The sequence below is a fragment of the Chiloscyllium punctatum genome, chromosome 16 (assembly GCF_047496795.1).
Source record: "Chiloscyllium punctatum isolate Juve2018m chromosome 16, sChiPun1.3, whole genome shotgun sequence".
NCBI lineage: Eukaryota > Metazoa > Chordata > Chondrichthyes > Orectolobiformes > Hemiscylliidae > Chiloscyllium > Chiloscyllium punctatum.
Window position 1 is genome coordinate 93,151,144 of NC_092754.1, and position 144,179 is coordinate 93,295,322.

Below are 144,179 nucleotides of genomic sequence, written 5' to 3' on the forward strand. Positions count from 1 at the left end.
AATCATGTCAGTAGGTTTATAGACAGGGCTTTAAACTGACAGAGAGGATGCAGGGACAGGGTTGAGGTGAAAGGAGCTTTACAAATCCCAATAGAAAAGGTGACGTATTGGAACAGCATGGGGATGTGGCTGAAGACAAGCAGAAAGGAACAGGATGGAACAAAGTTTAACTACATCCGTACATCAGTGAATAGATTTGTGACAGGAGATCTTGGGAAAGAGTAAATGATTTGTTTTATTTGAATGGACAAATTGACTGTGATAAGTTAGACTGATTTGTGACACAGATTTAGACACCAGGGAGACGTGGTTATAGGGCGAACTAAAGTTGTAACATAAATATTCAATCGTTCACAAGCTTGTGGAAACTCAGTCAAAATGGGTAACGCTAACAATAATGGAAAAAAAAACATTACAGCGAAACCATTTGGTCTCAGATCATGAAGTAGAGTTAGTGTGCATGTAATTCTGTCTGCTACTTGCCAAGGACACAAGCAGAACAGTTTTAGCCACAGAACAGCATTTCATTGCTCATCACTTCATTAAACAGGAACTCATTGGAATTTTTAATAATGGCATTGTGATAATTTAGTGCAACTTCAATATTCACATAATCTTGTTAAGCACACTGACAAGAGTGATATTCGAAGAGGAGATTGTAGAATTGTTTTCAGTGTTCCTTTGAATAACACATTGTGCAACTGGCTAGAGACGCAATTATCTCAGATCGACAGTTTGTCATGAAACTTAGTGAATGAGTAATGACACCTGGGAGAGGGGCAGTTTAAAGAAATATAAAGTTTTAAAATGAATCACAAATAGGACAAGCTACAACTAGAAGCAAAAACATCCAATGACATGAGTTTGAGAGGAGAACTGACTAAGGTAAACAGGCTAAACAGACTAAAACATGTGTCTGTAAATGAACAGTGGAAAACATTTGAAGGAACAGTGTAAAACACTCAACAAAAGGACATCCTATTGAAACAGAAAATCCTCAGCAAGACATTCCCACCAGTCCCTCACTTAGGACAAAATCGATCATATTAGATGATGAGGCTTAAAAGATCACCACAAAGTACTTAATATCCTCAAATGAGAGAGGGTTTAACCATTAAGTGTAAAAGGTATTGTAAATGATCTGCGAGCAGGAGGAGGGCAGTGGGAAGGGGAATCATTGTCAGGAGTTAATGACACAATATGAACAGGGAGAGGTGAAGGGGCTGGAGGTGGTGAGAGTGTTACCGAGAGTGGTCAGGGCCTGAACGGTGTCTCAAAGCCAGTACGGATTGCTGCAATGGAGGTGTTTGCAGAGGTAGGGAGGGACATATGTATTTTTATTTATTCATTCATGGGATGAGGGTGTCACTGATTGGACCATCATTATTTGACCCACAGTGAATTGTCCAGATGGCAGTTAAGAGGCAGCAATATTGCTGTGGACTGGATGCACATGTCAGCCAGACCAGGTTAGAATGTCAGATGGACTACTCTCAAGGTGGTAACTGAACGAGATGAGTTCTTCAGACTGATCTACACAGCTTTTATAGTGGCCTCACCAATGTCTTGTACAGCCACAACATGACATCCCAACTACTACTCTCAATGCTCTGCCCAGTCAAGGTAACCACCCCAAAGGCCTGCTTCATCAACCTGTCTACCTGTGACACTACTTTCAAAGAACTGTGTACTTGAGTCCCTGGGTCACTGACTGACAACACTACCCAGGGCCCGAACATTAACTCTACAAGTCCCACCCTGGTTTGTTTCACCAAAATGGAACACCTCACATTTATCTAATTAAACTCCATCTGCTATTCTTCAGCCCACTATCCCAGCAGTACGTCCATCCTGTTGAACCATAGATAACCTCCTTCACTGTCCACTTTACCACCAAATTCAGTATCACCCAAAAAACTTACCAGGAAACCAATATCCAATCCAAACCATTGATCCAAATGACAACAACTCTGGAGCCACTACACCGCTGGTCACATGCCTCCAGACAGAAAAACAACATGTCTGCCACCACGTTCTGCCTCCCAGCAGCAAACCAAATTTGTATGCAGTTGACTAGCACCTGCTGAATGCCTTATCCTTTTACATTGATCTGAGCTTATTACTCAGTTTACCATACGAAACGTAGAACACAGAACGTTACAGCACAAGACCCCTAAGCCATGATGCCATGCCAACTTTTAATACACTGTAAGATCAAAATAACCTGCATACCCTTCATTTTACTGCCATCCATGTGTCTATCCAAGATTGTATTAAATCCCGAATTCATCTCTCTCTCCTTCCACTGCTGGCAGTGCATTCCACCCACCTAACAGCCTTTGTGTAAAGAACCTCTTTCTCCTTAACCACCCACCAATCACCTTAAAATTATGCCTGCTCATAGTCGCCATTCTTCATATAGTATGAAGAAGTGTCACACCATTCACTCTCTCTGTGCCTCACATCATGTTGTTTACCTCTAAAAAGTCACCCCTCACCCTTCTTCACACCAATGAGAAAAGTCTTACGTCCCTCAAACTGTCATCATAAGACATGCCCTCCACAACAGGCAGCATCCTGGTAAATCTCCAATTTACCCTCCCTAAAGCTTCCATTGCCTTACTGCAATGAGGGGACCAGAACTGAACATAATATCCCAAATGGGGTCAAACCAGGGCTCTATAGATCTGCAGCATAACCTCACAGCTTTAAAACTCAATCCCCCAGCTAATGAAAGCCAACACAACATATTCCTTCTTAACAACCCCATATGCTTGGGTGGCAACTATGAGGGATCGATAGACGTGGAACCCAAGATCCCTCTGTTCCACAACACTGCCAAATAATCTGCATTTAACTAATTCAAGTTTGACCTTCCACAACGCATGATTTCACACTTTTCCAGATTGATCTCCATCTGCCACTTCTCAGCCCAGATCTGCACCCTGTCAATATCCTGCTGTAACCAACAACATCCCTCCACTCTATCCACCACTCCACCAACCTCCAGGTCATCGGCAAAATTACTAACCCACTCTTCCACATCCACATCCACATCCAAGTCATTTATTTAAAAAAAATCACAAAGAGCAGGAGGTTCTGGAACCGATCCCTGCAGAAAACCACTGGTCACTGAGCTCCACGCTGAATGCTTCCCATCTATCATCACCCTCTGTCTTCTATGAGCCAGGAATTCTGTATCCAGACAGAGAGGTTTCCCTGTATCCCATGCCTCTGTACTTTCTGAATGAGCCATAAATATGTTTTATCACATTCTCAATGGATTCAATAAGATTTATGAGGTATGATCTGGCCCTACCAAAGCCATGTAGACTGTCTCTTATCAAACTATGGTTTTCCAAGGACACATAAATCCTGTCTCTCACAGTCCTCTCCAATAATCTGCACACCACAGACATAAGAATATGAGATCTGTAATTACCAGGATTATTCCCATTCCCTTTGTGAACAAGGGAATATCATTTACCACCCTCCAATCATCTGCTACGACTCCAGTGGACAGTGAAGGTGCAAAGGTCATCGCCAAAGCCGCAGTAATCCCTTTCCTCAATTCGTGCAGTAACTTTGAGTACATCCCGTCTGGTCCAACAGACTTGCCTATCCTTATGTTTACAAAAAACTCAGCACATCTTCCTTCTTAACATCAGTCTTTTCACATATGTCAGTCATTTTTATGCTGTTCTCACAAATGACAAGGCCCCTCTCAGTAGTGAATCCTGATGCACAGTATGCATTAAGGAAATTCCCTACCGACTGTGACTCCAGGCACAAGTTCTCTCCACTACCCCTGGCCGGCCCAACCCTACTCTGGCCATCCTCTTGTTCCTCACATAAATGGAGATTGCCTTACGGGTTTTCCTTAATCCTTCCCAACAATACTTTATCATGCCCCCTTCTAGTTGCCCTAATTACATTCCACGCTTCCTTCCTGGTACCTTTAGAGAATCCCGACAGTGTGGAAACAGGCCATTTGGCCCAACATCTCCATACCAACCCTCCAAACAGTATCCAACCCAGCCCCATTCCCCCACCCTATTATTCTCCATTTGCCCTGACTAATGCGCCAAACCTACCCATCCCTGAACACTATAAGTAATTTAGCATGGCTAAGTAACCTAATCTGCACATCTTTGGGCTGTTTGGGGAAATTGGAGCACTTCGAGGAAACCCACGCAGACACGAGGAGAATGCGCAAACTCCCCACAGACGCCTGTAATCGACAGGCTGTAATCGAAATGGAGTCCGTGGTGCTATGAGGTCGCAGTGCTAACCACTGAGACATCGTGCCATCCAATGTAACTCTCTGGAGCCCTGTCTGATCCTTGCTTCCTCAACCTTACTTAAATTTCCTCCTTCCTCTTGACTAGATGCTAAAGTCCATGTCGACAACGTTGACTGCTCTACCTTCATCTATCTCTTGGCCACCTCCTCGAAGAGTCAATCCGGTTTGTGCAACATGGTTTTCCACTCACAAAGTCATGCTGACCATCTTGATTCAGCCCTTGCCTTTGTAAATGTAAGGAGCTCCTTTCTCTCAGAATCTCCTCCAACAACTTCCCCACCACTGGGCTCACTGGGCTGTAATTTCCTGGCTTTTCCCTGCAGTCCTTAAGTGATGGAACAGCATTAACCGCCCTCCAGTCTTTCAGCACCTCACTGTGTCTGTTGATAATATAAATATCTCTGTTAGAGACACTGCAATCTCTTCCCTTGCTTCCCACAATATACTAGGATCGACCTAATGAGCTACTGAAGACTGATCTACTTTATTTGTTTTAATATTCCAGCACTTTCTCTTCTCTATTGAGGATCCTTTCCAAGACATCATTATTTATTTCCAAGTTCCCCAGTTTCCGTGTCTTTCACCACAGTAAATACTGACAAGATTATTTTGTCTAATATCTTACCCATCTCCTCTGGTTTCACACATGGGTGACCTTATTGATCTTTAAGGGACCATATTCTCTACCAGGTTACTCTTTAGCCCTTATTAAAACTTGTTTAAAGGCTTTTGATAATTGAAATACACCACATCCCCTGTACCACTACACCCCTCCTGCAAACCTACAATTCTGCCATTTATATTCACACCAATAAATTAAATCCAACAGGCTCAAAAACAAATTCTCTTTTATCAAATGTGTTTCTAAGTGGCCAGTTATTGTATATTGACATATCCTTTCTCACAATTTCAGTCTGGTCCCGACGTACTGTCAGGCTAACACTATTTGGTTTCAGACTGAAAGCAGAAAGGGGTTGTGGGAGTTGTTGTTTATCAATCTGAAAAAGGTAGCTCAAAGGGTCAGCAGAAGGTAATAGAGAAGCCAAATCAAATGCTGGTATTTATTACAGAGGGAATGGAGTCTAAAAATAGGCATGGTCTAGCTAAAACTATGCAAGGTACAAATCAGACCACACCTCGCATATTATGAACAATGTGAGTGCCCGAAGGAAAGATATTGTCGCATTGGAGGCAGTCCAGAGAAGGTTCACTCGGCTGATCCTGGGAATGCAGGGATTTTCTAATGAGAAGAGGTGGAGTAGGTTGAGGTTGAACCCATTGAAGTTTAGATAATGAGAGAGAAATGGAATGAAACATCCAAGATTCTGAGGGGGTCTGATCCGTCAGATGCTGGGAAGTTAGAAAATAGAATAGTACAGCATTGCAACAGGCCTTTCGGCCCACCACGTCTATGCTGTCCAAGGTACTATTCTAACTCATACCATCTGCCTGCACATGGTCCATATCCCTCTATTCTCTGCCTGTTCATGTTTCTGTTAAATCCCACTTCAACAATTTACTCACATTTCTGCTTCTACGTCCTCCCTCGGTAACATCCACTATGTAAAAAAAAAACTTGCCTCACACATCTCGTTTAAACTTCCTCTTTCTCACCTTAAACCTATGTGCTCTAGTATTTGAAACTTACACATTGGAAAAGAGATTCTGACTATCTGCATTATCTATCCCTGTTCCAAATGTTCTATTTCTGTATCTGGTCACCTGTCAGCCTCTGATACACTCACAAAACAACTCAACTTTGTTTAATTTCCTCTTACAGCTAACACACCCTTAAAAACCCTAACACAGGCAACATGCTGATAAACCCCTTTTGCACCCTCTCCAAAGCCTCCCCATCCTTCCTATGATGTGGAGATGAGACCTGCACACAGTACTGCAAATGTGGCCAAACAAACGTTTTATAGAATGACAGCATCAGATGCAAACCACGATACCCAACATTGTGACTGATGAAGGCTAGTACTCCATTTGCTTTCTATCCCATCTGAAACACTTCTGTTGCCATTTTCTGGGAGTTACTGATTGCACCAAGATCCTTCTGTATATCAATATCCCTCAGTATGCTAACATTCGTCTTGAATTGGACATCATCTCACACTTGTCCAGATTAAACTCAATTTGCCATTTCTGTCTATCTCTCCAACTGTTCTGTAACCTCCTGCGGATTTTAATGAATCAGCGAAACAAGGGTTTTGTGGAAAAGGCAGGAAAGTAGAGTTGAACAGTATCAGTTCAGCCATGATCTGACTGAAGGACAGAGCAGACTCACTGGGCCAAATGGCTTCATTCCCCTCCAACATGTCCTGGTCTGAGCACAGACTCAATATATCCTGCATAATATTATGGGTCTCTGCTCACAGAACTCCTTTAAAATAGGATTATTGGATATTTATTAGTACACAGCATTTGATCTACAGATATGATATGATGTTATAGTAAACCATCTCACATACAATCCAGGATTCCATCCGTTACAGCATCGATAGTCAGTGCTGTATCAGTCGGCATGAAGACCACTGTCACACACAGTTACTGTACTGCCCTTGCCATAAGTACATTCAGTGTCCTGACTGTAACCATATTGACATTACCATCACTGGTTGGTGTCTACAAAAGAATTCCTGCTAACGGTTGCTGCTGTTTGTTTATTCTCAGCTCCACTTTTCATATTCAGATCCACATGACTGCCTCATTAATACATTAACCACATTCTTCCTTCACAACTTGTTGGCTTTTTGCCTCGTCTGCCTATTGGGACTAGATTGGGTTGGGATATCTGCTCAGCAAAAATGGGTTGGACCGAAGGGTCGGTTTCCATGCTGCACATCTCTCTGACTCGATAACTCTATCTCAACAACCCTTCAGTGTTCACCTCCCAGTGATGGTCATTCTGCAGCTAAATATCTGGAATGGCAGTTCCATTATATCTGTTCACTGTCATTCCATCTGCCTCATGGTGAATACAGGGAGTCATTCCTCGGTAGTGGGGGGTTGAACAGATGGGTAGAGGTTACAGAGATAGGGAGGCTTACAGGGACTCGAGGATGTTAGAGTTAAACAGAGTTGCACCTGCTCAAGAATGTTCATGGGACAAAGGGGTTTGGGGATTGGAGGAATTTTCAGAGATAGAGGGAGCTGGATTAGATTCTGGAGATATGGATAGGGATGGAGAAAGTAAGAGGCAGGCAGACTGAGAGGCACAGACAGGGAGCTGTTTCATTTGAGAGATTATTGTGTATACTAACAGAGATATGGAAGTTTGTCGTGACTGAAGACGTTTACAGATATAAGAAGGCTTCTAGGCTCTGGAGGCTACATAGATAGGAAGGCAATGGAGACTGCCAGGTTACTGGGTTGGAGACAGTTACACAAATGGGGAGGGTTGCACAAACTGAAAGAGGTTCCTGTGGTGGGGGGGGGGTATGGTGTCGGGAATGAGGGTGAAATTTAACAAGATAAAGATCAAAGAATTGGAGAAGGATAAGGAGATTACAATTTTTTCACAGCTAATGAAGGGTTGTAGGAACTGGAGAAGATGACAGAGGTCGGGACGGATGGAAAGGTTAAAGACAAATACATTGACATGGAGGGTGATAGTGATGGGAGGCGCTTACCGGGATAGACAGGACTGTCAGGGTTTACAGGGATGCAGGAATTTAGTATCTACTGGAGAAGGTTAGGAATTAGGGTGTTAGGGGTTAGAGAACCTGACAGAGACAGAGACAGAGAGAATGGTGTGGAGATTGCAAACAGAGGAAGGATTATCGGGACTAGAGAATATTACAGAGATTACTAACACAGCATAGGCCAGGACTGATGCCTGCGATCCCCTGTGCTGTCGCATTGAGGACCAGGACAGAAGAGGTGAAAGCAGGACCCTCACAAGATGGTGGGAACGAAGCCTAGAATGTTGCTGTTCCTTACCCAGCTCTGTATCTATGTCCTGTCTTCCAGGTCTGAATATAGAAGTCTACTACCTCCACCCTGTGCTGTTTACTATGAGTGATCTTACCGGCTGCAGAACTTTCTGAAGGCTTCAGATCTCCCTCTCCATCTCTCTCTGGCTGACCAACCAGCTTCAATGAGATGATGGATGAGACAGGAGTTAGGAACATCCTGAGACCTGCATGAGACAGAAATAGACAGAATGGGAAATTAGACTGATGCAATGAGGATAACTCATGCAGAGTGGCACGGAGTACAGCAGAGGTCTCGAAATTCCCATCCCTTGCCTGTGCTGCTGCGTCTCTCTGGAGTGGACAATTCTGTTGACTCAGGATCTCAGACCATCTTTAAGAGGGAGGAATGCTGACAGGGGCAGCAAATAGACTGACACAGCGAGGGATACCACATGGAGAGATACTGAGTGATATCACATTATTAGACGCTGCATTAACAGGGAATTGTTTGAATTTGTAACAAAGGCACGGGAATAATTGTGAGGGGATTCAACCTTCCTATCTTATCATCTCTTTGGTGGTGGGTCACAGACGAGGCTGACTCTCTCCCACTCTTGGGCGGTGCGTGTGCTGAGTTGGCTGTTCAGACCGATGTTGCCTTTCACAGATTCTGTTACACTTGGGGCAGAGGTGGCCATGGGAAGGGGGTGGGTGGGGCATTGTTGTGGCAGCACGCTCCCTGTGTTTTTTTTTCTCCTGGATTCCCATTTTCCCCACACCAAATCTCGAAGTGTGTGACACATTCCCAATGCTCCTTCCCCACTTCGGACGGTCTTGGCCCAGGACTTAGCGGATTTGATTAAGAAATGAAAACAAATGATCAATTCTGAAGAAGCCAACGTTTAGAAATGTGGACACATTTGTTAAAGAGACCACTAGGGAGTCTGCGAGCAGGAGGAGTGCAGTAGCAAGAGGAAACATTGTCAGCGTTTAATCAGATGATCAGAACAGGGAGAATTGACGGTGCTGGAGGTGGTGAGGGTGTCACAGAGAGGGGCAAAGGCCTGACAGTGTTACAAAGCCAGTACGAATTGCTGCAGCTAGAGCTGTTTGCAGAGGTAGGGATGGACATCTGTATTTTCATTGATTCATTCATGGCCTGAGGATGTCACGGGATGGACCAGCATACATTACCCCACTGCTAATTGCCCAGAGGCAGCTCAGAGTCAGTCATATTGCTGTGGGACTGGAGTCACATGTGAGCCAGACCAGGCAAGAATGCTAGATATCCATCTCTAATGGACATACGTGAACAAGTTGATTTTTACCAGATAATCAACAATGCTTATACGGTGGCCTCACTAATGTCCTGTACAGATACACCATGACATCCCAACTCCTACTCTCAATGCTCTGCCCAATGAAGGGTGACCATCCCAAACGCCTGCTTCACCAGGCTATCTACCTGTGACGCCACTTTCAAAAAACTGTGTACCTGCGTCCCTGGGTCACTGATTTACAACAGTACCCAGGGCCCGAACATTAATTGTACAAGTCCAGCCTGGTCTGCTTTACCACAATACAACATCTTGCATTTCTCCACCTGTTCTTCCTAACCTCACTGGTCCAGTAATACTGTTGATCCCATTGTCCTCTTCGATAACCCTCTTCACTGTCCATATTATCATTAATTTCAGTCTCACTCACAAAGATGCTAACCATGGCTCCTGTATTATCATCCAAACTGTTTATATAAATGATGCACAACAGTAACCGAGCACCGAAGCCCATGGCACACCATTGGCCACAGGCCTGCAGTTTGAGCAGAAACCCTCTATGAACATGCTCTGTCTCCTACCATCAATCTGTTTTGTATCTAGTTAGTGAGCGCTCCCTGGTTATGTGTGATATAAACTTACTAACCAGTCTGCCATGCAGAACCTTGTCAAAGGCCTTGATAAAGTTCATGTGAACATCGTGTGCTGCTCTGCTTTGATCTCTCACTTGTCCATCTCCACACTCAGGTTTGAGGCATGATTTCCCATGTACAAAGCCATGCTGACGATCGTTAATCTGTCCTTACCTTTCCAAATGCACGATGATCGTTTCTCTCAGAATCTCCTCCAACAACTTATCACCCCTGCATCAGTCTCACTGGTCTGTCGTGGCTGTTGATGATGGAAATATCTCTGGGAGGGGCACTGTAATTTTCTCCCTCGCTTCTCACAAGGCGCTGGGATACATCTGATCATGTCCCAAGGTTTTATCTAACGTTTATCATTTTAAGACATCCAGCACCTCCTGTACTCCAATGTGAATTCTTTTCAAGACATCCCTATGTATTTTCCTAACTTCCCGAGCTTCCATGTCTTTCTCCGTAGTAAATCCGAACACAAAATATTTGTTCAGTATCTCACCCATCAGCAGTGATCCCACACAGACAGCCTCATTGACCTTTCAGGGGCCCTATTCTCTGATGAGCTAATTTTTAGCCCTTGTTGAAACTTGTCAAAATGCTTATGAAATTTCAAATATCCCTCTACTGCAACTAGCCTCCCCCACACATCTATTCTGCCATTTATGGTCACACCAAAATATAGAATCCAACAGATTTAAAAATATTCCCCTTTTATAAAATCATACATCTCCCATTGTTTCTAAGTATCTAGTTATCATTTATTGTCATATCCTTTAAAACACATTCCAGCACGTTCCCGACTTACTGTCAGGCTAACACTGTTTGGTTTCAGACTGACTGCACAAAGGGTTTTGGGAATCCTTGTGAATCAATCTGAAACAGGTAGCTTACAGGATCAGCAAGTCATAGAGAAGGCAAATCAAATGCTGCCATTTATTACAAAGGGAATGGAGTCTAAAAATAGGGAGGTCTTGCTAAAACGATGCAAGGTACAAGTCAGATCACACCTAGATTATAATGAACAGTATTCGTGCCGTAAGGAAAGTTATTCTTGTATTGGAGACAGGCCAGGGAATGTTCACTCGGCTGATCCTGGAGATGGCGGGATTTTCCGATGAGAAGAGGTGGAGTCGATTGCCCTTGAACCTATTGGGGTTTTGAAGAATGGGAGAGAAATTGAATGAAACATCCAGGATTCGGAGGGGCTTTGACAGGTTAGATGTCGTTAAGTTAGAAACTAGAACAGTACAACAGAGTAATAGGCCCTTCGGCCCACCATAGCTGTGCTGACCATGATGCTATTCTATACTAATCCCATCTGCCTGCACATGGGCGATATCTCTCTATTCTCTACCTGTTCATGTTTCTGTCTGAATGCCACTTCAAAACTTTGCTCTCGTTGCCACCTCTCCCACCTCCTGAGCAGCTTCTACCCTCTCGGTAAAGACAACTGGCCTCATTCATCTCACTTAAAACTTCTTACTCTCACCTTAAACCGATGCGCCCTAGTATTTGATATTTCTACATTGGAAGGAGGATTCCAACTATCCACACTATCCATGCCTCTCCTAATGCTATATACCTGTACCAGGTCACCCCTTAGTCTCCGATACTCACGCAAAACAATCCAACTGCGTCCAACCTCCTTACAGTAAACACATTCTCATCCAGGCATCATTCTGCCAACCCTCTGTTACACGCTCCCCAAAGCCTCCACATCCTTCCTGTGGTGTGTCGATGAGAACGACACGCAACCTTCCAAACATGGCCGACTGAAGTTTCATTCAGTCACAACATGACATGCAAACGTCTGTACTCAGTACTGTGCCCAATAAAGGTAAGCATACCATACTCCTCCTCTACCACCACATCCTGTTGTGTTGTTATTTTTAGGGAGCTATGGATTTGCTTCCAATGTTTCTCTGTTTATCAATGTTTCCAACTAGTCAATTAGTGCACTTCCCCCTTCCATTTGACTTCATAAATGCATCACTTCACACCTGTCCCGATGAAATTCAATTTGCCACATCTCTGCCCAACGTCCCAGCTGATCTACATACTGCTGCAACCTTTAACACTCTTCCTCACTATCCACATTTCCCCTAACTATCCCTAATCATTACATGCCTTTCCAAATGTCGACTGCAAAATTACCACTCTAGCTGCTGACCTTTTCATCTGAATCACAGATATAAATTACACACAGACGTCGCAGCACTAATCCTTGTGAAACACCATTGGCCACAGACGTCCAATCAGAAATTCACCACTGCATATACCTCTGTCTACTATCACCAAGAAAATATTGAACCCAAATTAACAACGAGCATAGATTGTGATTTGATCTTCCAGATCCCCCTTGCTATTTGGAAGCAGTCCATTCAAAATGACTCTATATTTTGATTCCCAGATTAAATTGGCTGTCTCACTAATGCACTGACTGCATCCTTTCTTCAAAACAAAATGGGACCTTGTTTGGTTTTTTGCTGATCCTGCCTAAATCCCTACAATCCCTCAATAATCACATCCCAGCCATAATCATTCTGCAGCCACACCTCCATAATAACAGTTTTATCATATCTGTTCCTTTGGTTAATGCTGTCATTCCATCTGCCTTGTTGCAAATGGATGGCGTGTGTCACTGAGAGAGGGCCTTTGAGGGATGGTTAGAGGTCACAGAGTGGGAGAGATGTTTGGGGGCGTGACAATGTTGCAGTGTATATCATAGCTGCAGTTGCTACAGAATGTTTGCAGGACAAAACATGTTATTGTTTGGGGGAAGTTAGAGAGATAAAGCGTCTTTGATGAGATTCCAGCGATAGGGATGTGTATAGAGTTGTGGATCGTTACATGGACGATGTTGATCAGGGCGTAGAAACATTCACAGGATTCCAGGATGTCGTACATTTAACAACAGTTGTGGGATCTGGAGAATATCACAGTGATAGGGAAGATGGTGTGGACTGGAGAATGTTACAGGGAAAAGGTGGGTGGTATGGACTGGAGAATGTTGCAAGCACATGGAAGATGATATAAGCTGGAGAATGCTGCAGCAATAGAGAGGAGTATATGGACTGGAGGATGTTGTACGGACAGGGATGAAGTTGTAGACTGGATACAGTTAGAAGGAGAGATGAATTTTTGCACAGGAAGGTATGTCAGAGAGAGTGGTGTGCATGCTGCAAGATACGACAGGGATAGGGAAGCTTGTAGAGACTGGACGAGAGAGTGATAGAGAGTCTTGTGAGAGACCAGATTCACTTATGAGCATAGGATGTGCTACAGTGAACAGAGGCTTTTGCAGATATAAATGAGGATACAATGGCCACAAAGCAGTCACACCTATTCATAGGTATATAGGAATTGAAGGAATTGAAGAGATTACACAGGCTAGGAGTGTTGTACTTATTTTTTTTCCCCAGCACCCATGGTGTGTGTGTGCAGGTGTAAAACACAGTGAAGGACACAAAGTGCACGAATCTTTATTCAATTTCCACCACCAGGAAGATAGGAAAAACACCCGGGTGGCCAGTGACAAGCACTGCCCTTCAAACCACAGGGCAATGCTATGTGATCAAAACAGTGAAGAGGAGGGTAGGGACTAAATCAAAATAGAGTTGGAGGGAGAAATGATGCACTCCACTCCCTGCGGCGCCCACCTCTCCCTGAACGACTCCAGGGTGTAGGTGGACACCGCGTGCTCCTTCTCCAAGAACACCCGGGCTCTAACGTAACCCCGGAAGAGGGGCAGACAGTCGGCCATAACGACCCCCTCCACGGCCCGCTGCCTGGACCTGTTGATGGCCAGTTTGGCCAGGCCCAGGAACAGACCCACGAGGAGGTCCTCGGACCTGCCCTCCCTCCTCCGTACCGGGTGCCCAAAGATCAGGAGCGTGGGACTGAAGTGCAGCCAGAAACAGAGGAGAAGGTTTTTGATAAAATCAAAAAGGGAGTGCAAACGCCCACACCCAATATATACATTGTCAACGGACTCCACAGCGCCACAGAACAAGCAGTTGGGCTGGGAGTCCGTAAACCACCGCAATCTGCGGTTGCAGGGGACTGCTGCGTGCAGCACCCTCCACCCCAGATCCCCGAGAGAAAGGGGGAGGACTCCCGCGTAGAGAGCCCTCCACTGGGGATCTCCACCGCCCGGTGGCAAATGGGCACGCCAAGGCGTGTCCGGACGGTGAATGAGGGAGAAGAGGTGGACGGTGTGCAGCAGCAGTCGATACAGGGCCTTCCTTTTAATATCCTTAAAAGAAACAAAATTAAAATTCCGGAGGCGGCTCAGGTTGTGGGGCACAGGCTCCCGCGGGAAGTACGGGACCTTGGGGCCAATGTGAAATTCCGTCCGGGCCGGGGTGAGCGCGGACGGGATCCCACCGCACACCTGAGCGTCCTCCAACTGGTGCACTACGTCGGGTCCGACCACCGCCGTTTTAAGGCGTCGGATGGCGGTGGCCACGTACCGGACGTCTACCGCTGCCCTGCTCGCTATGTCCTGCGGCAGCGTCCAGCCCAGGCCCCCGGCACCCAGCACGTCCCCGACCCTGGTCGCCCTCGCCGCCACGGCCCTCCCCTCCGACAGCCACTCGAACCCACAACTAGGAGTGTTGTATGCAGTGGAGGAGATTAACCTGATAGGGTAGCTTTTAGAGACTCAACAATGTTAGGAAATAATGGGGGTTACAATGGTGAGAGCAGGTTTCAACATTTCGGAGGATATAGACCTGAAGGAGCTTTGACAGATAGCGATGGTACAGAAAAGGGAATTGTAGTGGCTTCCCTTTCATAAGAAATCCATAAGCATGTAAAACAGCCTGTTTGACATGTGCATTATCTCTCGACCATTCGTCAGACAGCGCTGTAAATATTTCACTGGCTCTGCCTATCAGCTTAGACTGAACTAGCATTACCCAGAAGACCTCGGGCCACTCTACCTGTCTATGCAACTTTTCAAATGAAATACAGAGTTCCTTGAGAGTAGAGTCACAGGTAGTTAGGATAGCAAAGAAGGCGCTTGGTATACATTCCTTTATTGGTCAGAGTATTGAGTACAGGAGTTGGGAGGTCATGTTGCGGGTGTACAGGACAGTGGTTAGGCCACTTTTGGAATGCTGAATGCAACTCTGTTATACTTCCGATCGGAAGGATTTTGTGAAACTTGAAAGGGTCCAGAAAAGATTTACAATAACATTGCCAGGGCTGAGCTGAAGGGAGAGTTTGAACAGGTGATGGTTGTTTTTCCTGGAGAGTCGGAGGCTGAGGTTGACCTCATCGAGGTTTATAAAATTAAGAGGGGCATGGATAGGGTAAATAGACAAAGTCTTTCTCCTGGGGAGTACGAGTCCAGAATTATAGGGCGAGGTTTAGGGTGAGAGTAGAAAGATATAAAAGATAAAAAGGGGCAACTTTTTCAAGGAGAGGATAGTACTTATATGGAATGAGCTGCCAGAGGAAGTGGTGGAGGCTAGTACAACTGCAACAGTTAAAAGGCACCTGGATGGGTATATGAATAGGAAGGGTTTAGAGGGAGATGGGCCGGGTGCAAGCAGGTGGGACTACATTGGGTTGGGATATCTGATCTGCAGGATGGGACCATGAATGGGTTGTGGAACCTGGAGGATGTTATGATTTGAACCACAGGTAATGTTTGATTGGATCTTTCCCCCAATCTTACAGATGGTAAAATTGCAACATTTAAGAAGCATTTGGATAGAAAGGGTTTGGAGGGAGATAGGCCAGGTACTGGCAGGTGGGACTAGATTGGGTTGGAATATCTTGTCAGCAAGGCTGGGTTGGAATGAAGGGTCTGTTTCAATGCTGTACATCTCTATGACTGTAAGATCGGCTGAATGGTCCAATCAAAAACGACCTGTGGTTCAAATCATAATATCCTCCAGGATCCTCAAGCCATCCCTTGTCCCATCCTACAGGTTCAATGAATCCCGGAACCTCTAACCTTCTGCAAGTCCCACGTCCCTTCCGACATTTGTACCATCCTACAGGTTCTGCAGCCCTTCATACCTCGTAACATGGCCCAGACTCTCCAACTCCTCCTTCCTCTGCAATGTTCCCCAGAAGAGCACTGGAGGATGGTGGGGGTTACAGAGATATGGAGGGACATCAGGACGGGAGGATTTTGCAGACATTATGAATATATGGACTTGAGAAGGTTTCACAGATTATGAGTGTTGTAGGGACTGGAGGAAATTGCAAAGATAGGGATAGTTTTAAATTGGAGGATTCTGCAGAAAACCTTTACGTGGTTAAAGGTAGGATTCTTAGCACCGTGCAGGAACAAAGGGATCCTGTGTCCCTCAGGTTCCCACCCAAGTTGACAGGCTGTTAAGAAGGCGGATGGTGTGTTGGCTTTCATTAGCAGGGGGATTGAATTTAAGAGATGTGAGATTTTGCTGCAGCTCCACAGAACCCCAGTTAGACCACACTTCGAATATTGTGAACAGTTCTGTTCGCTTCATTATAGGGAGGACGTGGAAGCTTTAAAGACAGTGCAGAGGAGATTTAGCAGGATGCTGCATGGACTGGAGGGCATGCCCATAGAAGGTAGGTTGTGGAAGCTAGGGCTTTTCTGCTCACAGCGAACGAGGAAGAATGGTGACTTGATAGAGGTGTACAAGGGAATGAGAGGCATAGATAGAGTGGATAACCAGAGACTACTTCCCATGGCAAAATGGCTATCACAAGGGGACATACGTTTAAGGTAATTGGCGGGAGGTTTAGCTTAGATATCAGAGGGATATGGGCCAGGTGCTGGCAGGTAGGAGTGGATTGGGTTAGGACATCCTGTCGCCATGGACGGGACTGCTGTGTTATTTATACAGAGTGTGGTGGGTGCGTGGAATGGACTGCCAGCCATGGTAGTAGATTCAGACACATTACAGATATCTAAGCAACTCTTGGATAGGCACATCAATGATAGTAAAATGTAAGGTATATAGGTTTGTTTCATCTTCAGAGTAGGATAAAAGGTCAGCACAATATTGAGGGTGGAAGGGCTTGTACTGGAATGTGCTATTCCATGTTCTAAATAGCAAGGGTTATGATGGCAGCAAGAGGTTTCGGGAAGTGGGAGTGGATGCGATCTGAATGAAGTGACACAAATAGGAGGCGTTGCTAAAGTTGTATGAGGTAACAGAGACAGCAATGGTCTGATCTGGAGCAGATGACCAGACTGCGAGAATTGTGGGGACTGGAGGTGCTTTCACAGGGAGGGTGGGGCATAGAGCCACAGGAGGTTACACAAATGTGGAGAGCTGTCGGGCCTACAGGAGTTCATGGAGATGGGGAGGTTGGGAGGAATGGAGCAGTTTACAGGGATAAGGATGTTGGTAGGATGGGGTGTTTTACACAGACAGGAATGTTTCAGGTGAATGGAGCTGAGTACAGAGATAAAGTGGGTTGGACAGATTGGAAAAACAAATAGACGTAAGGAGGGTAGTTGTGACAGAAGATGTTTATAGACACAGGAAGGCTTAGGTTCTGCAGGTTATTTAGATGAAGAGGGTGTAGAATCAGACAGATTCTCCAAGTGATAAAGACAGCAATTTTGGTTGGAGACAGTTTCACAGATTAGGGAGCATTAGTAACCTCCTCCAGTTTGGTCAGTGTGGGAAGGGTTGTAGGGGAGGGTGATGTTTACACATGGAAGAGTTGGAGAAGATTGTGGAAATGAGTAGATGGATGGAAACACTGTAGGAGCTTACATTGACAGGGTGGGTGCTGGCAATGAAAAGATATCACATCGATAGTGGGTCTTGTAGGAACTGTATTGAAAGAGTCACAGGCATTGGAATGACTTCGGCAGATTGGGAGTGTTACAGGGACTGAGAGGATTGTAGGGTCTCCACAGATTGATCGTGTCTTTAAGAATATGTAGATATGGAAATCTTAAACCAAATGCATGCAGTCTTCATTTCAAGACCAGAGCCTTATTATCCCTCATCAGCCAAGGATCCCTAACCCTGCCAGCTTTTCTCTTTATCCCAATGGGGCATTCTGGTCCTGGATTCTTCAAATCACACTTTGAAAAGCCTCCCATTTGCCAGTTTTTACTTTTCCTTCAAACAGACTCACCCAATCTATTAGAATCAGAATGTGGAGGTGCTGGTGTCGGACTGGGGATGGACAAAGTTAAAAATCACCCCACACTCGGTTCCAGTCCAACCAGTTTATTTGAAAGCACTAGCTTTCAGAACACTGCTTGTTTATCAGGTGGTTGTGGAGCACAATCCTAAGGTACAGAATTTATAGCAACAGGATGGCAGTGTCATGGAATATAATATCAAACAAATTTAGTTTAAGCCTCTCATATGTTACAGTGATCACCAGCGCTTCCAAAGCGAGTTGGATTATAACTGGGCATTGTGCAATTTTAAATTCACGGCATTGACACTGGCCAGATCCTGCCTACTGGCCCCAAACCTGGCCCTGTTCCAGTTTTCCTCTTCAATCTGTGGACCTGCTGATCTTTTTCCATAACTATGTTAAAACGAAGACAGTTGTGGGCACTGGACCCAAAGTGCTCTCTGAATGACACTTCAGTCACTTGCCCGACCTGGTTTTCTGAGGGGAGGTCCAGTGTTGCACCTGCCTGAGTAGAGTAGGGCACTCTGCATATTGATTTAGGAACCTTCCTTGGGCACATTTGAAAAATTGCCCTCCGTCCAGTTCTTTTTATACTCTAGGTGGCCCAGTCAATACAGGGAATATTAAAATCGCCAGCCTGCACTCCTCTATTATTCCTATAGTTATCTGCAATCTCTCTACACAGCTGCTCCTCTGGTATCTGTTGGGTCTACAACAGTCTACAATACAGTCCCAACAAAGTGACCACCCTCTTCTTCTTTCTAACTTCTAACCATGTGGAATATTAAGTGAATATATGTTTTAAAAATCAGAATTAACAATCCATAAATTAGTATTGATAAAAATCCAAACACTTGACCTTCAGAGAAAGACAACAGTTCAATCTCATGTGGTCTGCACGACATCCCCACAGCAAAGTGTTTGCCTCTCAATTACCCTGTGAAATGGGCGAGCCAGCTGCTTAGCTTAAGGGCAACAAGGGATGGGCAATAAAGGCTAGTCAGCCAGAGACACCCACATCCCATACCTGATTTTTAAAAACAAAACCATTCAGATTGGTCCCAGCACAGTTCCAGTGGAACAATGTCCTGGCCAATCACGTTGGGAGATTTATGGACAGGGCTTTAAACTGACAGAGAGGATGCAGGGACAGGCTTCAGGTGAAAGGAGCTTTCCAAATCCAAAGAGACAACGTGAAGCTTCAGAGCAGCGTGGGAATGTGACCGAAGACAACAGAAAGGAACAGGATGGGACAAAGTTTAACTAAAACTGGAGATCAGCAATTCCATTTGTGACAGGAAATTGTGGGAACGAGTAAATTATGTTTTTAATTAATGGACAAAGTCTCTGCAACAAGGTAGATGGATTTGTGACACAGAGATAAAAGAGATTTAGACACCAGAGTGATGAGGTTACAGGGCGAACAAAAGATGCAACATAAATATTCAATGGTTCACAACCTTGTGCAAATTCAGGCTAAATGGTCGACGCTAACAATAATGGGTAAGAAAGGCATTACAGAGAAAGCATTTGGCATCAGATCATGAAGTAGCGTCAGTCTGAATGTAAATTCTGGTTACTACTTGCCAAGGACACAAGCAGCAGAACAGTTTTAGACCACCCACCGAACAGCATTTCATGGCTCGTCACTGCAATAAAGAGGAATTCTTTGGAATTTTTAATACAGACATGGTGAACATTTAGTGAACCATCAATATTCGCAAAGTCTGGGACAATCAAACTGAAAACAGTGATATTGGAAGGGGAATTCAGAGAATTTTTTTCAGTGTTTCTTAGAATAACACATTGTACAACTGGCGAGGGATGTAACTGTCTCAAGAGACTGTTGTGCGATAAAACATAGTGAATGAGTAATGCCACCTGGAGAGATCCTCTGGGAAATTGTGATAAAGTGCAGTTTAAAGAAATATAAAGTTTTAAAGTGAAACACAGAAAGGACACGCTACAACTAGAAACAAAAATAGCCAATTACATGAGTTGGAGAGGAGAACTGACCAAGATAAACAGGTTAAACAGACTGAAACATGTGTCTGTAAATCAACAGTGGAAAACATTTGAAGGAACAGTGTAAAATACTCAACAAAAGGACATTCCACTGAAACAGACAAAAACTCAGCAAGAAATCCCCACTGGTCCCTCACTCAGGAGAAAATTGATCATATTGGATTATGAGGCTGAGAAGATCACCACAAAGTACATAAAATCCTGAAGTGAGAGAGAGTTTTAGAGTAAGTTTTAAAGGGATTGCAATGGGTCTGCTCGCAGGAGGGGGCAATGTGAAGGGGAATCGTTGTCAAGGTTGATACGATATGAACATGGAGAGGTGAAGGTGCTGGAGGTGGTGAGAGTGTTACAGAGAGTGGTCAGGGCCTGAACGGTGTTACAAAGCCAGTACGGACTGCTGCAGCTGGAGGGGTTTGCAGAGGTAGGGAGGGACATTGGTATTTTTATTTATTCATTTATGGGATGTGGGTGTCACTGCCTGGACCAGCATTCTTTGACCCCACTGCTAATTACCCAGAGATTGTTGGGGCCCTGGTGGATATATATAATACTTTGCTGGACACAGGTGACGTGCTGAATGACTGGAGGATCGCTAATGTGGTTCCTTTGTTCAAGACGGGCAGCAGGGATGGGCCAGGTAATTACAGAGCAGATAGTCTGACAGCAGGCGGGAGGGACATTATTGGAAACAATTGTGAGGATGAATCAACACTTGCAAATGTAAGAATCAACTCGGTTTAGTCATCACGGATTTGGCAGAGGGAGATACTGTCTGAGGGATTCAGTTCAGTTTTTTTGAAATGGTGCTTAAGTATATTGATGAAGGCAGTGCAGATGACGTGGTTTACATGGACTTGAATAAGTCCTTAAACAAGATCCAACATGGAAGGCTGGTCCAAAAGGACTGGGTTCCAAGGCAAGTTGGCAGATTGGATGCAAAATTGGTGGATAGAATATTTTCACCAGCGGGTGTACCACAGGGATCTGTGCAGGAACCATTGAACATTAATAACTCGGATGTGAAAGCAGAAGGTATCATTAGTCGGTTTGCAGATGACATGAAAGGTGAGGGTGTTGTTCACAGTGAGGAGGATGGTCTCTGTCTGCAGCCCGATGTCGATCGGATGATAATCTAAGCAGAGTTTAGTTCTGATTGAAGTGAAGTATGATAAGAGAAGTACAGACATAATGAACGGTAGGTCCTTGCGGAGTACTGAGGAATACAGGGACCTTGATGGACAAGTCCAAAGATCTCTGAAGGTGTCAGCACAGGATGACAGGGTGGGAAAGGCACCTCAGCTGGGAGCAGGAGAGGGACCCATATCCTGGTGGGGTGAATTGCTAGAGCTGCTTGAGAGGATATAACCCAGTCTGGCAGAGTTTTGGACCTTAAATAGTCGTAAGGCCAGTAAGAAGATTGAGGCTGGTACACGAGTTAAAGACAGCAATTTCAGCAGACAAGGCAGGCAAGAACATAGCAGGGAATGGGGGAAAACTGATGACTAAACTGCATTTATTTCAATGCAAGGGGCCAGACAGCTAAGGAAGATGAACTCAAGGCATGGATTAGAAAATGGGACTGGGATATTATGGTTATTACAGAAACACAGCTGAGGGAGGTGCAGGACTGGCAGTTCATTGTTTCAAGGTAGAGATGCTGCAGGAAGGGGAGGCAAGGGAGGACGTGTGGTGGTGGGTTTTGATTGCATTAATCATCACAGCAGTTCTTAGAGAGGATATTCCTGTGGGATCGCCCAGTAAAGCTTTGTTAGTGGAACAGAGAAATAAGAATGGGTCATCATTTTGATACGATCGGACTGCTGATCCTGAATAATCTGTGGCAGACTGAGAAACAAATATGTCGGGACATCTTAAATATCAACCATAATAATAGGGCTGTTATGGTAGGGTTTCTGAACTTTCCAAACCTAGACTGGGACAGCCAGTGTTCAGCGTTAGCAAGGGAGGAATTTAGGAATTGTGGTCCAGAAAATTCCCAATCAATATGTAAATGGCCTGAAAAGAGAATGGGGCAAAAGCTGACCTCCCTTTGGAAATCAAAGCAGGGAAGGGGACTGAGATGTGAGTGGGAAAGCGTTTTGCCAAAGTGACCACAGTTCTAGTAGTTTGAAAACAGCTTTGGAAAAGGACAGGCCTGGTCCACAAGTGCAAGTTATAAAATGAAGCCTGACCAATCTTGATCGTATTAGCCAGGAACTTTCAAAATGTGATTGGGGAAGGGAATTATTTACAGGGAAAGGGAAGTTTGGCAAGTGAGAATATTTTAAAAGTGAGATAAACTGATCGATCACCGCCAGCATTTTCCTGTTTGTGTGCAGGTCAATGCTGACAGCATTCAGAAACACTGGCTGTCTATTGAGGGTCTGGTCAAGGAAAAGGGGGCACATGTCAGGTATAGCCAGCTGGATCAAGGGAATCCCTGAGGATACACAGGGGCTGTAGGAATACACTTTGAGTAGAAAACAGGAATGAAGAAAGGCTAAATGAAATAGCCTCAGCAGAGAAGGAAAGGAGAATCCAAAAGTAATTGTATCAGTTTATGAAGAGTGTATAAATAACTCGGTACAAAATAGTGTCAGTTAAAGATCAATGAGGCCATCGATGTTTGGAACTGCAGGATATTTGCTAAGATCGTAAACTATTTTTTCACTCCAGAACTTACTGTGGAGAAAGACTGGGGAACTCAGGGAACAAGAATAATACATTAGATCACAATTGGAGATCTCTACAATTCCAGTCTCTCTGCTGCAGGAAGGATGTTGTGAAACTTGAAAGGGATCAGAAAAGATTAACAAGATATTGCCCGGGTTGTTGCTGAATAAGCTGGGGTTACTGTCACTGGAGAATTGGAGACTGAGGGATGACCTTACAGAGGCTTATATAAACATGAACAGCATGGATAGGGTAAGCATTCAAGGCCTTTTCCCAGAGGTTGGAGAGTCCAAAACTAGAGGGCATAAGTTTAAGGTTAGAGGTGAATGGTTCACAGAGGGACTGAAGGGACAGCTTCTTCACACACATGGTGATGTATGTATGGAATGAGCTGAGAGAGAAAGTAATGGAGACTGATACAATTACAACATTTAAAAGGTATCTGGATGGGCATCTGAATAGTAAGGGTGTAGACGTATATGGGCCAAATGCTGGAAAAGGGAATGGATTTATTTAGATCTTCTGGTAAGCCTGGACGAGTTGGGGACCGAAGGGTATGTTTCTATGCTGTATATCTCTATGACTTGAAAAGAGCGCATGTTATAAAAGAGGTGGTGCTGGGGGTTTTAAAACACGAAGCTATGGCAAGTCCCAGAACCTGATTAAGTGTATCACAGGACACTGTGGGATGCTAGGGAAGAAATTGTGGAGCCCCTAGCAAAGGTATGTGTACTACTGACAGCCATGTGTGATGGGCTGGCAGGCTGGAGGGTGGCATCATGGACAGTGAAGGAGGTTTTCTGAGATTACAAAGGGATCTTGATGAAGGGAGTGAATGGGCTGAAAAACTAGAGATGGAATTCAATCTGAATAAATACGAGGTAATGCATTTGGTAAAACAAACAAGGATAGAGTTTATACAATTAAGGTTTGGGCCCCAGTTAGTGTTTTAGAGCAGAGGGACCTCCAGGTTCAGGTACATAATTCTTGAAGCTTGAGTTCTGAAAAATGGCTGGATAGGCTGAGTTTTTTTTTCACTGGAGCCTGGAGGTTGAGACATGATGCTATAAGGGTTTATGAAAATAAATGAGATATATATATATATCAAATTAATGGTAGTTGCCTTTTCCTCAGGATGGGGGAGTCTCAAGAGGAGGGGCCACATTTTTAAGGTTAGAGGAGAGAGATATACAAGAAAAAAGATACGGGGCAATTTGCTACACAGAGGGTGGTTTGAGTGTGGAATGAACTTCCTGAGAAAGGGGGTGATGTGGGTACAATTACAACATTTAAAAGATATTTAGATAAACAGGTGACTAGGGAAGGGTTGGAGTGATATGGGCCAGCAACAGGCAGCTGGGAAGAGGTTAGTTTTAGATTATGGTGGGTATCAACTGAAGGGTCAGTTTCCATGCTGTATGACTCTATGACAAGAATATGGTTTTATTCCATTATTGAAGAAAGGATCAGTGCTGGGTCCACTGATGTGCATCATCTCCATAAACAATTTGGTTGAAAATATAGGAGCGATTGCGTGAAAGTTTGTTGATGATCAAATAAATGGTGTAGTGGGCAGTAAATACGGTTATCAAAGGAGATCTTGACCAACTGGGCCAGTGGGCCAAGGAATGAAAGATGGAGTTTAATTCAGCTGTTGGATTTTGTGAAGACAAACCAGGGAGGACAAATATAGTTAATGGAAGGGCTCTGGGCAGTGTTGTCGAACAGAGAGAGAGAGAGACCAGGGGGTGCAAGTTACATTGTTCCTCGGAAGTGGCATCACAGGTGGACAGGGTGGGGAAAGCGACATTTGGCACATTTGCCGACATTGGCCAGCACTTTGTGACATACGTTGGAGATATTTGTAAGATTGTCCTAAATATTTCCCTTGGGCAGAGGAGGCCACGGGGTGACCCTAAGAATAGTGAATAACCAAGGGTAGGTGAGTCCAAAACTAGAGGATATAAACGGGAGGTGAGAGAGCAAGGATTTAAAGAGGGAGCTGAGGGGGAACATTATCCACAGAGGATGGTGCATAGACGGAACAGACTGCCTCAGGCAGATGGGAGAAACAAGAACAATGACAACACGGAAAAGAATTTGGGCAGGTAGATGGAGAGGAGAAGGTTTGAAGAGATAAGGGCCAAATGCAGGCAAATGAGACTCGTTCAGTTTAGGTAACATGGGCAGCATGGAGGAGTTGGACCACAGGTTCTGTGTCCGTGCTGTATCAGTCTGTATCCAGTTAAAGCGGATTAGTGGACCAAAATAAGGCATGAAGTAGACACTGAAGCAAGCTACAGCAATGGGGATGGTAGTCTGGAATGCAGTACGTCTCAAATATGTGGAGGGAGTGTTGGGAAGGGAGGAGGTTACAGAGACAGGGACTATTGTAGGAGTTAAAAATGACTGAAGACACTGGTGCACAAGCCATGCCATAGATACAGTGTTGCAGAGTAGTGAGTCTTAGTACAGTGTTGGAGGGAGAACACAGAACAGAAAGATCCCAGGCAGCATTCACAAACTCTCGTTGGAGGCCTACTCTCCCCTCTGTTGTACTGATGCTCACTAAGACAGCACAGGACTGGATTGATAACTATGAACTCCCGATGCTGTCTCACTGCAACATAAGTTAAAGTAGACGTGGTGATTGAGCATGGGGTGTGTCTATGCTGTGCTCCCCATCCAGCACTGTATCTATTTCATGTCTTGTTAGCGATGTTTGGAGCCTTCTCATTGCTCTCTGCTCTGTGCACTATGAGTGATCTTACCTCACTGCAGGATTTATTGAAGGCTCCAGATCTCCCTGCCCTTTGTCTCTCTGGCTGACCAACCATCTTCAATGAGGTGATGGATGAGACACACAGCAGTTGGGAAGTCTATTAAGTCAGCAGCTTCCTGAGTACCTACAGGAGACAGAGAGATAGACAGAATGGGAAATTAGACTGATGCAGTGAGGGTTACACAAGGAGAATGGAAATGAACCCCACAGATATCTGGAAAATCCCAAACTCCATCCCGGGCCTGTGCTGTTGCGTCTCTCTGGAGTGGAGAATTCTGTTGGCTCATGATCTGGAGTAGCTGCAAGAGTGAGAGACACGGACAGAGGCAGCAATTAGACCCAGACAGTGAGGGATACCACATGGAGAGAGACTGAGTGATATCACTGGAGTGCTGGAAGACTTCAGGATCACACAGTCATGTTGGAAGAATGGGTTTAGCTTCATGTATCAGTGCTCAGGGATGAGCAACCAGTGAGCAGGTGAAGTGATAGCCTAGTAACATTATTGTTAGGGCAATTGTCCAAAACCTCAGCTAATGCTCAGGGGAGGCAGGTTTGAATCCCATCATAAGATATGGTGGAATTTAAAATCAATAATTTTAAAAATAGCAATGAACAATCCATAAACAAATATGAAACCATTGCTGATGTACAAATATCACAAACCCTTATACTAGATTCCATACAGTTTGGAAACAGGCCTTTCGGCCCAACCAGTCCACGTCAACACTCCGAAGAGGAACCCACTCAGACCCATCTCCCTCGACCTAATACACCTAACATTATGGGCAATTTAGCATGGCCAATTCGCCTGACCTGCGCGTCTTTGGACTGTGGGAGAAAACCAGAGCATCCGGGGGCAATTCATGCAGACATGGGGAGAATATGCAAACTCCACACAGTCGCCCACGTCTGGAATCGACCCTGACCCTCGTGCTGTGAGGCAGGAGTGCTAATCACTGAGCCACTATGCTGCCCACTTGTCCTTTCGACAACGAGATCTGATCATCCTCATGTGGTCTGCATGACATACCCACAGCAAAGTGTTTGCATCTCAAATGCCCTCTGAAATGGCCGAGCACGTTATTCAGCTCATGGGCAGCTAGGGCTGGGCAAGAAAGGCTGGTCAGCCAGAGACACCCACATCCCCTACCTGATTTATAAAAAAACAAATCCATTAGGATGGTCCCACTGGAACTGTGCTGGGACCAGTATCCTGGCTAATCATGTCAGTAGGTTTAAGGACAGGGCTTTAAACTGACAGAGAGGATGCAGGGATAGGATTCAAGTCAAAGAGAAAAGGTGGAGCATCGGAACAGCACGGGGATGTCACCATAGACAAGCAGGAAGGAACAGAATGGGACAGCGATTCACCAAAACTGTGCATCAGTGAATAGGATTGTGACAGGAAATTGTGGGAAAGAGTAAGTTATGTTTTTTTTTGAATGGACGAAGTCTCATCAATAAGGCAGATGGATTTCTGACATAGAGATAGAAAAAATTTAGAGACCAGAGAGATATGGTTACAAGATGAACAAGAGTTGGACATAAATATTCAATGGTTCACAACCTTGCAGAAACTCAGGCAAAATGGACGACGCTAACAATAATGGGTAACAAAGGCATTACAGAGAAAGCATTTGGCCTCAGATCATGAAGTAGAGTCAGTCTGAATATAAATTCTGGCTACTACTTGCCAAGGACACAAGCAGCAGAACAGTTTTAGTCACCGAATAGCATTCCATTGCTCATCACTGCATTACACACGAACTCATTGGAATTTTTTGACAAACACATTGTGATAATTTTGGAAAACTTCAATATTTGTATAATCTGGGACAATACACGGTCAACATTGATATTGGAAGAGGAGTTCAGAGAATTTCTTTTTCAGCGTTTCTTTGAAAAACACATTGTGCAACTGGCTAGGGACATAACTCTCGCAGACCGACCATGTGATGAAACTTAGTGAATGAGTAATGTCACCTGGAGAGATCCTTCGGGAAATTGTGATAAAGTGCAGTTTAAAGAAATATAAAGTTGTAAAGTGAATCAAAGAAAGGACAAGCTACAACTAGAAACGAAAATAGCCAATTACATGGGTTTGAGAGGAGAACTGACCAAGGTAAACAGGCTAAACAGATTGAAACATGTGTCTGGAAATGAACAGTGGAAAACATTTGAAGGAACACTGTAAAACACTCAACAAAAGGACATTCCCTTGAAACAGTAAACACCTCAGCAAGAAATTCCCACTGATCCCTCACTCAGGACAAAAGGGATTATACTAGATTATAAAGCTGAGAAGATCACCACAAAATGCTTAAAATCCTGAAGAGATAGAGTGATTTAGGAGTAAATGTTAATGGATTGCAATGGGTCTGCTCGCAGGAGGAGGGCTGTGGGAAGGGGAGCCACGGTCAGGGTTCATTGACACGATAGGAACAGGGAGAGATGAAGGTACTGGAGGTGGGGAGAGTGTTACAGAGAGTGGTCAGGGTCTGAACGGTGTTACAAAGCCAGTACGGATTGCTGCAGCTGGAGGTGTTTGCAGAGGTAGGGAGGGACGTATGTATTTTTATTTATTCATTCATGGGATGAGGGTGTCACTGCATGGACTAACATTCTTTGACCCCACTGCTAATTACCCAGAGGGTAGCTCAGAGTCAGCCATATTGCTGTGCGTCTGGAGTCACATGTCGGCCAGACCAGGTTAGAATATTTGATGTCCTTCCCTAAAGGAGGTTTGTGAACTAGATGAGTTCTTCCTACTGATCAACAATGTTTTATGGTGGCCCCACCAATATCTTTTACAGGCACAACATGACATCCCAACTCTTGCTCTTAATGCTCTCTCCAATGAAGGTAACCATCCCAAACGCCTGCTTCACCAGCCTGTCTACCTGTGACACCACTTTCAAAGAACTGTGTACCTGCATCCCTGGGTCACTGACTGATAACACTACCCAGTGCCCGAACATAAACTGTACAAGTCCCACCCTGGTTTGTTTCACCAAAATGGAACACCTCACCTTTATCTAATTAAACTCCATCCGCTATTCTTCAGCCTACTATCCCAGCAGGACTGTTAATCTTGTTGTATTATATATAATTTTCTCCACTAACCACTTTACCACGAATGTCAGTGTCACCCATGAAGCTTACTTACCAGGAAACCAATATTCCCATCCAAACCATTTATCGAAATAACAAACGACAGTGGATCCACTACACCGCTGGTCACATACCTCCAGTCAGAAAAACATGCCCCCCTTCACCCTCTTGGCTCCTACCATCAAGTCAGAAAAACAACATGTCTCCCATCACCCTCTGTCCACAGCCATCAAGCAAATTTTGTATCCAGTTCACGAGCTCCTCCTGAATGCCATATTCTTTTTGCACTGATCTGAGCTTATTACCCAGTTTACCAGAGAGAACATAGAACACAGACCAGTTCAGCCCAAGACCCTTCGGCCATGATTTCATGCAAACCTTTTATCCAACTGTAAGATCAAACTAACCTACATACCCTTCATTTTACTATTATCCATGTATCTGTCCAAGAGTCTATTAAATGTCCCAGATGTATCTAATTTTACTACCACCATTGGCAGTGCATTCCAACCACCTACCATTCTCTATCCTCTGATCCATCCTCCAATCATCTTAAAATTACACCCCCTTGTAATAGCCATTTATGCTATAGGAGAAAAAGTCTCTGACTATTCTCTTTCTCTGTGCCTCTCATCAACTTGTTCACCTCTACCAAGTCGCCCCGCCCCCTTCTTCACTCCAATGAGAAAAGCCTTAGCTCCCTCAACCTTTCTCCATAAGAAATGCCCTCCATTCCAGGCAGCATCCTGGTAAATCTCCTGTGTACGCTCTCTAAAACTTGCACATCCTTCCTGTAAAGAGGGGACCAGAACTGAACACAATATTCCATGTGTGGTCTCACCAGGTCGCTATAAAGATGCAGGAAAACCTCATGGCTCTTAAAATCAATCCCCTTGCTCAGGAAAGCCAACACAACATATGCCTTTTTAACAACCCTACCAACGTGCGTGGCAACTTTGAGGGATCTATGGACACAGACCCCATGATCTCTGTTCTCCACACTGCCAAGTATTCTGCCTTTCACCCTGTATTCTGTGTTCATGTTTGACCTTCCAGAATGAATCACTTCACACTTTTCCAGAGTGGACTCCATCTGCCACTTCCAGCCCAGCTCTGTGTCCTGTCAATGTCCCACAACAGCTCTCCACATTCCCCACCACTCCACCAACCTTCGTATTACTGGCAAACTTACTAACCCACTCTCCAACATCCACATCCAAGTCATTTACAAAAATCACAGAGAGCAGAGTCCCAGGGCCGATTGTTACAGAACCCCACTGGTCACTGAGCTCCAGGCTCAATACTGTCCATCTGCTGCCACCCTCGGTCTTCTCTAGGTCATCCAATCCTGTATCCAGACAGACAGATTTCCCTGTATCCCAATTTTCCTTCTTTTCTGAATGAGCCATCAACGTATTCTGCCATATCCTCAAAGGATTCAATAAGGTTTGTGAGGCATGACCTGACCCCTCACAAACCCATACTGACTGTGGCTAATTTAACTATGGTTTTCCAAGTAGTCATAAATCCTGTCTTTCGAGTCCTCGCCAATAATCTGAACACCACAGACATTCGACCAAATCAGTAATTCCCAGAATTCTACCTCCGTAACATGGCTCGGACTTTACAAATCTTCCCACCTCTGCCATGTTCCCCAGAAGGGCACTGGAGGGTGGTGGGGGTTACAGAGATAGAGAGGAATACCAGGACAGGAGGATTTTGCAGACATTAGGAGGGTTGCAGTGCCAAAAGGAGGCTTCAGTAATTGTGAGGGTTCATGTTGGTGAAGGCATTTGAGGAGGGAGGGAGGGAGGATTGTAAGGAAATGAGAGTTTTCACAGTTTACGTGTTTTGTTAGGGCTGTAAGTGGTTACTGTGTTGGGGAGGGTGTAAGCACTGGTGGATATTACAGAAACATGTGGTTTCAGTTGCAATGCAGGAAGAGGATTCAGGAAGCTGGAGAGTATGGAGTCTGAACGAGGTTACACAAATGGGAAGAGTTGTCAGGAGTGGAGGTGTTTACAGAGACAGCAATGGTCTGATCTGAAGCAGAGGACCCAGATTGGGAGGGATGTGGGGACTGGAGGGGGTTTCACAGGGAGGGAGGACCATAGACCCACAGGAGGTTACAGAAATGTGGAGAGCTGTAGGGCTGACAGGGGTTCATGGAGATGGGAATGTTGGGAGGGATGGAGAAGTTTACAGAGATAAGGATGTTTGTAGGCCAGGGCTGGATCACAGACAGGGACTGTTTTAGGGAGTTGAGCAGATTATAGAGATAAAGATGTTTGTATCGACTGGAAGAACAAACAGAGATATGCAGGGGAGTCATGACTGAAGATGGTTATAGACATAGGAAGGCTTAGTTCTGGGGGTTATGGAGGCTGTGGAATCTGGATTTCTTTTTAGAGACTGGGATAACAATTTCGGTCAGAAACAGTTTCACAGATAAGGGAGCATAGCACAAACAGGAGGAAGTTGTAGAGGAAGGTGACGTTTAAACAGATAATGGTGTAAGAGCTGGACAAGGTTATGGAGATGGGGAGATGGTGGAGACACAGGAGGAGCTTACATTGACATGGGGGTGATAGTGACAGGAGAGTGTTAAATAGATAGTGGGTTTTGTAGGGACTGGATTGGGAGAGACACAGGCATGGAGTGAGTTCGACAGATTAGGATTACTGCAGAGACCTGAGATGATTACGCTGATAGGGATGGTGGTCGGGTCTCCACAGACTGTTGGTGTTAAGGGACGAGAAGAGGTTTGGTAGATAGGGAGGGATGTAAGAGCTGCAGGAGCTTATGGATAGTTGAAGAGTTGGAGCAGTTTGCAGAGGTAGGTTTCTCAGACAGGAGTAGGTTACAGATAGTGAGGGTTGTGTGGTCTGAGTAAGTCAAAAAGAGGAGAGTTTTCACATCTGGAAGAGGTTACACTGACAGGGACAGTTGAAGAGACTGAAGCAAAAATGCATGGAGAAGGTTACACAGATAGGGAGGTGAGTAGGGACTGAAGGTGAATACACAGACATGGAGGGTTGTATTGTTAGACGGAGCTGAGAGGGATAGGGACTGGTGTAGGGATTTACACAGATAGGGAAGGTTGTGTTTTTGGAGAAGGTTACACTGATACAGACAGTGTTAGGGAGTGTTTAGTGGACTACAGAGGAGCTCAGAGAGAATGTATTATGGGGAGTGGAGGAGATTACAGACACAGAGATGGCTCTCGGGTTGAAAAGACCTTCTACAGATCCTCAGTGCTGTAAGGCTGGAGGGAGATTATAACAGTGAGTGTTGCCAAGACTTAATTACTTCACTGATATAGAGCATTTTACTGTCAATGGGAAATTGAGACAGTCCAAATGAGTTTTCAGAGATACAAATGTTTATGGGAGTTTCAAGAGGGAACCATGATTGGGACTGCTGGACCAAATGGTAATAGTTATAGGGAGGGTTCTAAAAGTAGGAAGAGGTGACAGACATATCGATCTTTGTAATGACTGGAGAAGCTCACATAGGCAAGGAGTGTTTTAGAGTCTGGAGGAGATTACTGTGTTAAGGAGAATACTGGGGATAAAGCAAGGTGTAAGAGACGGGGATGGTTGATAGGGCTGGATAATAATCTGAATAGAATCACCATCATGTGCAACCAGGCCATTCGGCCCAACCAGTCCATTCCAAAACTCTGAAGAGCATCCGACCCAGACCCACCCCTCTACCTATACATTAAACCCTGCATTTCTCGTGGTGAACTTACTTAACCCACACATTCCTGAATACCACAGTCAATTTATGATGGCCAATCCACTGATGGTGCAAAGTTTAGACACACACACACACACACACACACACACACACACACACACACACACACACACAGCAAGGGAGCGACACGCAAACACACACAGTCAGGAAGATACCCGCAGACACACAGCGAGGGAAGGACATACACACGCAAATCGAGGGTGGGACATGCACACACGCAGCGAGAGTGGGACACGGCAGCGAGGGTGGGACACGCACACACGCAGCGAGGGTGGGACACGCACACACGCAGCGAGGGTGGGACACGCACACACGCAGCGAGGGTGGGACACGCACACACGCAGCGAGGGTGGGACACGCACACACGCAGCGAGGGTGGGACACGCACACACGCAGCGAGGGTGGGACACGTACACACACAGCGAGGGAGGGAAACGCTCACACGCAGCGAGGGTGGGACATGCACACATAGCGAAGGGGGGGACGTATATCTGCACACACACACAGACACAGCGAGGGAAGGACACGCACAGACACTGAGGAAGGGACACTCACACACACAGCAAGGGGGGATGCGCGCACACACACACAGCAAGGGAGGGACACGCTCACACAGCGAGGGAGGGAGACACACACACACAGCAAGAAAGGGATACGCACACACGAGGAATAGACACGCACCCACACAGCGAGGGAGAGACACGCACACAGCGAGGGAGACACACACACATGCATACACACAGCGAGGGAGACACACACACATGCATACACACAGCGAGGGAGACACACACATGCATACACACAGCGAGGGAGGGATATGCACAGACACGCAGCAAAGGGAGACACACACACGGACACAGCGAGGGAGGGACACGCAGTGAGGGAGCGACACGCACACACACAGCGAGGGAGGGACACGCTCAGACACGCAGTGAGGGAGCGACACGCACACACACAGCGAGGGAGCGACACGCTGAGACACGCAGTGAGGGAGCGACACGCACACACACAGCGAGGGAGGGACACACACAAACCGTGAGGGGGAGGGCATGTGCACACAAATTGAGAGGGGGCACACACACGCAAAGCGAGGGAGGGTACACGCAAACACACACACAGTGAGGGGAATACAGACAGACACACGGCGAGGGAGGGACACACACACTGCGAGGGACGGGGACACACACACTCAGCGAGGGAGGGACGCACACATACACACAGCGAGGGACGGGGACACACACATGTAAAGCAAAGGAGGGACACGCACACATACACACACACACACACAAACACACAGCAAGGGAGAGACGCGCGCACACAGTGAGGAAGGGACAAACACACACACTTATGGTGAGGGGAATACACGCAGACACTGAGGGAGGGACACGCACACACATGTCGAGGGGGAGGGCTTGTGCACAGAAATTGAGAGGGGGCACACACACACACACACACAAACAGCGAGGAAGGACACACACAGACATGGCAAGGGTGGGACACATGCACACAGTGAGGGGGGGAACACGCTCACACACAGCGAGGGAGGGACACGCACACACACAGCGAGGGAGGGACACGCACACACACAGCGAGGGTGGGAAACGCTCACAAACAGCGAGGGTGGGAAACGCTCACAAACAGCGAGGGGGGGCACACGCACACAGTGAGGGGGGGACACACTCACACAGCGAGGGGGGACACCCGTACACACACAGCGAGGGGGGGGGACACACGCACACAGCGAGGGGGGGGACACGCAGAGAGCGAGGGGGGGAACACACACACACAGTGAGGGGGGGACACACTCACACAGCGAGGGGGGACACCCGTACACACACAGCGAGGGGGGGGACACACGCACACAGCGAGGGGGGGGACACGCAGAGAGCGAGGGGGGGAACACACACACACAGTGAGGGGGGTACACACGCACACAGCGAGGGGGGACACCCGTACACACACAGCGAGGGGGGGACACACACACACAGCGAGGGGGACACACACACACACAGCGAGGGGGGGACACGCTCACACACAGCGATGGGGGGACACATGCACACAGCGATGGGGGGTACGCACGCACACAGCGAGGGGGGGAAACACGCACACAGCGAGGGGGGTACACACGCACACAGCGATGGGGGTACGCACGCACACAGCAAGGGGGGTAGACACGCACACAGCGAGGGGGGGACACACGCACACAGCGAGGGGGGACACGCTCACACACAGCGAGGGGGTGACACATGCACACAACAAGGGGGGGAATACATGCACACAGCGAGGGGGGACACACGCACACAGCGAAGGGGGACACACGCACACAGCAAGGGGGGGACACACCCGGAAAGCGAGTGGGGGACACGCTCACACACAGCGAGGGGGGACACGCTCACACACAGTGAGAGGGGGGACACACGCACACAGTGAAGGGTGGGACACACGCACACAGCGAGGGGGGGACACACGCACACCACGGGGGGTGGACACACAGACAGCGAGTGGGGACACATGCACACAGCGAGGGAGGGGAACACACACGCACACAGCGTGGGAGGGACACACACACACACACACACACACACACACACACAGCGAGGGAGGGACACGCACACAGCAAGGGGGGACACACGCGCACAGCGAGGGAGGGACACGCTCACACACAGCGAGGGAGGAACACGCTCACACACAGCGAGGGGGGACGTACGCAGACAGCGAGGGGGGACACACGCACACAGCGAGGGGGGGACACACGCACACAGCGAGGGGGGACACACGCACACAGCGAGGGGGGACACACGCACACACACAGCGATGGAGGGGGACACGCTCACAGACAGCGAGGGAGGGACATGCTCACACACAGCGAGGGGGGGACACACGCAGACAGCGAGGGGGGGACACACGCACACAGCGAGGGGGGGACACACGCACACAGCGATGGGGACACACGCACACAGCGAGGGGGACACACACGCACACAGCGAGAGAGGGACACACGCACACAGCGAGGGAGGGACACACGCACACAGCGAGAGGGGGACACACGCACACAGCGAGTAGGGGACACACGCACACAGTGAGGGGGGGAACACGCACACAGCGAAGGGGGGACAAACGCACACAGCGAGAGGGGGACACGCGCACACAGCGAGAGGGGGACACGCACACACACAGCGAGGGAGGGACACGCACACACACAGCGAGGGAGGGAAACGCTCACAAACAGCGAGGGGGGGCACACGCACACAGCGAGGGGGGGACACACGCACACAGCGAGGGGGGGACACACGCACACAGTGAGTGGGGGACACACGCACACAGCGAGGGGGGACACCCGTACACACACAGCGAGGAGGGTACACACGCACACAGCGAAGGGGGGACACGCAGAGAGCGAGGGGGGGACACACGCACACAGTGAATGGGGGGGACACACGCACACAGCGAGGGGGGGAAACACGCACACAGCGAGGGGATTACACGCAGAGAGCGAGGGGGGGACACACGCACACAGTGAGGGGGGGACACACGCACACAGTGAGGGGGGGACACACGCACACAGTGAGGGGGGACACATGCACACAGCGATGGGGGTACGCACGCACACAGCGAGGGGGGGAAACACGCACACAGCGAGGGGGCGTACACACGCACACAGCGATGGGGGGTATGCATGCACACAGCGAGGGGGGTACACACGCACACAGCGATGGGGGGTACGCACGCACACAGCGAGGGGGGGAAACACGGACACGGCGCGGGGGGGAAACACTTACACAGCGAGGGGGGGGACACACGCACACAGCGAGGGGGGACATGCTCACACACAGCGAGGGGGGGACACATGCACACAGCAAGAGGGGGACACACGCGCAGAGCGAGGGGGGGACACGCTCACACACAGCGAGGGGGGACACGCTCACACACAGTGAGGGGGGGCACACGCACACAGTGAGGGGTGGGACACAAGCACACAGCGAGGGGCGTACACACGAACACAACGAGGGGGGTGACAGACGCACACAGTGAGGGGGGTCACACGCACACACACAGCGAGGGGGGTCACACGCACACAGCGAGGGTGACACACGCACACAGCGAGGGAGGGGGACACACGTACACAGCGAGGGGGGTCACACGCACACACAGCGAGGTGGGACACACGCACACAGCGAGGGGGGGACACACGCACACAGCGAGGGGGGATACACGCACACAGCGAGGGGGACACACACGCACACCGCGGGGGGGACACACGCACACAGCGAGGGGGAGACACACGCACACCGCGGGGGGGGACACACGTACACAGCGAGGGGGGTCACACGCACACCGCGGGGGGGGACACACGTACACAGCGAGGGGGGGACACACGCACACAGCAAGGGGGGGGACACACGCACACAGCGAGGGGGGGACACACGCACACAGTGAGGGGGGGGAACACACACACAGCGAGGTGCGGGACACGCGCACACAGCGATGGAGGGGGACACGCACACACACAGCGATGGAGGGGGACACGCACACACAAAGCGAGGGAGGGGGACACGGACACACACAGCGAGGGAGGGGGACACGCACACAGCAAGGGGGGACACGCACACACACAGCGAGGGAGGGCCATGCACACACACAGCGAGGGAGGGACACGCACACACACAGCGAGGGAGGGACACGCACACACACAGCGAGGGAGGGACACGCTCACACACAGCGAGGGGTACACACACGCACACAGTGAGGGGGGACACACGCACACAGCGAGGGGGGACACACGCACACAGTGAGGGGGGGACACACGCACACAGTGAGGGGGGACACGCTCACACACAGCGAGGGAGGGACACGCTCACACACAGCGAGGGGTACACACACGCACACAGTGAGGGGGGACACACGCACACAGCGAGGGGTGACACATGCACACAGCGAGGGGGACACACGCACACAGTGAGGGGGGACACACGCACACAGCGAGGGGGGGCACATGCACACAGCAAGGGGGGGACACACCACACCGCGCGGGGTGGACACACAGACAGCGAGAGGGGACACACGCACACAGCGAGGGAGGGGAACACACACACACACAGCGTGGGAGGGACACACACACACACACACACACACACACACACAGCGAGGGAGGGACACGCACACAGCAATGGGGGACACACGCGCACAGCGAGGGAGGGACACGCTCACACACAGCGAGGGAGGGACACGCTCACACACAGCGAGGGGGGACGTACGCAGACAGCGAGGGGGGACACACGCACACAGCGAGGGGGGACACACGCACACACACAGCGATGGAGGGGGACACGCAGACAGCGAGGGGGGACACACGCGCACAGCGAGGGAGGGACACGCTCACACACAGCGAGGGAGGGACACGCTCACACACAGCGAGGGGGGGACGTACGCAGACAGCGAGGGGGGGACACACGCACACAGCGAGGGGGGACACACGCACACAGCGAGGGGGGACACACGCACACAGCGAGGGAGGGACATGCTCACACACAGCGAGTGGGGGACACACGCAGACAGCGAGGGGGGACACACGCACACAGCGAAGGGGGGACACACGCACACAGCGATGGTGGACACACGCACACAGCGAGGGGGACACACACGCAACAGCGAGAGAGGGACACACGCACACAGCGAGGGAGGGACACACGCACACAGCGAGAGGGGGACACACGCACACAGCGAGTAGGGGACACACGCACACAGTGAGGGGGGGAACACGCACACAGCGAGGGGGGACACACGCACACAGCGAGGGGGACACACACGTACACAGCGAGAGAGGGACACACGCACACAGCGAGGGAGGGACACACGCACACAGCGAGAGGGGGACACACGCACACAGCGAGTAGGGGACACACGCACACAGTGAGGGGGGGACACACGCACACAGCGAGTAGGGGACACACGCACACAGCGAGGGGGACACACACACACACAGTGAGGGGGGGGACACACGCACACAGCGAGGGGGGACACCCGTACACACACAGCGAGGAGGGTACACACGCACACAGCGAAGGGGGGACACGCAGAGAGCGAGGGGGGTACACACGCACACAGTGAGGGGGGGGACACACGCACACAGCGAGGGGGGACACCCGTACACACACAGCGAGGGGGGGACACACGCACACAGCGAAGGGGGGGACACGCAGAGAGCGAGGGGGGGACAAACGCACACTGTGAGGGGGGGACACACGCACACAGCGAGGGGGGGACACACGCACACAGCGAGGGGATTACACGCAGAGAGCGAGGGGGGGACACACGCACACAGTGAGGGGGGGACACACGCACACAGTGAGGGGGGACACATGTACACAGCGATGGGGGGTACGCACGCACACAGCGAGGGGGGAAACACGCACACAGCGAGGGGGGGTACACACGCACACAGCGATGGGGGGTACGCACGCACACAGCGATGGGGGGTACGCACGCACACAGCGAGGGGGGGAAACACGCACACGGCGCGGGGGGGAAACACGCACACAGCGAGGGGGGGACACACGCACACAGCGAGGGGGGACACGCTCACACACAGCGAGGGGGGGACACATGCACACAGCAAGAGGGGGACACACGCGCACAGCGAGGGGGGGACACGCTCACACACAGCGAGGGGACACGCTCACACACAGTGAGGGGGGGCACACGCACACAGTGAGGGGTGGGACACAAGCACACAGCGAGGGGGGGACACACGAACACAACGAGGGGGGTGACAGAGGCACACAGTGAGGGGGGTCACACGCACACACACAGCGAGGGGGGTCACACGCACACAGCGAGGGGGGACACACGCACACAGCGAGGGAGGGGGACACATGGACACAGCGAGGGGGGGGACACACGCACACAGCGTGGGGGGGGACACGCACTCACACAGAGCGAGGGGGGACACATGCACACAGCGAGGGAGGGACACGCACACACACAGCGAGGGGGACACACGCACACAGCGAGGGGGGGACACACGCACACAGCGAGGGGGGACACACGCACACAGCGAGGGGGGGACACACGCACACCGCGGGGGGGGCACACGTACACAGCGAGGGGGGGACACACGCACACAGCGAGGGAGGGGGACACATGGACACAGCGAGGGGGGGACACACGCACACCGCGGGGGGGGCACACGCACACAATGAGGGGGACACACACGCACACAGCGAGGGGGGACACCCGTACACACACAGCGAGGAGGGTACACACGCACACAGCGAGGGGGGGACACGCAGAGAGCGAGGGGGAGGACACACGCACACAGTGAGGGGGGGACACACGCACACAGCGAGGGGGGACACCCGTACACACACAGCGAGGAGGGTACACACGCACACAGCGAGGGGGGGACACGCAGAGAGCGAGGGGGGGGACACACGCACACAGTGAGGGGGGGACACACGCACACAGCGAGGGGGGACACCCGTACACACACAGCGAGGGGGAGACACACGCACACAGCGAGGGGGGGGACACGCAGAGAGCGAGGGGGAGGACACACGCACACAGTGAGGGGGGGACACACGCACACAGCGAGGGGGGACACCCGTACACACACAGCGAGGGGGACACACACACACACAGCGAGGGGGGACACACACACACAGCGAGGCGGGGACACGCTCACACACAGCGATGGGGGGACACATGCACACAGCGATGGGGGGTACGCACGCACACAGCGAGGGGGGGAAACACGCACACAGCGAGGGGGGTACACACGCACACAGCGATGGGAGGTACGCACGCACACAGCGAGGGGGGGACACATGCACACAGCGATGGGGGGTACGCACGCACACAGCGAGGGGGGGAAACACGCACACAGCGAGGGGGGTACACACGCACACAGCGATGGGGGGTACGCACGCACACAGCGAGGGGGGGTACACGCGCACACAGCGATGGGGGGTATGCACGCACGCAGCGATGGGGGGTACGCACGCACACAGCGAGGGGGGTACGCACGCACACAGCGAGGGGGGTACACACGCACACAGCGAGGGGGGGACACACGCACACAGCGAGGGGGGACACGCTCACACACAGCGAGGGGGTGACACATGCACATAACAAGGGGGGAACACACGCACACAGCAAGGGGGGACACACGCACACAGCGAGGGAGGGACACGCACACACACAGCGAGGGAGGGACATGCACACACACAACGAGGGAGGGACACGCACACACACAGCGAGGGAGGGACACGCACACCCACAGCGAGGGAGGGACACGCTCACACACAGCGAGGGGGACACACACGCACACAGTGAGGGGGGACACACGCACACAGCGAGGGGGGAAACACGCACACAGCAAGGGGGGACACACGCGCACAGCGAGGGAGGGACACGCTCACACACAGCGAGGGAGGAACACGCTCACACACACACACACACACACACAGCGAGGGAGGGACACGCACACAGCAAGGGGGGACACACGCGCACAGCGAGGGGGACACACACGTACACAGCGAGAGAGGGACACACGCACACAGCGAGGGAGGGACACACGCACACAGCGAGAGGGGGACACACGCACACAGCGAGTAGGGGACACACGCACACAGTGAGGGGGGGACACACGCACACAGCGAGTAGGGGACACACGCACACAGCGAGGGGGACACACACGCACACAGTGAGGGGGGGGACACACGCACACAGCGAGGGGGGACACCCGTACACACACAGCGAGGAGGGTACACACGCACACAGCGAAGGGGGGACACGCAGAGAGCGAGGGGGGTACACACGCACACAGTGAGGGGGGGGACACACGCACACAGCGAGGGGGGACACCCGTACACACACAGCGAGGGGGGGACACACGCACACAGCGAAGGGGGGGACACGCAGAGAGCGAGGGGGGGACAAACGCACACTGTGAGGGGGGGACACACGCACACAGCGAGGGGGGGACACACGCACACAGCGAGGGGATTACACGCAGAGAGCGAGGGGGGGACACACGCACACAGTGAGGGGGGGACACACGCACACAGTGAGGGGGGACACATGTACACAGCGATGGGGGGTACGCACGCACACAGCGAGGGGGGAAACACGCACACAGCGAGGGGGGGTACACACGCACACAGCGATGGGGGGTACGCACGCACACAGCGATGGGGGGTACGCACGCACACAGCGAGGGGGGGGAAACACGCACACGGCGCGGGGGGGAAACACGCACACAGCGAGGGGGGGACACACGCACACAGCGAGGGGGGACACGCTCACACACAGCGAGGGGGGGACACATGCACACAGCAAGAGGGGGACACACGCGCACAGCGAGGGGGGGACACGCTCACACACAGCGAGGGGACACGCTCACACACAGTGAGGGGGGGCACACGCACACAGTGAGGGGTGGGACACAAGCACACAGCGAGGGGGGGACACACGAACACAACGAGGGGGGTGACAGAGGCACACAGTGAGGGGGGTCACACGCACACACACAGCGAGGGGGGTCACACGCACACAGCGAGGGGGGACACACGCACACAGCGAGGGAGGGGGACACATGGACACAGCGAGGGGGGGGACACACGCACACAGCGTGGGGGGGGACACGCACTCACACAGAGCGAGGGGGGACACATGCACACAGCGAGGGAGGGACACGCACACACACAGCGAGGGGGACACACGCACACAGCGAGGGGGGGACACACGCACACAGTGAGGGGGGACACACGCACACAGCGAGGGGGGGACACACGCACACCGCGGGGGGGGCACACGTACACAGCGAGGGGGGGACACACGCACACAGCGAGGGAGGGGGACACATGGACACAGCGAGGGGGGGACACACGCACACCGCGGGGGGGGCACACGCACACAGTGAGGGGGACACACACGCACACAGCGAGGGGGGACACCCGTACACACACAGCGAGGAGGGTACACACGCACACAGCGAGGGGGGGACACGCAGAGAGCGAGGGGGAGGACACACGCACACAGTGAGGGGGGGGACACACGCACACAGCGAGGGGGGACACCCGTACACACACAGCGAGGAGGGTACACACGCACACAGCGAGGGGGGGACACGCAGAGAGCGAGGGGGGGGACACACGCACACAGTGAGGGGGGGACACACGCACACAGCGAGGGGGGACACCCGTACACACACAGCGAGGGGGAGACACACGCACACAGCGAGGGGGGGGACACGCAGAGAGCGAGGGGGGGGACACACGCACACAGTGAGGGGGGGACACACGCACACAGCGAGGGGGGACACCCGTACACACACAGCGAGGGGGACACACACACACACAGCGAGGGGGGACACACACACACAGCGAGGCGGGGACACGCTCACACACAGCGATGGGGGGACACATGCACACAGCGATGGGGGGTACGCACGCACACAGCGAGGGGGGGAAACACGCACACAGCGAGGGGGGTACACACGCACACAGCGATGGGAGGTACGCACGCACACAGCGAGGGGGGGACACATGCACACAGCGATGGGGGGTACGCACGCACACAGCGAGGGGGGGAAACACGCACACAGCGAGGGGGGTACACACGCACACAGCGATGGGGGGTACGCACGCACACAGCGAGGGGGGGTACACGCGCACACAGCGATGGGGGGTATGCACGCACGCAGCGATGGGGGGTACGCACGCACACAGCGAGGGGGGTACGCACGCACACAGCGAGGGGGGTACACACGCACACAGCGAGGGGGGGACACACGCACACAGCGAGGGGGGACACGCTCACACACAGCGAGGGGGTGACACATGCACATAACAAGGGGGGAACACACGCACACAGCAAGGGGGGACACACGCACACAGCGAGGGAGGGACACGCACACACACAGCGAGGGAGGGACATGCACACACACAACGAGGGAGGGACACGCACACACACAGCGAGGGAGGGACACGCACACCCACAGCGAGGGAGGGACACGCTCACACACAGCGAGGGGGACACACACGCACACAGTGAGGGGGGACACACGCACACAGCGAGGGGGGACACACGCACACAGCAAGGGGGGACACACGCGCACAGCGAGGGAGGGACACGCTCACACACAGCGAGGGAGGAACACGCTCACACACACACACACACACACACACAGCGAGGGAGGGACACGCACACAGCAAGGGGGGACACACGCGCACAGCGAGGGGGACACACACGTACACAGCGAGAGAGGGACACACGCACACAGCGAGGGAGGGACACACGCACACAGCGAGAGGGGGACACACGCACACAGCGAGTAGGGGACACACGCACACAGTGAGGGGGGGACACACGCACACAGCGAGTAGGGGACACACGCACACAGCGAGGGGGACACACACGCACACAGTGAGGGGGGGGACACACGCACACAGCGAGGGGGGACACCCGTACACACACAGCGAGGAGGGTACACACGCACACAGCGAAGGGGGGACACGCAGAGAGCGAGGGGGGTACACACGCACACAGTGAGGGGGGGGACACACGCACACAGCGAGGGGGGACACCCGTACACACACAGCGAGGGGGGGACACACGCACACAGCGAAGGGGGGGACACGCAGAGAGCGAGGGGGGGACAAACGCACACTGTGAGGGGGGGACACACGCACACAGCGAGGGGGGGACACACGCACACAGCGAGGGGATTACACGCAGAGAGCGAGGGGGGGACACACGCACACAGTGAGGGGGGGACACACGCACACAGTGAGGGGGGACACATGTACACAGCGATGGGGGGTACGCACGCACACAGCGAGGGGGGAAACACGCACACAGCGAGGGGGGGTACACACGCACACAGCGATGGGGGGTACGCACGCACACAGCGATGGGGGGGTACGCACGCACACAGCGAGGGGGGGAAACACGCACACGGCGCGGGGGGGAAACACGCACACAGCGAGGGGGGGACACACGCACACAGCGAGGGGGGACACGCTCACACACAGCGAGGGGGGGACACATGCACACAGCAAGAGGGGGACACACGCGCACAGCGAGGGGGGGACACGCTCACACACAGCGAGGGGACACGCTCACACACAGTGAGGGGGGGCACACGCACACAGTGAGGGGTGGGACACAAGCACACAGCGAGGGGGGGACACACGAACACAACGAGGGGGGTGACAGAGGCACACAGTGAGGGGGGTCACACGCACACACACAGCGAGGGGGGTCACACGCACACAGCGAGGGGGGACACACGCACACAGCGAGGGAGGGGGACACATGGACACAGCGAGGGGGGGGACACACGCACACAGCGTGGGGGGGGACACGCACTCACACAGAGCGAGGGGGGACACATGCACACAGCGAGGGAGGGACACGCACACACACAGCGAGGGGGACACACGCACACAGCGAGGGGGGGACACACGCACACAGCGAGGGGGGACACACGCACACAGCGAGGGGGGGACACACGCACACCGCGGGGGGGGCACACGTACACAGCGAGGGGGGGACACACGCACACAGCGAGGGAGGGGGACACATGGACACAGCGAGGGGGGGACACACGCACACCGCGGGGGGGGCACACGCACACAGTGAGGGGGACACACACGCACACAGCGAGGGGGGACACCCGTACACACACAGCGAGGAGGGTACACACGCACACAGCGAGGGGGGGACACGCAGAGAGCGAGGGGGAGGACACACGCACACAGTGAGGGGGGGGACACACGCACACAGCGAGGGGGGACACCCGTACACACACAGCGAGGAGGGTACACACGCACACAGCGAGGGGGGGACACGCAGAGAGCGAGGGGGGGGACACACGCACACAGTGAGGGGGGGACACACGCACACAGCGAGGGGGGACACCCGTACACACACAGCGAGGGGGAGACACACGCACACAGCGAGGGGGGAGACACGCAGAGAGCGAGGGGGGGGACACACGCACACAGTGAGGGGGGGACACACGCACACAGCGAGGGGGGACACCCGTACACACACAGCGAGGGGGACACACACACACACAGCGAGGGGGGACACACACACACAGCGAGGCGGGGACACGCTCACACACAGCGATGGGGGGACACATGCACACAGCGAGGGGGGGAAACACGCACACAGCGAGGGGGGTACACACGCACACAGCGATGGGAGGTACGCACGCACACAGCGAGGGGGGGACACATGCACACAGCGATGGGGGGTACGCACGCACACAGCGAGGGGGGGAAACACGCACACAGCGAGGGGGGTACACACGCACACAGCGATGGGGGGTACGCACGCACACAGCGAGGGGGGGTACACGCGCACACAGCGATGGGGGGTATGCACGCACGCAGCGATGGGGGGTACGCACGCACACAGCGAGGGGGGTACGCACGCACACAGCGAGGGGGGTACACACGCACACAGCGAGGGGGGACACGCTCACACACAGCGAGGGGGTGACACATGCACATAACAAGGGGGGAACACACGCACACAGCAAGGGGGGACACACGCACACAGCGAGGGAGGGACACGCACACACACAGCGAGGGAGGGACATGCACACACACAACGAGGGAGGGACACGCACACACACAGCGAGGGAGGGACACGCACACCCACAGCGAGGGAGGGACACGCTCACACACAGCGAGGGGGACACACACGCACACAGTGAGGGGGGACACACGCACACAGCGAGGGGGGACACACGCACACAGCAAGGGGGGACACACGCGCACAGCGAGGGAGGGACACGCTCACACACAGCGAGGGAGGAACACGCTCACACACACACACACACACACACAGCGAGGGAGGGACACGCACACAGCAAGGGGGGACACACGCGCACAGCGAGGGAGGGACACGCTCACACACAGCGAGGGAGGAACACGCTCACACACAGCTAGGGGGGACGTACGCAGACAGCGAGGGGGGGACACACGCACACAGCGAGGGGGGGACACACGCACACAGCGAGGGGGGACACACGCACACAGCGAGGGGGGACACACGCACACACACAGCGATGGAGGGGGACACGCTCACAGACAGCGAGGGAGGGACATGCTCACACACAGCGAGGAGGGGACACACGCAGACAGCGAGGGGGGGACACACGCACACAGCGAGGGGGGGACACACGCACACAGCGATGGGGACACACGCACACAGCGAGGGGGACACACACGCACACAGCGAGAGAGGGACACACGCACACAGCGAGGGAGGGACACACGCACACAGCGAGAGGGGGACACACGCACACAGCGAGTAGGGGACACACGCACACAGTGAGGGGGGGAACACGCACACAGCGAAGGGGGGACACACGCACACAGCGAGGGGGACACACTCGTACACAGCGAGAGGGGGACACGCACACACACAGCGAGGGAGGGACACGCACACACACAGCGAGGGAGGGAAACGCTCACAAACAGCGAGGGGGGGCACACGCACACAGCGAGTAGGGGACACACGCACACAGCGAGGGGGGGACACACGCACACAGTGAGGGGGGACACACACGCACACAGCGAGGGGGGACACCCGTACACACACAGCGAGGGGGAGACACACGCACACAGCAAGGGGGGGGACACGCTCACACACAGCGATGGAGGGGGACAGGCACACACAAAGCGAGGGAGGGGGACACGGACACACACAGCGAGGGAGGGGGACACGCACACAGCAAGGGGGGACACACGCACATTTCGAGGGAGGGACACCCTCACACACAGCGAGGGAGGGACACGCTCACACACAGCGGGGGGGGGACGTACGCAGACAGCGAGGGGGGGACACACGCACACAGCGAGGGGGTCACACGCACACAGCGAGGGGGGACACACGCACACAGCGAGGGGGGACACACGCACACACACAGCGATGGAGGGGGACACGCTCACAGACAGCGAGGGAGGGACATGCTCACACACAGCGAGGGGGGGACACACGCAGACAGCGAGGGGGCGACACACGCACACAGCGAGGGGGGGACACACGCACACAGTGAGGGGGGACACACACGCACACAGCGAGGGGGGACACCCGTACACACACAGCGAGGGGGAGACACGCGCACACAGCAATGGAGGGGGACACGCTCACACACAGCGATGGAGGGGGACAGGCACACACAAAGCGAGGGAGGGGGACACGGACACACACAGCGAGGGAGGGGGACACGCACACAGCAAGGGGGGACACACGCACACAGCGAGGGAGGGACACCCGTACACACACAGCGAGGGGGGGACACACGCACACCGCCTGGGGGGACACACGTACACAGCGAGGGGGGTCACACGCACACACAGCGAGGTGGGACACATGCACACAGTGAGGGGGGAACACGCACACAGCGAGGGGGGACACACGCACACAGCGAGGGAGGGACACGCTCACACACAGCGAGGGAGGGACACACACACACACAGCGAGGGAGGGAAACGCTCACAAACAGCGAGGTGGGGCACACGCACACAGCGAGGGGGGGACACACGCACACAGTGAGGGGGGGACACACGCACACAGCGAGGGGGGACACCCGTACACACACAGCGAGGAGGGTACACACGCACACAGCGACGGGGGGACACGCAGAGAGCGAGGGGGGGACACACGCACACAGTGAGGGGGGGGACACACGCACACAGCGAGGGGGGACACCCGTACACACACAGCGAGGGGGGGACACACGCACACAGCGAGGGGGGGACACGCAGAGAGCGAGGGGGGTACACACGCACACAGCGAGGGGGGAAACACGCACACGGCGCGGGGGGGAAACACGCACACAGCGAGGGGGGGACACACACACACAGCGAGGGGGGACACGCTCACACACAGTGAGGGGGGGCACACGCACACAGTGAGGGGTGGGACACAAGCACACAGCGAGGGGGGGACACACGAACACAACGAGGGGGGTGACAGACGCTCACAGTGAGGGGGGGTCACACGCACACACACAGCGAGGGGGGTCACACGCACACACACAGCGAGGGGGTTCACACGCACACAGCGAGGGGGGACACACGCACACAGCGAGGGAGGGGGAGACATGGACACAGCGAGGGGGGGACACACGCACACAGCGAGGGGGGGGACATGCACTCACACAGAGCGAGGGGGGACACACGCACACAGCGTGGGAGGGACACGCACACACACAGCGAGGGGGGACACACGCACACAGCGAGGGGGGTACACACGTACACAGTGAGGTGGGACACACACACACAGCGAGGGGGGACACACGCACACAGCGAGGGTGGGGACACACGCACACAGCGAGGGGGGGACACACGCACACCGCGGGGGGGGCACACGCACACAGCGAGGGGGGGACACACGCACACCGCCTGGGGGGACACACGTACACAGCGAGGGGGGTCACGCACACACAGCGAGGTGGGACACATGCACACAGCGAGGGGGGTACACACGCACACAGCGAGGCGGGGGACACACGCACACAGCGAGGGGGGACACACGCACACCGCGGGGGGGACACACGTACACAGCGAGGGGGGGACACACGCACACAGCGAGGGGTGGGGCACACGCACACAGAGAGGGGGGACACGCTCACACACAGCGACGGGGGGACACATGCACACAGCGATGGGGGGTACACACGCACACTGCGAGGGGTGGAAACACGCACACAGCGAGGGGGGGAAACACACACACAGCGAGGGGGGGTACACACGCACACAGCGATGGGAGGTACGCACGCACACAGCGAGGGGGGGTACACACGCACACAGCGAGGGGGGGGACACACGCACACAGCGAGGGGTGACACACGCACACAGCGAGGGGGGACACACGCACACAGCGAGGGGGGCACATGCACACAGCAAGGGGGGGACACACGCACACCGCGGGGGGTGGACACACAGACAGCGAGGGGGGACACACGCACACAGCGAGGGAGGGGAACACAGACACAGTGTGGGAGGGACACACACACACACACACACACACACACAGCGATGGAGGGACACGCACACAGCAAGGGGGGACACAGGCGCACAGCGAGGGAGGGACACGCTCATACACAGCGAGGGAGGTACACGCTCACACACAGCGAGGGGGGGACGTACGCAGACAGCGAGGGGGGACACGCACACAGCGAGGGGGGGACACACGCACACAGCGAGGGGGGACACACGCACACAGCGAGGGGGGACACACGCACACACACAGCGATGGAGGGGGACACGCTCACAGACAGCGAGGGAGGGACATGCTCACACACAGCGAATGGGGGGACACACGCAGACAGCGAGGGGGGGACACACGCACACAGCGAGGGGGGGACACACGCACACAGCGATGGGGGACACACGCACACAGCGAGGGGGACACACACGCAACAGCGAGAGAGGGACACACGCACACAGCGAGGGAGGGACACACGCACACAGCGAGAGGGGGACAGACGCACACAGCGAGTAGGGGACACACGCACACAGTGAGGGGGGGAACACGCACACAGCGAGGGGGGACACACGCACACAGCGAGGGGGGACACGTGCACACCGCAAGAGGGGGACACGCGCACACAGCGAGGGAGGGACACGCTCACACACAGCAAGGGAGGGACACAAACACACACAGCGAGGGAGGGAAACGCTCACAAACAGCGAGGGGGGCACACGCACACAGCGAGGGGGGGACACACGCACACAGTGAGGGGGGACACACACGCACACAGCGAAGGGGGGACACGCAGAGAGCGAGGGGGGGACACACGCACACAGTGAGGGGGGGGACACACGCACACAGCGAGGGGGGTCACCCGTACACACACAGCGAGGGGGGGACACACGCACACAGCGAGGGGGGGACACGCAGAGAGCGAGGGGGGACACACGCACACAGTGAGGGGGGGACACATGCACACAGCGAGGGGGGGACACATGCGCACAGTGAGGGGGGTACACGCAGAGAGCGAGGGGGGACACACGCATACAGTGAGGGGGGGACACACGCACACAGTGAGGGGGGGACACACGCACACAGTGAGGGGGGGACACATGCACACAGCGATGGGGGGTACGCACGCACACAGCGAGGGGGGGAAACACGCACACAGCGAGTGGGGGTACACACGCACACAGCGATGGGGGGTACGCACGCACACAGCGAGGGGGGTACACACGCACACAGCGATGGATGGTACGCACGCACACAGCGAGGGGGGTACACACGCACACAGCGATGGATGGTACGCACGCACACAGCGAGGGGGGGAAACACGCACACAGCGAGTGGGGGTACACACGCACACAGCGATGGATGGTACGCACGCACACAGCGAGGGGGGGAAACACGCACACAGCGAGGGGGGACACACGCACACAGCGAGGGAGGGGGACACATGGACACAGCGAGGGGGGGGCACACGCACACAGCGAGGGGGGGGACACGCACTCACACAGAGCGAGGGGGGACACACGCACACAGCGAGGGAGGGACACGCACACACACAGCGAGGGGGGACACACGTACACAGCGAGGTGGGACACACACACACAGCGAGGGGGGGACACACGCACACAGCGAGGGGGGGACACACGCACACAGCGAGCCGGGGACACACGCACACCGCGGGGGGGGAAACACGCACACAGCGAGGGGGGACACACGCACACCGCCTGGGGGGACACACGTACACAGCGAGGGGGGGCACACGCACACACAGCGAGGTGGCACACATGCACACAGCGAGGGGGGGGACACACAGCACACAGCGAGGGGGGGGAAACACGCACACAGCGAGGGGGGACACACGCACACCGCGGGGGGGGGACACACGTACACAGCGAGGGGGGGACACACGCACACAGCGAGGGGGGGGACACACGCACACAGCGAGGGGGTGGACACACGCACACAGCGAGGGGGGGACACACACACACAGTGAGGGGGGAAACACGTATCCAGCGAGGTGCGGGACACACGCACACAGCGATGGAGGGGGTCCCGCATACACACAGCGATGGAGGGGGACACGCACACACACAGCGAGGGAGGGGGACACGCACACACACAGCGAGCGAGGGGGACACACACATAGCAAGGGGGGACACACGCACACAGCGAGGGAGGGACACACACACACACAGCGAGGGAGGGACACGCACACACACAGTGAGGGAGGAACACGCTCAAACACAGCGAGGGGGGGACACACGCACACAGCGAGGGAGGGACACACACACACACAGCGAGGGAGGGACACGCACACACACAGCGAGGGAGGAACACGCTCAAACACAGCGAGGGGGACACACACGCACACAGTGAGGGGGACACACGCACACAGCGAGGGGGAACACATGCAAACAGCGAGGGAGGGACACGCTCACACACAGCGAAGGAGGGACACGCACACAGCGAGGGGGGACACACGCACACAGCGAGGGAGGGCACATGCACACAGCAAGGGGGGGACACACGCACACCGCGGGGGGTGGACACGCAGACAGCGAGGGGGGACACACACACACACAGCGAGGTGGGGGACACGCGCACACAGCGATGGAGGGGGACACGCACCCAACGAGGGAGGTGGATTCGAACACACACAGGGAGGGAGGGGGACACGCACACACACAGCGAGTGATGGACACGCACAAGCACAGCGAGGGTGGGACATGCTCACCAACAGCGAGGGGGGGCACACGCACACAGTGGGGGGTACACGCTCACACACAGCGAGGGGGATACGCACACACACAGCGAGGGGGGACACGCACACACAGCGAGGGAGGGACACGCACACACACAGCGAGGGAGGGCACACACACACACAGCGAGGGGGGGACACACGCACATAGCGAGGGGGGGACAGGCTCACACACAGCGAGGGGGACACGCACACACACAGCGAGGGGTGACACGCACACACAGAGCGAGGGAGGGACATGCACACACACAGCGAGGGAGGGACATGCACACACACAGCGAGGGGGACACGCACACACACAGTGAGGGGGGACACGCACACACAGAGCGAGGGAGGGACAAGCACACACACAGCGAGGGAGGGACATGCACACACACAGCGAGGGAGGGACACGCACACACACAGCGAGGGAGGTAACACAAACACACACACAGCGAGGGAGGGACACGCACACACACAGCGAGGGAGGAACACGCACACACAGAGAGGGATGGAACACACACACACACAGCGAGGGAGGGACACGCACACACACAGCGAGGGAGGAACACGCACACACACACACAGTGAGTGAGGGGACACGCTCACACACAGCGAGGGAGGGACACACACACACAGCGAGGGGGGTCACACACACACACACAGCGAGGGGGGTCACACACACACACAGCGAGGGGGGACACACACACACACAGCGAGGGAGGGACACACGTACACGGCGAGGGGGGGTCACACGCACACAGCGAGGTGGGACACTCGCACACAGCGAGGGGGGGGGACACGCACCCAGCGATGGAGGGACATGCACACAGCGAGGGGGGGACACGCTCACACACAGCGAGGGAGGGACATGCACACACACAGCGAGGGAGGGATATGCACACACACAGCGAGGGGGGGACACACGCACACAGCGAGGGTGGGACACACGCACACAGCGAGGGGGGGACACACGCACACAGCGAGGGGGGATCATGCACACACACAGCGGGGGGGACACACGCACACACAGCGACGGGGGGCACATGCACACAGCGAGAGGGGGACACGCTCACACACAGCAAGAGGGGGACACGCTCACACACAGCGACGTGGGGACACATGGACACTGCGAGGGGGGGGACATGCCCACAGCGAGGGGGGGGACACACGCACACAGCGAGGGGGGGACACGCACACAGCGAAGGGGGGACACACGCACACAGCGAGGGGGGGACACACGCACACAGCGAGGGGGGGACACACGCACACAGCGAGGGCAGGACACGCACACACACAGCGATTGGGGGGACACACGCACACAGCGAGGGACGACATGCTCACACAGAGCGAGGGAGGGACACGCTCACACAGAGCGAGGGAGGGACACGTACACAAACAGCGAGGGAGGGACACATACACACACAGCGAGGGAGGGACACGCTCACACACAGCGAGGGAGGGACACGTACACACACAGCGAGGGAGGGACACGCGCACACACAGTGAGGGAGGGACACGCACACACACAGCGAGTGAGGGACACACGCACACACAGCGACGGGGGGACACATGCACACAGCGAGAGGGGGACACGCTCACACACAGCGAGAGGGGGACACGCTCACACACAGCGACGTGGGGACACATGCACACTGGGAGGGGGGACATGCACACAGCGAGGGGGGGACACACGCACACAGCGAGGGGGGGACACACGCACACAGCGAGGGGGGGACACACGCACACAGCGAGGGGGGGACACGCACACACACAGCGATTGGGGGGACACACGCACACAGCGAGGGACCGACATGCTCACACAGAGCGAGGGAGGGACACGTGCACACACAGTGAGGCAGGGACACACGCACACAGCGAGAGGGGGACACGCTCACACACACACAGTGAGTGAGGGGACACGCTCACACACAGCGATTGGGGGGACACACGCACACAGCGAGGGACGGACACGCTCACACAGAGCGAGGGAGGGACACGCTCACACAGATCGAGGGAGGGACACGTACACAAACAGCGAGGGATGGAACACACACACACACAGCGAGGGAGGGACACGCACACACACAGCGAGGGAGGAACACGCACACACACACACAGTGAGTGAGGGGACACGCTCACACACAGCGAGGGAGGGACACACACACACAGCGAGGGGGGTCACACACACACACACAGCGAGGGGGGTCACACACACACACAGCGAGGGGGGACACACACACACAGCGAGGGAGGGACACACGTACACGGCGAGGGGGGGTCACACGCACACAGCGAGGTGGGACACTCGCACACAGCGAGGGGGGGGGACACGCACCCAGCGATGGAGGGACATGCACACAGCGAGGGGGGGACACGCTCACACACAGCGAGGGAGGGACATGCACACACACAGCGAGGGAGGGATATGCACACACACAGCGAGGGGGGGACACACGCACACAGCGAGGGTGGGACACACGCACACAGCGAGGGGGGGACACACGCACACAGCGAGGGGGGATCATGCACACACACAGCGAGGGGGGACACACGCACACACAGCGACGGGGGGCACATGCACACAGCGAGAGGGGGACACGCTCACACACAGCAAGAGGGGGACACGCTCACACATAGCGACGTGGGGACACATGGACACTGCGAGGGGGGGGACATGCCCACAGCGAGGGGGGGACACGCACACAGCGAAGGGGGGGACACACGCACACAGCGAGGGGGGGACACACGCACACAGCGAGGGGGGGACACACGCACACAGCGAGGGCAGGACACGCACACACACAGCGATTGGGGGGACACACGCACACAGCGAGGGACGACATGCTCACACAGAGCGAGGGAGGGACACGCTCACACAGAGCGAGGGAGGGACACGTACACAAACAGCGAGGGAGGGACACATACACACACAGCGAGGGAGGGACACGCTCACACACAGCGAGGGAGGGACACGTACACACACAGCGAGGGAGGGACACGCGCACACACAGTGAGGGAGGGACACGCACACACACAGCGAGTGAGGGACACACGCACACACAGCGACGGGGGGACACATGCACACAGCGAGAGGGGGACACGCTCACACACAGCGAGAGGGGGACACGCTCACACACAGCGACGTGGGGACACATGCACACTGGGAGGGGGGACATGCACACAGCGAGGGGGGGACACACGCACACAGCGAGGGGGGGACACACGCACACAGCGAGGGGGGGACACACGCACACAGCGAGGGGGGGACACGCACACACACAGCGATTGGGGGGACACACGCACACAGCGAGGGACCGACATGCTCACACAGAGCGAGGGAGGGACACGTGCACACACAGTGAGGCAGGGACACACGCACACAGCGAGAGGGGGACACGCTCACACACAGCGACGTGGGGACACATGCACACTGCGAGGGTGGGGGACACGCACACAGCGAGGGGGGGACACACGCACACAGCGAGGGGGGGACACGCACACAGCGAGGGGGGGACACACGCACACAGCGAGTGCGGGGACACACACACACAGCGAGGGGGGACACACGCACACAGCGAGGGGGGGACACACGCACACAGCGAGTGGGGGAGACGCACACACACAGCGATTGGGGGGACACACGCACACAGCGAGGGACGGACACGCTCACACAGAGCGAGGGAGGGACACGCTCACACAGATCGAGGGAGGGACACGTACACAAACAGCGAGGGAGGGACACGAACACACACAGCGAGGGAGGGACACGCTCACATATAGCGAGGGAGGGACACGCTCACATACAGCGAGGGAGGGACACGCGCACACGCAGCGAGGGAGGTACACGCGCACACACAGTGAGGGAGGGACACGCACACACACAGCGAGTGAGGGACTAACGCACACACAGCGAGGGAAGGACACACGCACACACAGCGAGGGGATGACACGCACACAGCGGTGGGGGGGACACATGCACACAGCGAGGGTGGGTACACACGCACACAGCGAGGGACACACACACACACACAGCGAGGGAGGGACACGCTCACACACAGCGAGGGAGGGACACGCTCACACACAGCGAGGGAGGGACACGCTCACACAAAGTGAGGGAGGGAGACGTGCACACCCAGCGAGGGAGGGACACGCGCACACACAGCGAGGGAGGGGGACACGCACCCAGCGAGGGAGGTGGATTCGCACACACACAGGGAGGGAGGGGGACACGCACACACACAGCGATGGGGGATACACGCACACAGTGAGGGGGGGACACACGCACACAGTAAGGGGGGCACACATGCACACCGCGGGGGGGGCACGCACACACCCAGCGAGTGATGGACACGCACAAGCACAGCGAGGGTGGGACATGCTCACCAACAGCGAGGGGGGGCACACGCACACAGTGGGGGGTACATGCTCACACACAGCGAGGGGGATACGCACACACACAGCGAGGGGGGACACGCACACACAGCGAGGGAGGGACACGCACACACACAGCGAGGGAGGGCACACGCACACAGCGAGGGGGGGTCACACGCACATAGCGAGGGGGGGACACGCTCACATACAGCGACGTGGGGACACATGCACACTGCGAGGGGGGACATGCACACAGCGGGGGGGGACACACGCACACAGCGAGGGGGGGACACACGCACACAGCGAGGGGGGGACACACGCACACAGCGAGGGGGGACACACGCACACAGCGAGGGAGGGACATGCACACACACAGCGATTGGGGGGACACACGCTCACAGCGAGGGACGGACATGCTCACACAGAGCGAGGGAGGGACACGCTCACACAGAGCGAGGGAGGGACACGTACACAAACAGCGAGGGAGGGACACATACACCCACAGCGAATGAGGGACACGCTCACACACAGCGAGGGAGGGACACGCTCACACACAGCGAGGGAGGGACACGCGCACACACAGCGAGGGAGGGACACGCGCACACACAGTGAGGGAGGGACACGCACACACACAGCGAGTGAGGGACACACGCACACACAGCGACGGGGGGACACATGCACACAGCGAGAGGGGGACACGCTCACACACAGCGACGTGGGGACACATGCACACTGCGAGGGTGGGGGACACGCACACAGCGAGGGGGGGACACACGCACACAGCGAGGGGGGGACACGCACACAGCGAGGGAGGAACACACGCACACAGCAAGTGCGGGGACACACGCACACAACGAGGGGGGACACACGCACACAACGAGGGGGGACACACGCACACAGCGAGGGGGGGAGACGCACACACACAGCGATTGGGGGGACACACGCACACAGCGAGGGACGGACACCCTCACACAGATCGAGGGAGGGACACGTACACAAACAGCGAGGGAGGGACACATACACACACAGCGAGGGAGGGACACGCTCACATATAGCGAGGGAGGGACACGCTCACAAAAAGCGAGGGAGGGACACGCGCACACACAGTGAGGGAGGGACACGCACACACACAGCGAATGAGGGACACACGCACACACAGGGAGGGAAGGACACACGCACACACTGCAATGGAGGGACACACGCACAGAGCGAGGGGATGACACGCACACAGCGGTGGGGGGGACACATGCACACAGCGAGGGTGGGGACACACGCACACAGCGAGGGACACACACACACACACAGCGAGGGAGGGACACGCTCACACACAGCGAGGGAGGGACACGCTCACACACAGCGAGGGAGGGATACGCTCACACAAAGCGAGGGAGGGAGACGTGCACACACAGCGAGGGAGGGACACGCGCACACACAGCGAGGGAGGGACACACGCACACAGCGAGGGGGGACATACGCACACAGCGACGGGGGGACACGCACACAGCGGGGGACACACACGCACACAGCGAGAGGGGGGACAAGCACACACACAGCGAGGGGGGACACACGCACACACAGCGATGGGGAGACACATGCACACAGCGAGGGGGGGACACACACACAGCGAGGGGGGGACACACGCACACAGCGAGGGGGGGACACGCACACAGCGAGGGGGGGACACACGCACACAGCGAGGGGGGGACACGCACACAGCGAGGGGGGGACACAAGCACACAGCGAGGGGGGGGACACAAGCACACAGCGAGGGGGGGACACACGCACACAGCGAGGGAGGGACATGCACACACACAGCGATTGGGGGGACACGCTCACACAGAGCGAGGGAGGGACACGTACACAAACAGCGAGGGAGGGACACGTACACACACAGCGAGGGAGGGACACGCTCACACAGAGCGAGGGAGGGACACGTACACAAACAGCGAGGGAGGGACACGTACACACACAGCGAGGGAGGGACACGCTCACGTATAGCGAGGGAGGGACACGCTCACATACAGCGAGGGAGCGACACGCGCACACGCAGCGAGGGAAGGACACGCGCACACACAGTGAGGGAGGGACACGCGCACACACAGTGAGGGAGGGACACGCGCACACAAAGCGAGTGAGGGACACACGCACACACAGCGAGGGAAGGACACATGCACACACAGCGAGGGAGGGACACACGCACACAGCGAGGGGATGACACGCACACAGCGGTGGGGGGGACACATACACACAGCGAGGGTGGGGACACACGCACACAGCGAGGGACACACACAGACAAACACACAGCGAGGTAGGGACACGCTCACACACAGCGAGGGAGGGACACGCTCACACAAAGTGAGGGAGGGAGACGTGCACACACAGCGATGGAGGGACACGCGCAAACGCAGCGAGGGGGGACATACGCACACAGCGACGGGGGGACACGCACACAGCGGGGGGACACACGCACAGAGCGAGAGGGGAGACACACGAACACAGCGAGGGGTGGGGACATGCACGCACACAGCGAGGGAGGGACACGCTCACAGACAGCGAGGGAGGCACACGATCACAGACAGCGAGGGAGGGACACGCTCACACACAGCGAGGGTGGACACACACACACACACACAGCGAGGGGGGGACACACGCACACAGCGAGGCGGGGGACACACGCACACAGCGAGGAGAGACACACGCACACACACAGCGAGGGGGGACACGCTCACACACAGCGAGGGAGGCACACGATCACAGCGAGGGGGGACTCACGCACACAGCGAGGGGGGGGACACGCACCCACACAGAGCGAGGGGGTTCCCACGCACAGAGCGAGGGTGGGGACACACGCACACAGCGAGGGGGTGGACACGCACCCACACAGAGCGAGGGGGTTCCCACGCACACAGCGAGGGTGGGGACACACGCACACAGCGAGGGGGGGGACACACGCACACACACAGCGAGGGAGGGGGAAACGCACACAGCGAGGGAGGGACACGCACACACACAGCGAGGGAGGGACACGCTCACACACAGCGAGTGGGGGGACGCGCAGAGAGCGAGGCGGGGACACACGCACACAGTGAGCGTGGGGACACACGCACACAGCGAGGGAGGGACATGCACACACACAGCGAGGGAGGGACACGCTCACACACAGCGAGTGGGGGGACGCGCAGAGAGCGAGCGGGGACACACGCACACAGCGAGGGGGGACACGCTCACACACAGCGACGGGGCGACACATGCACACAGCGAGGGGGGGTACACACGCACACAGCGAGGGTGGGTACGCACGCACACAGCGAGGGGGACACACACGCACACAGTGAGGGGGGACACATGCACACAGCGAGGAGGACACACACACACACAGCAAGTGGGGGGACACACGCACACAGCGAGGGGGGGACACACTCACACACAGCGAGGGGGGACACGGTCACACACAGCGAGGGGGGGACACACGCACACAGCAGGGGGACACACACACGCACACAGCGAGGGGAGAAACACGAACACAGCGATGGGAGGTACACACAAACACAGCGATGGGGGGACACATGCACACAGCGAGGGGGGACACACGCACACAGCGAGGGGGGAACACGCACACACACAGCGAGGGGGGTCACAAGCACACAGCGAGGGAGGGGGACCCACGCACACAGCGAGGGAGGGGGACACACGCACACAGCGAGGGGGGGGGACACACGCACACAGCGAGGGGGGGACACACGCACACAGCGAGGGGGGGACACGCACACACACAGCGATTGGGGGGACACACGCACACAGCGAGGGACGGACATGCTCACACAGAGCGAGGGAGGGACACGCTCACACAGAGCGAGGGAGGGACACGTACACAAACAGCGAGGGAGGGACACGTACACACACAGCGAGGGTGGGACACGCTCACACACAGCGAGGGAGGGACACGCGCACACACAGCGAGGGAGGGACACGCGCACACACAGTGAGGGAGGGACACGCACACACACAGCGAGTGAGGGACACGTACACACACAGCGAGGGAGGGACACGCTCACACAGAGTGAGGGAGGGACACGTACACAAACAGCGAGGGAGGGACACGTACACACACAGCGAGGGATGGACACGCTCACGTATAGCGAGGGAGGGACACGCTCACATACAGCGAGGGAGCGACACGCGCACACGCAGCGAGGGAGGGACACGCGCACACACAGTGAGGGAGGGGCACGCGCACACACAGTGAGGGAGGGACACGCGCACACAAAGCGAGTGAGGGACACACGCACACACAGCGAGGGAAGGACACATGCACACACAGCGAGGGAGGGACACACGCACACAGCGAGGGGATGACACGCACACAGCGGTGGGGGGGACACATGCACACAGCGAGGGTGGGGACACACGCACACAGCGAGGGACACACACAGACAAACACACAGCGAGGTAGGGACACGCTCACACACAGCGAGGGAGGGACACGCTCACACAAAGTGAGGGAGGGAGACGTGCACACACAGCGATGGAGGGACACGCGCAAACGCAGCGAGGGGGGACATACGCACACAGCGACGGGGGGACACGCACACAGCGGGGGGACACACGCACAGAGCGAGAGGGGAGACACACGAACACAGCGAGGGGTGGGGACATGCACGCACACAGCGAGGGAGGGACACGCTCACAGACAGCGAGGGAGGCACACGATCACAGACAGCGAGGGAGGGACACGCTCACACACAGCGAGGGTGGACACACACACACACACACAGCGAGGGGGGGACACACGCACACAGCGAGGCGGGGGACACACGCACACAGCGAGGAGAGACACACGCACACACACAGCGAGGGGGACACGCTCACACACAGCGAGGGAGGCACACGATCACAGCGAGGGGGGGACTCACGCACACAGCGAGGGGGGGGACACGCACCCACACAGAGCGAGGGGGTTCCCACGCACAGAGCGAGGGTGGGGACACACGCACACAGCGAGGGGGTGGACACGCACCCACACAGAGCGAGGGGGTTCCCACGCACACAGCGAGGGTGGGACACGCACACACACAGCGAGGGAGGGACACGCTCACACACAGCGAGTGGGGGGACGCGCAGAGAGCGAGGCGGGGACACACGCACACAGCGAGGGTGGGGACACACGCACACAGCGAGGGAGGGACATGCACACACACAGCGAGGGAGGGACACGCTCACACACAGCGAGTGGGGGGACGCGCAGAGAGCGAGCGGGGACACACGCACACAGCGAGGGGGGACACGCTCACACACAGCGACGGGGGGACACACGCACACAGCGAGGGTGGGTACGCACGCACACAGCGAGGGGGACAAACACGCACACAGTGAGGGGGGACACATGCACACAGCGAGGAGGACACACACACACACAGCAAGTGGGGGGACACACGCACACAGCGAGGGGGGGACACGCTCACACACAGCGAGGGGGGACACGCTCACACACAGCGAGGGGGGGACACACGCACACAGCAGGGGGACACACACACGCACACAGCGAGGGGAGAAACACGAACACAGCGAGGGGAGGTACACACAAACACAGCGATGGGGGGACACACGCACACAGCGAGGGGGGACACACGCACACAGCGAGGGGGGAACACGCACAAACACAGCGAGGGGGGTCACAAGCACACAGCGAGGGAGGGGGACCCACGCACACAGCGAGGGAGGGGGACACACGCACACAGCGAGGGGGGGGGGACACACGCACACAGCGAGGGGGGGACACACGCACACAGCGAGGGGGGGACACGCACACACACAGCGATTGGGGGGACACACGCACACAGCGAGGTACGGACATGCTCACACAGAGCGAGGGAGGGACACGCTCACACAGAGCGAGGGAGGGACACGTACACAAACAGCGAGGGAGGGACACGTACACACACAGCGAGGGTGGGACACGCTCACACACAGCGAGGGAGGGACACGCGCACACACAGCGAGGGAGGGACACGCACACACACAGTGAGGGAGGGACATGCACACACACAGCGAGTGAGGGACACACGCACACACAGCGACGGGGGGACACATGCACACAGCGAGAGGGGGACACTCTCACACGCAGCGAAGTGGGGACACATGCACACTGCGAGGGTGGGGGACACGCACACAGCGAGGGGGGGACACACGCACACAGCGAGGGGGGGACACGCACACAGCGAGGGGGGGACACACGCACACAGCAAGTGCGGGGACACACGCACACAGCAAGGGGGGACACACGCACCCAGCGAGGGGGGGACACACGCACACAGCGAGGGGTGGGACGCACACACACAGCGATTGGGGGGACACACGCACACAGCGATTGGGGGGACACGCTCACACAGAGCGAGGGAGGGACACGCTCACACAGATCGAGGGAGGGACACGTACCCAAACAGCGAGGGAGGGACACGTACACACACAGCGAGGGAGGGACACGCTCACATATAGCGAGGGAGGGACACGCTCACATACAGAAAGGGAGGGACACGCGCACACGCAGCGAGGGAGGTACACGCGCACACACAGTGAGGGAGGGACACGCACACACACAGCGAGTGAGGGACACACGCACACACAGCGAGGGAAGGACACACGCACACACAGCGAGGGAGGGACACACGCACACAGCGAGGGGATGACTCGCACACAGCGGTGGGGGCGACACATGCACACAGCGAGGGTGGGGACACACGCACACAGTGAGGGACACACACACACACAGCGAGGGAGGGACACGCTCACACACAGCGAGGGAGGGACACGCTCACACACAGCGAGGGAGGGACACGCTCACACAAAGCGAGGGAGGGAGACGTGCACACACAGCGAGGGAGGGACACGCGCACACACAGCGAGGGAGGGACACACGCACACAGCGAGGGGGGACATACACACACAGCGACGTGGGGACACGCACACAGCGGGGGGGACACACGCACACAGCGAGAGGGGGGACAAGCACACACACAGTGAGGGGGGACACACGCACACACAGCGATGGGAAGACACATGCACACAGCGAGGGGGGGACACACACACAGCGAGGGGGGACACGCTCACATACAGCGACAGGGGGACACATGCACACTGCGAGGGGGGACACGCACACAGCGACGGGGGGACACACGCACACAGCGAGGGGGGGACACGCACACAGCGAGGGGGGGACACACGCACACAGCGAGGGGGGACACGCACACAGCGAGGGGGGGACACAAGCACACAGCGAGGGGGGGACACAAGCACACAGCGAGGGGGCGACACACGCACACAGCGAGGGAGGGACATGCACACACACAGCGATTGGGGGGACACGCTCACACAGAGCGAGGGAGGGACACGTACACAAACAGCGAGGGAGGGACACGTACACACACAGCGAGGGAGGGACACGCTCACACAGAGCGAGGGAGGGACACGTACACAAACAGCGAGGGAGGGACATGTACACACACAGCGAGGGAGGGACGCGCTCACATATAGCGAGGGAGGGACACGCTCACATACAGCGAGGGAGGGACACGCGCACACGCAGCGAGGGAGGTACACGCGCACACACAGTGAGGGAGGGACACGCGCACACACAGTGAGGGAGGGACACGCGCACACACAGCGAGTGAGGGACACAGGCACACACAGCGAGGGAAGGACACACGCACACACAGCGAGGGAGGGACACACGCACACAGCGAGGGGATGACACGCACACAGCGGTGGGGGGGACACATGCACACAGCGAGGGTGGGGACACACGCACACAGCGAGGGTCACACACAGACAAACCCACAGCGAGGGAGGGACACGCTCACACACAGCGAGGGAGGGACACGCTCACACACAGCGAGGGAGGGACACGCTCACACAAAGAGAGGGAGGGAGACGTGCTAACACAGCGAGGGAGGGGGACACAAGCACACAGCGAGGGGATGACACGCACACAGCGGTGGGGGGGACACATGCACACAGCGAGGGTGGGGACACACGCACACAGCGAGGGTCACACACAGACAAACCCACAGCGAGGGAGGGACACGTACACAAACAGCGAGGGAGGGACACGTACACACACAGCGAGGGAGGGACACGCTCACACAGAGCGAGGGAGGGACACGTACACAAACAGCGAGGGAGGGACACGTACACACACAGCGAGGGAGGGACACGCTCACATATAGCGAGGGAGGGACAAGCTCACATACAGCGAGGGAGGGACACGCGCACACACAGTGAGGGAGGGACACGCGCACACACAGTGAGGGAGGAACACGCACACACACAGCGAGTGAGGGACACACGCACACACAGCGAGGGAAGGACACACGCACACACAGCGAGGGAGGGACACACGCACACAGCGAGGGGATGACACGCACACAGCGGTGGGGGGGACACATGCACACAGCGAGGGTGGGGACACACGCACACAGCGAGGGTCACACACAGACAAACCCACAGCGAGGGAGGGACACGCTCACACACAGCGAGGGAGGGACACGCTCACACACAGCGAGGGAGGGACACGCTCACACAAAGCGAGGGAGGGAGACGTGCTAACACAGCGAGGGAGGTGGACACACGCACACAGCGAGGGGGGGACACACGCACACAGCGAGGGGGGGACACATGCACACAGCGAGGGTGGGGACACACGCACACAGCGAGGGTCACACACAGACAAACCCACAGCGAGGGAGCGACACGTACACAAACAGCGAGGGAGGGACACGTACACACACAGCGAGGGAGGGACACGCTCACACAGAGCGAGGGAGGGACACGAACACAAACAGCGAGGGAGGGACACGTACACACACAGCGAGGGAGGGACATGCTCACATATAGCGAGGGAGGGACAAGCTCACATACAGCGAGGGAGGGACACGCGCACAAGCAGCGAGGGAGGGACACGCGCACACACAGTGAGGGAGGGACACGCACACACACAGCGAGTGAGGGACACACGCACACACAGCGACGGGGGGACACATGCACACAGCGAGAGGGGGACACACGCACACACAGCGAGGGAGGGACACACGCACACAGCGAGGGGATGACACGCACACAGCGGTGAGGGGGACACATGAACACAGCGATGGTGGGGACACACGCACACAGCGAGGGTCACACACAGACAAACCCACAGCGAGGGTGGGACACGCTCACACACAGCGAGGGAGGGACACGCTCACACACAGCGAGGGAGGGACACGCTCACACAAAGCGAGGGAGGGAGACGTGCTAACACAGCGAGGGAGGGGGACACACGCACACAGCGAGGGGGGGGACACACGCACACAGCGAGGGGGGGACACACGCACACAGCAAGGGGGGGACACACGCACACAGCGAGGGGGGGACACACGCACACAGCGAGGGCGGGACACGCAGACACACAGCGATTGGGGGTACACACGCACACAGCGAGGGTCGGACATGCTCACACAGAGCGAGGGAGGGACACGCTCACACAGAGCGAGGGAGGGACACGTACACAAACAGCGAGGGTGGGACACGTACACACACAGTGAGGGAGGGACACGCTCACACACAGCGAGGGAGGGACACGCGCACACACAGCGAGGGAGGGACACGCGCACACACAGTGAGGGAGGGACACGCACACACACAGCGAGTGAGGGACACACGCACACACAGCGACGGGGGACACATGCACACAGCGAGAGGGGGACACGCTCACACACAGCGACGTGGGGACACATGCACACTGCGAGGGTGGGGGACACGCACACAGCGAGGGGGAAACACACGCACACAGCGACGGGGGGACACACGCACACAGCAAGTGCGGGGACACACGCACACAGCGAGGGGGGCACACGCACACAGCGAGGGACGGACATGCTCACACAGAGCGAGGGAGGGACACGCTCACACAGAGCGAGGGAGGGACACGTACACAAACAGCGAGGGTGGGACACGTACACACACAGCGAGGGACGGACACGCTCACACACAGCGAGGGAGGGACACGCGCACACACAGCGAGGGAGCGACACGCGCACACACAGTGAGGGAGGGACACGCACACACACAGCGAGTGAGGGACACACGCACACACAGCGACGGGGGGACACATGCACACAGCGAGAGGGGGACACGCTCACACACAGCGACGTGGGGACATATGCACACTGCGAGGGTGGGGGACACGCACACAGCGAGGGGGGGACACACGCACACAGCGAGGGGGGGACACACGCACACAGCAAGTGCGGGGAGACACGCACACAGCAAGTGCGGGGACACACGCACACAGCGAGGGGGGACACACGCACACAGCGAGGGGGGGACACATGCATACAGCGAGGGGGGGAGACGCACACACACAGCGATTGGGGGGACACACGCACACAGCGAGGGACGGACACGCTCACACAGAGCGAGGGAGGGACACGCTCACACAGATCGAGGGAGGGACACGTACACAAACAGCGATGGAGGGACACGTACACACACAGCGAGGGAGGGACACGCTCACATATAATGAGGGAGGGACACGCTCACATACAGCGAGGGAGAGACACGCTCACATACAGCGAGGGAGGGACACGCGCACACGCAGCGAGGGAGGTACACGCGCACACACAGTGAGGGAGGGACACGCACACACACAGCGAGTGAGGGACACACGCACAGACAGCGAGGGAAGGACACACGCACACACAGCGAGGGAGGGACACACGCACACAGCGAGGGGATGACACGCACACAGCGGTGGGGGGGACACATGCACACAGCGAGGGTGGGGACACACGCACACAGCGAGGGACACACACTCAAACAGCGAGGGAGGGACACGCTCACACACAGCGAGGGAGGGACACGCTCACACACAGCGAGGGAGGGACACGCTCACACAAAGCGAGGGAGGGAGATGTGCACACACAGCGAGGGAGGGACACGCGCACACACAGCGAGGGGGGGACACACGCACACAGCGAGGGGGGACACGCACACAGCGAGGGGGGGACACAAGCACACAGCGAGGGGGGGACACAAGCACACAGCGAGGGGGGACACACGCACACAGCGAGGGAGGGACACGCACACACACAGCGATTGGGGGGACACGCTCACACAGAGCGAGGGAGGGACACGTACACAAACAGCGAGGGAGGGACACGTACACACACAGCGAGGGAGGGACACGCTCACACAGAGCGAGGGAGGGACACGTACACAAACAGCGAGGGAGGGACACGTACACACACAGCGAGGGAGGGACACGCTCACATATAGCGAGGGAGGGACACGCTCACATATAGCGAGGGAGGGACACGCTCACATACAGCGAGGGAGGGACACGCGCACACGCAGCGTGGGAGGGACATGCGCACACACAGTGAGGGAGGGACACGCGCACACACAGTGAGGGAGGGACACGCGCACACACAGCGAGTGAGGGACACACGCACACACAGCGAGGGAAGGACACACGCACACACAGCGAGGGAGGGACACATGCACACAGCGAGGGTGGGGACACACGCACTCAGCGAGGGTCACACACAGACAAACCCACAGCGAGGGAGGGACACGTACACAAACAGCGAGGGAGGGACACGTACACAAACAGCGAGGGAGGGACACGTACACACACAGCGAGGGAGGGACACGCTCACATATAGCGAGGGAGGGACACGCGCACACACAGCGAGTGACGGACACACGCACACACAGCGAGGGAAGGACACACGCACACACAGCGAGGGAGGGACACACGCACACACAGCGAGGGAGGGACACACGCACACAGCGAGGGGATGACACGCACACAGCGGTGGGGGGGACACATGCACACAGCGAGGGTGGGGACACACGCATACAGCGAGGGTCACACACAGACAAACCAACAGCGAGGGAGGGACACGCACACACACAGCGAGGGAGGGACACGCTCACACACAGCGAGGGAGGGACACGCTCACACAAAGCGAGGGAGGGAGACGTGCTAACACAGCGAGGGAGGGGGACACACGCACACAGCGATGGGGGGGACACACGCACACAGCGAGGGGGGGACACACGCACGCAGCGAGGGGGGGACACACGCACACAGCGAGGGGGGGACACACGCACACAGCGAGGGCGGGACACGCAGACACACAGCGATTGGGGGGACACACGCACACAGCGAGGGACGGACATGCTCACACAGAGCGAGGGAGGGACACGCTCACACAGAGCGAGGGAGGGACACGTACACAAACAGCGAGGGAGGGACACGTACACACACAGTGAGGGAGGGACACGCAAACACACAGCGAGTGAGGGACACACGCACACACAGCGACGGGGGGACACATGCACACAGCGAGAGGGGGACACGCTCACACAGAGCGACGTGGGGACACATGCACACTGCGAGGGTGGGGGACACGCACGCAGCGAGGGGGGGACACACGCACACAGCGAGGGGGGGACACACGCACACAGCAAGTGCAGGGACACACGCACACAGCGAGGGGGGACACACGCACACAGCGAGGGGGGGACACACGCATACAGCGAGGGGGTAGACGCACACACACAGCGATTGGGGGGACACACGCACACAGCGAGGGACGGACACGCTCACACAGAGCGAGGGAGGGACACGCTCACACAGATCGAGGAAGGGACACGTACACAAACAGCGAGGGAGGGACACGTACACACACAGCGAGGGAGGGACACGCTCACATATAACGAGGGAGGGACACGCTCACATACAGCGAGGGAGGGACACGCTCACATACAGCGAGGGAGGGACATGCGCACACGCAGCGAGGGAGGTACACGCGCACACACAGTGAGGGAGGGACACACGCACAGACAGCGAGGGAAGGCCACACGCACACACAGCGAGGGAGGGACACATGCACACAGCGGTGGGGGGGACACATGCACACAGCGAGGGTGGGGACACACGCACACAGCGAGGGACACACACACACACAGCGAGGGAGGGACACACTCACACACAGCGAGGGAGGGACACGCCCACACACAGCGAGGGAGGGACACGCTAACACAAAGCGAGGGAGGGAGACGGGCACACACAGCGAGGGAGGGACACGCGCCCACAGAGCGAGGGAGGGACACACGCACACAGCGAGGGGGGACAAACGCACACAGCGAAGGGGGGACACGCACACAGCGGGGGGACACACGCACACAGCGAGAGGGGGGACAAGCACACACACAGCGAGGGGGGACACACGCACACACAGCGATGGGGAGACACATGCACACAGCGAGGGCGGGGACACACACACAGCGAGGGGGGACACGCACACACACAGCGACAGGGGGACACATGCACACTGCGAGTGGGGGGACACGCACACAGCGAGGGGGGGACACACGCACACAGCGATGGGGGGACACGCACACAGCGAGGGGGGGACACAAGCACACAGCGAGGGGGGGACACAAGCACACAGCGAGGGGGGGACACAAGCACACAGCGAGTGGGGGACACACGCACACAGCGAGGGAGGGACACGCACACACACAGCGATTGGGGGGACACGTACACACACAGCGAGGGAGGGACACGCTCACATATAACGAGGGAGGGACACGCTCACATACAGCGAGGGAGAGACACGCTCACATACAGCGAGGGAGGGACACGCGCACACGCAGCGAGGGAGGTACACGTGCACACACAGTGAGGGAGGGACACGCACACACACAGCGAGTGAGGGACACACGCACAGACAGCGAGGGAAGGACACACGCACACACAGCGAGGGAGGGACACATGCACACTGCGAGTGGGGGGACACGCACACAGCGAGGGGGAAACACACGCACACAGCGAGGGGGGGACACACGCACACAGCAAGGGGGGGACACACGCACACAGCGAGGGGGGGACACACGCACACAGCGAGGGCGGGACACGCAGACACACAGCGATTGGGGGGACACACGCACACAGCGAGGGTCGGACATGCTCACACAGAGCGAGGGAGGGACACGCTCACACAGAGCGAGGGAGGGACACGTACACAAACAGCGAGGGTGGGACACGTACACACACAGCGAGGGAGGGACACGCTCACACACAGCGAGGGAGGGACACGCGCACACACAGCGAGGGAGGGACACGCGCACACACAGTGAGGGAGGGACACGCACACACACAGCGAGTGAGGGACACACGCACACACAGCGACGGGGGGACACATGCACACAGCGAGAGGGGGACACGCTCACACACAGCGACGTGGGGACACATGCACACTGCGAGGGTGGGGGACACGCACACAGCGAGGGGGAAACACACGCACACAGCGAGGGGGGGACACACGCACACAGCAAGTGCGGGGACACACGCACACAGCGAGGGGGGCACACGCACACAGCGAGGGACGGACATGCTCACACAGAGCGAGGGAGGGACACGCTCACACAGAGCGAGGGAGGGACACGTACACAAACAGCGAGGGTGGGACACGTACACACACAGCGAGGGACGGACACGCTCACACACAGCGAGGGAGGGACACGCGCACACACAGCGAGGGAGCGACACGCGCACACACAGTGAGGGAGGGACACGCACACACACAGCGAGTGAGGGACACACGCACACACAGCGACGGGGGGACACATGCACACAGCGAGAGGGGGACACGCTCACACACAGCGACGTGGGGACATATGCACACTGTGAGGGTGGGGGACACGCACACAGCGAGGGGGGGACACACGCACACAGCGAGGGGGGGACACACGCACACAGCAAGTGCGGGGAGACACGCACACAGCAAGTGCGGGGACACACGCACACAGCGAGGGGGGACACACGCACACAGCGAGGGGGGGACACATGCATACAGCGAGGGGGGGAGACGCACACACACAGCGATTGGGGGGACACACGCACACAGCGAGGGACGGACACGCTCACACAGAGCGAGGGAGGGACACGCTCACACAGATCGAGGGAGGGACACGTACACAAACAGCGATGGAGGGACACGTACACACACAGCGAGGGAGGGACACGCTCACATATAATGAGGGAGGGACACGCTCACATACAGCGAGGGAGAGACACGCTCACATACAGCGAGGGAGGGACACGCGCACACGCAGCGAGGGAGGTACACGCGCACACACAGTGAGGGAGGGACACGCACACACACAGCGAGTGAGGGACACACGCACAGACAGCGAGGGAAGGACACACGCACACACAGCGAGGGAGGGACACACGCACACAGCGAGGGGATGACACGCACACAGCGGTGGGGGGGACACATGCACACAGCGAGGGTGGGGACACACGCACACAGCGAGGGACACACACTCAAACAGCGAGGGAGGGACACGCTCACACACAGCGAGGGAGGGACACGCTCACACACAGCGAGGGAGGGACACGCTCACACAAAGCGAGGGAGGGAGATGTGCACACACAGCGAGGGAGGGACACGCGCACACACAGCGAGGGGGGGACACACGCACACAGCGAGGGGGGACACGCACACTGCGAGGGGGGGACACAAGCACACAGCGAGGGGGGGACACAAGCACACAGCGAGGGGGGACACACGCACACAGCGAGGGAGGGACACGCACACACACAGCGATTGGGGGGACACGCTCACACAGAGCGAGGGAGGGACACTTACACAAACAGCGAGGGAGGGACACGTACACACACAGCGAGGGAGGGACACGCTCACACAGAGCGAGGGAGGGACACGTACACAAACAGCGAGGGAGGGACACGTACACACACAGCGAGGGAGGGACACGCTCACATATAGCGAGGGAGGGACACGCTCACATATAGCGAGGGAGGGACACGCTCACATACAGCGAGGGAGGGACACGCGCACACGCAGCGTGGGAGGGACATGCGCACACACAGTGAGGGAGGGACACGCGCACACACAGTGAGGGAGGGACACGCGCACACACAGCGAGTGAGGGACACACGCACACACAGCGAGGGAAGGACACACGCACACACAGCGAGGGAGGGACACATGCACACAGCGAGGGTGGGGACACACGCACTCAGCGAGGGTCACACACAGACAAACCCACAGCGAGGGAGGGACACGTACACAAACAGCGAGGGAGGGACACGTACACAAACAGCGAGGGAGGGACACGTACACACACAGCGAGGGAGGGACACGCTCACATATAGCGAGGGAGGGACACGCTCACATACAGCGAGGGAGGGACACGCGCACACGCAGCGAGGGAGGGACACGCGCACACACAGTGAGGGAGGGACACGCGCACACACAGCGAGTGACGGACACACGCACACACAGCGAGGGAAGGACACACGCACACACAGCGAGTGAGGGACACACGCACACACAGCGAGGGAGGGACACACGCACACAGCGAGGGGATGACACGCACACAGCGGTGGGGGGGACACATGCACACAGCGAGGGTGGGGACACACGCATACAGCGAGGGTCACACACAGACAAACCAACAGCGAGGGAGGGACACGCACACACACAGCGAGGGAGGGACACGCTCACACACAGCGAGGGAGGGACACGCTCACACAAAGCGAGGGAGGGAGACGTGCTAACACAGCGAGGGAGGGGGACACACGCACACAGCGATGGGGGGGACACACGCACACAGCGAGGGGGGGACACACGCACGCAGCGAGGGGGGGACACACGCACACAGCGAGGGGGGGACACACGCACACAGCGAGGGCGGGACACGCAGACACACAGCGATTGGGGGGACACACGCACACAGCGAGGGACGGACATGCTCACACAGAGCGAGGGAGGGACACGCTCACACAGAGCGAGGGAGGGACACGTACACAAACAGCGAGGGAGGGACACGTACACACACAGTGAGGGAGGGACACGCAAACACACAGCGAGTGAGGGACACACGCACACACAGCGACGGGGGGACACATGCACACAGCGAGAGGGGGACACGCTCACACAGAGCGACGTGGGGACACATGCACACTGCGAGGGTGGGGGACACGCACGCAGCGAGGGGGGGACACACGCACACAGCGAGGGGGGGACACACGCACACAGCAAGTGCAGGGACACACGCACACAGCGAGGGGGGACACACGCACACAGCGAGGGGGGGACACACGCATACAGCGAGGGGGTAGACGCACACACACAGCGATTGGGGGGACACACGCACACAGCGAGGGACGGACACGCTCACACAGAGCGAGGGAGGGACACGCTCACACAGATCGAGGAAGGGACACGTACACAAACAGCGAGGGAGGGACACGTACACACACAGCGAGGGAGGGACACGCTCACATATAACGAGGGAGGGACACGCTCACATACAGCGAGGGAGGGACACGCTCACATACAGCGAGGGAGGGACATGCGCACACGCAGCGAGGGAGGTACACGCGCACACACAGTGAGGGAGGGACACACGCACAGACAGCGAGGGAAGGCCACACGCACACACAGCGAGGGAGGGACACATGCACACAGCGGTGGGGGGGACACATGCACACAGCGAGGGTGGGGACACACGCACACAGCGAGGGACACACACACACACAGCGAGGGAGGGACACACTCACACACAGCGAGGGAGGGACACGCCCACACACAGCGAGGGAGGGACACGCTCACACAAAGCGAGGGAGGGAGACGGGCACACACAGCGAGGGAGGGACACGCGCCCACAGAGCGAGGGAGGGACACACGCACACAGCGAGGGGGGACAAACGCACACAGCGAAGGGGGGACACGCACACAGCGGGGGGACACACGCACACAGCGAGAGGGGGGACAAGCACACACACAGCGAGGGGGGACACACGCACACACAGCGATGGGGAGACACATGCACACAGCGAGGGCGGGGACACACACACAGCGAGGGGGGACACGCTCACACACAGCGACAGGGGGACACATGCACACTGCGAGTGGGGGGACACGCACACAGCGAGGGGTGGACACACGCACACAGCGATGGGGGGACACGCACACAGCGAGGGGGGGACACAAGCACACAGCGAGGGGGGGACACAAGCACACAGCGAGGGGGGGACACAAGCACACAGCGAGTGGGGGACACACGCACACAGCGAGGGAGGGACACGCACACACACAGCGATTGGGGGGACACGTACACACACAGCGAGGGAGGGACACGCTCACATATAACGAGGGAGGGACACGCTCACATACAGCGAGGGAGAGACACGCTCACATACAGCGAGGGAGGGACACGCGCACACGCAGCGAGGGAGGTACACGCGCACACACAGTGAGGGAGGGACACGCACACACACAGCGAGTGAGGGACACACGCACAGACAGCGAGGGAAGGACACACGCACACACAGCGAGGGAGGGACACATGCACACGGCGAGGGGATGACACGCACACAGCGGTGGGGGGGACACATGCACACAGCGAAGGTGGGGACACACGCACACAGCGAGGGACACACACTCAAACAGCGAGGGGGGACACGCTCACACACAGCGACAGGGGGACACATGCACACTGCGAGTGGGGGGACACGCACACAGCGAGGGGGGGACACACGCACACAGCGATGGGGGGACACGCACACAGCGAGGGGGGGACACAAGCACACAGCGAGGGGGGGACACAAGCACACAGCGAGGGGGGGACACAAGCACACAGCGAGGGGGGGACACACGCACACAGCGGGGGAGGGACACGCACACACACAGCGATTGGGGGGACACGTACACACACAGCAAGGGAGGGACACGCTCACATATAACGAGGGAGGGACACGCTCACATACAGCGAGGGAGAGACACGCTCACATACAGCGAGGGAGGGACACGCGCACACGCAGCGAGGGAGGTACACGCGCACACACAGTGAGGGAGGGACACGCACACACACAGCGAGTGAGGGACACACGCACAGACAGCGAGGGAAGGACACACGCACACACAGCGAGGGAGGGACACACGCACACAGCGAGGGGATGACACGCACACAGCGGTGGGGGGGACACATGCACACAGCGAGGGTGGGGACACACGCACACAGCGAGGGACACACACTCAAACAGCGAGGGAGGGACACACTCACACACAGCGAGGGAGGGACATGCTCACACACAGCGAGGGAGGGACACGCTCACACAAAGCGAGGGAGGGAGATGTGCACACACAGCGAGGGAGGGACACGCGCACACACAGCGAGGGGGGGACACACGCACACAGCGAGGGGGGACACGCACACAGCGAGGGGGGGACACAAGCACACAGCGAGGGGGGACACAAGCACACAGCGAGGGGGGACACACGCACACAGCGAGGGAGGGACACGCACACACACAGCGATTGGGGGGACACGCTCACACAGAGCGAGGGAGGGACACGTACACAAACAGCGAGGGAGGGACACGTACACACACAGCGAGGGAGGGACACGCTCACACAGAGCGAGGGAGGGACACGTACACAAACAGCGAGGGAGGGACACGTACACACACAGCGAGGGAGGGACACGCTAACATATAGCGAGGGAGGGACACGCTCACATATAGCGAGGGAGGGACACGCTCACATACAGCGAGGGAGGGACACGCGCACACGCAGCGAGGGAGGGACATGCGCACACACAGTGAGGGAGGGACACGCGCACACACAGTGAGGGAGGGACACGCGCACACACAGCGAGTGAGGGACACACGCACACACAGCGAGGGAAGGACACACGCACACACAGCGAGGGAGGGACACACGCACACAGCGAGGGGATGACACGCACACAGCGGTGGGGGGGACACATGCACACAGCGAGGGTGGGGACACACGCACACAGCGAGGGTCACACACAGACAAACCCACAGCGAGGGAGGGACACGTACACAAACAGCGAGGGAGGGACACGTACACAAACAGCGAGGGAGGGACACGTACACACACAGCGAGGGAGGGACACGCTCACACAGAGCGAGGGAGGGACACGTACACAAACAGCGAGGGAGGGACACGTACACACACAGCGAGGGAGGGACACGCTCACATATAGCGAGGGAGGGACACGCTCACATACAGCGAGGGAGGGACACGCGCACACGCAGCGAGGGAGGTACACGCGCACACACAGTGAGGGAGGGACACGTGCACACACAGTGAGGGAGGGACACGCGCACACACAGCGAGTGAGGGACACAGGCACACACAGCGAGGGAATGACACACGCACACACAGCGAGGGAGGGACACACGCACACAGCGAGGGAATGACACGCACACAGCGGTGGGGGGGACACATGCACACAGCGAGGGTGGGGACACACGCACACAGCGAGGGACACACACAGACAAACACACAGCGAGGGAGGGACACGCTCACACACAGCGAGGGAGGGACACGCTCACACACAGCGAGGGAGGGACACGCTCACACAAAGCGAGGGAGGGAGACGTGCACACACAGCGAGGGAGGCACACGCGCACACACAGCGAGGGAGGGACACACGCACACAGCGAGGGGGGACATACGCACACAGCGACGGGGGGACACGCACACAGCGGGGGGACACACGCACACAGCGAGACGGGGTCACACGCACACAGCGAGGGATGGAGACATGCACGCACACAGCGAGGGAGGGACACGCTCACAGACAGCGAGGGAGGCACACGATCACAGACAGCGAGGGAGGGACACGCTCACACACAGCGAGGGTGGACACACACACACACACACCGAGGGGGGGACACACGCACACAGCGAGGAGAGACACGCACACACACAGCGAGGGGGGACATGCTCACAGACAGCGAGGGAGGCACACGATCACAGCGAGGGGCGGACTCACGCACACAGCGAGGGGGGGGACACGCACCCACACAGAGCGAGGGGGTTCTCACGCACACAGCGAGGGTGGGGACACACGCACACAGCGAAGGGGGGGACACACGCACACACACAGCGAGGGAGGGGGACACGCACACAGCGAGGGAGGGACACGCACACACACAGCGAGGGAGGGACACGCTCACACACAGCGAGTGGGGGGACGCGCAGAGAGCGAGGCGGGGACACACGCACACTGCGAGGGGGGACACGCTCACACACAGCGACGGGGGGACACATGCACACAGCGAGGGGGGTACACACGCACACAGCGAGGGTGGGTACGCACGCACACAGCGAGGGGGACACACACGCACACAGTGAGGGGGGACACATGCACACAGCGAGGGGGACACACACACACACATAGCAAGTGGGGGGACACACGCACACAGCGAGGGGGGACACGCTCACACACAGCGAGGGGGGACACGCTCACACACAGCGAGGGGGGTCACACGCACACAGCGAGGGGGGGACACACACGCACACAGCGAGGGGAGACACACGAACACAGCGACGGGAGGTACACACAAACACAGCGATGGGGGGACACACGCACACAGCGAGGGGGGACACACGCACACAGCGAGGGGGGACACACGCACACTGCGAGGGGGGGACACACGCACACAGCGAGGGCGGGACACGCACACACACAGCGATTGGGGGTACACACGCACACAGCGAGGGACGGACATGCTCACACAGAGCGAGGGAGGGACACGCTCACACCGAGCGAGGGAGGGACACGTACACAAACAGCGAGGGAGGGACACGTACACACACAGTGAGGGAGGGACACGCTCACACACAGCGAGGGAGGGACACGCGCACACACAGCGAGGGAGGGACACGCGCACATACAGTGAGGGAGGGACACGCAAACACACAGCGAGTGAGGGACACACGCACACACAGCGACGGGGGGACACATGCACACAGCGAGAGGGGGACACGCTCACACAGAGCGACGTGGGGACACATGCACACTGCGAGGGTGGGGGACACGCACGCAGCGAGGGGGGGACACACGCACACAGCGAGGGGGGGACACACGCACACAGCAAGTGCGGGGACACACGCACACAGCGAGGGGGGACACACGCACACAGCGAGGGGGGACACACGCATACAGCGAGGGGGGAGACGCACACACACAGCGATTGGGGGGACACACGCACACAGCGAGGGACGGACACGCTCACACAGAGCGAGGGAGGGACACGCTCACACAGATCGAGGGAGGGACACGTACACAAACAGCGAGGGAGGGACACGTACACACACAGCGAGGTAGGGACACGCTCACATATAACGAGGGAGGGACACGCTCACATACAGCGAGGGAGGGACACGCTCACATACAGCGAGGGAGGGACACGCGCACACGCAGCGAGGGAGGTACACGCGCACACACAGTGAGGGAGGGACACGCACAAACACAGCGAGTGAGGGACACACGCACACACAGCGAGGGAAGGCCACACGCACACACAGCGAGGGAGGGACACACGCACACAGCGAGGGGATGACACGCACACAGCGGTGGGGGGGACACATGCACACAGCAAGGGTGGGGACACACGCACACAGCGAGGGACACACACACACACACAGCGAGGGAGGGACACGCTCACACACAGCGAGGGAGGGACACGCTCACACACAGCGAGGGAGGGACACGCTCACACAAAGCGAGGGAGGGAGACGTGCACACACAGCGAGGGAGGGACACGCGCCCCCACAGCGAGGGAGGGACACACGCACACAGCGAGGGGGGACAAATGCACACAGTGAAGGGGGGACACGCACACGGCGGGGGGACACGCACACGGCGGGGGGACACACGCACACAGCGAGAGGGGGGACAAGCACACACACAGCGAGGGGGGACACACTCACACACAGCGATGGGGAGACACATGCACTCAGCGAGGGCGGGGACACACACACAGCGAGGGGGGACACGCTCACACACAGCGACAGGGGGACACATGCACACTGCGAGTGGGGGGACACGCATACAGCGAGGGGGGGACACACGCACACAGCGATGGGGGGACACGCACACAGCGAGGGGGGGACACAAGCACACAGCGAGGGGGGGACACAAGCACACAGCGAGGGGGGGACACAAGCACACAGCGAGGGGGGGACACACGCACACAGCGAGGGAGGGACACGTACACAAACAGCAAGGGAGGGACACTTACACACACAGCGAGGGAGGGACACGCTCACATATAGCGAGGGAGGGACATGCTAACATACAGCGAGGGAGGGACACGCGCACACGCAGCGAGGGAGGTACACGCGCACACACAGTGAGGGAGGGACACGAGCACACACAGTGAGGGAGGGACACGCGCACACACAGCGAGTGAGGGACACAGGCACACACAGCGAGGGAAGGACACACGCACACACAGCGAGGGAGGGACACACGCACACAGCGAGGGAATGACACGCACACAGCGGTGGGGGGACACAAGCACACAGCGACGGGGGGACACGCACACAGCGGGGGGACACACGCACACAGCGAGACGGGGGACACACGCACACAGCGAGGGGTGGAGACATGCACGCACACAGCGAGGGAGGGACACGCTCACAGACAGTGAGGGAGGCACACGATCACAGACAGCGAGGGAGGGACACGCTCACACACAGCGAGGGTGGACACACACACACACACACCGAGGGGGGGACACACGCACACAGCGAGGAGAGACACGCACACACACAGCGAGGGGGGACATGCTCACAGACAGCGAGGGAGGCACACGATCACAGCGAGGGGGGGACTCACGCAAACAGCGAGGGGGGGGACACGCACCCACACAGAGCGAGGGGGTTCCCATGCACACAGCGAGGGTGGGGACACACGCACACAGGGAAGGGGGGGACACACGCACACACACAGCGAGGGAGGGGTCACGCACACAGCGAGGGAGGGACACGCACACACACAGCGAGGGAGGGACACGCTCACACACAGCGAGTGGGGGGACGCGCAGAGAGCGAGGCGGGGACACACGCACACAGCGAGGGGGACACGCTCACACACAGCGACGGGGGGACACATGCACACAGCGAGGGGGGTACACACGCACACAGCGAGGGTGGGTACGCACGCACACAGCGAGGGGGACACACACGCACACAGTGAGGGGGGACACATGCACACAGCGAGGGGGACACACACACACACATAGCAAGTGGGGGGACACACGCACACAGCGAGGGGGGACACGCTCACACACAGCGAGGGGGGACACGCTCACACACAGCGAGGGGGGTCACACGCACACAGCGAGGGGGGGACACACACGCACACAGCGAGGGGAGACACACGAACACAGCGAGGGGAGGTACACACAAACACAGCGATGGGGGGACACACGCACACAGCGAGGGGGGACACACGCACACAGCGAGGGGGGAACCCGCACGCACACACACAGAGAGGGGGGTCACAAGCACACAGCGAGGGAGGGGGACCCACGCAAACAGCGAGGGAGGGACACACACACACACAGCGAGGGGGGGGACACACGCACACAGCGAGGGGGGGACACACCCACACAGCGAGGGGGGGACACACGCACACAGCGAGGGGGGGACACACGCACACAGCGAGGGGGGACACGCACACACACAGCGATTGGGGGGACACACGCACACAGCGAGGGAGGGAAATGCTCACACAGAGCGAGGGAGGGACACGCTCACACAGAGCGAGGGAGGGACACGTACACAAACAGCGAGGGTGGGACACGTACACACACAGCGAGGGAGGGACACGCGCACACACAGCGAGGGAGGGACACGCGCACACACAGCGAGGGAGGGACACGCGCACACACAGTGAGGGAGGGACACGCACACACACAGCGAGTGAGGGACACACGCACACACAGCGACGGGGGGACACATGCACACAGCGAGAGGGGGACACGCTCACACACAGCGACGTGGGGACACATGCACACTGCGAGGGTGGGGGACACAAGCACACAGCGAGGGGGGGACACACGCACACAGCGAGGGAGGGACACACACACACACAGCGATTGGGGGGGCACGCTCACACAGAGCGAGGGAGGGACACGTACACAAACAGCGAGGGAGGGACACGTACACACACAGCGAGGGAGGGACACGCTCACACAGAGCGAGGGAGGGACACGTACACAAACAGCGAGGGAGGGACACGTACACACACAGCGAGGGAGGGACACGCTCACATATAGCGAGGGAGGGACACGCTCACATACAGCGAGGGAGGGACACGCGCACACGCAGCGAGGGAGGTACACGCGCACACACAGTGAGGGAGGGACACGCGCACACACAGTGAGGGAGGGACACGCGCACACACAGCGAGTGAGGGACACAGGCACACACAGCGAGGGAAGGACACACGCACACACAGCGAGGGAGGGACACACGCACACAGCGAGGGAATGAAACGCACACAGCGGTGGGGGGGACACATGCACACAGCGAGGGTGGGGACACACGCACACAGCGAGGGACACACACAGACAAACACACAGCGAGGGAGGGACACGCTCACACACAGCGAGGGAGGGACACGCTCACACACAGCGAGGGAGGGACACGCTCACACAAAGCGAGGGAGGGAGACGTGCACACACAGCGAGGGAGGCACACGCGCACACACAGCGAGGGAGGGACACACGCACACAGCGACGGGGGACATACGCACACAGCGACGGGGGGACACGCACACAGCGGGGGGACACACGCACACAGCGAGACGGGGGACACACGCTCACAGCGAGGGGTGGAGACATGCACGCACACAGCGAGGGAGGGACACGCTCACAGACAGCGAGGGAGGCACACGATCACAGACAGCGAGGGAGGGACACGCTCACACACAGCGAGGGTGGACACACACACACACACACACCGAGGGGGGGACACACGCACACAGCGAGGAGAGACACGCACACACACAGCGAGGGGGCACATGCTCACAGACAGCGAGGGAGGCACACGATCACAGCGAGGGGCGGACTCACGCACACAGCGAGGGGGGGGACACGCACCCACACAGAGCGAGGGGGTTCTCACGCACACAGCGAGGGTGGGGACACACGCACACAGCGAAGGGGGGGACACACGCACACACACAGCGAGGGAGGGGGACACGCACACAGCGAGGGAGGGACACGCACACACACAGCGAGGGAGGGACACGCTCACACACAGCGAGTGGGGGGACGCGCAGAGAGCGAGGCGGGGACACACGCACACAGCGAGGGGGGACACGCTCACACACAGCGACGGGGGGACACATGCACACAGCGAGGGGGGTACACACGCACACAGCGAGGGTGGGTACGCACGCACACAGCGAGGGGGACACACACGCACACAGTGAGGGGGGACACATGCACACAGCGAGGGGGACACACACACACACATAGCAAGTGGGGGGACACACGCACACAGCGAGGGGGGACACGCTCACACACAGCGAGGGGGGACACGCTCACACACAGCGAGGGGGGTCACACGCACACAGCGAGGGGGGGACACACACGCACACAGCGAGGGGAGACACACGAACACAGCGAGGGGAGGTACACACAAACACAGCGATGGGGGGACACACGCACACAGCGAGGGGGGACACACGCACACAGCGAGGGGGGACACACGCACACTGCGAGGGGGGGACACACGCACACAGCGAGGGCGGGACACGCACACACACAGCGATTGGGGGTACACACGCACACAGCGAGGGACGGACATGCTCACACAGAGCGAGGGAGGGACACGCTCACACCGAGCGAGGGAGGGACACGTACACAAACAGCGAGGGAGGGACACGTACACACACAGTGAGGGAGGGACACGCTCACACACAGCGAGGGAGGGACACGCGCACACACAGCGAGGGAGGGACACGCGCACATACAGTGAGGGAGGGACACGCAAACACACAGCGAGTGAGGGACACACGCACACACAGCGACGGGGGGACACATGCACACAGCGAGAGGGGGACACGCTCACACAGAGCGACGTGGGGACACATGCACACTGCGAGGGTGGGGGACACGCACGCAGCGAGGGGGGGACACACGCACACAGCGAGGGGGGGACACACGCACACAGCAAGTGCGGGGACACATGCACACAGCGAGGGGGGACACACGCACACAGCGAGGGGGGGACACATGCATACAGCGAGGGGGGAGACGCACACACACAGCGATTGGGGGGACACACGCACACAGCGAGGGACGGACACGCTCACACAGAGCGAGGGAGGGACACGCTCACACAGATCGAGGGAGGGACACGTACACAAACAGCGAGGGAGGGACACGTACACACACAGCGAGGGAGGGACACGCACACATATAACGAGGGAGGGACACGCTCACATACAGCGAGGGAGGGACACGCTCACATACAGCGAGGGAGGGACACGCGCACACGCAGCGAGGGAGGTACACGCGCACACACAGTGAGGGAGGGACACGCACAAACACAGCGAGTGAGGGACACACGCACAGACAGCGAGGGAAGGCCACACGCACACACAGCGAGGGAGGGACACACGCACACAGCGAGGGGATGACACGCACACAGCGGTGGGGGGGACACATGCACACAGCAAGGGTGGGGACACACGCACACAGCGAGGGACACACACACACACACAGCGAGGGAGGGACACGCTCACACACAGCGAGGGAGGGACACGCTCACACACAGCGAGGGAGGGACACGCTCACACAAAGCGAGGGAGGGAGACGTGCACACACAGCGAGGGAGGGACACGCGCCCCCACAGCGAGGGAGGGACACACGCACACAGCGAGGGGGGACAAACGCACACAGTGAAGGGGGGACACGCACACGGCGGGGGGACACACGCACACAGCGAGAGGGGGGACAAGCACACACACAGCGAGGGGGGACACACTCACACACAGCGATGGGGAGACACATGCACACAGCGAGGGCGGGGACACACACACAGCGAGGGGGGACACGCTCACACACAGCGACAGGGGGACACATGCACACTGCGAGTGGGGGGACACGCACACAGCGAGGGGGGGACACACGCACACAGCGATGGGGGGACACGCACACAGCGAGGGGGGGACACAAGCACACAGCGAGGGGGGGACACAAGCACACAGCGAGGGGGGGACACACGCACACAGCGAGGGAGGGACACGCACACACACAGCGATTGGGGGGACACGCTCACACAGAGCGAGGGAGGGACAAGTACACAAACAGCAAGGGAGGGACACTTACACACACAGCAAGGGAGGGACACGCTCACATATAGCGAGGGAGGGACACGCTAACATACAGCGAGGGAGGGACACGCGCACACGCAGCGAGGGAGGTACACGCGCACACACAGTGAGGGAGGGACACGAGCACACACAGTGAGGGAGGGACACGCGCACACACAGCGAGTGAGGGACACAGGCACACACAGCGAGGGAAGGACACACGCACTCACAGCGAGGGAGGGACACACGCACACAGCGAGGGAATGACACGCACACAGCGGTGGGGGGACACAAGCACACAGCGACGGGGGGACACGCACACAGCGGGGGGACACACGCACACAGCGAGACGGGGGACACACGCACACAGCGAGGGGTGGAGACATGCACGCACACAGCGAGGGAGGGACACGCTCACAGACAGTGAGGGAGGCACACGATCACAGACAGCGAGGGAGGGACACGCTCACACACAGCGAGGGTGGACACACACACACACTCACCGAGGGGGGGACACACGCACACAGCGAGGAGAGACACGCACACACACAGCGAGGGGGGACATGCTCACAGACAGCGAGGGAGGCACACGATCACAGCGAGGGGCGGACTCACGCACACAGCGAGGGTGGGGACACACGCACACAGGGAAGGGGGGGACACACGCACACACACAGCGAGGGAGGGGTCACGCACACAGCGAGGGAGGGACACGCACACACACAGCGAGGGAGGGACACGCTCACACACAGCGAGTGGGGGGACACGCACAGAGCGAGGCGGGGACACACGCACACAGCGAGGGGGGACACGCTCACACACAGCGACGGGGGGACACATGCACACAGCGAGGGGGGTACACACGCACACAGCGAGGGTGGGTACACACGCACACAGCGAGGGGGACACACACGCACACAGTGAGGGGGGACACATGCACACAGCGAGGGGGACACACACACACACATAGCAAGTGGGGGGACACACGCACACAGCGAGGGGGGACACGCTCACACACAGCGAGGGGGGACACGCTCACACACAGCGAGGGGGGTCACACGCACACAGCGAGGGGGGGACACACACGCACACAGCGAGGGGAGACACACGAACACAGCGAGGGGAGGTACACACAAACACAGCGATGGGGGGACACACGCACACAGCGAGGGGGGACACACGCACACAGCGAGGGGGGAGCACGCACACACACAGAGAGGGGGGTCACAAGCACACAGCGAGGGAGGGGGACCCACGCACACAGCGAGGGAGGGGGACACACACACACAGCGAGGGGGGGGACACACGCACACAGCGAGGGGGGGACACACGCACACAGCGAGGGGGGGACACACGCAAACAGCGAGGGGGGGACACGCACACACACAGCGATTGGGGGGACACACGCACACAGCGAGGGACGGAAATGCTCACACAGAGCGAGGGAGGGACACGCTCACACAGAGCGAGGGAGGGACACGTACACAAACAGCGAGGGTGGGACACGTACACACACAGCGAGGGAGGGACACGCGCACACACAGCGAGGGAGGGACACGCGCACACACAGCGAGGGAGGGACACGCGCACACACAGTGAGGGAGGGACACGCACACACACAGCGAGTGAGGGACACACGCACACACAGCGACGGGGGGACACATGCACACAGCGAGAGGGGGACACGCTCACACACAGCGACGTGGGGACACATGCACACTGCGAGGGTGGGGGACACAAGCACACAGCGAGGGGGGGACACACGCACACAGCGAGGGAGGGACACACACACACACAGCGATTGGGGGGACACGCTCACACAGAGCGAGGGAGGGACACGTACACAAACAGCGAGGGAGGGACACGTACACACACAGCGAGGGAGGGACACGCTCACACAGAGCGAGGGAGGGACACGTACACAAACAGCGAGGGAGGGACACGTACACACACAGCGAGGGAGGGACACGCTCACATATAGCGAGGGAGGGACACGCTCACATACAGCGAGGGAGGGACACGCGCACACGCAGCGAGGGAGGTACACGCGCACACACAGTGAGGGAGGGACACGCGCACACACAGTGAGGGAGGGACACGCGCACACACAGCGAGTGAGGGACACAGGCACACACAGCGAGGGAAGGACACACGCACACACAGCGAGGGCGGGACACACGCACACAGCGAGGGAATGAAACGCACACAGCGGTGGGGGGGACACATGCACACAGCGAGGGTGGGGACACACGCACACAGCGAGGGACACACACAGACAAACACACAGCGAGGGAGGGACACGCTCACACACAGCGAGGGAGGGACACGCTCACACACAGCGAGGGAGGGACACGCTCACACAAAGCGAAGGAGGGAGACGTGCACACACAGCGAGGGAGGCACACGCGCACACACAGCGAGGGAGGGACACACGCACACAGCGAGGGGGGACATACGCACACAGCGACGGGGGGACACGCACACAGCGGGGGGACACACGCACACAGCGAGACGGGGGACACACGCTCACAGCGAGGGGTGGAGACATGCACGCACACAGCGAGGGAGGGACACGCTCACAGACAGCGAGGGAGGGACACGCGCACAAGCAGCGAGGGAGGGACACGCGCACACACAGTGAGGGAGGGACACGCACACACACAGCGAGTGAGGGACACACGCACACACAGCGACGGGGGGACACATGCACACAGCGAGAGGGGGACACACGCACACACAGCGAGGGAGGGACACACGCACACAGCGAGGGGATGACACGCACACAGCGGTGAGGGGGACACATGAACACAGCGATGGTGGGGACACACGCACACAGCGAGGGTCACACACAGACAAACCCACAGCGAGGGAGGGACACGCTCACACACAGCGAGGGAGGGACACGCTCACACACAGCGAGGGAGGGACACGCTCACACAAAGCGAGGGAGGGAGACGTGCTAACACAGCGAGGGAGGGGGACACACGCACACAGCGAGGGGGGGGACACACGCACACAGCGAGGGGGGGACACACGCACACAGCAAGGGGGGGACACACGCACACAGCGAGGGGGGGACACACGCACACAGCGAGGGCGGGACACGCAGACACACAGCGATTGGGGGGACACACGCACACAGCGAGGGTCGGACATGCTCACACAGAGCGAGGGAGGGACACGCTCACACAGAGCGAGGGAGGGACACGTACACAAACAGCGAGGGTGGGACACGTACACACACAGCGAGGGAGGGACACGCTCACACACAGCGAGGGAGGGACACGCGCACACACAGCGAGGGAGGGACACGCGCACACACAGTGAGGGAGGGACACGCACACACACAGCGAGTGAGGGACACACGCACACACAGCGACGGGGGGACACATGCACACAGCGAGAGGGGGACACGCTCACACACAGCGACGTGGGGACACATGCACACTGCGAGGGTGGGGGACACGCACACAGCGAGGGGGAAACACACGCACACAGCGAGGGGGGGACACACGCACACAGCAAGTGCGGGGACACACGCACACAGCGAGGGGGGCACACGCACACAGCGAGGGACGGACATGCTCACACAGAGCGAGGGAGGGACACGCTCACACAGAGCGAGGGAGGGACACGTACACAAACAGCGAGGGTGGGACACGTACACACACAGCGAGGGACGGACACGCTCACACACAGCGAGGGAGGGACACGCGCACACACAGCGAGGGAGCGACACGCGCACACACAGTGAGGGAGGGACACGCACACACACAGCGAGTGAGGGACACACGCACACACAGCGACGGGGGGACACATGCACACAGCGAGAGGGGGACACGCTCACACACAGCGACGTGGGGACATATGCACACTGCGAGGGTGGGGGACACGCACACAGCGAGGGGGGGACACACGCACACAGCGAGGGGGGGACACACGCACACAGCAAGTGCGGGGAGACACGCACACAGCAAGTGCGGGGACACACGCACACAGCGAGGGGGGACACACGCACACAGCGAGGGGGGGACACATGCATACAGCGAGGGGGGGAGACGCACACACACAGCGATTGGGGGGACACACGCACACAGCGAGGGACGGACACGCTCACACAGAGCGAGGGAGGGACACGCTCACACAGATCGAGGGAGGGACACGTACACAAACAGCGATGGAGGGACACGTACACACACAGCGAGGGAGGGACACGCTCACATATAATGAGGGAGGGACACGCTCACATACAGCGAGGGAGAGACACGCTCACATACAGCGAGGGAGGGACACGCGCACACGCAGCGAGGGAGGTACACGCGCACACACAGTGAGGGAGGGACACGCACACACACAGCGAGTGAGGGACACACGCACAGACAGCGAGGGAAGGACACACGCACACACAGCGAGGGAGGGACACACGCACACAGCGAGGGGATGACACGCACACAGCGGTGGGGGGGACACATGCACACAGCGAGGGTGGGGACACACGCACACAGCGAGGGACACACACTCAAACAGCGAGGGAGGGACACGCTCACACACAGCGAGGGAGGGACACGCTCACACACTGCGAGGGAGGGACACGCTCACACAAAGCGAGGGAGGGAGATGTGCACACACAGCGAGGGAGGGACACGCGCACACACAGCGAGGGGGGGACACACGCACACAGCGAGGGGGGACACGCACAAAGCGAGGGGGGGACACAAGCACACAGCGAGGGGGGGACACAAGCACACAGCGAGGGGGGGACACACGCACACAGCGAGGGAGGGACACGCACACACACAGCGATTGGGGGGACACGCTCACACAGAGCGAGGGAGGGACACGTACACAAACAGCGAGGGAGGGACACGTACACACACAGCGAGGGAGGGACACGCTCACACAGAGCGAGGGAGGGACACGTACACAAACAGCGAGGGAGGGACACGTACACACACAGCGAGGGAGGGACACGCTCACATATAGCGAGGGAGGGACACGCTCACATACAGCGAGGGAGGGACACGCGCACACGTAGCGAGGGAGGCACACGCGCACACACAGTGAGGGAGGGACACGCGCACACACAGCGAGTGACGGACACACGCACACACAGCGAGGGAAGGACACACGCACACACATCGAGGGAGGGACACACGCACACACAGCGAGGGAGGGACACACGCACACAGCGAGGGGATGACACGCACACAGCGGTGGGGGGGACACATGCACACAGCGAGGGTGGGGACACACGCATACAGCGAGGGTCACACACAGACAAACCAACAGCGAGGGAGGGACACGCACACACACAGCGAGGGAGGGACACGCTCACACACAGCGAGGGAGGGACACGCTCACACAAAGCGAGGGAGGGAGACGTGCTAACACAGCGAGGGAGGGGGACACACGCACACAGCGATGGGGGGGACACACGCACACAGCGAGGGGGGGACACACGCACGCAGCGAGGGGGGGACACACGCACACAGCGAGGGGGGGACACACGCACACAGCGAGGGCGGGACACGCAGACACACAGCGATTGGGGGGACACACGCACACAGCGAGGGACGGACATGCTCACACAGAGCGAGGGAGGGACACGCTCACACAGAGCGAGGGAGGGACACGTACACAAACAGCGAGGGAGGGACACGTACACACACAGTGAGGGAGGGACACGCAAACACACAGCGAGTGAGGGACACACGCACACACAGCGACGGGGGGACACATGCACACAGCGAGAGGGGGACACGCTCACACAGAGCGACGTGGGGACACATGCACACTGCGAGGGTGGGGGACACGCACGCAGCGAGGGGGGGACACACGCACACAGCGAGGGGGGGACACACGCACACAGCAAGTGCAGGGACACACGCACACAGCGAGGGGGGACACACGCACACAGCGAGGGGGGGACACACGCATACAGCGAGGGGGTAGACGCACACACACAGCGATTGGGGGGACACACGCACACAGCGAGGGACGGACACACTCACACAGATCGAGGAAGGGACACGTACACAAACAGCGAGGGAGGGACACGTACACACACAGCGAGGGAGGGACACGCTCACATATAACGAGGGAGGGACACGCTCACATACAGCGAGGGAGGGACACGCTCACATACAGCGAGGGAGGGACATGCGCACACGCAGCGAGGGAGGTACACGCGCACACACAGTGAGGGAGGGACACACGCACAGACAGCGAGGGAAGGCCACACGCACACACAGCGAGGGAGGGACACATGCACACAGCGGTGGGGGGGACACATGCACACAGCGAGGGTGGGGACACACGCACACAGCGAGGGACACACACACACACAGCGAGGGAGGGACACACTCACACACAGCGAGGGAGGGACACGCCCACACACAGCGAGGGAGGGACACGCTCACACAAAGCGAGGGAGGGAGACGGGCACACACAGCGAGGGAGGGACACGCGCCCACAGAGCGAGGGAGGGACACACGCACACAGCGAGGGGGGACAAACGCACACAGCGAAGGGGGGACACGCACACAGCGGGGGGACACACGCACACAGCGAGGGAGGGACACGCGCCCACAGAGCGAGGGAGGGACACACGCACACAGCGAGGGGGGACAAACGCACACAGCGAAGGGGGGACACGCACACAGCGGGGGGACACACGCACACAGCGAGAGGGGGGACAAGCACACACACAGCGAGGGGGGACACACGCACACACAGCGATGGGGAGACACATGCACACAGCGAGGGCGGGGACACACACACAGCGAGGGGGGACACGCTCACACACAGCGACAGGGGGACACATGCACACTGCGAGTGGGGGGACACGCACACAGCGAGGGGGGGACACACGCACACAGCGATGGGGGGACACGCACACAGCGAGGGGGGGACACAAGCACACAGCGAGGGGGGGACACAAGCACACAGCGAGGGGGGGACACAAGCACACAGCGAGTGGGGGACACACGCACACAGCGAGGGAGGGACACGCACACACACAGCGATTGGGGGGACACGTACACACACAGCGAGGGAGGGACACGCTCACATATAACGAGGGAGGGACACGCTCACATACAGCGAGGGAGAGACACGCTCACATACAGCGAGGGAGGGACACGCGCACACGCAGCGAGGGAGGTACACGCGCACACACAGTGAGGGAGGGACACGCACACACACAGCGAGTGAGGGACACACGCACAGACAGCGAGGGAAGGACACACGCACACACAGCGAGGGAGGGACACATGCACACAGCGAGGGGATGACACGCACACAGCGGTGGGGGGGACACATGCACACAGCGAGGGTGGGGACACACGCACACAGCGAGGGACACACACTCAAACAGCGAGGGGGGACACGCTCACACACAGCGACAGGGGGACACATGCACACTGCGAGTGGGGGGACACGCACACAGCGAGGGGGGGACACACGCACACAGCGATGGGGGGACACGCACACAGCGAGGGGGGGACACAAGCACACAGCGAGGGGGGGACACAAGCACACAGCGAGGGGGGGACACAAGCACACAGCGAGGGGGGGACACACGCACACAGCGAGGGAGGGACACGCACACACACAGCGATTGGGGGGACACGTACACACACAGCGAGGGAGGGACACGCTCACATATAACGAGGGAGGGACACGCTCACATACAGCGAGGGAGAGACACGCTCACATACAGCGAGGGAGGGACACGCGCACACGCAGCGAGGGAGGTACACGCGCACACACAGTGAGGGAGGGACACGCACACACACAGCGAGTGAGGGACACACGCACAGACAGCGAGGGAAGGACACACGCACACACAGCGAGGGAGGGACACACGCACACAGCGAGGGGATGACACGCACACAGCGGTGGGGGGGACACATGCACACAGCGAGGGTGGGGACACACGCACACAGCGAGGGACACACACTCAAACAGCGAGGGAGGGACACACTCACACACAGCGAGGGAGGGACATGCTCACACACAGCGACAGGGGGACACATGCACACTGCGAGTGGGGGGACACGCACACAGCGAGGGGGGGACACACGCACACAGCGATGGGGGGACACGCACACAGCGAGGGGGGGACACAAGCACACAGCGAGGGGGGGACACAAGCACACAGCGAGGGGGGGACACAAGCACACAGCGAGTGGGGGACACACGCACACAGCGAGGGAGGGACACGCACACACACAGCGATTGGGGGGACACGTACACACACAGCGAGGGAGGGACACGCTCACATATAACGAGGGAGGGACACGCTCACATACAGCGAGGGAGAGACACGCTCACATACAGCGAGGGAGGGACACGCGCACACGCAGCGAGGGAGGTACACGCGCACACACAGTGAGGGAGGGACACGCACACACACAGCGAGTGAGGGACACACGCACAGACAGCGAGGGAAGGACACACGCACACACAGCGAGGGAGGGACACATGCACACAGCGAGGGGATGACACGCACACAGCGGTGGGGGGGACACATGCACACAGCGAGGGTGGGGACACACGCACACAGCGAGGGACACACACTCAAACAGCGAGGGGGGACACGCTCACACACAGCGACAGGGGGACACATGCACACTGCGAGTGGGGGGACACGCACACAGCGAGGGGGGGACACACGCACACAGCGATGGGGGGACACGCACACAGCGAGGGGGGGACACAAGCACACAGCGAGGGGGGGACACAAGCACACAGCGAGGGGGGGACACAAGCACACAGCGAGGGGGGGACACACGCACACAGCGAGGGAGGGACACGCACACACACAGCGATTGGGGGGACACGTACACACACAGCGAGGGAGGGACACGCTCACATATAACGAGGGAGGGACACGCTCACATACAGCGAGGGAGAGACACGCTCACATACAGCGAGGGAGGGACACGCGCACACGCAGCGAGGGAGGTACACGCGCACACACAGTGAGGGAGGGACACGCACACACACAGCGAGTGAGGGACACACGCACAGACAGCGAGGGAAGGACACACGCACACACAGCGAGGGAGGGACACACGCACACAGCGAGGGGATGACACGCACACAGCGGTGGGGGGGACACATGCACACAGCGAGGGTGGGGACACACGCACACAGCGAGGGACACACACTCAAACAGCGAGGGAGGGACACACTCACACACAGCGAGGGAGGGACATGCTCACACACAGCGAGGGAGGGACACGCTCACACAAAGCGAGGGAGGGAGATGTGCACACACAGCGAGGGAGGGACACGCGCACACACAGCGAGGGGGGGACACACGCACACAGCGAGGGGGGACACGCACACAGCGAGGGGGGGACACAAGCACACAGCGAGGGGGGACACAAGCACACAGCGAGGGGGGACACACGCACACAGCGAGGGAGGGACACGCACACACACAGTGATTGGGGGGACACGCTCACACAGAGCGAGGGAGGGACACGTACACAAACAGCGAGGGAGGGACACGTACACACACAGCGAGGGAGGGACACGCTCACACAGAGCGAGGGAGGGACACGTACACAAACAGCGAGGGAGGGACACGTACACACACAGCGAGGGAGGGACACGCTCACATATAGCGAGGGAGGGACACGCTCACATATAGCGAGGGAGGGACACGCTCACATACAGCGAGGGAGGGACACGCGCACACGCAGCGAGGGAGGGACATGCGCACACACAGTGAGGGAGGGACACGCGCACACACAGTGAGGGAGGGACACGCGCACACACAGCGAGTGAGGGACACACGCACACACAGCGAGGGAAGGACACACGCACACACAGCGAGGGAGGGACACACGCACACAGCGAGGGGATGACACGCACACAGCGGTGGGGGGGACACATGCACACAGCGAGGGTGGGGACACACGCACACAGCGAGGGTCACACACAGACAAACCCACAGCGAGGGAGGGACACGTACACAAACAGCGAGGGAGGGACACGTACACAAACAGCGAGGGAGGGACACGTACACACACAGCGAGGGAGGGACACGCTCACACAGAGCGAGGGAGGGACACGTACACAAACAGCGAGGGAGGGACACGTACACACACAGCGAGGGAGGGACACGCTCACATATAGCGAGGGAGGGACACGCTCACATACAGCGAGGGAGGGACACGCGCACACGCAGCGAGGGAGGTACACGCGCACACACAGTGAGGGAGGGACACGCGCACACACAGTGAGGGAGGGACACGCGCACACACAGCGAGTGAGGGACACAGGCACACACAGCGAGGGAAGGACACACGCACACACAGCGAGGGAGGGACACACGCACACAGCGAGGGAATGACACGCACACAGCGGTGGGGGGGACACATGCACACAGCGAGGGTGGGGACACACGCACACAGCGAGGGACACACACAGACAAACACACAGCAAGGGAGGGACACGCTCACACACAGCGAGGGAGGGACACGCTCACACACAGCGAGGGAGGGACACGCACACACACAGCGAGTGAGGGACACACGCACACACAGCGACGGGGGGACACATGCACACAGCGAGAGGGGGACACGCTCACACACAGCGACGTGGGGACACATGCACACTGCGAGGGTGGGGGACACGCACACAGCGAGGGGGAAACACACGCACACAGCGAGGGGGGGACACACGCACACAGCAAGTGCGGGGACACACGCACACAGCGAGGGGGGCACACGCACACAGCGAGGGTGGGGACACACGCACACAGCGAGGGACACACACTCAAACAGCGAGGGGGGACACGCTCACACACAGCGACAGGGGGACACATGCACACTGCGAGTGGGGGGACACGCACACAGCGAGGGGGGGACACACGCACACAGCGATGGGGGGACACGCACACAGCGAGGGGGGGACACAAGCACACAGCGAGGGGGGGACACAAGCACACAGCGAGGGGGGGACACAAGCACACAGCGAGGGGGGGACACACGCACACAGCGAGGGAGGGACACGCACACACACAGCGATTGGGGGGACACGTACACACACAGCGAGGGAGGGACACGCTCACATATAACGAGGGAGGGACACGCTCACATACAGCGAGGGAGAGACACGCTCACATACAGCGAGGGAGGGACACGCGCACACGCAGCGAGGGAGGTACACGCGCACACACAGTGAGGGAGGGACACGCACACACACAGCGAGTGAGGGACACACGCACAGACAGCGAGGGAAGGACACACGCACACACAGCGAGGGAGGGACACACGCACACAGCGAGGGGATGACACGCACACAGCGGTGGGGGGGACACATGCACACAGCGAGGGTGGGGACACACGCACACAGCGAGGGACACACACTCAAACAGCGAGGGAGGGACACACTCACACACAGCGAGGGAGGGACATGCTCACACACAGCGAGGGAGGGACACGCTCACACAAAGCGAGGGAGGGAGATGTGCACACAGCGAGAGGGGGACACGCTCACACACAGCGACGTGGGGACACATGCACACTGCGAGGGTGGGGGACACAAGCACACAGCGAGGGGGGGACACACGCACACAGCGAGGGAGGGACACACACACACACAGCGATTGGGGGGACACGCTCACACAGAGCGAGGGAGGGACACGTACACAAACAGCGAGGGAGGGACACGTACACACACAGCGAGTGGGGGGACACGCACACAGCGAGGGGGGGACACACGCACACAGCGATGGGGGGACACGCACACAGCGAGGGGGGGACACAAGCACACAGCGAGGGGGGGACACAAGCACACAGCGAGGGGGGGACACAAGCACACAGCGAGGGGGGGACACACGCACACAGCGAGGGAGGGACACGCACACACACAGCGATTGGGGGGACACGTACACACACAGCGAGGGAGGGACACGCTCACATATAACGAGGGAGGGACACGCTCACATACAGCGAGGGAGAGACACGCTCACATACAGCGAGGGAGGGACACGCGCACACGCAGCGAGGGAGGTACACGCGCACACACAGTGAGGGAGGGACACGCACACACACAGCGAGTGAGGGACACACGCACAGACAGCGAGGGAAGGACACACGCACACACAGCGAGGGAGGGACACACGCACACAGCGAGGGGATGACACGCACACAGCGGTGGGGGGGACACATGCACACAGCGAGGGTGGGGACACACGCACACAGCGAGGGACACACACTCAAACAGCGAGGGAGGGACACACTCACACACAGCGAGGGAGGGACATGCTCACACACAGCGAGGGAGGGACACGCTCACACAAAGCGAGGGAGGGAGATGTGCACACAGCGAGAGGGGGACACGCTCACACACAGCGACGTGGGGACACATGCACACTGCGAGGGTGGGGGACACAAGCACACAGCGAGGGGGGGACACACGCACACAGCGAGGGAGGGACACACACACACACAGCGATTGGGGGGACACGCTCACACAGAGCGAGGGAGGGACACGTACACAAACAGCGAGGGAGGGACACGTACACACACAGCGAGGGAGGGACACGCTCACACAGAGCGAGGGAGGGACACGTACACAAACAGCGAGGGAGGGACACGTACACACACAGCGAGGGAGGGACACGCTCACATATAGCGAGGGAGGGACACGCTCACATACAGCGAGGGAGGGACACGCGCACACGCAGCGAGGGAGGTACACGCGCACACACAGTGAGGGAGGGACACGCGCACACACAGTGAGGGAGGGACACGCGCACACACAGCGAGTGAGGGACACAGGCACACACAGCGAGGGAAGGACACACGCACACACAGCGAGGGCGGGACACACGCACACAGCGAGGGAATGAAACGCACACAGCGGTGGGGGGGACACATGCACACAGCGAGGGTGGGGACACACGCACACAGCGAGGGACACACACAGACAAACACACAGCGAGGGAGGGACACGCTCACACACAGCGAGGGAGGGACACGCTCACACACAGCGAGGGAGGGACACGCTCACACAAAGCGAAGGAGGGAGACGTGCACACACAGCGAGGGAGGCACACGCGCACACACAGCGAGGGAGGGACACACGCACACAGCGAGGGGGGACATACGCACACAGCGACGGGGGGACACGCACACAGCGGGGGGACACACGCACACAGCGAGACGGGGGACACACGCTCACAGCGAGGGGTGGAGACTTGCACGCACACAGCGAGGGAGGGACACGCTCACAGACAGCGAGGGAGGGACACGCGCACAAGCAGCGAGGGAGGGACACGCGCACACACAGTGAGGGAGGGACACGCACACACACAGCGAGTGAGGGACACACGCACACACAGCGACGGGGGGACACATGCACACAGCGAGAGGGGGACACACGCACACACAGCGAGGGAGGGACACACGCACACAGCGAGGGGATGACACGCACACAGCGGTGAGGGGGACACATGAACACAGCGATGGTGGGGACACACGCACACAGCGAGGGTCACACACAGACAAACCCACAGCGAGGGAGGGACACGCTCACACACAGCGAGGGAGGGACACGCTCACACACAGCGAGGGAGGGACACGCTCACACAAAGCGAGGGAGGGAGACGTGCTAACACAGCGAGGGAGGGGGACACACGCACACAGCGAGGGGGGGGACACACGCACACAGCGAGGGGGGGACACACGCACACAGCAAGGGGGGGACACACGCACACAGCGAGGGGGGGACACACGCACACAGCGAGGGCGGGACACGCAGACACACAGCGATTGGGGGGACACACGCACACAGCGAGGGTCGGACATGCTCACACAGAGCGAGGGAGGGACACGCTCACACAGAGCGAGGGAGGGACACGTACACAAACAGCGAGGGTGGGACACGTACACACACAGCGAGGGAGGGACACGCTCACACACAGCGAGGGAGGGACACGCGCACACACAGCGAGGGAGGGACACGCGCACACACAGTGAGGGAGGGACACGCACACACACAGCGAGTGAGGGACACACGCACACACAGCGACGGGGGGACACATGCACACAGCGAGAGGGGGACACGCTCACACACAGCGACGTGGGGACACATGCACACTGCGAGGGTGGGGGACACGCACACAGCGAGGGGGAAACACACGCACACAGCGAGGGGGGGACACACGCACACAGCAAGTGCGGGGACACACGCACACAGCGAGGGACACGCTCACACAAAGCGAGGGAGGGAGACGTGCACACACAGCGAGGGAGGCACACGCGCACACACAGCGAGGGAGGGACACACGCACACAGCGAGGGGGGACATACGCACACAGCGACGGGGGGACACGCACACAGCGGGGGGACACACGCACACAGCGAGACGGGGGACACACGCACACAGCGAGGGATGGAGACATGCACGCACACAGCGAGGGAGGGACACGCTCACAGACAGCGAGGGAGGCACACGATCACAGACAGCGAGGGAGGGACACGCTCACACACAGCGAGGGTGGACACACACACACACACACCGAGGGGGGGACACACGCACACAGCGAGGAGAGACACGCACACACACAGCGAGGGGGGACATGATCACAGACAGCGAGGGAGGCACACGATCACAGCGAGGGGCGGAATCACGCACACAGCGAGGGGGGGGACACGCACCCACACAGAGCGAGGGGGTTCTCACGCACACAGCGAGGGTGGGGACACACGCACACAGCGAAGGGGGGGACACACGCACACACACAGCGAGGGAGGGGGACACGCACACAGCGAGGGAGGGACACGCACACACACAGCGAGGGAGGGACACGCTCACACACAGCGAGTGGGGGGACGCGCAGAGAGCGAGGCGGGGACACACGCACACAGCGAGGGGGGACACGCTCACACACAGCGACGGGGGGACACATGCACACAGCGAGGGGGGTACACACGCACACAGCGAGGGTGGGTACGCACGCACACAGCGAGGGGGACACACACGCACACAGTGAGGGGGGACACATGCACACAGCGAGGGGGACACACACACACACATAGCAAGTGGGGGGACACACGCACACAGCGAGGGGGGACACGCTCACACACAGCGAGGGGGGACACGCTCACACACAGCGAGGGGGGTCACACGCACACAGCGAGGGGGGGACACACACGCACACAGCGAGGGGAGACACACGAACACAGCGAGGGGAGGTACACACAAACACAGCGATGGGGGGACACACGCACACAGCGAGGGGGGACACACGCACACAGCGAGGGGGGACACACGCACACAGCGAGGGGGGACACACGCACACTGCGAGGGGGGGACACACGCACACAGCGAGGGCGGGACACGCACACACACAGCGATTGGGGGTACACACGCACACAGCGAGGGACGGACATGCTCACACAGAGCGAGGGAGGGACACGCTCACACCGAGCGAGGGAGGGACACGTACACAAACAGCGAGGGAGGGACACGTACACACACAGTGAGGGAGGGACACGCTCACACACAGCGAGGGAGGGACACGCGCACACACAGCGAGGGAGGGACACGCGCACATACAGTGAGGGAGGGACACGCAAACACACAGCGAGTGAGGGACACACGCACACACAGCGACGGGGGGACACATGCACACAGCGAGAGGGGGACACGCTCACACAGAGCGACGTGGGGACACATGCACACTGCGAGGGTGGGGGACACGCACGCAGCGAGGGGGGGACACACGCACACAGCGAGGGGGGGACACACGCACACAGCAAGTGCGGGGACACACGCACACAGCGAGGGGGGACACACGCACACAGCGAGGGGGGGACACACGCATACAGCGAGGGGGGAGACGCACACACACAGCGATTGGGGGGACACACGCACACAGCGAGGGACGGACACGCTCACACAGAGCGAGGGAGGGACACGCTCACACAGATCGAGGGAGGGACACGTACACAAACAGCGAGGGAGGGACACGTACACACACAGCGAGGGAGGGACACGCTCACATATAACGAGGGAGGGACACGCTCACATACAGCGAGGGAGGGACACGCTCACATACAGCGAGGGAGGGACACGCGCACACGCAGCGATGGAGGTACACGCGCACACACAGTGAGGGAGGGACACGCACAAACACAGCGAGTGAGGGACACACGCACAGACAGCGAGGGAAGGCCACACGCACACACAGCGAGGGAGGGACACACGCACACAGCGAGGGGATGACACGCACACAGCGGTGGGGGGGACACATGCACACAGCAAGGGTGGGGACACACGCACACAGCGAGGGACACACACACACACACAGCGAGGGAGGGACACGCTCACACACAGCGAGGGAGGGACACGCTCACACACAGCGAGGGAGGGACACGCTCACACAAAGCGAGGGAGGGAGACGTGCACACACAGCGAGGGAGGGACACGCGCCCCCACAGCGAGGGAGGGACACACGCACACAGCGAGGGGGGACAAATGCACACAGTGAAGGGGGGACACGCACACGGCGGGGGGACACACGCACACAGCGAGAGGGGGGACAAGCACACACACAGCGAGGGGGGACACACTCACACACAGCGATGGGGAGACACATGCACTCAGCGAGGGCGGGGACACACACACAGCGAGGGGGGACACGCTCACACACAGCGACAGGGGGACACATGCACACTGCGAGTGGGGGGACACACGCACACAGCGATGGGGGGACACGCACACAGCGAGGGGGGGACACAAGCACACAGCGAGGGGGGGACACAAGCACACAGCGAGGGGGGGACACAAGCACACAGCGAGGGGGGGACACACGCACACAGCGAGGGAGGGACACGCACACACACAGCGATTGGGGGGACACGCTCACACAGAGCGAGGGAGGGACACGTACACAAACAGCAAGGGAGGGACACTTACACACACAGCGAGGGAGGGACACGCTCACATATAGCGAGGGAGGGACACGCTAACATACAGCGAGGGAGGGACACGCGCACACGCAGCGAGGGAGGTACACGCGCACACACAGTGAGGGAGGGACACGAGCACACACAGTGAGGGAGGGACACGCGCACACACAGCGAGTGAGGGACACAGGCACACACAGCGAGGGAAGGACACACGCACACACAGCGAGGGAGGGACACACGCACACAGCGAGGGAATGACACGCACACAGCGGTGGGGGGACACAAGCACACAGCGACGGGGGGACACGCACACAGCGGGGGGACACACGCACACAGCGAGACGGGGGACACACGCACACAGCGAGGGGTGGAGACATGCACGCACACAGCGAGGGAGGGACACGCTCACAGACAGTGAGGGAGGCACACGATCACAGACAGCGAGGGAGGGACACGCTCACACACAGCGAGGGTGGACACACACACACACACACCGAGGGGGGGACACACGCACACAGCGAGGAGAGACACGCACACACACAGCGAGGGGGGACATGCTCACAGACAGCGAGGGAGGCACACGATCACAGCGAGGGGGGGACTCACGCAAACAGCGAGGGGGGGGACACGCACCCACACAGAGCGAGGGGGTTCCCATGCTCACAGCGAGGGTGGGGACACACGCACACAGGGAAGGGGGGGACACACGCACACACACAGCGAGGGAGGGGTCACGCACACAGCGAGGGAGGGACACGCACACACACAGCGAGGGAGGGACACGCTCACACACAGCGAGTGGGGGGACGCGCAGAGAGCGAGGCGGGGACACACGCACACAGCAAGGGGGGACACGCTCACACACAGCGACGGGGGGACACATGCACACAGCGAGGGGGGTACACACGCACACAGCGAGGGTGGGTACGCACGCACACAGCGAGGGGGACACACACGCACACAGTGAGGGGGGACACATGCACACAGCGAGGGGGACACACACACACACATAGCAAGTGGGGGACACACGCACACAGCGAGGGGGGACACGCTCACACACAGCGAGGGGGGACACGCTCACACACAGCGAGGGGGGTCACACGCACACAGCGAGAGGGGGACACACACGCACACAGCGAGGGGAGACACACGAACACAGCGAGGGGAGGTACACACAAACACAGCGATGGGGGGACACACGCACACAGCGAGGGGGGACACACGCACACAGCGAGGGGGGAACACGCACGCACACACACAGAGAGGGGGGTCACAAGCACACAGCGAGGGAGGGGGACCCACGCAAACAGCGAGGGAGGGACACACACACACACAGCGAGGGGGGGGACACACGCACACAGCGAGGGTGGGACACACCCACACAGCGAGGGGGGGACACACGCACACAGCGAGGGGGGGACACACGCACACAGCGAGGGGGGACACGCACACACACAGCGATTGGGGGGACACACGCACACAGCGAGGGACGGAAATGCTCACACAGAGCGAGGGAGGGACACGCTCACACAGAGCGAGGGAGGGACACGTACACAAACAGCGAGGGTGGGACACGTACACACACAGCGAGGGAGGGACACGCGCACACACAGCGAGGGAGGGACACGCGCACACACAGCGAGGGAGGGACACGCGCACACACAGTGAGGGAGGGACACGCACACACACAGCGAGTGAGGGACACACGCACACACAGCGACGGGGGGACACATGCACACAGCGAGAGGGGGACACGCTCACACACAGCGACGTGGGGACACATGCACACTGCGAGGGTGGGGGACACAAGCACACAGCGAGGGGGGGACACACGCACACAGCGAGGGAGGGACACACACACACACAGCGATTGGGGGGACACGCTCACACAGAGCGAGGGAGGGACACGTACACAAACAGCGAGGGAGGGACACGTACACACACAGCGAGGGAGGGACACGCTCACACAGAGCGAGGGAGGGACACGTACACAAACAGCGAGGGAGGGACACGTACACACACAGCGAGGGAGGGACACGCTCACATATAGCGAGGGAGGGACACGCTCACATACAGCGAGGGAGGGACACGCGCACACGCAGCGAGGGAGGTACACGCGCACACACAGTGAGGGAGGGACACGCGCACACACAGTGAGGGAGGGACACGCGCACACACAGCGAGTGAGGGACACAGGCACACACAGCGAGGGAAGGACACACGCACACACAGCGAGGGAGGGACACACGCACACAGCGAGGGAATGAAACGCACACAGCGGTGGGGGGGACACATGCACACAGCGAGGGTGGGGACACACGCACACAGCGAGGGACACACACAGACAAACACACAGCGAGGGAGGGACACGCTCACACACAGCGAGGGAGGGACACGCTCACACACAGCGAGGGAGGGACACGCTCACACAAAGCGAGGGAGGGAGACGTGCACACACAGCGAGGGAGGCACACGCGCACACACAGCGAGGGAGGGACACACGCACACAGCGACGGGGGACATACGCACACAGCGACGGGGGGACACGCACACAGCGGGCGGACACACGCACACAGCGAGACGGGGGACACACGCTCACAGCGAGGGGTGGAGACATGCACGCACACAGCGAGGGAGGGACACGCTCACAGACAGCGAGGGAGGCACACGATCACAGACAGCGAGGGAGGGACACGCTCACACACAGCGAGGGTGGACACACACACACACACACACCGAGGGGGGGACACACGCACACAGCGAGGAGAGACACGCACACACACAGCGAGGGGGCACATGCTCACAGACAGCGAGGGAGGCACACGATCACAGCGAGGGGCGGACTCACGCACACAACGAGGGGGGGGACACGCACCCACACAGAGCGAGGGGGTTCTCACGCACACAGCGAGGGTGGGGACACACGCACACAGCGAAGGGGGGGACACACGCACACACACAGCGAGGGAGGGGGACACGCACACAGCGAGGGAGGGACACGCACACACACAGCGAGGGAGGGACACGCTCACACACAGCGAGTGGGGGGACGCGCAGAGAGCGAGGCGGGGACACACGCACACAGCGAGGGGGGACACGCTCACACACAGCGACGGGGGGACACATGCACACAGCGAGGGGGGTACACACGCACACAGCGAGGGTGGGTACGCACGCACACAGCGAGGGGGACACACACGCACACAGTGAGGGGGGACACATGCACACAGCGAGGGGGACACACACACACACATAGCAAGTGGGGGGACACACGCACACAGCGAGGGGGGACACGCTCACACACAGCGAGGGGGGACACGCTCACACACAGCGAGGGGGGTCACACGCACACAGCGAGGGGGGGACACACACGCACACAGCGAGGGGAGACACACGAACACAGCGAGGGGAGGTACACACAAACACAGCGATGGGGGGACACACGCACACAGCGAGGGGGGACACACGCACACAGCGAGGGGGGACACACGCACACTGCGAGGGGGGGACACACGCACACAGCGAGGGCGGGACACGCACACACACAGCGATTGGGGGTACACACGCACACAGCGAGGGACGGACATGCTCACACAGAGCGAGGGAGGGACACGCTCACACCGAGCGAGGGAGGGACACGTACACAAACAGCGAGGGAGGGACACGTACACACACAGTGAGGGAGGGACACGCTCACACACAGCGAGGGAGGGACACGCGCACACACAGCGAGGGAGGGACACGCGCACATACAGTGAGGGAGGGACACGCAAACACACAGCGAGTGAGGGACACACGCACACACAGCGACGGGGGGACACATGCACACAGCGAGAGGGGGACACGCTCACACAGAGCGACGTGGGGACACATGCACACTGCGAGGGTGGGGGACACGCACGCAGCGAGGGGGGGACACACGCACACAGCGAGGGGGGGACACACGCACACAGCAAGTGCGGGGACACATGCACACAGCGAGGGGGGACACACGCACACAGCGAGGGGGGGACACACGCATACAGCGAGGGGGGAGACACACACACACAGCGATTGGGGGGACACACGCACACAGCGAGGGACGGACACGCTCACACAGAGCGAGGGAGGGACACGCTCACACAGATCGAGGGAGGGACACGTACACAAACAGCGAGGGAGGGACACGTACACACACAGCGAGGGAGGGACACGCACACATATAACGAGGGAGGGACACGCTCACATACAGCGAGGGAGGGACACGCTCACATACAGCGAGGGAGGGACACGCGCACACGCAGCGAGGGAGGTACACGCGCACACACAGTGAGGGAGGGACACGCACAAACACAGCGAGTGAGGGACACACGCACACACAGCGAGGGAAGGCCACACGCACACACAGCGAGGGAGGGACACACGCACACAGCGAGGGGATGACACGCACACAGCGGTGGGGGGGACACATGCACACAGCAAGGGTGGGGACACACGCACACAGCGAGGGACACACACACACACACAGCGAGGGAGGGACACGCTCACACACAGCGAGGGAGGGACACGCTCACACACAGCGAGGGAGGGACACGCTCACACAAAGCGAGGGAGGGAGACGTGCACACACAGCGAGGGAGGGACACGCGCCCCCACAGCGAGGGAGGGACACACGCACACAGCGAGTGGGGACAAACGCACACAGTGAAGGGGGGACACGCACACGGCGGGGGGACACACGCACACAGCGAGAGGGGGGACAAGCACACACACAGCGAGGCGGGACACACTCACACACAGCGATGGGGAGACACATGCACACAGCGAGGGCGGGGACACACACACAGCGAGGGGGGACACGCTCACACACAGCGACAGGGGGACACATGCACACTGCGAGTGGGGGGACACGCACACAGCGAGGGGGGGACACACGCACACAGCGATGGGGGGACACGCACACAGCGAGGGGGGGACACAAGCACACAGCGAGGGGGGGACACAAGCACACAGCGAGGGGGGGACACACGCACACAGCGAGGGAGGGACACGCACACACACAGCGATTGGGGGGACACGCTCACACAGAGCGAGGGAGGGACAAGTACACAAACAGCAAGGGAGGGACACTTACACACACAGCGAGGGAGGGACACGCTCACATATAGCGAGGGAGGGACACGCTAACATACAGCGAGGGAGGGACACGCGCACACGCAGCGAGGGAGGTACACGCGCACACACAGTGAGGGAGGGACACGAGCACACACAGTGAGGGAGGGACACGCGCACACACAGCGAGTGAGGGACACAGGCACACACAGCGAGGGAAGGACACACGCACACACAGCGAGGGAGGGACACACGCACACAGCGAGGGAATGACACGCACACAGCGGTGGGGGGACACAAGCACACAGCGACGGGGGGACACGCACACAGCGGGGGGACACACGCACACAGCGAGACGGGGGACACACGCATACAGCGAGGGGTGGAGACATGCACGCACACAGCGAGGGAGGGACACGCTCACAGACAGTGAGGGAGGCACACGATCACAGACAGCGAGGGAGGGACACGCTCACACACAGCGAGGGTGGACACACACACACACTCACCGAGGGGGGGACACACGCACACAGCGAGGAGAGACACGCACACACACAGCGAGGGGGGACATGCTCACAGACAGCGAGGGAGGCACACGATCACAGCGAGGGGCGGACTCACGCACACAGCGAGGGTGGGGACACACGCACACAGGGAAGGGGGGGACACACGCACACACACAGCGAGGGAGGGGTCACGCACACAGCGAGGGAGGGACACGCACACACACAGCGAGGGAGGGACACGCTCACACACAGCGAGTGGGGGGACACGCAGAGAGCGAGGCGGGGACACACGCACACAGCGAGGGGGGACACGCTCACACACAGCGACGGGGGGACACATGCACACAGCGAGGGGGGTACACACGCACACAGCGAGGGTGGGTACACACGCACACAGCGAGGGGGACACACACGCACACAGTGAGGGGGGACACATGCACACAGCGAGGGGGACACACACACACACACATAGCAAGTGGGGGGACACACGCACACAGCGAGGGGGGACACGCTCACACACAGCGAGGGGGGACACGCTCACACACAGCGAGGGGGGTCACACGCACACAGCGAGGGGGGGACACACACGCACACAGCGAGGGGAGACACACGAACACAGCGAGGGGAGGTACACACAAACACAGCGATGGGGGGACCCACGCACACAGCGAGGGAGGGGGACACACACACACAGCGGGGGGGGGACACACGCACACAGCGAGGGGGACACACACGCACACAGCGAGGGGGGGACACACGCACACAGCGAGGGGGGGACACACGCACACAGCGAGGGGGGGACACGCACACACACAGCGATTGGGGGGACACACGCACACAGCGAGGGACGGAAATGCTCACACAGAGCGAGGGAGGGACACGCTCACACAGAGCGAGGGAGGGACACGTACACAAACAGCGAGGGTGGGACACGCGCACACACAGCGAGGGAGGGACACGCGCACACACAGCGAGGGAGGGACACGCGCACACACAGTGAGGGAGGGACACGCACACACACAGCGAGTGAGGGACACACGCACACACAGCGACGGGGGGACACATGCACACAGCGAGAGGGGGACACGCTCACACACAGCGACGTGGGGACACATGCACACTGCGAGGGTGGGGGACACAAGCACAAAGCGAGGGGGGGACACACGCACACAGCGAGGGAGGGACACACACACACACAGCGATTGGGGGGACACGCTCACACAGAGCGAGGGAGGGACACGTACACAAACAGCGAGGGAGGGACACGTACACACACAGCGAGGGAGGGACACGCTCACACAGAGCGAGGGAGGGACACGTACACAAACAGCGAGGGAGGGACACGTACACACACAGCGAGGGAGGGACACGCTCACATATAGCGAGGGAGGGACACGCTCACATACAGCGAGGGAGGGACACGCGCACACGCAGCGAGGGAGGTACACGCGCACACACAGTGAGGGAGGGACACGCGCACACACAGTGAGGGAGGGACACGCGCACACACAGCGAGTGAGGGACACAGGCACACACAGCGAGGGAAGGACACACGCACACACAGCGAGGGAGGGACACACGCACACAGCGAGGGAATGAAACGCACACAGCGGTGGGGGGGACACATGCACACAGCGAGGGTGGGGACACACGCACACAGCGAGGGACACACACAGACAAACACACAGCGAGGGAGGGACACGCTCACACACAGCGAGGGAGGGACACGCTCACACACAGCGAGGGAGGGACACGCTCACACAAAGCGAGGGAGGGAGACGTGCACACACAGCGAGGGAGGCACACGCGCACACACAGCGAGGGAGGGACACACGCACACAGCGAGGGGGGACATACGCACACAGCGACGGGGGGACACGCACACAGCGGGCGGACACACGCACACAGCGAGACGGGGGACACACGCTCACAGCGAGGGGTGGAGACATGCACGCACACAGCGAGGGAGGGACACGCTCACAGACAGCGAGGGAGGCACACGATCACAGACAGCGAGGGAGGGACACGCTCACACACAGCGAGGGTGGACACACACACACACACACACCGAGGGGGGGACACACGCACACAGCGAGGAGAGACACGCACACACACAGTGAGGGGGCACATGCTCACAGACAGCGAGGGAGGCACACGATCACAGCGAGGGGCGGACTCACGCACACAGCGAGGGGGGGGACACGCACCCACACAGAGCGAGGGGGTTCTCACGCACACAGCGAGGGTGGGGACACACGCACACAGCGAAGGGGGGGACACACGCACACACACAGCGAGGGAGGGGGACACGCACACAGCGAGGGAGGGACACGCACACACACAGCGAGGGAGGGACACGCTCACACACAGCGAGTGGGGGGACGCGCAGAGAGCGAGGCGGGGACACACGCACACAGCGAGGGGGGACACGCTCACACACAGCGACGGGGGGACACATGCACACAGCGAGGGGGGTACACACGCACACAGCGAGGGTGGGTACGCACGCACACAGCGAGGGGGACACACACGCACACAGTGAGGGGGGACACATGCACACAGCGAGGAGGACATACACACACACATAGCAAGTGGGGGGACACACGCACACAGCGAGGGGGGACACGCTCACACACAGCGAGGGGGGACACGCTCACACACAGCGAGGGGGGTCACACGCACACAGCGAGGGGGGGACACACACGCACACAGCGAGGGGAGACACACGAACACAGCGAGGGGAGGTACACACAAACACAGCGATGGGGGGACACACGCACACAGCGAGGGGGGACACACGCACACAGCGAGGGGGGACACACGCACACTGCGAGGGGGGGACACACGCACACAGCGAGGGCGGGACACGCACACACACAGCGATTGGGGGTACACACGCACACAGCGAGGGACGGACATGCTCACACAGAGCGAGGGAGGGACACGCTCACACCGAGCGAGGGAGGGACACGTACACAAACAGCGAGGGAGGGACACGTACACACACAGTGAGGGAGGGACACGCTCACACACAGCGAGGGAGGGACACGCGCATACACAGCGAGGGAGGGACACGCGCACATACAGTGAGGGAGGGACACGCAAACACACAGCGAGTGAGGGACACACGCACACACAGCGACGGGGGGACACATGCACACAGCGAGAGGGGGACACGCTCACACAGAGCGACGTGGGGACACATGCACACTGCGAGGGTGGGGGACACGCACGCACGAGGGGGGGACACACGCACACAGCGAGGGGGGGACACACGCACACAGCAAGTGCGGGGACACACGCACACAGCGAGGGGGGACACACGCACACAGCGAGGGGGGGACACACGCATACAGCGAGGGGGGAGACGCACACACACAGCGATTGGGGGGACACACGCACACAGCGAGGGACGGACACGCTCACACAGAGCGAGGGAGGGACACGCTCACACAGATCGAGGGAGGGACACGTACACAAACAGCGAGGGAGGGACACGTACACACACAGCGAGGGAGGGACACGCTCACATATAACGAGGGAGGGACACGCTCACATACAGCGAGGGAGGGACACGCTCACATACAGCGAGGGAGGGACACGCGCACACGCAGCGAGGGAGGTACACGCGCACACACAGTGAGGGAGGGACACGCACAAACACAGCGAGGGGATGACACGCACACAGCGGTGGGGGGGACACATGCACACAGCAAGGGTGGGGACACACGCACACAGCGAGGGACACACACACACACACAGCGAGGGAGGGACACGCTCACACACAGCGAGGGTGGGACACGCTCACACACAGCGAGGGAGGGACACGCTCACACAAAGCGAGGGAGGGAGACGTGCACACACAGCGAGGGAGGGACACGCGCCCCCACAGCGAGGGAGGGACACACGCACACAGCGAGGGGGGACAAACGCACACAGCGAAGGGGGGACACGCACACGGCGGGGGGACACACGCACACAGCGAGAGTGGGGACAAGCACACACACAGCGAGGGGGGACACACTCACACACAGCGATGGGGAGACACATGCACACACCGAGGGCGGGGACACACACACAGCGAGGGGGGACACGCTCACACACAGCGACAGGGGGACACATGCACACTGCGAGTGGGGGGACACGCACACAGCGAGGGGGGGACACACGCACACAGCGATGGGGGGACACGCACACAGCGAGGGGGGGACACAAGCACACAGCGAGGGGGGGACACAAGCACACAGCGAGGGGGGGACACACGCACACAGCGAGGGAGGGACACGCACACACACAGCGATTGGGGGGACACGCTCACACAGAGCGAGGGAGGGACACGTACACAAACAGCAAGGGAGGGACACGTACACACACAGCGAGGGAGGGACACGCTCACATATAGCGAGGGAGGGACACGCTCACATACAGCGAGGGAGGGACACGCGCACACGCAGCGAGGGAGGTACACGCGCACACACAGTGAGGGAGGGACACGCGCACACACAGTGAGGGAGGGACACGCGCACACACAGCGAGTGAGGGACACAGGCACACACAGCGAGGGAACGACACACGCACACTCAGCGAGGGAGGGACACACGCACACAGCGAGGGAATGACACGCACACAGCGGTGGGGGGACACAAGCACACAGCGACGGGGGGACACGCACACAGCGGGGGGACACACGCACACAGCGAGACGGGGGACACACGCACAGAGCGAGGGGTGGAGACATACACGCACACAGCGAGGGTGGGACACGCTCACAGACAGTGAGGGAGGCACACGATCACAGACAGCGAGGGAGGGACACGCTCACACACAGCGAGGGTGGACACACACACACACACACCGAGGGGGGGACACACGCACACAGCGAGGAGAGACACGCACACACACAGCGAGGGGGGACATGGTCACAGACAGCGAGGGAGGCACACGATCACAGCGAGGGGGGGACTCACGCAAACAGCGAGGGGGTGGACACGCACCCACACAGAGCGAGGGGGTTCCCACGCACACAGCGAGGGTGGGGACACACGCACACACAGCGATTGGGGGGACACACGCACACAGCGAGGGACGGAAATGCTCACACAGAGCGAGGGAGGGACACGCTCACACAGAGCGAGGGAGGGACACGTACACAAACAGCGAGGGTGGGACACGTACACACACAGCGAGGGAGGGACACGCGCACACACAGCGAGGGAGGGACACGCGCACACACAGCGAGGGAGGGACACGCGCACACACAGTGAGGGAGGGACACGCACACACACAGCGAGTGAGGGACACATGCACACACAGCGACGGGGGGACACATGCACACAGCGAGAGGGGGACACGCTCACACACAGCGACGTGGGGACACATGCACACTGCGAGGGTGGGGGACACGCACACAGCGAGGGGGGGACACACGCACACAGCGAGGGAGGTACACGCACACATCGGGGGGGGACACACGCACACAGCAAGTGCGGGGACACACGCACACAGCGAGGGGGGACACACGCACACAGCGAGGGGGGGACACACGCACACAGCGAGGGGGGAGACGCACACACACAGCGATTGGGGGGACACACGCACACAGCGAGGGACGGACACGCTCACACAGAGCGAGGGAGGGACACGCTCACACAGATCGAGGGAGGGTCACATACACAAACAGCGAGGGAGGGACACGTACACACACAGCGACGGAGGGACACGCTCACATGTAGCGAGGGAGGGACACGTTCACATACAGCGAGGGAGGGACCCGCGCACACGCAGCGAGGGATGTACACGCGCACACAAAGTGAGGGAGGGACACGCAAACACACAGCGAGTGAGGGACACACGCACAGACAGCGAGGGAAGGACACACGCACACACAGCGAGGGAGGGACACACGCACACAGCGAGGGGATGACACGCACACAGCGGTGGGGGGACACATGCACACAGTGAGGGTGGGGACACACGCACACAGCGAGGTACACACACACACACACACACACAGCGAGGGAGGGACACGCTCACACACAGTGAGGGAGGGACACGCTCACACACAGCGAGGGAGGGACACGCTCACACAAAGCGAGGGAGGGAGACGTGCACACACAGCGAGGGAGGGACACGCGCACACACAGCGAGGGAGGGACACACGCACACAGCGAGGGGGGACTTACACACACATCGACGGGGGGACACGCACACAGCGGGGGGGACACGCACACACACAGCGATTGGGGGGACACGCTCACACAGAGCGAGGGAGGGACACGTACACAAACAGCGAGTGAGGGACACGTACACACACAGCGAGGGAGGGACACGCTCACACAGAGCGAGGGAGGGACACGTACACTAAAAAAGCGAGGGAGGGACACGTACACACACAGCGAGGGAGGGACACGCTCACATATAGCGAGGGAGGGACATGCTCACATACAGCGAGGGAGGGACACGCGCACACGCAGCGAGGGAGGGACACGCGCACACACAGTGAGGGAGGGACACGCGCACAAACAGTGAGGGAGGGACACGCGCACACAAAACGAGTGAGGGACACACGCACACACAGCGAGGGAAGGACACACGCACACACAGCTAGGGAGGGACACACGCACACAGCGAGGGGATGACACGCACACAGCGGTGGGGGGGGACACATGCACACAGCGAGGGTGGGGACACACGCACACAGCGAGGGTCACACACAGACAAACCCACAGCGAGGGAGGGACACGCTCACACACAGCGAGGGAGGGACACGCTCACACACAACGAGGGAGGGACACACTCACACAAAGCGAGGGAGGGAGACGTGCACAGTTAGCGAGGGAGGGGGACACACGCACACAGCGAGGGGGGGGACACACGCACACAGCGAGGCGGGGACACACGCACACAGCGAGGGGGACACACACGCACACAGCAAGGGGGGGACACACGCACACAGCGAGGGCGGGAGATGCACACTCACAGCGATTGGGGGGACACACGCACACAGCGAGGGACGGACATGCTCACACAGAGCGAGGGAGGGACACGGTCACATATAGCGATGGAGGGACACGCTCACATACAGCGAGGGAGGGACACGCGCACACGCAGCGAGGGAGGTACACGCGCACACACAGTGAGGGAGGGACACGCACACACACAGCGAGTGAGGGACACACGCACACACAGCGAGGGAAGGACACACGTACACACAGTGAGGGAGGGACACACGCACACAGCGAGGGGATGACACGCACACAGCGGTGGGGGGGACACATGCACACAGCGAGGGTGGGGACACACGCACACAGCGAGGGACACACACACACACACAGCGAGGGAGGGACACGCTCACACACAGCGAGGGAGGGACACGCTCACACACAGCGAGGGAGGGACACGCTCACACAAAGTGACGGAGGGAGACGTGCACACACAGCGAGGGAGGGACAAGCGCACACACAGCGAGGGAGGGACACACGCACACAGCCAGGGGGGACATACGCACACAGCGACGGGGGGACACGCACACAGCAGGGGGGACACACGCACACAGCGAGAGGGGGGACAAGCACACACACAGCGAGGGGACACACACGCACACACAGCGATGGGGAGACACATGTACACAGCGAGGGGGGGGACACACACACAGCGAGGGGGGACACACGCACACAGCGAGGGGGGGACACGCACACAGCGAGGGGGGGACACACGCACACAGCGAGGGGGGTCACGCACACAGCGAGGGGGGGACACAAGCACACAGCGAAGGGGGGACACAAGCACACAGCGAGGGGGGGACACACGCACACAGCGAGGGAGGGACACGCACACACACAGCGATTGGGGGGACACGCTCACACAGAGCGAGGGAGAGACACGTACACAAACAGCGAGGGAGGGACACGTACACACACAGCGAGGGAGGGACACGCTCACACAGAGCGAGGGAGGGACACGTACACAAACAGCGAGGGAGGGACACGTACACACACAGCGATGGAGGGACACGCTCACATATAGCGAGGGAGGGACACGCTCACATACAGCGAGGGAGGGACACGCGCACATGCAGCGAGGGAGGGACACGCGCACACACAGTGAGGGAGGGACACGCGCACACACAGTGAGGGAGGGACACGCGCACACACAGCGAGTGAGGGACACACGCACATACAGCGAGGGAAGGACACACGCACACACAGCGAGGGAGGGACACACGCACACAGCGACGGGATGACACGCACACAGCGGTGGGGGGGACACATGCACACAGCGAGGGTGGGGACACACGCACACAGCGAGGGACACACACAGACAAACACACAGCGAGGGAGGGACACGCTCACACACAGCGAGGGAGGGACACGCTCACACACAGCGAGGGAGGGACACACTCACACAAAGCGAGGGAGGGAGACGTGCACACACAGCGAGGGAGGGGGACACACGCACACAGCGGGGGGGGACACACGCACATAGCGAGGGAGGGACACGCTCACATATAGCGAGGGAGGGACACGCTCACATACAGCGGGGGAGGGACATGCGCACACGCAGCAAGGGAGGGACACGCGCACACACAGTGAGGGAGGGACACGCGCACACACAGTGAGGGAGGGACACGCGCACACACAGCGAGTGAGGGACACACGCACACAGCGAGGGGATGACACGCACACAGCGGTGGGGGGGACACATGCACACAGCGAGGGTGGGGACACACGCACACAGCGAGGGGGGACACACGCACACAGCGAGGGGGGACACGCACACACACAGCGAGGGAGGGACACTTACACACACAGCGAGGGAGGGACACACTCACACACAGCGAGGGATGGACATGCTCACACAGAGCGAGGGAGGGACACGCTCACACAGAGCGAGGGAGGGACGCGTACACAAACAGCGAGGGAGGGACACGTACACACACAGCGAGGGAGGGACACGCTCACACACAGCGAGGGAGGGACACGCGCACACACAGTGAGGGAGGACACGCACACACACAGCGAGTGAGGGACACACGCACACACAGAGACGGGGGGACACATGCACACAGCGAGAGGGGGACACGCTCACACACAGCGACGTGGGGACACACGCACACAGCGAGGGGGGGACACGCACACAGCAAGGGGGGGACACACGCACACAGTAAGTGCGGGGACACACGCACACAGCGAGGGGGGAAACACGCACACAGCGAGGGAGGGACACACGCACACAACGAGGGGGGGACACACGCACACAGCGAGGGGGGGACACGCACACAGCAAGGGGGGGACACACGCACACAGTAAGTGCGGGGACACACGCACACAGCGAGGGGGGACACACGCACACAGCGAGGGAGGGACACACGCACACAACGAGGGGGCCAGACGCACACACACAGCGATTGGGGGGACACACGCACACAGCGAGGGACGGACACGCTCACACAGAGCGAGGGAGGGACACGCTCACACAGATCGAGGGAGGGACACGTACACAAACAGCGAGGGAGGGACACGTACACACACAGCGAGGGAGGGACACGCTCACATATAGCGAGGGAGGGACACGCTCACATACAGCGAGGGAGGGACACGCGCACACGCAGCGAGGGAGGTACACGCGCACACAAAGTGAGGGAGGGACACGCACATACACAGCGAGTGAGGGACACACGCACACACAGCGAGGGAAGGACACACGCACACACAGCGAGGGAGGGACACACGCACACAGCGAGGGGATGACACGCACACAGCGGTGGGGGGGACACATGCACACAGCGAGGGTGGGGACACACGCACACAGCGAGGGACACACACACACACACACAGCGAGGGAGGGACACGCTCACACACAGCGAGGGAGGGACACGCTCACACACAGCGAGGGAGGGACACGCTCACACAAAGCGAGGGAGGGAGACGTGCACACACAGCGAGGGAGGGACACGCGCACACACAGCAAGGGAGGGACACACGCACACAGTGAGAGGGGACATACGCACACAGCGACGTGGGGACACGCACACAGCGGGGGGGACACACGCACACAGCGAGAGGGGGGACAAGCACACACACAGCGAGGGGGGACACACGCACACACAGCGATGGGGAGACACATGTACAAAAACCAAGGGGGAGACACACACACAGCGAGGGGGGACACGCTCACACACAGCGACAGGGGGACACATGCTCACAGCGAGGGGGGGGACACGCACACAACGAGGGGGGGACACGCACACAGAGAGGGGGGGACACGCACACAGCGAGGGGGGGACACACGCACACAGCGAGGGGGGGGACACGCACACAGCGAGGGGGGACACAAGCACACAGCGAGGGGGGGACACGCACACAGCGAGGGGGGACACAAGCACACAGCGAGGGGGGGACACAAGCACACAGCGAGGGTGGGGACACACGCACACAGCGAGGGACACACACAGACAAACACACAGCGAGGGAGGGACACGCTCACACACAGCGAGGGAGGGACACGCTCACACACAGCGAGGGAGGGACACGCTCACATACAGCGAGGGAGGGACACGCGCACACGCAGCGAGGGAGGGACACGCGCACATACAGTGAGGGAGGGACACGCGCACACACAGTGAGGGAGGGACACGCGCACACACAGCGAGTGAGGGAAACACGCACACACAGCGAGGGAAGGACACATGCACACACAGCGAGGGAGGGAGACACGCACACAGCGAGGGGATGACACGCACACAGCGGTGGGGGGGACACATGCACACAGCGAGCCTGGGACACACGCACACAGCGAATGGGGGACACACGCACACAGCGAGGGGGGGACACGCACACACACAGCGAGGGAGGGACACTTACACACACAGCGAGGGAGGGACACGCTCACACACAGCGAGGGATGGACATGCTCACACAGAGCGAGGGAGGGTCACGCTCACACACAGCGAGGGAGGGACACGTACACACACAGCGAGGGAGGGACACGCTCACACACAGCGAGGGAGGGACACGCGCACACACAGCGAGGGAGGGACACGCGTACACACAGCGAGGGACGGACACGCGCACACACAGTGAGGGAGGGACACGCACACACACAGCGAGTGAGGGACACACGCACACACAGAGATGGGGGACAAATGCACACAGCGAGAGGGGGACACGCTCACACACAGCGACGTGGGGACACATGCACACTGCGATGGTGGGGGACACGGACGCAGCGAGGGGGGGACACACGCACACAGCGAGGGGGGGACACGTACACAGCAAGGGGGGGACACACGCACACAGCAAATGCGGGGACACACGCACAGAGCGAGGGGGGACACACGCACACAGCAAGGGAGGGACACACGCACACAGCGAGGGGGGGAGACGCACACACACAGCGATTGGGGGGACACACGCACACAGCGAGGGAGGGACACGCTCACACAGAGCGAGGGAGGGACACGCTCACACAGATCGAGGAAGGAACACGTACACAAACAGCGAGGGAGGGACACGAACACACACAGCGAGGGAGGGACACGCTCACATATAGCGAGGGAGGGACACGCTCACATACAGTGAGGGAGGGACACGTGCACATGCAGCGAGGGAGGTACACGCGCACACACAGTGAGGGAGGGACACGCACACACACAGCGAGTGAGGGACACAAGCACAGACAGCGAGGGAAGGACACACGCACACACAGCGAGGGAGGGACACACGCACACAGCGAGGGGATGACACGCACACAGCGGTGGGGGGGACACATGCACACAGCGAGGGTGGGGACACACGCACACAGCGAGGGACACACACACACACACAGCGAGGGAGGGACACGCTCACACACAGGGAGGGAGAGACACGCTCACACACAGCGAGGGAGGGACACGCTCACACAAAGCGAGGGAGGGAGACGTGCACACACAGCGAGGGAGGGACACGCGCACACACAGCGAGGGAGGGACACACGCACACAGCGAGGGGGGACATACGCACACAGCGACGGGGGACACGCACACAGCGGGGGGGACACACGCACACAGCGAGAGGGGGGACAAGCACACACACAGCGAGGGGGGACACACGCACACACAGCGATGGGGAGACACATGCACACAGCGAGGGGGGGGACACACACACAGCGAGGGGGGACACGCTCACACACAGCGACAGGGGGAAACATGCACACTGCGAGGGGGGGACACGCACACAGCGAGGGGGGGACACGCACACAGCGAGGGGGGGACACGCACACCGCGAGGGGGGGACACACGCACACAGCGAGGGGGGACACGCAGACAGCGAGGGGGGGACACAAGCACACAGCGAGGGGGGGACACAAGCACACAGCGAGGGGGGGACACGCACACAGCGAGGTAGGGACACGCACACACACAGCGATTGGGGGGACACGCTCACACAGAGCGAGGGAGGGACACGTACACAAACAGCGAGGGAGGGACACGTACACACACAGCGAGGGAGGGACACGCTCACACAGAGCGAGGGAGGGACACGTACACAAACAGCGAGGGAGGGACACGTACACACACAGCGAGGGAGGGACACGCTCACATATAGCGAGGGAGGGACACGCTCACATACAGCGAGGGAGGGACACGCGCACACGCAGCGACGGAGGGAAACGGGCACACACAGTGACGGAGGGACACGCGCACACACAGTGAGGGAGGGACACGCGCACACACAACGAGTGAGGGACACACGCACACACAGCGAGGGAAGGACACACGCACACACAGCGAGGGAGGGACACACGCACACAGCGAGGGAGGGGCACATGCACACAGCGAGGGTGGGGACACACGCACACAGCGAGGGACACACACAGACAAACACACAGCGAGGGAGGGACACGCTCACACACAGCGAGGGAGGGACACACTCACACACAGCGAGGGAGGGACACGCTCACACAAAGCGAGGGAGATAGACGTGCACACACAGCGAGGGAGGGACACGCGCACACACAGCGAGGGAGGGACACACGCACACAGCGAGGGGGGACATACGCACACAGCGACGGGGGGACACGCACACAGCGGGGGGACACACGCACACAGCGAGACGGGGGACACACGCACACAGCGAGGGGTGGGGACATGCACGCACACAGCGAGGGAGGGACACGCTCACAGACAGCGAGGGAGGCACAAGATCACAGACAGCGAGGGAGGGACACGCTCACACACAGCGAGGGTGGACACACACACACAGCGAGGGGGGGACACACGCACACAGCGAGGAGAGACACACGCACACACACAGCGAGGGAGGCACACGATCACAGCGAGGGGGGGACTCACGCACACAGCGACGGGGGGACACACGCACACATGCAGCGAGGGAGGATGACACGCACACAGCGAGGGAGGGACACGCACACACACAGCGAGGGAGGGACACGCTCACACACAGCGAGTGGGGGGACGCGCAGAGAGCGAGGCGGGGACACACGCACACAGCGAGGGGGGACACGCTCACACACAGCGACGGGGGGACACGCACACAGTGGGGGGGACACACGCACACAGCGAGAGGGGGGACAAGCACACACACAGCGAGGGGGGACACACGCACAAACAGCGATGGGGAGACACATGCACACAGCGAGGGGGGGGACACACACACAGCGAGGGGGGGACACACGCACACAGCGAGGGGGGACACGCACACAGCGAGGGGCGACACACGCACACAGCGAGGGGGGGACACGCACACAGCGAGGGGGGGACACAAGCACACAGCGAGGGGGGGACACACGCACACAGCGAGGGAGGGACACGCACACACACAGCGATTGGGGGGACACGCTCACACAGAGCGAGGGAGGGACACGTACACAAACAGCGAGGGAGGGACACGTACACATACAGCGAGGGAGGGACACGCTCACACAGAGCGAGGGAGGGACACGTACACAAACAGCGAGGGAGGGACACACGCACACAGCGAGGGGGGACACGCACACAGCGAGGGGCGACACACGCACACAGCGAGGGGGGGACTCACGCACACAGCGAGGGGGGGGACACACGCACACATGCAGCGAGGGAGGGTGACACGCACACAGCGAGGGAGGGACATGCACACACACAGCGAGGGAGGGACACGCTCACACACAGCGAGTGGGGGGACGCGCAGAGAGCGAGGCGGGGACACACGCACACAGCGAGGGTGGGGACACACGCACAGAGCGAGGGAGGGACATGCACACACACAGCGAGGGAGGGACACGCCCACACACAGCGAGTGGGGGGACGCGCAGAGAGCGAGGCGGGGACACACGCACACAGCGGGGGGGACACACGCACACAGTGAGAGGGGGGACAAGCACACACACAGCGAGGGGGGACACACGCACAAACAGCGATGGGGAGACACATGCACACAGCGAGGGGGGGGACACACACACAGCGAGGGGGGGACACACGCACACAGCGAGGGGGGACACGCACACAGCGAGGGGGGACACATGCACACAGCGAGGGGGGGACACGCACACAGCGAGGGGGGGACACAAGCACACAGCGAGGGGGGGACACAAGCACACAGCGAGGGGGGGACACACGCACACAGCGAGGGAGGGACACGCACACACACAGCGATTGGGGGGACACGCTCACACAGAGCGAGCGAGGGACACGTACACAAACAGCGAGGGAGGGACACGTACACATACAGCGAGGGAGGGACACGCTCTCACAGAGCGAGGGAGGGACACGTACACAAACAGCGAGGGAGGGACACGTACACACACAGCGAGGGAGGGACACGCTCACATACAGCGAGGGAGGGACACGCGCACACGCAGCGAGGGAGGGACACGCGCACACACAGTGAGGGAGGGACACGCGCACACACAGTGAGGGAGGGACACGCGCACAAACAGCGAGGGAGGGACACGTACACACACAGCGAGGGAGCGACACGTACACACACAGCGAGGGAGGGACACGCTCACATATAGCGAGGGAGGGACACGCTCACATACAGCGAGTGGGGGACACACGCACACAGCGAGGGTGGACACACACACACACAGCGAGGGAGGGACACGCTCACACACAGCGAGGGTGGACACACACACACACAGCGAGGGGGGGACACATGCACACTGCGAGGGTGGGGGACACGCACACAGCGAGGGGGGGACACACGCACACAGAGAAGGGGGGCACACGCACACAGCAAGTGCGGGTACAAACGCACACAGCGAGGGGGGAAACACGCACACAGCGAGGGGGGGACACACGCACACAGCGAGGGGGGGAGATGCACACACACAGCGATTGGGGGGACACACGCACACAGCGAGGGACGGACACGCTCACACAGAGCGAGGGAGGGACACGCTCACACAGATCGAGGGAGGGACACGTACACAAACAGCGAGTAAGGGACACGTACACACACAGCGAGGGAGGGACACGCTCACATGTAGCGAGGGAGGGACGCGCTCACATACAGCGAGGGAGGGACACGCGCACACGCAGCGAGGGAAGTACACGCGCACACACAGTGAGGGAGGGACACGCACACACACAGCGAGTGAGGGACACACGCACACACAGCGAGGGAAGGACACACGCACACACAACGAGGGAGGGACACACGCACACAGCGAGGGGATGACACGCACACAGCGGTGGGGGGGACACATGCACACAGCGAGGGTGGGGACACACTTACACACAGCGAGGGAGGGACACGCTCACACACAGCGAGGGAGGGACACGCTCACACAAAGCGAGGGAGGGAGACGTGCACACACAGCGAGGGAGGGACACGCGCACACACAGCGAGGGAGGGACACACGCACACAGCGAGGGGGGACATACGCACACAGCGACGGGGGGACACGCACACAGCGGGGGGGACACACGCACACAGCGAGAGGGGGGACAAGAACACACACAGCGAGGGGGGACACACGCACACACAGCGATGGGGAGACACATGCACACAGCGAGGGGGGGTACACACACACAGCGAGGGGGGACACGCTCACACACAGCGACAGGGGGACACATGCACACTGCGAGGGGGGGGACACGCACACAGCGAGTGGGGGACACGCACACAGCGAGGGGGGGACACACGCACACAGCGAGGGGGGGACACGCACACAGCGAGGGGTGGACACAAGCACACAGCGAGGGGGGGACACAAGCACACAGCGAGGGGGGGACACACGCACACAGCGAGGGAGGGACATGCACACACACAGCGATTGGGGGGACACGCTCACACAGAGCGAGGGAGGGACATGACACAAACAGCGAGGGAGGGACACGTACACACACAGCGAGGGAGGGACACGCTCACACAGAGCGAGGGAGGGACACGCTCACATATAGCGAGGGAGGGACATGCTCACATACAGCGAGGGAGGGACACGCGCACACGCAACGAGGGAGGGACACGCGCACACACAGTGAGGGAGGGACACGCGCACACACAGTGAGGGAGGGACACGCGCACACACAGCGAGTGAGGGACACACGCACACACAGCGAGGGAAGGACACACGCACACACAGCGAGGGTGGGGACACACGCACACAGCGAGGGACACACACAGACAAACACACAGCGAGGGAGGGACACGCTCACACACAGCGAGGGAGGGAGACGTGCACACTCAGCGAGGGAGGGACACGCGCACACACAGCGAGGGAGGGACACACGCACACAGCGAGGGGAGACATACGCACACAGCGACGGGGGGACACGCACACAGCGGGGGGAAACACGCACACAGCGAGAGGGGGGACACACGCACACAGCGAGGGGTGGGGACATGCACGCACACAGCGAGGGAGGGACACGCTCACAGACAGCGAGGGAGGCACACGATCACAGACAGCGAGGGAGGGACACGCTCACACACAGCGAGGGTGGACACACACACACACAGCGAGGGTGGACACACACACACACAGCGAGGGGGGGACACAAGCACACAGCGAGGGGGGGACACAAGCACACAGCGAGGGTGGACACACACACACACAGCGAGGGAGGGACACGCTCACACACAGCGAGGGTGGACACACACACACACAGCGAGGGGGGGACACAAGCACACAGCGAGGGGGGGACACACGCACACAGCGAGGGAGGGACACACGCACACAGCGAGGGAGGGACACGCACACACACAGCGATTGGGGGGACACGCTCACACAGAGCGAGGGAGGGACACGACACAAACAGCGAGGGAGGGACACGTACACACACAGCGAGGGAGGGACACGCTCACACAGAGCGAGGGAGGGACACGCTCTCATATAGCGAGGGAGGGACACGCTCACATACAGCGAGGGAGGGACACGCGCACACGCAGCGAGGGAGGGACACGCGCACACACAGTGAGGGAGGGACACGCGCACACACAGTGAGGGAGGGACACGCGCACACATAGCGAGTGAGGGACACACGCACACACAGCGAGGGAAGGACACACGCACACACAGCGAGGGAGGGACACACGCACACAGCGAGGGAGGGGCACATGCACACAGCGAGGGTGGGGACCCACGCACACAGCGAGGGACACACACAGACAAACACACAGCGAGGGAGGGACACGCTCACACACAGCGAGGGAGGGACACACTAACACACAGCGAGGGAGGGACACGCTCACACATAGCGAGGGAGGGAGACGTGCACACTCAGCGAGGGAGGGACATGCGCACACACAGCGAGGGAGGGACACACGCACACAGCGAGGGGGGACATACGCACACAGCGAGAGGGGGGACACACGCACACAGCGAGGGGTGGGGACATGCACGCACACAGCGAGGGAGGGACACGCTCACAGACAGCGAGGGAGGCACACGATCACAGACAGCGAGGGAGGGACACGCTCACACACAGCGAGGGTGGACACACACACACAGAGCGAGGGGGGGACACACGCACACAGCGAGGCGGGGGACACACGCACACAGCGAGGAGAGACACATGCACACACAGAGCGAGGGGGGACACGCTCACAGACAGGGAGGGAGGCACACGATCACAGCGAGGGGGGGACTCACGCACACAGCGAGGGGGTGGACACACGCACACACGCAGCGAGGGGGGTCACACGCACACAGCGAGGGGGGTCACGCACACAGCGAGGGAGGGGGACACACGCACACAGCGAGGGGGGGACACACGCACACAGCGAGCGGGGGGACACACGCACACAGCGAGGGGGGTACACGCACACCGCGGGGGGACACACACATACACAGCGAGGGGGGGACACACGCAAACAGCGAGGGGGGGACACACGCACACAGCGAAGGGGGACACACGCACGCAGCGAGGGGGGGACACACGCACACAGCGAGGGGGGGAACACGCACACAGCGAGGTGCGGGACACGCGCACACAGCGATGGAGGGGGACACGCACACACACAGCGATGGAGGGGTCAGGCACACACAAAGCGAGGGAGGCGGACACGGACACACACAGCAAGGGAGGGGGACACGCACACAGCAAGGGGCGACACACGCACACAGCGAGGGAGGGACACGCACACACACAGCGAGGGAGGGACATGCACACACACAGCGAGGGAGGGACACGCACACAAACAGCGAGGGAGGGACACGCACACACACAGCGAGGGAGGGACACGCACACACACAGCGAGGGAGGGACACGCTCACACACAGCGAGTGGGGGGACGCGCAGAGAGCGAGGCGGGGACACACGCACACAGCGAGGGTGGGGACACACGCACACAGCGAGGGAGGGACATGCACACACACAGCGAGGGGGGACACGCTCACACACAGCGACGGGGGGACACATGCACACAGCGAGGGGGGTACACACGCACACAGCGAGGGAGGGACACGTACACACACAGCGAGGGAGCGACACGTACACACACAGCGAGGGAGGGACACGCTCACATATAGCGAGGGAGGGACACGCTCACATACAGCGAGTGGGGGACACACGCACACAGCGAGGGTGGACACACACACACACAGCGAGGGAGGGACACGCTCACACACAGCGAGGGTGGACACACACACACACAGCGAGGGGGGGCACACGCACACAGCAAGTGCGGGGACAAACGCACACAGCGAGGGGGGGAAACACACGCACACAGCGAGGGGAGACACACGAACACAGCGAGGGAAGGTACACACAAACACAGCGATGGGGGGACACACGCACACAGCGAGGGGGGACACACGCACACAGCGAGGGGGGAACACGCACACACACAGAGAGGGGGGGTCACAAGCACACAGCGCGGGAGGGGGACCCACGCACACAGCGAGGGTGGGGGACACACGCACACAGCGAGGGGGGGCACACACGCACACAGCGAGGGGGGGACATGCACCCACACAGAGCGAGGGGGTTCCCACGCACACAGCGAGGGTGGGGACACACGCACACAGCGAGGGGGGGACACACCCACACACACAGTGAGGGAGGGGGACACGCACACAGCGAGGGAGGGACACGCACACACACAGCGAGGGAGGGACACGCTCACACACAGCGAGGGGGGGACACACGCACACAGCGAGGGGGGGACACACGCACACAGCGAGGGGGGGACACATGCACACAGCGAGCGGGGGACACGCTCACACACAGCGACGGGGGGACACATGCACACATCGATGGGGGTACGCACGCACACGGCGAGGGGGGGAAACACGCACACGGCGAGGGGGGGAAACACGCACACAGCGAGGGGGGGACACACGCACACAGCGAGGGGGGACACGCTCACACACAGCGAGGGGGTGACACATGCACACAGCAAGGGGGGACACGCACACAGCCAGGGGGGACACACGCACACAGCAAGGGGGGGACACACGCGCACAGCGAGGGGGGGTCACACGCACACACACAGCGAGGGGGGTCACACGCACACAGCGAGGGGGGACACACGCACACAGCGAGGGAGGGGGACACACGCACACAGCGAGGGGGGACACACGAACACAGTGAGGGGGGACACACGCACACAGCGAGGGGGGACACCCGCACACACACAGCGAGGGGGGTCACACGCACACAGCGAGGGGGGTCACGCACACAGCGAGGGAGGGACACAAACGCACACAGTGGGGGGGACACACGCACACAGCGAGGGGGGGGACACGCAGTCACACAGAGCGAGGGGTGTCACATGCACACAGCGAGGGGGTACACACGCACACAGCGAGGGAGGGACACGCACACACACAGCGAGGGGGGACACACGCACACAGCGAGGGGGGGACACACCCACACACACAGTGAGGGAGGGGGACACGCACACAGCGAGGGAGGGACACGCACACACACAGCGAGGGTGGGACACGCTCACACACAGCGAGGGGGGGACACACGCACACAGCGAGGGGGGGACACACGCACACAGCGAGGGGGGGACACACGCCCACAGCGAGGGGGGGACACATGCACACAGCGAGCGGGGGACACGCTCACACACAGCGACGGGGGGACACATGCACACATCGATGGGGGTACGCACGCACACGGCGAGGGGGGGAAACACGCACATGGCGAGGGGGGGAAACATGCACACAGCGAGGGGGGGACACACGCACACAGCGAGGGGGGACACGCTCACACACAGCGAGGGGGTGACACATGCACACAGCAATGGGGGACACGCACACATCCAGGGGACACACACGCACACAGCAAGGGGGGGACACACGCGCACAGCGAGGGGGGGTCACACGCACACACACAGCGAGGGGGGTCACACGCACACAGCGAGGGGGGACACACGCACACAGCGAGGGAGGGGGACACACGCACACAGCGAGGGGGGACACACGAACACAGTGAGGGGGGACACACGCACACAGCGAGGGGGGACACACGCACACACACAGCGAGGGGGGTCACACGCACACAGCGAGGGGGGTCACGCACACAGCGAGGGAGGGGGACACACGCACAGTGAGGGGGGGACACACGCACACAGCGAGGGGGGGGACACGCAGTCACACAGAGCGAGGGGTGTCACATGCACACAGCGAGGGGGTACACACGCACACAGCGAGGGAGGGACACGCACACACACAGCGAGGGGGGACACACGCACACAGCGAGGGGGGGACACACGCACACAGCGAGGGGGGTCACACGCACACACAGCGAGGTGGGACACTCGCACACAGCGAGGGGGGGACACACGCACACAGCGAGCGGGGACACACACGCACACAGCGAGGGGGGTACACGCACACCGCGGGGGGACACACACATACACAGCGAGGGGGACACACACGCACACAGTGAGGGGGGGACACACGCACACAGCGAAGGGGGACACACGCACGCAGCGAGGGGGGGACACACGCACACAGCGAGGGGGGGAAAACGCACACAGCGAGGTGCGGGACACGCGCACACAGCGATGGAGGGGGACACGCACACACACAGCGATGGAGGGGTCACGCACACACAAAGCGAGGGAGGCGGACACGGACACACACAGCAAGGGAGGGGGACACGCACACAGCAAGGGGGGACACACGCACACAGCGAGGGAGGGACACGCACACACACAGCGAGGGAGGGACATGCACACACACAACGAGGGAGGGACACGCACACAAACAGCGAGGGAGGGACACGCACACACACAGCGAGGGAGGGACACGCACACACACAGCGAGGGAGGGACACGCTCACACACAGCGAGGGGGACACACGCACACAGCGAGGGGGACACACACACACACAGTGAGGGGGGACACACGCACACAGCGAGGGAGGGACACGCTCACACACAGCAAAGGAGGGACACGCTCACACACAGCGAGGGGTAACACACACGCACACAGTGAGGGGGGGACACACGCACACAGCGAGGGGGGACACCCGTACACACTCAGCGAGGAGGGTACACACGGACACAGCGAGGGGGGGACACGCAGAGAGCGAGGGGGCGGACACACGCACACAGTGAGGGGGGGGACACACGCACACAGCGAGGGGGGACACCCGTACACACACAGCGAGGGGGACACACGGACACACACACAGCGAGGGGGGGACACATGCACACAGCAAGGGGGGGACACACGCACACAGCGAGCGGGGACACACGCACACAGCAAGGGGGGACACACGTACACAGCGAGGGAGGGGGACACACACACACACAGCGAGGGAGGGGTCACACACACACACAGCGAGGGAGGGACACGCACACAGCAAGGGGGGACACGCGCACAGCGAGGGAGGGACACGCTCACACACAGCGAGGGGGGAACACACGCACACAGCGAGGGGGGACACACGTACACAGCGAGTGGGGTCACACGCACACACAGCAAGCTGGGACACATGCACACAGCGAGGGAGGGGGACACACACACACACAGCGAGGGAGGGGTCACACACACACACAGCGAGGGAGGGACACGCACACAGCAAGGGGGGACACGCGCACAGCGAGGGAGGAACACGCTCACACACAGCGAGGGGGGAACACACGCACACAGCGAGGGGGGTCACACGCACACAGCGAGGGGGGACACACGCACACAGCGAGGGAGGGACACGCACACACACAGCGAGGGGGGAACACACGCACACAGCGAGGGGGGACACACGCACACAGCGAGGGGGGTACACGCACACCGCGGGGGGACACACACATACACAGCGAGGGGGACACACACGCACACAGCGAGGGGGGGACACACGCACACAGCGAAGGGGGACACACGCACGCAGCGAGGGGGGGGCACACGCACACAGCGAGGGGGGGAACACGCACACAGCGAGGTGCGGGACACGCGCACACAGCGATGGAGGGGGACACGCACACACACAGCGATGGAGGGGTCACGCACACACAAAGCGAGGGAGGCGGACACGGACACACACAGCAAGGGAGGGGGACACGCACACAGCAAGGGGGGACACACGCACACAGCGAGGGAGGGACACGCACACACACAGCGAGGGAGGGACATGCACACACACAGCGAGGGAGGGACACGCACACAAACAGCGAGGGAGGGACACGCACACACACAGCGAGGGAGGGACACACACACACACAGCGAGGGAGGGACACGCTCACACACAGCGAGGGGGACACACGCACACAGCGAGGGGTGAAACACGCACACAGCGAGGGGGGACACACGCACACAGCGAGGGGGGACACACGCACACAGTGAGGGGGACACACACACACACAGTGAGGGGGGACACACGCACACAGCGAGGGAGGGACACGCTCACACACAGCAAAGGAGGGACACGCTCACACACAGCGAGGGGTAACACACACGCACACAGTGAGGGGGGACACACGCACACAGCAAGGGGGGGACACACGCACACTGTGGGGGGTGGACATGCAGACAGCGAGGGGGGACACATGCACACAGCGAGGGGGGACACATGCACACAGTGAGGGGGGGGACACACGCACACAGCGAGGGGGGACACCCGTACACACTCAGCGAGGAGGGTACACACGGACACAGCGAGGGGGGGACACGCAGAGAGCGAGGGGGCGGACACACGCACACAGTGAGGGGGGGACACACGCACACAGCGAGGGGGGACACCCGTACACACACAGCGAGGGGGACACACGGACACACACACAGCGAGGGGGGGACACATGCACACAGCAAGGGGGGGACACACGCACACAGCGAGCGGGGACACACGCACACAGCAAGGGGGGACACACGTACACAGCGAGGGAGGGGGACACACACACACACAGCGAGTGAGGGGTCACACACACACACAGCGAGGGAGGGACACGCACACAGCAAGGGGGGACACGCGCACAGCGAGGGAGGGACACGCTCACACACAGCGAGGGGGGAACACACGCACACAGCGAGGGGGGACACACGTACACAGCGAGGGGGGTCACACGCACACACAGCAAGCTGGGACACATGCACACAGCGAGGGAGGGGGACACACACACACACAGCGAGGGAGGGGTCACACACACACACAGCGAGGGAGGGACACGCACACAGCAAGGGGGGACACGCGCACAGCGAGGGAGGAACACGCTCACACACAGCGAGGGGGGAACACACGCACACAGCGAGGGGGGTCACACGCACACAGCGAGGGGGGACACACGCACACAGCGAGGGAGGGACACGCACACACACAGCGAGGGGGGAACACACGCACACAGCGAGGGGGGACACACGTACACAGCGAGGGGGGTCACACGCACACACAGCGAGGTGGGACACACGCACACAGCGAGGGGGGGACATACGCACACAGCGAGGGGGGACACGCACACCGCGGGGGGGTGACACACGTACACAGCGAGGGGGGGACACACGCGCACAGCGAGGGGGGGGACACACGCACACAGCGAGGGGGGCACACATGCACACAGCGAGGGGGGGACACACGCACACAGTGAGGGGGGGAACACGCACACAGCGAGGTGCGGGACATGCGCACACAGCGATGGAGGGGGACACGCACACACAAAGCGAGGGAGGGGGACACGGACACACACAGAGCGAGGGAGGGACATGCACACACACAGCGAGGGAGGGACACGCACACACACAGCGAGGGAGGGACACGCACACACAAAGCGAGGGAGGGGGACACGGACACACACAGAGCGAGGGAGGGACATGCACACACACAGCGAGGGAGGGACACGCTCACACACAGCGAGGGGGGGACACACGCACACAGCGAGGGAGGGACACGCACACACACAGCGAGGGGGGAACACACGCACACAGCGAGGGGGGACACACGTACACAGCGAGGGGGGTCACACGCACACACAGCAAGGTGGGGGGACACACGCACACAGTGAGGGGGGGAACACGCACAGAGCGAGGTGCGGGACATGCGCACAGAGCGAGGGAGGGGGACACGTACACAGCGAGGGAGGGACATGCACACACACAGCGAGGGAGGGACACGCACACACACAGCGAGGGAGGGACACGCACACACACAGCGAGGGAGGGACACGCTCACACACAGCGAGGGAGGGACACGCACACACACAGCGAGGGAGGGACACTCTCACACACAGCGAGGGGGGGACACACGCAGACAGCGAGGGGGGGACACACGCACACAGCGAGGGGGGGACACACGCACACAGCGAGGGGGGACACACGCACACAGCGAGGGGGGGACACACGCACACAGCGAGGTGGGGGACACGCGCACACAGCGAGGGAGGGACACTCTCACACACAGTGAGGGAGGGACACGCACACACACAGCGAGGGAGGGAAACGCTCACAAACAGCGAGGTGGGGGCACACGCACACAGCGAGGTGGGGGCACACGCACACAGCGAGGGGGGGACACGTGCACACAGCGAGGGAGGGACACTCTCACACACAGTGAGGGAGGGACACGCACACACACAGCGAGGGAGGGAAACGCTCACAAACAGCGAGGTGGGGGCACACGCACACAGCGAGGGGGGGAAACACGCACACAGTGAGGGGGGGACATACGCACACAGCGAGGGGGGACACCCGTACACACACAGCGAGGAGGGTACACACGCACACAGCGAGGGGGGGACACGCAGAGAGCGAGGGGGGGACACACGCACACAGTGAGGGGGCGGACACACGCAGACAGCGAGGGGGGACACCCGTACACACACAGCGAGGGGGGGACACACGCACTCAGCGAGGGGGACACACGCAGAGAGCGAGAGGGGGGACACACGCACACAGTGAGGGGGGGACACACGCACACAGCGAGGGGGGACACCCGTACACACACAGCGAGGGGGGGACACACGCACACAGCGAGGGGGGGACACGCTCACACATAGCGACGGGGGGAGACATGCACACAGCGATGGGGGGTACGCACGCACACAGCGAGGGGGGGAAACACGCACACAGCGAGGGGGGGTACGCACGCACACAGCGATGGGGGGTACGCACGCACACAGCGAGGGGGGGTACACACGCACACAGCGATGGGGGGTACGAACGCACACAGCGAGGGGGGGAAACACGCACACGGCGAGGGGGGAAACACGCACACGGCGAGGGGGGGACACACGCACACAGCGGGGGGGACACGCTCACACACAGCGAGGGGGGGACATATGCACACAGCAAGGGGCGGACACACGCACACAGCGAGCGGGGACACACGCGCACAGCGAGGGGGGGACACGCGCACAGCAAGGGGGGACACGCTCACACACAGCGAGGGGGGACACGCTCACACACAGTGAGGGGGGGACACACGCACACAGTGAGGGGTGGGACACACGCACACAGTGCGGGGTGGGACACACGCACACAGCGAGGGGGGGGACACACGCACACAGTGAGAGGTGGGACACACGTTCACAGCGAGGGGGGGACACATGCACACAGCGAGGGGGGAGACACACGCACACAGCGAGGGGGGAGACACACGCACACAGCGAGGGGGGGACACAAGCACACAGCGAGGGGTGGACACACGCACACAGCGAGGGGGGGACACATGCACACAGCGAGGGGGGGACACAAGCACACAGCGAGGGGTGACACACGCACACAGCGAGGGGGACACACACGCACACAGCGAGGGTGGGAAACACGCACACGGCGAGGGGGGGAAACACGCACACGGCGAGGGGGGGACACACGCACACAGCGAGGGGGGACACGCTCATACACAGCGAGGGGGGGACATATGCACACAGCAAGGGGCGGACACACGCACACAGCGAGCGGGGACACACGCGCACAGCGAGGGGGGGGACACGCGCACAGCGAGGGGGGACACGCTCACACACAGCGAGGGGGGACACGCTCACACACAGTGAGGGGGGGACACACGCACACAGTGAGGGGTGGGACACACGCACACAGCGAGGGGTGGGACACACGCACACAGCGAGGGGTGGGACACACGCACACAGCGAGGGGGGGACACACGCACACAGTGAGAGGTGGGACACACGCTCACAGCGAGGGGGGTCACACGCACACAGCGAGGGGGGAGACACACGCACACAGCGAGGGGGGAGACACACGCACACAGCGAGGGGGGGACACAAGCACACAGCGAGGGGTGGACACACGCACACAGCGAGGGGGGGACACACGCACACAGTGAGGGGGGGACACACGCACACACACAGCGAGGGAGGGGGACACGCACACACACATGGAGGGGGGGACACGCTCACACACAGTGAGGGGGGGACACGCGCACACACACAGCGAGGGGGGGACACGCACACACACAGCGAGGGGGGGACACGCGCACGCAGACCGCGAGGGGGGGACACACGTACACCGTGAGGGGGGGGACACACGTACACCGCAAGAGGGGCGGACATGCACACCGCGAGGGGGGGACACGCACACACAGCGGGGGGGACACACGCACACCGTGAGGGATGGACACACGCACGCTGCGAGAGGGGGACACACGCACACCGCGAGTGGGGGGACACGCGCACACCGCGAGAGGGGGCACGCACACACAGCGGGGCGGGACACACGCACACAGCGAGGGGGGTACACACGCACACAGCGAGGGGGGGGACACACGCACACCGCGAGGGGGGGGACACACGCACACCGCGAGGGGGGGGACATACCCACACCGCGAGGGGGGGGCACACCCACACCGCGAGGGGGGGCACACCCACACCGCGAGGGGGACACACCCACACCGCGAGGGGGGACACACCCACACCACGAGGGGGGGACACACGGACACCGCGATGGGGGGACACACGCACACCGCGATGGGGGGACACACGCACACCGCGAGGGGGGGAATGCACACACAGCGAGGAGGGGGAACGCACACAGCGAGGGGGGGCATGCACACACAGCGGGGGACACACACACACACAGCGGTGGGGGGACACACACACACAGCGGTGGGGACACACACACACACAGCGGTGGGGGGACACACACAGCGGGGGGGGACACGCACGCACAGCGAGGGGAGGACACACGCACACAGCGGGGGACACACACACACACATCGAGGGGGGGACACACACAGCGGGGGACACACACGCACACACAGCGGTGCGGGGGACACACGCACACCGCGAGGGGGGGGACACACGCACACCATGAGGGGGGACACACGCACACTGCGAGGGGGGGGGAAAACGCACACCGCGAGGTGGGGAACGCACACACAGCGGGGGGGACACGCACACACAGCGGTGGGGACACACACACACACACATCATGGGGGGGGACACACACAGCGAGGGGGGACACACGCAGACACAGCGAGGGGGGGACACACGCACACAGCGAGGGGGGGACACACGCACAGCGAGGGGGGGACACACGCACACAGCGAGGGGGGGACACACGCACACAGCGAGGGGGGGAATGCACACACATTGAGGGGGGAACGCACACACCGAGGGGGGGCATGCACACACAGCAGGGGGGAAACACACACACAGCGGTGGGGACACACACACACACATCGAGGGGGGGGACACACGCACACCACGAGTGGGGACACATGCACACCGCGAGGGGGGGGACACGCACACACAGCGGTGGGGACACACACACACACATCGAGGGGGGGGACACACACAGCGGGGGGTGACACACGCACACACAGCGAGGGGGGACACACGCACACAGCGGGGGGGGACACGCACACAGCGAGGGGGGGCACACGCACACAGCAAGGGGTGCACGCGCACACAGAGGGGGGGGGCTCACGCACACAGCGAGGGGGGCGCACTCGCACACAGCGAGGGGGGGACACACGCACACAGCGAATGGGGGACACACGCACGCAGCGAGGGGGGACACACGCACACAGCGAGGGGGGACACACGCACACAGCGAGGGGGGACACACGCACACAGCGAGGGGGAGACACACGCACACAGCGACGGGTGGACACACGCACACAGCGAGGGGGGACATGCACACACAGCGAGGGGGGGACATGCACACACAGCGAGGGAGGTACATGAACACACAGCGAGGGAGGGACGCAGACACACAGTGAGTGAGTAATATGCATACACACACATACAGAGTGAGGGGAGGACACCATCACACACTGCAAGAGGGGCACACACACACACACACACGCACACACACACACACAGCGAGGGTGGGACACTCAGACAGAGCAAGGGTGGGACATGTGCTCAGAAAGCGAGAGGACACACACACACACACAAAGTGAGGGAGGGACATGCACACACACATAGTGAGGGAGGGACATGCTCACACACAACGAGGGAGGGACAAAACACACAGTGAGGAGAATTACACACACACAGCTCGGGAAAGGGACACACAAACATACACAGAACAATAGAGGGACACGTGCACACACAATGATGTGTCTCCTCGGACGTGTCATCGTCCAGCTCTCACTCCAGTCTGCTCCCTCACAGGGTCACCGTCTCTGTGACTCCCAGGTACAACTAGGCCTCAATCCTCAGTGCTGATTTAGATTCTTCCAGGTGTGAGTCAGCCTCAAGCTCCTGCTCCAAGTTGCTCCCTCACACGGTCCCTCCCTCTGTGATTCGGTGCTGATTTCGAGCCTCCTGCTCTGCTTTTTATCCAACTCCAAGTCCCAGTCGGCCTTGACGCTCGCTGCTGATTAATATTCTCCCGCTTTGTGCTGCTCTCTCTCAGGTTCTCTCCCCTTGTGACTCCCAGGTAATGGTAGGCCTCAAGCCTCAGCTGAGATTTCTAACATCCCATTCCACACTGCTCTCTTACAGGATCGCCGTTGTGCCTGGAAGACAGTGGGAAAGAGGAGGATTAGACAGAGCAGAGGGTGTTACAGTGATTGAGGGAGCTGTAGGGGATGAAACAGGTTATCTGGGGAGGTAGGCAGACCTGCAGTAACTAAAGAATGTTACTGGAAGATACAGCGAGAGTTGCAGACACTGAAGAAGGTAAAGGAAATAGAGAGATGGTGGATTGTTCATGACGGAGCTTTGTAGAGTCTAAAGGGCTTCAAAGTTTGGGAGAAGATTTGTAGCTCGGGTGCTCGTTGTTGTGGTTCTGTTCGCCGAGCTGGGAATTTGTGTTGCAGATGTTTCGTCCCCTGTCGAGGTGACATCCTCAGGGAGCCTCCTGTGAAGCGCTTCTGTTATCTTTCCTCCGGCAACTATAGTGATTTGTATCTGCCACTTCCGGTTGTCAGTTCCAGCTGTCCGCTGCAGTGGCCGGTATATTGGGTCCAGGTCGATGTACTTATTGATTGAATCTGTGGATGAGTGCCATGCCTTTAGGAATTCCCTGGCTGTTCTCTGTTTGGCTTGTCTATGATAGTAGTGTTGTCCCAGTCAAACTCATGTTGCTTGTCATCTGCGTGCGTGGCTACTAAGGATAGCTTGTCGTGTCGTTTCGTGGCTCGTTGGTGTTCATGGATGCGGATCATTAACTGTCTTCCTGTTTGTCCTGTGTAGTGTTTTGTGTAGTCCTTGTATGGGATTTGTACACTACATTGGTTTTGCTCATGCTGGGTGTCAGGATCTTGGTCCTGGTGAGTTGTTGTCTGAGAGTGGTTGTTGGTTTGTGTGCTGTTATGAGTCCTAGTGGTTGCAGTAGTCTGGCTGTCAGTTCCAAAATGTTCTTGATGTATGGTAGTGTGGCTACTCCTTTGGGTCGTGGCATGTCTTCATTCCGTTGTCTTTCCCCGAGGCATCTGTGGATGAAATTGCGTGGAGTTTGACCCCACCCCGCAGCTCACCAATAGGATAAACAACACACTGAGAAACCTACAAAAGAAAACAGACAGATAACCAGGTTTTAACTAGAGAGAATGAAAACTGAAAGCAACAACACCCTTAGATTCTGTAGAATACATAAAGTGCACAAACCAGACATCCCACTCAGACCAATAGTATCACTACCAGGGACACCATCACGCAAACTGGCTAAAGAACTACAGCAGAAACTGAAACACCTGATCAGCGGATCCAGACAATCTATACAATCGACACAGGAATTCTTGGACATCATCAGAAATATACACATAGTCAAGGAAGAAACTATGGTCTCATTCGATGTCACCTCTATCGACAAAACCCTAGCCAGAGAAACAATAGCCAACCTGCTGGACAGACATAACAGACAACAGGACGGTGAACCTATCAACAAAGACGGCATACTCACACTACTGGACCAAACTACTGCACACTTCACATTCAACAACCAAATATATGAACAAATCAATGGCACACCCATGGGCTCACCCATTTCTGGACTCATAGCAGAAGCAGTAATGCAAAGGTTAGAACAAACAGTCTTACTGCAAATTCAACCCAACCTCTGGGTCAGATATGTGGATGACACCTTTGTAATCGTTAAAAACACAGAAATAGAGAACACACACCAGATCATCAACGCCACACTCACAGGAATCCGATTCACTAGAGAGGAAGAAAAGGACTACCAACTCCCATTCCTAGACGTGATGGTACACAGAACACCGAACGGAGAATTCACCACAAAGGTTTACAGGAAAGCCACACACACAGACCAAGTCCTAAACTATGAAAGCAACCACCCCAACACACACAAAAGAAGATGCATCAAGACACTGTTCAAAAGGCCCACAACACACTGCAGTACACCAGAACTGCAAAAAGAGGAAGAAGAACACCTATACAATGTATTCGCCAAAAACGGATACCCCCACAATTTCATTAGGGATTGTCTGGATGGATTTGCAAGACAATTGTCCTCTGATATTGATGAGGGCAGTGCAGATGATGTGGTTTATATGGAGTTCATTAAGGTCTTTGACAAGGTCCCACACGGAAGGCTGCTCCAAAAGGGAAGATCCCATGGGATCCAAGGCAAGTTGGTAAATTGACTCCACAATTGGTGGAGGATTGGTTTTGTGATTGAAAGCCTTTGCCCAGCGGGTGTACCACAGGGATCTGTGCAGGAGCCATTGCTGTTCATTATGGACATTAATCACTCAGATGTGAAAGCAGAAGGTAACATTAGTAGGTTTGCAGATAACCCGAAAGGTGAGGGTGTTGTCCACAGTGAGGGGGATGGACACAGGCTGCAGTCTGATATCGATCAGATGATAAACTGAGCAGAGTAATGGCAGACAGAGTTTACTTCTGATCACTGTGAGGTAATGCACTGTGGGAAGTCTAATCAATGAATGATATACATCATGAAGGGTAGGTCCTCCTGGAGTACTGAGGAACACAGGGACCTTGGTGGGCAAGTCCCTGGATATCTGAAGGTGTCAGCACAGATAGACAGGGTGGGGAATACACCTGAACTGGGAGCAGGAGGGGGACCCACATTCTGGTGGGGAACGTTGCTGGAGCTGCTCGAGAGGATTTAAACACGTCTGGCAGGACTGTGTGACCCCAAAGAGTCATTAGGCCAGAAAGAAAGTTGAGGCTGGTACAAATGTTCAAGAGAGCAATATAAGTAGACAAGGCAGGCAAGAACATAGCAGACAATTAGGGAAAACTGGTGGATTAAACTGCAGTTATTTCAATACAAAGGGCCAGACAGATAAGGCAGATGAACCCGAGGCATGGATGGGAACATGGGATTGGGATCCCATAGATATTATAGAAACACAGCTGAGGGAGCAACAGGACCAGCAGCTCAATGTTCCGGAGACAGATACTACAGGAAGGATAGAACAGGAGGCAAAACAGGAGGAGAGCTGGTGGGTTTGATTGGGGGAAACATCCCAGCAGTACCTAGAGGGAGTATTCATGTAGGATCGCCCAGTTAAATGATATTAGTGGAACTGAGAAATAAAAATTGGTCATTAGTTTTCTACGGTCGGACTACAGCGATAGGCAATGGGAGATGGAAGTGCAAATATGTCAGGAGATTTCAGATAGCTCATAGAATAATCGAGTTGTAATGATAGGGGATCTTAACCGTTCCAAACCTGGACTGGGATTGCTACTAAGTTAAGCATTTGGATGGAAGGAATTTGTTAAGTGTGTTCCGAAAACTCCCAGTCATTATGTAAATGGCCCAACTGGAGAATGGGGCTAAACCTGACCTCCCCTTGGGAAACAAGGTAGGGAACGGGACTGAGGTGTTAGTGGGGGAGCACTTTGGAAAGTTACCCAAATTGTATTCGTTTGAAAATAGCGATGGAAAAGGACAGGCCTGGTCCACAAGTTAAAGTTATTCATTGGAGCAAGATAGTATTAGACATGAACTTTTAAAGTAGATCTGGGGAGGCTATTTGCAGATAAAGGGAAGTCTGGCAAGTAGGAATATCTTAAAACCGAGATAAAAGGAGCGTTCAGCGCCAGTTTGTTCCTGTTAATGTGCAGCTCAATGCTGACTGAATTAGGAAACACTGGCTGAATTTCGAGGCTGTGGTCAAGAAAACAAGGGTCACATGTCAGATATAACTGGCTGACTCAAGGGAATCCCTTCAGGAGCATCAGGGCTGTAGATATACACTTAGGATGGAAATCAGGAATGTAAAAAGGGGACACGAGATAGCTTTGGCAGAGAAAGTTAAGGAGAATCCAAAGAGACTCTACAAGTGTATTAAGAGCAAAAGAAGAGCTCGGGACAAACCCGGTCTCCTTAATGATCAATGAAGGCAACGATGTGTGAAACTACAAGATCCAAAACAAATATTTCACTTTGGAACTTACTGTGGATAAAGACTGGGGCGCTCTGGGAACTAAACAGCGGTTGGCCTGACCACTATTGGAATACTGTGTGCAATTCTGGTCTCAATGCCATCGGAAGGATGTCGTGGAACATGAAAGGTTTCAGAAGAAATGACCAAAGATGTTGCCAGGGTTGGAGGGTTTGTGCTCCAGGGAAAAGCCTGAATAGGCTGGGGCTGTTTTCACTTGAACATGGGAGGCTGAGGAGTTAACCGATAAAAGGTGTTTAAAATCATGATGGTCATTGACAGGGTCAATAGACAAGGTCATTTCCCCAGGCGAGGGAAACTTTTCAAAGGGGTCTAAAGGACAACTGGCTCCCACAGAGTGGATGGAATAAGCTGCCAGAGCAAATAGTGGAGGCTGATAGAAATACATTTAAAAGGCTTGTGGATGGGTGTACGAATAGCAAAGGTTTAGGGGGATATTGGCAAAATTGTGGCAAATGTGACTAGAAACGTCATGCAGGAGTTGGTCCGAAGGGCCTGTTTCCATGCTGTACATCTCTATGACTCAATGTCTTGAAATGAGTCCACATTATAGAAAAGGAGGTGCTGAAGGTTTTAAAACACAAAGGTAGATAAATCCTCAGGACCTGATCAAATGGATCTCAGGACATTGTGGGAAGCTGGTGAAGAAATTGTAGGGCCCCCAGCAGAGATATTTGTACCATAGAGTGCTACGTGTGATAGGCTGTTAGACTGGAGGGTGGCATTGTGGAGCGTGAAGAAGGTTTTCTGAGATTACAAAGGGATCCTGATGAAATGTGTGAATGGCTGAAAAACTGTACATGGAGTTCAACCTGAATAAATACGAGGTAATGCATTTGGTACAACAAACACGTGCAGGACTTATACAATTAATGGCAAGACCTTCAGTAGTGTTGTAGAACAGAGGGACCTCACGGTTCAACTACATAATTTTTTAAAGTTTGCAACATGGAGAGACAAGATAGTTTAAAAAAAGGTGCTGGCCTCACTTGCTTTCATTGCTCAGTCCTTTGTATATAGGAGTTGGGAAGGCACCTTGAGATTATACAGGTCATTGGTGAGTCCTCTTCTGGAATACTGTGTCCAGTTCTGGCAGCCCAGTTATAGGAAAGATATTATGAAGCTGTAAAGGGTTGGGAGGAGATTTACTGGGATGTGGCTGGGTACGAAAGGCTTCAGTATAAAGAAAGGCTGAATAGGTTGGTACATTTCACTGAAACCTGAATGTTGATTGATAGAAGTTTATAAAATCATGAGGAGGATAGATAGAGTTAAAGGGAGTTGTCTTTTCCCATGGACAGGGGAGTTTCAAGACAAGACACTACATTTTTAAGTTTAGTGCAGAGACATATTTTTAAAAAAGAGACATGAGGGGCACATTGTTACACAGAGGGTGGGTTGTGAGTGAAATGAACTTCCCAAGGAAGGGGTGAACAAGGGGACAATTACAATGTTCAAATGACATTTGGATTAGTACAGGAATAGGAAAGGTTTGAAGGGATATGATCCAGGAACAGGCAGGTGGGATGAGATCCGTTTTAGTGTATGGTTAGCGTTATCCAAACAGTGCGGTATGACTCTCTGACTATGATTATAATGTTGTGTCATTAATTAAGAAAGGCTGCAAGAGAAATCCGGGGAGCTACAGACTGATGAGCGAGACATCAGGGTGGGTCAGTTGTTGGAGGTCATTCTGAGAGGTAGGCCATCCATGCATTTGGAAAGATAAGGCCTGATTACGGACAGCCAGCATGGCTTTGTGTGTGGGAAAACATGTCTCTCAAACTTGACTGGAGTTTGCTCAAGATGTGACCAAAAAGATAGACGAAGGCAGAACAACAGACACTGTTTCTGGCTTCCGCAAACCCTTGGTCAGGGTGTAGCATGATACATTGGTTAGTAACAGTAGATCACAAGGGATCAGGGAGAGCGAGCCAACTGGATACAAAATGGGATGACAGTGGGAGACAGAGGGTGGTGGAAGAGGGTTGTTGTTTAGACTGGAGGCCTCTGACCAGCAGTGTGCTGTAAGGATTGGTGCTGGGACCACTGTTGTGCATTTACATAAACAATCTGAGTGAAAATATAGGAGTCCCTGTTAGTATGTTTGTGGATACCAAGATTAGTGGAAGATTGGGCAGGGAATATAGTTATCAAAGAGGATGGTAATCAACTGGGCCAGTGGGCCAAGGAATGAAAGATGGAGTTTAATTCAGGTGTTGGATTTAGTTAAGACAAACCAGAGAGGACTAACACGGTTAATGTTTGGGCCCTGGACAGTGTTGGAGAAAAGAGAGTGACCAAGGGGTGGAGTTACATTGTTCCTTGGACTGGCATCACAGGGCGACAGGGTGTTGAAAGCAACAATTGGCACACTTGTCTTCATTAGTCAGAGCATTGAGTACATGATTTGGAGATATTGGTAACACTGTCGTCAATATTCCTCCTGGGCAGAGGAGGACACGGAGTGACCTTATAAAGGTTTATGAAACCATGTATGGTCATAGTAAGGTGAATTGCCAAGGGTAGGTGAGTCCAAAGCTAGAGGCATAAATGTGAGGTGTGAGAGAGCAAGGATTTAAAGAGGTAGCTGAGGGGCAACATTATCCACAGAGGATGGTGCATAAACGGAATGGAAGGCCAGAGGAAATGGTAAAAACAAGTACAATTACAACATGGAAAAGACACTCGGGCAGGTACATATAGAGGAGAAGGTTTGAAGGGGTATGGGCCAAACACAGGCAAACGTGACTCATTCCATTTAGGGAACCTCAGCCGAAGAGTCATGCAGCACAGAAACAGACCCGATGTCTCCAGTTATTGGAGGAGGAGACTATCGAGACAAGGCATGTTGTAGAGACAGAAGCAAGTTACAGCGATAGGGATGGTCATCTGGACTGGAGGTTTCAAATATGTGAAATAATTGGTGAGAGGGGAGGAGATGACAGAGATAGGAAATGTTATAGGAGTTAGAATGATTGAAGACACTGGTCCTCAATACAAGCCATAGAT